Source organism: Lates calcarifer, linkage group LG21 (assembly GCF_001640805.2).
Source record: "Lates calcarifer isolate ASB-BC8 linkage group LG21, TLL_Latcal_v3, whole genome shotgun sequence".
NCBI lineage: Eukaryota > Metazoa > Chordata > Actinopteri > Centropomidae > Lates > Lates calcarifer.
In genome coordinates, this window is record NC_066853.1 from 24,259,075 (window position 1) to 24,403,253 (window position 144,179).

At 39.7% G+C, this 144,179-nt stretch overlaps 7 protein-coding genes across 11 annotated transcripts; 1 reads left to right on the forward strand and 6 right to left on the reverse strand.

Annotated features, from left to right (window-relative positions):
- Window positions 1–4,612: 4,612 nt before the first annotated feature.
- ywhae1 (tyrosine 3-monooxygenase/tryptophan 5-monooxygenase activation protein, epsilon polypeptide 1) lies at window positions 4,613–16,404 on the reverse strand. 2 transcript variants are annotated; one of them, XM_018684030.2, is made up of 7 exons: window positions 16,171–16,404; window positions 14,349–14,548; window positions 13,449–13,555; window positions 12,915–13,121; window positions 11,975–12,111; window positions 9,156–9,207; window positions 4,613–5,825 (listed from the first exon to the last, which is right to left on the reverse strand). In XM_018684030.2, the coding sequence occupies exons 1-6, from the start codon at window positions 16,232–16,234 to the stop codon at window positions 9,200–9,202; spliced, it is 723 nt and encodes a 240-aa protein (XP_018539546.1). In that variant the 5' UTR covers window positions 16,235–16,404; the 3' UTR covers window positions 4,613–5,825; window positions 9,156–9,199. The 2 variants fall into 2 exon arrangements, with proteins under 2 accessions (XP_018539546.1, XP_018539545.1); XM_018684029.2 differs by lacking the exon at window positions 9,156–9,207.
- A 1,300-nt stretch (window positions 16,405–17,704) lies between these two features.
- crk (v-crk avian sarcoma virus CT10 oncogene homolog) lies at window positions 17,705–27,155 on the reverse strand. Its single transcript, XM_018684028.2, has 3 exons — window positions 26,596–27,155; window positions 25,240–25,829; window positions 17,705–21,310 (listed from the first exon to the last, which is right to left on the reverse strand). The coding sequence occupies exons 1-3, from the start codon at window positions 26,813–26,815 to the stop codon at window positions 21,173–21,175; spliced, it is 948 nt and encodes a 315-aa protein (XP_018539544.1). The 5' UTR covers window positions 26,816–27,155; the 3' UTR covers window positions 17,705–21,172.
- A 1,609-nt stretch (window positions 27,156–28,764) lies between these two features.
- Window positions 28,765–82,274, reverse strand: lrrc75a (leucine rich repeat containing 75A). Of its 2 annotated transcripts, XR_001961776.2 has the most exons (6): window positions 81,020–82,274; window positions 70,277–70,405; window positions 53,646–53,758; window positions 36,144–36,417; window positions 33,646–34,474; window positions 28,765–31,079 (listed from the first exon to the last, which is right to left on the reverse strand). XR_001961776.2 is itself a non-coding variant. In XM_018684026.2 (5 exons), exons 1-5 carry the CDS (start codon window positions 81,266–81,268, stop codon window positions 33,869–33,871), a joined length of 1,371 nt encoding a protein of 456 aa, XP_018539542.1. In that variant the 5' UTR covers window positions 81,269–82,274; the 3' UTR covers window positions 28,765–33,868. The 2 variants fall into 2 exon arrangements, 1 of the variants encoding a protein (XP_018539542.1); XM_018684026.2 differs by having other exon boundaries at window positions 28,765–34,474.
- Window positions 82,275–83,286: 1,012 nt separating this feature from the next.
- poldip2 (polymerase (DNA-directed), delta interacting protein 2) lies at window positions 83,287–93,164 on the reverse strand. Of its 2 annotated transcripts, none has more exons than XM_018684024.2 (11): window positions 92,940–93,164; window positions 88,510–88,585; window positions 88,149–88,246; window positions 87,946–88,045; window positions 87,315–87,390; window positions 86,934–87,041; window positions 86,344–86,480; window positions 86,188–86,214; window positions 85,916–86,041; window positions 85,518–85,597; window positions 83,287–85,338 (listed from the first exon to the last, which is right to left on the reverse strand). In XM_018684024.2, the coding sequence occupies exons 1-11, from the start codon at window positions 93,155–93,157 to the stop codon at window positions 85,224–85,226; spliced, it is 1,161 nt and encodes a 386-aa protein (XP_018539540.1). In that variant the 5' UTR covers window positions 93,158–93,164; the 3' UTR covers window positions 83,287–85,223. The 2 variants fall into 2 exon arrangements, with proteins under 2 accessions (XP_018539540.1, XP_018539539.1); XM_018684023.2 differs by having other exon boundaries at window positions 88,510–88,591.
- A 464-nt stretch (window positions 93,165–93,628) lies between these two features.
- On the forward strand, window positions 93,629–96,740 carry tmem199 (transmembrane protein 199). The gene is made up of 6 exons (XM_051065527.1): window positions 93,629–94,062; window positions 94,315–94,388; window positions 94,860–94,949; window positions 95,334–95,376; window positions 95,519–95,631; window positions 96,074–96,740. The coding sequence occupies exons 1-6, from the start codon at window positions 93,879–93,881 to the stop codon at window positions 96,167–96,169; spliced, it is 600 nt and encodes a 199-aa protein (XP_050921484.1). The 5' UTR covers window positions 93,629–93,878; the 3' UTR covers window positions 96,170–96,740.
- Window positions 96,741–99,733: 2,993 nt separating this feature from the next.
- sebox (SEBOX homeobox) lies at window positions 99,734–102,494 on the reverse strand. The gene is made up of 3 exons (XM_018683998.2): window positions 102,392–102,494; window positions 101,624–101,787; window positions 99,734–100,616 (listed from the first exon to the last, which is right to left on the reverse strand). The coding sequence occupies exons 1-3, from the start codon at window positions 102,492–102,494 to the stop codon at window positions 99,921–99,923; spliced, it is 963 nt and encodes a 320-aa protein (XP_018539514.1). The 3' UTR covers window positions 99,734–99,920.
- A 957-nt stretch (window positions 102,495–103,451) lies between these two features.
- On the reverse strand, window positions 103,452–130,389 carry smtnl (smoothelin, like). 2 transcript variants are annotated; one of them, XM_018684021.2, is made up of 10 exons: window positions 130,229–130,389; window positions 128,918–129,870; window positions 110,778–110,859; window positions 109,561–109,815; window positions 109,348–109,410; window positions 109,195–109,255; window positions 108,956–109,102; window positions 108,740–108,863; window positions 106,526–106,677; window positions 103,452–104,348 (listed from the first exon to the last, which is right to left on the reverse strand). In XM_018684021.2, exons 2-10 carry the CDS (start codon window positions 129,590–129,592, stop codon window positions 104,222–104,224), a joined length of 1,686 nt encoding a protein of 561 aa, XP_018539537.1. In that variant the 5' UTR covers window positions 129,593–129,870; window positions 130,229–130,389; the 3' UTR covers window positions 103,452–104,221. The 2 variants fall into 2 exon arrangements, with proteins under 2 accessions (XP_018539537.1, XP_050921399.1); XM_051065442.1 differs by having other exon boundaries at window positions 128,918–129,967; window positions 130,229–130,376.
- Between the last annotated feature and the right edge of the window lie 13,790 nt (window positions 130,390–144,179).

A 144,179-nucleotide genomic window follows, 5' to 3' on the forward strand; every position in this document is an offset into this window, starting at 1 on the left:
CTAACCTGCATGTCTTAGGACTGTGGGAAGAAGCCAGAGTACCCAGAGAGAACCTCTGCAGGCATAGGGAGAACATGTAAACCTTCATGCTGCCCTTTTTGACATTTTTAGCCTTTATTGTACAGTCAGCAGTGAAGCAGCAGACAGGAAACATGAGGTGAGAGACAGGAGTGTGATATGTAATACAGGTCCCTGGCCAGAAATGGAGCATGGACAGTACGGCTATGTGGAGCACTCTAACTGGTAATAGTCTAAAGTCAGACTTGGCCAAACTGAGCCAAACACAGACAGTGTGACTGTGAACAGTGAGTCATACAGTATAGGACTTGTAATAATGGGGATTCAATCTACACACATTCCCTTGAATCAGTCCTGTTTGCTAGAGAAAAATGGATTGTGGGAATATTATACTGTGTGTTCATCATGCAAAGATACGCTCTAACACACACTTAAATGTATAGTATGCCAGTTCCATGGACATAGGGCACTTGGGCACTGCAGGGCGATTTGAAGGGCGTGGGTCAGAACAGAGTGAGCTGTAGTTCACAGGTTCATCCTGCTGTATATTTATGGTGCAATCTTGCAACCAGATCCCACATGGAGGCTCAGCCCAGACCAGATCAGACCAGGGCTGAGTAAATCTCACAAGTGTTGCCTGAAAATAACCTCATCTATTTATAACTGCTGTCTCTGCAGCAGAAGAGGAAGTTCATAATATTTCATTGACGTTTGTTCCCTGGGTCCCACTCTGTGAGCAGTAATCTTGCTCCAACAACAGAACATTGCAGCAGTTTCCAGTTTCCACAGGAAGCTAGAGGACGCCGATTAGGCTGCAGATGTAGGAGAGGAGGCCACTAACTCAACAACCAGAACACACCCTCTGGAGAGAAGCGTCTTCAGATATAATGACTGGAAAGTTAAGATGTTGCTGTTTGTTTTGTTCCCTCACAGCACATCAATTCCCATCTCCTGTGGAAATATGGAAATTATTTTAGGGTGAGTGATGTATTTTCAGTTTAGATGGAACTTGCTGCCCTCTTGAGGTTTCATGTTACAACAGGCTGTTCAGTGGAGGAGAAACCATAAGATGCCATGGTAACCTGACCGTCAACACATCTCCTGAAAACTTAGGAGGGTCTGTTAGTGTGACAGCTTTTTAGTTTTAAATCACTGACTGAGAGCAAGTCCTGCAGCACAACCTAACTAAGCAAAACCTCAACCCTCACAAAATAGTTTTGTATTGTACTGAAGCTACGTTCTCTTCTTTGTCTGTTTCCCCACAACCCTGTCAGATGAAGCCAAGTACCTTTTCAATGACTGCACCAACAATATAATATGATATATAAAATAATAATTAAAAACAAATATACTTTTTTTTTTATCACAGAGGTGACCTGTTAGTGTTCAGGTCTGACTCAATATTGTTAATCAAACTGTAATTTTTCAGATTAGCTGAACGACCCCATAATCTCTGCATTTACTGCCCCGCAACTACACAGGTACCCCCTGGGGGCTGAGAATCACTACTCTAAAATAAAATGTTAACACACTCATATATAACATTGTCTATAAAATGCTCAGAACCAGTCTGGTGTGATGTGATGATGCTGAATAGAGAAACTAAATCGCTAAACTGAAAGTCAACTGGACATGTTTCTCAGATGTGTGACAGGGAGATAATGTTGTTGTACCTTTATGTGTGGTGACAACCTTCACTACAAAGTCTGGTATTTCTAAAAGTGAGTATTATTACTGCTATGACACAGTTTCTGAGATCATTAGCAGCTTCTAGCCAAGGCTAGATTGCCAACTGGGCAAATCAGTCAGCTGCCCAGGGGCCCAAGAAGGCCTGGTTTTACTGTGTGTGTTGTTTTTGGTTATTTAACTTTTAGTAATTAGGTTTTGAAATACAATATGAATTGAGACTGATGGTGTAATCATCTTACAGAGAAGCCTCATCTAAAAATCTTCCACTAAAACCAAAATTATTTCATTTCTAAACTGAAGTGATGCTGTGTTTCATCTAATTACCTTTTCTTAGCAAATGCAATAAAGGAGCCATCTATAGTGTGTTGTGTGCACTGTACTAGAGGAAAATATTGCCACAGCAGGTGCCCAACAGCAAATATTTGGTATCATTTGTGCTCCCAGTCGTGTCAACATAGGCCCAATAGTAGATAATTATGCTAAACCTTCCCAGTTAATTTGTCAATAACATATCAGTGTTAACATTTTTAAACTGTCATGTCTTTAAGTAGAAACAGATGACTAGTGACTTCATTATTACATATGGATTCCACAGATTTAACAGTTGAGAGGTGATTTGTAGGAACCTCTCTCGTTGTGTGTGGCAGATTTGATACCTGCAGAGGGCACTAGACGAGCTGCTGCACATCACCCAGTCACAGGAAAGTCTGGTCTCCTCTCACGGCTGTATGAGAAAAGAAAACTAGTGTAGCTCTTCTGCATTATTTTTAATTTAATAAACTTGCTGATTCATCATCTCAGATTATAGTCCTCCCTGTATGCAGGTGTAATGTCCCTAGTGATTCATTCTCATGGTTTGAGTATGATTACAGTAAATGTAGAGATATAAACTTAAAAGAAGTGTCACTGAGCCCTACCCTTCTCACAGAATACAGAGTTAGTAGGGGCAAGATGAATGTTGCTGTAAATCATATTAATACATAATAAAAAGGGGAAAGCCTCTACAGTATATACAGACAGTTTAGCCTGTTGGGCCTTACCTAGGGGCTGTCAATAAAAAATATGTTCCTCTGTATTTCTTCCTGTAGAGGTCCACTGATTCTGCTTGTCTGTCACATACATTACAGACCTACTCAGACAAGGAAGGGAGGCTGGACAGTAGTAAAGTAGTAAACTGGGCTTTCTCAGAATGTGGGCCTGTGTGTCACTGCCGGTCACAGGACCATGACACACTTTAATTCACAGTTAATGGGTTTCAAACTGGTCCTACCAATCATGTTTAGATGAAAACTCTGACTCTGCAACCATAAAGCTGTTAGGCTCTTTGTGTTGACAACCAAACTGTTGGACAGAAGCGTTGAACGAACTGAAATGTTGATCTGATGACTGTGCTAGATTAAAATTCAGGTGAATGTACTAAATCTGATAGAAAGACATGTAATAACTGTTGAGACATTTCACTCAAAACCATAAATATCAATCTCATGGTTGCACTAGAGGCAAGGTCAGGGTATCACCATAGGGGACCATGAATGTTTCAAAAATTCTATGGCCATCCATTAAGTAGTTGTTAAGATATTTTGGTGAGAGGTGGACCAAAATAGAGTGCCATCCTTCCTGCTGATAGCTGGTATCCAAAAGGTCAGATGGTTCATCCTGCTGTGAGCTCAAAATTACATAATGGAATCTAAAATTATGTCATGAAAATTCACTACTTGCACAATGATGAAATTTGACAGTGTCTTAAATTTCTTGTTAAACTTTGGCCTGATAGTGTTAGATAAAAGTTCAGTGAGGTGGGGCAACAAAAACAGTGTTTCACCCTTTGGGCAGCATGAATGTCCATGGTATATGCATTGTTTTCAAGATACCTTGTTATAGCCCTGAGCTTGGGTCAAGGAGAGGTCTGACCTGACTGTGAGCTACATGAAAGGTCTGGGGGTCCTTATCAGATGTTCTGTGATGCCTCAGTAGGAAAGCAAACAGCCATTGACAGCTACAGCAGTCTGCTACAGCAGAGAGGAAGTTGCTTTGGCTGTTAGTGCGCTCTGCCCTGTGGTCTGTCTGACGAGCTCCTCCACTTTCACCTGTGGGTCTAATTTTAGACTAGGCACAGAGCTCAGGCTGTTATTATGGGTGATGTAACAGTAGAAAAGGCGGCGACTGCTACAGAGGTTACAAGAAACTAAAACTAGGGAGGCGAAAGGTTAAGGCTTCAGGGACTGCTCAGAATGAGTGTGTAAGTGCTTGAAGAAAGTGTCAAAGCTACAGGGGATTTTTTGAGAACACACACACACAACCACAATTGTGACATATTTAAGTCACTACTCCATGAACTGTGTCTGTTTCCAGCCACATGGAAACATGCCTGTGAAAGTCTTAGAGATACTTATTGTAAAAGGTTGATCTCAGTTACCTACTGCTCTATGTATGTCACTACACTTCGGACCATCATTTCCATCAGCCACTTACACACTAGCAGCTCAGAAATCAGCTACACTGTCACCGCAGAACCACAGGCATTAAGATTGCATTTGTCTCTCAAGCACTATAAATAGAACATATAAATATATGATTATGTTCACAGTTGCCAACTCAGATTCCAGTAGCAACATCTGCTCAGTGTGGCAACACTGTGCTAGGGTTCATCTGGTATTGGGGTTTAGGAAGCCAGTACACTGTATGGAAACACCTGTACATAAAGTTTCTGACTCGATTTAAAAAACTGTCATGCAAATGTCAACCTGCAGAAGCTACAACAAGCAGCAGGAGAAACAAGATTCCCCACGTCAGTTTTATTTCACTCATTACCATGTTTGAACAAACAGTTCCATGGATTATATTTGTTCACATAAGGCAGGATAAGCAGCACAATCACTGCAAATGAAACAATAAAAGCAACCAGTCAGTTTGTAATGTTTAATTTAGATTGTTTAATGTTAATTCCATGCTGTGTTTCAGTAAGAACAATACAGATTCCCTGTCTGTGGCTCCAGTCAGATATCCAGTAGTACAAATCAGCTCCAAGTTACACATAATGAAGCAAAACGAGAGAAGAAACAAAGGAAACAGCAAAAGAAATAAAAACCTCTGAACCTAGAGGAGCTTTAGTAAAAAGTAGGGGAGAAGCAGCAGAAAAGATGTGTTAACTCATGCAAGCACTGACAATCTTGATTTTAGGGATCTCTGTCAAGGAGAGGGGGCCAAATTGAGACTTGTCTTTTAAACAAGTGAAAAATCTCCCAAGTTTTTTTTTTTTTTAATTAAAACCACCAGCTAGCCGTAAGTCACCCTTCAGAGATTCAGCATGTGTGCACAGCTACAGTATTTCAGCACAAAGTACAGTCCAAGGACAACTACAAAAACATGACAACAGAATCACTATGATGTAAAAGTTAAGCACTTCTTTGCCCCACATGGATATCGCGAATTTTGCCAACTTCCTCTGAAAACCTAAGTAAACCAAAAGGGCACTTGTAGTTTTCCAAATTGCCCATAAAAAAGGTAAAATGATTCGTATGACATTTCACTAAAAACAGAGATAAAATAGCTCCCATAACTAATAGTCAACATTATCAGTAATAAAAGTTAATTTCTGTAATTACATTAAGAAAAAAATCTCAATACATCCAGCAACTGATAAAAATATTGAGGAAAAAGCAAAAACAAACAAAAATACAATAATGAAAACAAAGATAACATCTCAGAACTGCTTGTACCAGGACAATAAAACAAAAACAATCCAGGGACTCTTACAATATCTTTGTCTTTCTAACATTGTATTTCCTGTCTCAATTAAGTGGTATTTACTTGAATGATGTAAGGGCTAATATAAAAATAAAAAAAGAAGAGAAAAATAAACATGTTCACTCCATGGCCCTGCTGGGTCATGGAGCTGCAGAGGTGGCAGAAAGGAAAAGGAGGGGAGTGGAGGAAGAGGAAGGTGACTCACAGAAAGGGAAAAGGATTTGGAGGGAGAAGGATGAAGAGGACAAAGATGGAGGGAGGAGGAGTGTGAGGAGGTGAGGGGAGGGTCTCAAGTTGTTGGCTGTTGGTGGCATAGTCTCACTGGGCCTCATCCTCAACGTCTTGCAGTGCCTCTTTGTTCTGTTCTTCACCTGTTGGAGAAAACAGACAGTTAAAAAAAACAAACCAAAAACCTGTTTTCAGGATGTGATGGCTCAGTGTAAAACAAGTTTTGTATTGTTTACAGGAAGTGATCAGTAGAGCCTCTTGCTACAAATTCAGACAGTAAAACTAAAAATCTTGGAGAATTCAGCTTGGAAACTAGTCAAAGACAAGGGCATTATATTCCAGTTTTAAAAAAAGTCCTCAAGCTTTGATCTTGTTTGCTGTAACTGGTGAACAGTGGTGGATGAAGTATTCAATCGCTTACTGAAATAAAAGTATAAAGGTAGCAATTCTATAGTATGAAAATACTGACTTTCAGAGTGAAACTCATTTCAAAGTTTAATCTAGAGTATCTTAAAAGAAATATATACAGTATATCTTAACTGAAATATGCTCCAAAACATATCTAATGAAGAGAGGTGCAGTTGAAAGCTTCTGTGAGCCAAACTCATTAAACAGCCTGGCAGCAGTGCAGAGATACTCCCTTCTAAAGTTTCTGAGTGAGCCTCGTCCTTCTAACCAATCAGAAAAGGCTAAAGTCAGCAGTGGAAGCTCACGGCTGTCAATCAATATGTGACTGTGCCTCTGAATTGAATTGACTGTGCCTCTGGTTCACTGAGGCTTCAAGTTACTATTAGCTGCTGGAAGACAATGCTATGGCTGACTCACAGGCTGCAGACAAAGTCTTTTTGGCTTAGGAATGTTCCTGACTGAGTGAAATGATGTGGAAGTATCTTAGTGGCAGCCATGATGAGAGCTGGATGAAATCTCTAAATGCTACATAAAAGTGCTTCAATGCTTCCTTTCTACTTTCCTTTAGCATAGGGAACACTGGACCGTCCTTAATAAAAGGAGAGGATAGAATTACATCCCACAATCAACAAAATCAACATTTAAAGTGACCTACGCAAATCACATCCACTGCCTCAAAGTTACCTAGTCTAATCTAAGTGCAGTTAGATTCTAAACAACATAGTCTTTTCAAAATTCTTATGAATTCTCCTTCACATCTTTGCTTGACCTCATGACATTTACCATCGAGGTCATAGATAAGTGGTTAGGAAATGACACAGGACGTAATTTGTTTTCACTATTCACCTGCAGCCACAGGCTATCAAACTGAGATAGGGTGATGGAGCAGGGAGAGGGAGAGGTGGGGGGAGTGAAGCAGATTGGCCTTGAGTCTCTTGCCAGTGTTAGCCTGAATTCAAGAACTTGCTTATTGTAGCTTTAAGTACTTATCAGCTGCATGTACTTAAAGAATGAAAAGTGAAAATACTCATTTTGATAGTTTGGCTTGTTTTATGGCGCTGCATTACACACATACATAGAGATTATATTAAAGTATTATTGTTACTGATGCATGTGGAAGTCGCCTTGTACCGTTGTAGCTTTTTATTTAAAAAGCTCATTAAAAGAGATAAATAGAAATAAGTGCTTGCAGCCTGAAATGTGAATGAATAAGGCAGGATGCACTAGAAGAACAAGGTGATTTGCATTAAAAATGTGCTGAAATATTCTTACAGCACTGGCACACTTACTTAAAATGAGACTATGGACATAACTACAGCATAAAATGAATGGATGAGGAGATTTTGGGTACAAGACAATGCATCATATTTTATAAGCTGATTATATGTTTGAATGAACACGCTTAATCTGCAAAGTCTCTATGCTGTCGGACAAATATAGTGGAATAAAGGTACAGTATTTGTTCTGAATGTAGAGAGGCAGAAACATAAAGCAAAAGATTTAAAAAATTCAAGTGAAGTACAAGGACCTTAAAAACACACTGAGGTACAGTATTTGAGTAAATGTACTTGGATATTTTCCACCACCTCTGGTGAACAGTGCCTTCCTAAAGCAAGAAAAAAAACTATTCATTGTAGGATGCACACACCAGAATCCAGGTGAAAATCTGTTTAAACTGACCTGCTCCTTTTTAAAAATCTGGACTTTTTTCAGTTGAAAGCTGAAAAAAAATCCTTTGAATATCAACTGGTAACACCAGTGAGAACGCATGCTGAGGCCAAACATAACACCAGTGTTTGGTGAAGACTGAAATGTGATATCATATTATATATCACAGACACTCATTCAAATACAGAGCTGACAGTGTAAATACTTATAAAAGTAAAAAAAGTGAAAGGAAAAAAACCTAGAGTGAACTGTACTCAAAATTTATCACGCCAGTTGGAACTTTTACACAAAACTTCACACATGCATATATTTGACTACTTCAACTTGTTCTTAATAGCGAAAATCAAACACATCAATACTACTACCATTTCAAATGCATTAATCAGGGTTTTTTCTAACCAGGATGTCTTGAGATAGTCAACTCAAGTGTACAGTGTGCAAGCAGTTTCACATGCCAATAACATAACCTAAGCCTCTGCTCCCTGGTGTACATTTAGGGATGGGAACTGATAACATTTTACAGATACCAATGCAAATATCGATTCTTTACAGATTCTTTTAACAATTGCTGTTCTCTCTTCTACGTGGAAAACAGTAGGACTACACAGGTTTTCAGCATCAACACAAGTGATTTATTGTCTCTGAATCTAAACAAAGACTAGCGACAGTCTGACAGTGTCATCATCTAAATTGGATGAAATGAGACAATATTTATACAGCATTTGTTTTCCTTTAGGTTTTCTCAGTCAAAGAAACAAAACCGCTAAGCTTGCCTGCAAAGCACTAATGTTATTAAAACATGGGATATTTACCCTCGGTAATGGACACGCATGCTTGGCTGGGAAGCAGAGACACTCACATGTAACGTGTCAAATATTATAAATATATGAAATTTAGGCCCATGTTTGATAGAAAGATGTTTCAGCATATTATTGGTGTTTCCAACCTTACTAGAAATGACCGTTTTACAGAAATAACCATGGTTTGGACTGTTTTTTCCTCTCCGCCTTCTTTTAGCAAGTATCCAGTGGTTTAGTCACATGGGTTTGATGTCATTGTTTTACTAGACTTACTTTTTTTTTTTTTTTTTTTAAATAATCAGTTCTCAAATGGAACCAGGTGTTGATTCCCATCCCTAAGTACATATATGTTTAACAGGTGACTAAGTGTGCACTAAATGGAACTATCTGAACTCAAGAAAGACTGTTTTCAACTAACTGCAGTGGCAAGGTCAAAGATTACAGCTCATTACATAAAGTTAATAAAGGATCAAATTGAATGAGTGAGTGACAAAGCAGGTGAGTGGACTGAATTATTAAACCATGAGTGAATTAGTGTTAAGAAGAAAAAGAAGGAAGCCACACAAACACAGCAAGGCTTGGGTGAGCAACACTTACAAAGTACAGTTAACATGGGAAATGAACAGTCAGGTTTGTTTCCTTTAGGACTCTACAGCAGAGGGAATGAGAAAAAGACAAGAGAGATGATGAGTCACTGGGAAATAAAAGGTGCTGGTGGACACTGCACCACAGCAAATGCAAACTACTTGAATGAATGGAGGAAGAGAAAGAATGAGTCAAACAGGGCTCAACGATTTATCAATTTACTGTTTTTATATCAAAGTCAATTTATTTAATTATTCCCAGAGGTACAATTTGATCTTATATTAATGACCAGATCTTAACAAGCTGTGGCTTGTGGTAGTGACAGTTCAACGACTATAAAGACAATCACCTCCAGCAGATTTACTCAGCTGCGGCTTAATGTTTATTCAATGAGTTGGTGAAAAGGCAAAAAAGAAACATTGACTTAAGTTAATATGCTGTTTGTAAGACGATGATTGTACTATTTCCAAAGATGGTTTTGGGGAAGAGGATGATGATGTTTGCATAAATTAAGAAGTTTACTATGGTTTTTTTATTTATAAAAAAATAAAAACCCAACAGACTGTTTCTATATTAATTCCAGGTAGCTAGCAGTTAGCTTAGCAGCTGCCGAGTGCAAATGACAGAGAGCTGGTGGGCAGAGTTGTCAGAATCGCACACTTTTAACTTTTAAGCATGTGAAATCTGTTTAAATTCATAACCTTTAAAAGTCTGACATCAAGAACTCCAGTATTCAGGGCTGTGAGGTAATCTGTCTGGTCTGTGACGTGAAGTAGGGCTGGACAATATGGCAAAATGATTTTTTTCCCCATACTGACATGTCGATCACGATACATCATCTGCAAGTTTGAAGAGTATCCTGATAATGACTGAAGCCTAAAGAAACCAGTGGGCTCATTAGTTAAACGTTGACAATATAATCTATTAACAAAAATAGGGAAACAATTGTACTATGTGAACATATTTTATCTGCCTTAATTAAACATTAACAATTAACTTATGTGGTAACCTCTCAAAAAATTTAAATAAAACGAAAACCTTTGTCTACTACGATCACAAATTTCTTTGACAGGGCCTTCTTTGTAGTGGTGCAAGTTAGACCGTTATATTCACACTTCTTCTCAATCACTTTTCATATTTCATATGCAATGGCTGCATAAGACAAAATTATTTTTGTTTTGGTACAGTCCTGTTAGCCCTGCTAGACCCTGGTTTTTACTCTCTGTGTGGTTGCTGGGATGAAAGATTTCAGGTGATTTTCTGTGTTTCCATCTTTGGCCATCTTAATCTGGGCTCTGTCGCTTTTAAGGTAACCAAACCACTTCCATATCATCAGTGTGGTGTGACCTTTCTTGTCAACAATTTCCTGTTTGGAGGATATTGTGAGTTCTTCACTCTCACTTTTGTGCCTCTTGCCTCTTGCTCGTCCATAGCCTTCTTTAAAACAAGTGGGTCTAACTTTGCAACAGTAAATGGGTGTGTACTTTGACGTACAAGCCAAAAAGTATTGCCTGACCGTGTGTTGTTGAGTTAATGCCTGATGTGTAATAGGTTGTTAGAATAAAATGTCCAAATCGAATAAAAATGCCCTACACTTACTACTACACTTTACGTCTTCATTGACATAAATTTTATTGTGCTCCCAAATTGAGATTGGTTTATTGCCCAGCCCGAACGCTAAGGTTAGCTAAAGCAGCTATAGCACATAACTGTCAAAAGCAACATTAGGGGTTGATAATCCGATACACAAATTGTCTGTGATTTTATTTGCCAGCAGTTTGTCAATATTACCATTTATGGCAAAGTATGTATGCTATCATTAAAGGATGCTACCACACATGTAATGTCCTCATAAATGTAACCTAAATTAGTCAGTTTTTTTCTGTAGAAAATGAGTCAAGTGTACTTAGAAGTTTAGTTTTCTCTTGCGTGCAATTATTAATTATCCTTAAATCATTGAGCCCTAGAATCAAATGCTACAAGGTGGAAAAGCAGGTGATTTTTGTTAGGTAGGAAGATTATGAATATTTGCTCTGAATGGCTGATTTCAGCTCATGTAGACCAGTTTGACAGGAGTCTGCATTCTGTACCTGGGCATGCACACTGTGAGCAGCATGATATACATTCAGAAAGCTTCAGTTAAATTTCTTCAAACTTTTTTGCTTTTTAGTCACGGTTCCAGTTTTCACTGTTGCTGACAACACAACAAGATTTCTTTGTTGTTTGATGTTTGATTATAGATTTCCCCCAGTTCTGTCATTAAAAAAAATCTTATGTCCAATATCTGCCATCAGTTGGATCACCGTGACACAGGGGTAGATGCTGTGTGGTCCAACACTAAGTGCTCATTCATTCTTCAGCGGGGGTAAACTTAAACTTATTTAGAGCAAAGATAAACATGCAGTTAACAACTTGTGCCCAAAGGACACTCGTGAAGTAAGGGAGAAAAAGACATGTCCATTTACAGCCAATTACTCAAGTAATATTATGAAATCCTATGACACCACCACCACCACAATCATCAGTTAGCCTTACTCTTCCCTGTAAAAAGCAAAACATTACATACTAGCAATGTATGTGTCTTGCATTGCTGCTGACTTAACAGATCATCCATCAAGCTGCTCACAGTATTGACAAATGTTAAAAATTCAGTGTAAAAGGTTATAGGTGGGTAACAGTAGATGAGTAAGTTAATTCATCAACTGGCATCTAGTCCTGGAAAAGAGGTTCATCAGAGACAAAAACAGGCAGAGCCACTGCCAGTGCAGTGTCAGTGTATACAATATTCTACATAAGTATCATGAATGGGCCCTGTGGTATGAGCCTCTTACCCTCTCCCTGCATATCTGAAGTCCATAGTGTCAGGTTGTCACGTAACAACTGCATGATAAGTGTGGAGTCCTTGTAGCTTTCTTCACTCAGTGTGTCCAGTTCTGCAATGGCGTCATCAAACGCAGCCTTCGCCAACCTGAGCAAACACATCCAACACTTCTGTTGAAATTATTGTACACTTAAAGGTTTACATTGGTGAGCAGTTCTCGTCAGCCACTGTGGATTGCTGTGATGTGTGAGATTTGAACAAACTGAATTGGAACCATATCAGTTGTTTTATGGACATTCAAGATTTTACCATTTATTTTTCAAGCCACAATATGTACACCCTGTCACTTTAAAATAAGCTATAAAGATATATTCTACATTATCCATCTGTGTCAGTGACTGTGTGTATTGTTTGCTTGCAATAGGCCTCCATTGTAATATTATTTATGTATGTGTGAACATAAAGCTGGTGCTACACAGGAATGGCTTCAGCTGTTCTGAAGATGAAATGGGGGAATGTGGTCACTACTAAATACTGACATGGGGACTAAGTTACAAACTTGCACTTAGATCAATCTTCAAGTTTTTTTTTTTTTTTTTTTTTTTTTTTTAAATCAATCCATGTCCAAAAAAAGCCTAAATACATTCACTGTGAAAAAGACAAGGAAGTCAATACTTTATTAAAATAATGGGTTTTAAGTTTCAGTCTCACCATGGTTTGGTAAAAGGCAAGAACGTCTGGTTATGCATGGCGACTGAGAAGGATTAGTGACGGTAGTCTGTAAACAAGAGATGGTTTCTAGGCTGCTTGCTGTCAGGTCTCCTCTACTTTGGATCTTTTCTAAACCTCCCGTGATCACATTTTGACATATATAAAGATTGCTCTGCTTTATCATTGTTGATGAAACTAAAGATATACACTTATTGGCATCATATTGAAGAAACAGTGACCTGCAAGCACGGTCAGGTGAGTTGAGGATCTCGTAGTAGAAGACGGAGAAGTTGAGGGCAAGTCCGAGGCGAATAGGGTGTGTGGGAGGCAGCTCCGACATGGCTAGATCGGTAGCAGTTTTGTAGGCCACCAGGCTGTTCTCTGCCGCCTCCTTTCTGTCATTGCCAGTGGCAAACTCTGCCAGATACCTGTGGTAGTCACCCTTCCTGGAATTGGGGGAGAGAATTGACTTTCATATGTGCACAACAATATTATAAATCAATGGTCTTGATGGAGCTGACCCTTCAGCTCATTACATGAGCCTTCACGGTGCACACCAACATATTCCTGTCAAGTGTCCCATTTCTAACTTCCCTGACGTTGCCAGTGTTTTGCTGCCTAGAATTTAGATCTAAATATTTAATATACAATCATATAAATGTGTCAAATAAATAAGCATGCTCACAAATTTAATTGTATTCAGCTCTGTGTAAGAACTACTGAGGCTTAATATACTCATCTATTAATGAACATTCAGACCACAAAGTGCTTACATTTTGTTGTAGAAGACCTTGGACTCTCCCATGACAGCAGAGGGGAGTAGGTGCCTTTCCAGTGCATCCAGAATATCACCACAGATTGACTTCAGCTCCTTCTCAACCTACCACCAAACCAAGACAAAAAAGGCAATTATTCAATTAGCAAATCATTATTGTTTATTTCCCACTGAAGCCTTGCTTGATTCCAAATTATACTTTCCACTTCTGAGTGGTGCAAGGGTCCATGTGAAGTAAATTTCACCATCTGCCCATATCTGTAAGAGTCCACATGAACTGTGCAAGCAGATGTGTCTTAATGTGTCCATGTATGCAAACACCCACTGTAACAGTCTGTGTCATCTTCCAGACTATATCTGCCCCTTTAACAACTTTATGATACTCTGCTTGTAGCGTAAATATTTTTTTTTTTTTACTAATCCAATTTATATGTTGTTGAATGCTCACCGAGTGCTGGGGTAGTGATAGGAGAAATGTGATCCATGAGGGAGAACTACTGACGAAGTGAAGGTGCAACAGCAGGATAACCCATCTCTGAATCCCATTAAGTCACTGACTGCAGTCCAACTGCCTCTCCCATCTCTCTGACACACTCTGGCCTCTCCCACAATAATATCCAGCTCTTATTTCCCTTCATAAAAGCAAGAGAGAGTGCAGCGCTCGCCAACTATGACTCAGATGTAGTCTGTCCAGTAGGTGCTCATAATGTGTATTATTAATATGAGCAAGTGATTTCACATAAGCTAAGCAAATCTAAGATGCTTTGAAATGAGAATCATATTTGAGACAATGGAACATGGTAAGTCCATGTAAGTGCTCCTGATAGACTCTGTCTAATTACAAAAGCTTTGTTTCTTTGTGGGAAGTGACATCCTGAGCCTTTACTGAGTGCTTTACCGTTTGCCTGTATTCCCGGATCATCTTCAGTTTCTCTTCTCCGGCCTTGTTCTCTTCTCTCTGTTCAATACTGCTGATTATCCTCCAGGAGGCTCTCCGAGCTCCAATCACATTCTTGTAGGCCACCGATAGTAGGTTCCTCTCTTCCACTGTGAGCTCTACGTTCATGCCTGCCACGTTCTTCATAGAAACCACCATCTCTGTTAAGGAAACACATGTAACACTCATTAAGCACTCTGATATTTTATTTGAATATTTCTTATCTACCTTGTATCCTGAGAGTACACCTGACAGGTAGCTGTCAATTTTCTCATCCTGTTAACTGACTAATTGAGAGTCTCAAGATGTGAGAGATTTCATTAGTGACATACTCAAAATGTAGTGTCATTTACATTGCAATGCCCCCAAATGGCAAGTAGAGATGCTAATTAAATCTGCTTGACAAATGCATTAAATTTTTTGATTGGTAAAATTTTGCATTATAAGAATGAAGCATTCTGGCGTCAGGAATGTCATGCTGAGAGAAAATAATTCACTGTTTAAAGAATATGCAAGATTGGTTCAACTGTGAGACCAGGTATTAAGAACACACGTTAAGGTGACTTCCTTACCAGAGCCAAACCCCCACCTATTCACATACACACCAAACTAACACACCTGTAAAAAAAAAAACACGCAGTCACTTCATTGATATGTAATGGACTTCTGAGGTTAAGGTATGCTGGAACTGGGTGCCATTGATGACAGCTGGCAGAGTATAAACTTTATTAAATAACAACTAACTTGGTGGGTTAAATGGTCAGAACATGCAGATTTGTTTTTTAGGAGTCGGACACTGAAGCTGATGTAATTTCGAGGGTATATGACTTTTCACACGCTGACCTATGAAGCTCTTGAAGAATTAATCTCTCAAAAACATGTTAGCATTTGATAACTTACTGCAGAATAACAATATGAATACGACCACATTCCAGCAAGGATACCATTTAGCCAGTCAGCTATAAATCACGCTGTAAATACACTCGAGCCAAATCCCGTGAATGAGTCATGGCACATTCACTTAACGTTTCTGGGCAACGTATGACCGGTGGCAAAAGCAGCCGTCTAAAAACAGCCTCTACAAGGCCTGTAATGGTATGACAGTCTGACAGGAGCGCACCAGAGAGAGGATGAGGGAGTCATTTTCGCCAATCGATCCGTTTAGCCTGTTTTCAGGGGAACACCCCACCAAGTGAACAGCTGCCCTCCCACTCGCTGCTAATACACAGCAGGCTTCAAGTAGCTAACCTTGCAATTCAGCTAACGCATCGCTGATGTTAAAGTTGGTTGGCATTGGTAACAGAATCACGCAAAGAAGTGGGTGCGTTATCATGGTTACAAAGGCAGCAACATGACACTGGGTGTTACCTATGAGAGCTAGCCGAACCAGTAGCCCAGGCGTTAAGCTATGGAGCTAGCATGATGCAGGGGAGGCAACTACTGACAGCTCACGCTCCAGTAATCCGCCATTTTGTTGTAGCCCCTTCGCTAACGTTAGCCACTGTCAGTCACATCCGTGCAAATTCCCTAAAACACAGAGACTTTCAAACTTTGGCTGTTGGTATAATGTCACATTATTTTATCCCACGAATGAGCTCCCAGCCCCTGTCAATGAATAGCAAGCTGAATTACGCCGGTCGTAGCCGCGTTAGCTCTCTGGTTAGCCATAGCTAAGACTGAGCTACCTAGTAGAGCACTGCCCGTTAACATTAGCTGGCTCGCAGGAAAAAATCCCAGCGGCGAACATGTCCCACTCCGAGCCAGCCCTGAAAGTGTGGCTTACCGTCATATCGCTCTGCCTGCTCGGCAAGTTTTGCCTGATAAACTAGATCCTCTCGCTCTCCCATTGTGTATCGAGATGCAGGTAGAGTAACGGACTAATCAAACTGACGAATGTTTAGTGAAAAACACGGTGGCGTGCCAGGTCTATCGGCGGTTCCTAGAAACCAACTGGGTCGATGAGTGGTGTTCCGCCCCACCGGCAGCGCTGCGCTGGGATGGAGTAAAGATGGCGACTACCTTCATCCGGGTACTGCACATACGTACACGAATCATCAGCTCTGATACGTCCCTCAGTCATTTTTTCATTGTAGAGGTTAATAGTAAGCAGAATTTATGTAAGCTCGTTCACAGAGCAAATAACACTAAATCCACTGTATTGGGTTTGTAAATTACATGTGCATTCATTAGGTAATATTTTCAGTTGACTATTACCCAAGTCTACAGCAAAAACAGTCCTGTCTTTTAGAGATAAAAATGAATAATTCTGTCTGTCAGACCAAAAACATCTGTACAATTCTATGACGTTGCATTGTATTCTACGCCTCAAAAATAGGCAAAGTCATGTGAATGTGGTCAATACATTGACAAATAAGCAATGTGTCTTTATCCACAGACTACTAGTCCATGTCAGTGAAGAGACATATTACTTCTGAGGATTTTAAATGTCATTTGCTACTACTTTGAGTGGCACCAACAAAACCTTATACACCCAAAATTCTCTACTCATTTACACGATTAATGAGAAAATACATATTTTTCATGATTTGGGGAAACTGACCCAGTGCGAGTATAAATATATGGTGACTTGACATTTCCAAACAGGTTTGGAGTGCATTATGTCAGAACAGCACAAAAACGGGCAATAAACCACCACCTGCCATGAAGTACATTCAATTCAATTTTATTTATATAGTGCCGAATCACAACAAAAGTAACAAGGCACTTTTCATATAGAGCAGGTCTAGACCACACTCTTTAAAATAGGTATTTACAGAGAGACTCAAGCACTAGGTGACAGTGGCAAGGAAAAACTTCCTTTTAAGAGGCAGAAACCTCGAGCAAAACCAGACTCAGGGTGTTTCTGATTAAAATATATGCCAACAGTTTAACTTACATTTACCTTTCTAATGCACTTTGATCAATGACCAATAATCAATATGTCAGGCAATGTTGTTAAAAAATATATTCTTACTGCCAATAGCAATAGACCAAGCTGCACTATAAATGATATGTAGGGAGTTCACATTAGTTTTAGAAGGCTAACAGTTAAAACTTGTTTGAATACACTCCCACTGTAGACGGACATTACACTTAGTCAACTTCATAAGATGTTACTAAAAATATCTCATGCTAGTATGAATGACAATGATTTTTGTAGCTGCTGTAGCTTTAGGTCATGAATTGTACAGTTAAAACAGTAGGAGTTAAAATGCCTTAGACTTATGTATTTTTCAAGTGGTAGCTGCCCAGTAAGGGATTTCCTGACTCCACACCATACTTTTTACAAGCATACAAAAAACAGTGCATTAAACAAATCATTTGTCATGGGTTTGACTTTATTTACTAGTATATTAACACATTACATGCTACAGAAAATAAAAAGGTAATTTCAATTGTCTTGAAAGAATATAGTGTTATAATAAAATGGCACATTTTGATATTAACACAATTTCCACTGGCATTTTGACACCCTTTCCTTTTTATGAAAGGAAATGAATGACTTCATGCAGTGCTACTAAAAAAATACTTCTTGGTGGTTTCATTGGCAACACAATTTATAAAATAATGATTTATGTAGCTAAGCACTTGCCATGTGCAGGGTGAGAGACAAAGAAGCTTGATTTGATCGCAACTACACAGATAAAAATGGACTGTCAAAAACTGACAGTAAACACAAATGTTACTTTCCTAGACCAGATTTTTCCAAGCAGTCAGCCAAATATTTTTTAACAGTTAATCTTTTAACATGGGTTTGGAATATGGCCAACTGGTGTTTAAGCAGGACAGAGCTTGTAAGGCAAAGCCAGTAGGACAGGGAAACTAATGTGGGAGCAATCGAGGATAATTGAAAACCATAAAAAGGAGAGCATCAATCAATGCAAACTCTGTGTAAAAGCAGGTAAGTGCATTCTGTTAAAAATCAAATTTCATCTCCTTTAATGTCATAAGCACTGGCAGAATATGCTTTCTGGAAGGATCCCATTTTTCTGAATGTCGCTACACTGCCACCTAAAGGTGGAATGGTGTGCTGGCCAGAAATACTATATCAGGACATCTGAGAGGAACACTTCACTCGGAAGAGACAGCAAGTTCTCACAGATCAAATTCAGAATGGACAAGGTTCACTCTGGCAAAGGTCTGAGTTATATATCCAGCCTGCTTCAATCCAAACCAGTCTGCTTTATGATAAATGTGGGTGATGATTGTCAGGTGTCAACAGGTAGATTGATTCAATCTCAACAGAAAACAACCCCTTTGAGAAAAAGGCAGTCTGTACTACATCATAATTTGCCTATTCTGTTGACAATATAGAAATGGCAGAGGGTATAGATAAAACAGTGAAAGAAAAAGTCAAAGTTGGCATGTGCATCATAAATGGACAAGACTTTAAATAAAAGAAGGGGTGATTAAGTAAGGAAGCACAAAGGAAACACAGGCGTATAAACCAGAGGATTAAAAGAACAAAATAGTGCAAGGTGGCAGCAAGATTATTAATAGGTTAAAAATAAAGGGCAGGTACCAAATAACACCACTTTCTCTTTTCTTGGACACATTTGACAAGATCTGAACACAGAGCAGTCTGTTTTGCTAAGGTATATTCATTTAGCTGAATGGAGAGCACTAATATGAGAAGACAATACTAACTAATATGGTGGAGAGCCTACATTCACTCTGTTCAACTTCATTCATGTACATCAGACACAGAATTAGAACACATGGTATTGTGACGGCTGGGGGCAAAGAGATGTGTCCCCCTCCAAGTCAGTTTATCCATTTTGCACCAGCAAACCCATCACTCCCTCCCAACATGCAGCAGTAAAAAGTATACATCAAATCCGTTTCCCCCCAGACAAACCTACGAAAAAACTATGAAGATAACAAAAAACAGTATTTTAACATGTAATGATAATCACATAGTACATCATTTCATAACAATATGTTCTTTTTTTCTTACAAAAGACTACTTGGTGGTACTTGGTTGTAGGCGATGGGTGAATGGGGGCTAAGGTGAGCCAAGGTGGGAGGAGTGGAGAGGTTGAATGTAGTGTTGCCATTATCTCCACCTCAACAACATAAGTTTCTCAGGTTCACTGCTGGGGCCTGCTCTATAACTATGACTATATGAAGTTGCTACTAGCTGCTGGTCTCAACTCAGTTTTGTTTTCTCCGTTTGATATTTGGTACAGGGGTGTGGGTGCTGGACTGGTCCTTGACCTGCTCCTTGAGAACTGTACACCTCCAGTTGACCTAGCTTTTTTAGTTCTTTCTCAGACACGATATTCCTCTGTTAATCTTTCTGGTGATAAAATGCTGCACATGTACACACATTTGAATCTCACTGCTCTTGTCCCTCACAATCTTGGCTTAACTCCAAATAATGCTGCATTCATGTCTTTTAAGAACAAAAGTAGATGGATACTTTTATCATGAAAATACCCCTCAACCTTACCTAGGATGGTAACACATCAGAGAATATTGTTCTCTCCAGTTTTTGCGATATAAATTTCAGGTGTTGTAAGTACCAACACATCCCTTTAACATAAGTCGGGGCCCTACATTTCAAATTCCTCAATCATAACAACCATGTACTTTAAGTGTGAAACAAAGCAAATTGTGAAATTATTAATTTCATTTATACATTTATATTCTCTTGTCTGTATGATAAATAACAGCAGGCGGTAAGCCTAGCTTAGTATTAAGAGAGGAATTGGGGGACATGACTAGCCTGGTTCTATCCAAAGGTAACAAAATCTACCTAGTTTCAGCAAGTGTCAACAACAATTCAATGTTTTACAGGTCATTGTGTGCTGGACTATTTCTTGGTTGGATGGAGAGTCTTCCCAGAGTATCTGTTGGTTGCCTGGCAACTTGACCCAGCTAAAAATAGACATTTGTAACACCTGTAAACCTTTACTTTAATACACCTTTTTTTATGGATTCAGGTCTACCTCAGAGGTGGTGATAGGTGGGTTTGTTACCTTTGCATAGTGCCAGTCTTGCTTCCAGTCTTTATGCTAAAATAAGTTAATCTGCTGCTAGCAGCAGCTTCATATTTACCATGCAGACAGGAATATTACGGACCTTCTCTTCTAACTCTTGGCAGAAAATTAAATAGGTGTATTTCCCAAAATGTCGAACTATTCCTTTAAACGGTTTGTAAAGAAATCAATAACAGTGCCATAACAGCTTCAAACAAGACAAAACACATGAAAACTGTGTTGTTACTCTTCATCTTTTAACTGTATTCCCATCTAACATGAATGCAGCATGAGTGATCCTACAGAGCCATAAACATGGTGACGGATGAGGATGAAAAATGACAGTGCTGAGCAGTTATCTACTGGCTCTGACACAGGAAGAGGAAGTGGCTGAATTCTGTGGTGAGGAGTGTGTGTTGATAAGGTGTCCACGACAGGGACATGATGAGGGGAGGATCTAAGGGCGTTGCCATATCCGCAGAACAGGAGACTCAGTATATCTTCTGTTTCTACTATAGAGTATATGACTCATTTTGAAGTCAGTCAGTCAGAGTAGATAGTGGAGGACGGCAGTCATGATTATTCAGAGGGCTAGAAGTGGAGGGTGTGAATTAGAAGGGTCCAACAAGGGTCTGTTTGTTTTGTTCTCAGTGATTCTCTGAAAATGTACTTGGTGCAGGTAAAAGCTGGAGCAGACGTGAGGGTGGAGAGAGCAGGTGAGTGTGTTGAAGAAGAAGAACAGGAGGGAGGAGGGTGAGGAAGGGTCTAATACTAGTGTCCAGGTTGTGGCCCTGCTGTCCGCTCTCAGCTGAGTTCATCCTCGGCATTGTGCTGGTCCAGCAGTTTGACGTGTGTGAAGGGAAAGTGGCCACGTTTGCCTTTACATTCCCCCTCCCACTGGCCGTTCACGTTGATTTTGGTCACCTTCACCATATCACCAACCTGGGGAGTGAGGGGAGAGAGAAGAGGTGTAAGAGTACAGAAATATATACAGCAGACGAGAGAAATAAGTTACCATGCGGATAGTCCACTGTCCTCTAAAATCCAGTGTTGTCACATAGAGCTGAAAGAATTAATCAAACTGTTGCAGCTCAACAAATACAGCGGCAACTAAGGATTGTTGCATTATCCATTAATCAGCAAATTATTTTGCCAATTAATCATCTTGCCAGTTAATCACTTAGTCTACAATTATGTTCTGTTTTTTTAAGTGCAGGGGAAAAAATACCATTCACAATTTCTCAGAGCCCATGTTCCTGTCTATATATGACAAAGACGAGCAGCAAATCTTCTCATGTAAAAGACTGAAACCAGGAAATATTTGGCATTTACTCTTAAAAAATAACTGAAATGATTAACTGTTTGTCAAAGTAGTAGTAGTATTTATCACTGGTTCAACAACTAAACCATTAACCAATCAATCATTAATCAATTGCTGAAGGACTGATATGCAACATTATTGTCTTCTACATGAAACTGGAAATAAAAAGAAACGACAAACTTGAAGTTGTCACCTTGACTGTTGGAAATTTGTACTAGGCCTTATTGACTAAACAATTATTGGGAAATTATTCAAACTAGTAAATGATGTGAAAATAATCCTTAGTTGCAGTCCCACTGTCAGAAGGAAGCATGCAATGATTACAGTTGACCTGCACAGGAGAGAAAGGAGTGGCCGTTTCTGTGTCACTGAACCTGAGCAAACAAGAACTAACAGTCAGTTCCAAAGTTCAAATCTATGTGAGTGATTACTGAATAGTCAGGGGTTAAAGCTGTGTGGGCACACTCAAGGCTCAGAGTTTGATACTCTTCCATGCCTTATATTATCAGTTTGATAACCTGTTACCAGTTCTGACAATCTTCCTAGTGTTTAATATGTAACTGGCAGCATTTGTATAACATATTTTGACCTAAATATGAGGCTTTTAATTATGTGTACCCTTTTTCCCACCCAATGCAGCTGCAATACACAAGTTAAATAAAATAAGTAAAGCAATTATGATACGTTAGCTCTGCATTTCCTCCAGTGGTTTCCTGTTTTCCAGTATTTAGTACAGTGTAGTGTCTCAGAAGTTGTTCTGTATCACATGTAGGACTGCGACTAAATTATTTTCATGGTTAGTGTCTAGTTGAGAATATTTGTTGTCAAAGAACATATATATTTCAAGAACAAGGAGTCAACTATAGATTGACTTTAGAATTAGTTTGGGCTATCCATAATTTTTAAGATAGTTTAGTATACTGTCATAAAAAACGGTTGAATGAGTATAATTTGCTGCTTTCTCAGGGAGATTCAACTTAAACCAGTAGTGGGCAAAAGGGCCTCAAGGTACATTTACTGAGGATATTGTGAAAATATGGTTGCAATGTTGTATGTTTTGTTGTTGAATTTCTCTAATAAATTCTGTATACACTTGGACTATATACTTATCGATGGTGATCAGTGGACTATATCAGAAACTGCAAACAACCTCCAACACCACACTGATGAAGGCAAGACAGCCGACAACACTGAGATGCATAAAGCATGGTGTACTGGAAAAGAGTTGTGCAATGTGTTACAACTTCAGTGTTTGACCAACAGACCAAAACGCATAGATATTTGCTTTACGGTCACATAAGACAAATGGCAGCACATGTGAGAACCTGAAACCAGAGAATGCTTGGGGTTTTTTTCTCCAAAAATAGCCAACTATTTTGATAATCATTCAACTGATTCATCTCTAATCATGTGTGATCCAAACAGCGACACAATGCAAATATGACCGTGTTAACTCAACATAACTCTGCTTGCACCTTGCTGCTGCTTGTGGATTAGAACTGCTGTTTGTTTGTGTGTTTTGTGGGTCACTTGTTCAGAATACTTTGCAACAAGCAACATTTTAGTTTTAGCAGATACAAATTTGGGGGGGATATTTTGGCACAGAGGGTATACCTGGAGTACAATGAGCTGAGGAATAGTAATGGATCAGGCTGTATGCAGCAGATACCGATGCATTAAAAAACTCTTGATGCCCCCCATGTCAGTCCTGAGGATTAGCTCAGCACATTCCTGAGCAATTCATTTAGGAGCTTTTAAACAGAGGTGAAAAGTATGCAGGCCCTATCATCATTATGTAGAAGGTCACAGCCATTTGATATATCCTGATCACAGCTGTTGATGGACTGGATCACAAAATTCTGTAGTGTGTTTCTGCTACTTTGGCTCCATATACACAATGTATGGGGGAAACAAAATGTCACAAACACCATGATGCAATCCTGTGAAGCACCACCACAAGTTACAGCCCCAAAATTACCACACAGCTGATCCAACACCTCTCTCACAGTTTCCACATTAAAGTCAGAAATAAAAGCTTCACAGTGGTAGTCTTCATCCTTGGGCTGAAAGATTAATCACTTAGCAGATCAATAGAGAATTAATTTGACATGTATTTTTCAACTAAAATGCTAAATATCACCCAGTTCCACCTGTTAAAATGTGAAGATTTGCTCCTCTTCTCTGTTTTAAATTACTGAGTAAACTGAATAACTTTGGTTTTGGTCTGTCAGCTGGACAGCAATTTGAAGATATAACCTTCAAACTAATATGTTTTCACAATTTTATAGACCACGCACAAATGACTATTGGTTGCAGCTCTATTTTATCCCAGGAGTATTTAAGTGGATTAATTAAGGTGGTAGAGGTATTTGTGTTTTTATTTTCAATGCTTTTACCTTGAACTATGTGTATAGACATAAATTTTATATATTGGAATTAGAGTTCATGACCAATTCTATAATGACTTGTAATCACGATCATAACTTAATGATGCTGAAAAGTTTCAGAATTTAGAAAAATAATAGAGTAAGTACAGTATGACAACATGAAACAGGGATTACATGCATACGACTGTAAGTTAGGTTCAGGTGCTGAAGAAAATCACAGTGGGTTTTCTGAAGATGACACGAGGAAACTTGAGCTAATTATTAACTGTCCAGAACCACCTGCTGAGTCACTACTGGCCAACTAGAGTGGAGAAAACAAGCAGTCTCACGTAGGTCAAAGCCAGAAAAGTCTACTGCAGGTGGGAGTGGTAGAAACCAACTCATACAAAGGATCTATCTGTCATATGGAACTGAGCAAACTTCAAACAGCGGTGGACTAGTGGTTCAAAAAGAAATGGACAGCACAGATTAGAAAAATCAAAGATGGGATCTGTGTTGGTATCTTTAGCGGTACTGTCCAGCATGGCAGGATAGATGAGATCTCTCCAACTGGCCTGTCTCAAAGTCCCACTCCTGGCTCAGCTGGACTCCTGGCTTCACAGAGACTAAAGGAAATGGTCCTGTTCCCAAACACAAACTATTTCCTTCCCCCAACGACCTGCTCCGTGGGAGCCTTGCTCTTGCTTCCGGACAGTGTAACAGTCCAGCTACTGTGAGCAGAGAGCAGAGCTTAATGGCAGTTTTCATATTTGGGTGCCCTCTCATCTTTTACTATTAGGTTAAAATCTAGGGAAAAGATTAAGTGCCCTGAACCCAAATAAAAATCTAGTATTGAAAGTGGAAGCCAGGGAGTTAATAAACATCATGGACAGAATTTACACAGGTCGCTGGAATGATCTCTGTAGAGGAGATATTAAATGACCAGATTATCTGGAAAACTAAATGGAGAACTGACTAAGCACTTTCTGACCTTGATTCCTGCTCAACAAATACAGAGGAAGAAATAATCAAAAGCACAATAGGAGAGACAGCCAAAGAATGTGAGCTTAGACTTGATAAGCTTACAGGGATGGTCCTACATCCTTCTATGCTAAAGGTCTCCTTTCCTCCAGCACATGTTAGGACGATGCATGGAGTCAAGGAAAAACACCACACATATTTACCTCTAAGGCCAAGGCAGTCTTGTCGTAGGCATTGGGTACCCTCTTCTGTATGGCCCTGGCATAGACAGGTCCATTCTGGAGATTTGGGAGGGGGGTGGGTTGGGCATACTGGCTGGGGTCTCCCAGAAGTGGAGTGCCGGACTGAGCCGCAGAGCCGTCAGAGTTCCCTAGCATCCCCATCCCTCCCGGCGGTCCCCCAGGCACACCAGGCCCCGCAACCGAACTTGGAGACGCTGGTCGGTACTTCTCAACGTACGGCACTGGGATCATCCCTGCCCGGCCCTCAGAGTTCTGTGCATTCCACCACTGCTCCTCCGGCTTCTCAAGAACTCTGAGAATATCACCCTTCCTAAACGGGAGATCCTCCTCATCATTTCCAGGGAAATCGAAAAGTGCTCGGACATACTCGTCTTCCAGGCGTGGCGGAGGGGCTCCACCGGGGCCAACGCTGATGAAGGAGGTGTGCTTGGACTTGTTGATAGGTTCTATCAAGGTGGTGGTGTCCAAGTAGTGGATTTTGTAGAATTCTAGCAAAGCAGGGAGTGCGTCAAACTCCTGGTCACCAATACGAAACCTCGGATGGACCAAACCTGGAGAAAATAAGTGAAGATGGAGGGGGAGTCAGTGAGACAAATTTATTTAAATTCTCATCTAAACAGCTACCTGCTGGAGCATGTTCAAATCTGGCAGATCTGAAGCTTATTCGTTGCCGTAACCAAGCATGATGGAGGTGATTTCCAGAATGACAAGGAAGGATTTTTGTTTCCTTCTTTTGGATTTCTTTCCCCTTCCATATTTTTTTGTTCCTCCCAAAGAAAGGTCTTTGTATTTTTGAAAAGGCATGAGGAAACATTACAAATATTCTGCTGCAGCTCCCACACAGGAAAAAACCCAGCAGAGGCAGGAGACAACGTCTGGTCAAAGTCTATTGAAACCTGGCAATATAACAGACGTTTGACCATTTACAACTCTTTCAGGGTCAGCTAGTAAATTAGGCTCCTTTTAATGGTGCACCAGTACAGAACTCGCATTAATACAGTCTACTACTTGAAAACTCACACCGCCCACCACAGCGTATTTTAATGACAGAAACGTGCATCTCCACGATTTACTGAAAATGTGTTGTGTAATATCTAGTGTGTTGCCTGCCTGAGCATTCCTGATTACAGGTATTTTTGCCTTTTAACAAGCCAACATTAAACTGGCACGTGTTTCAGTGTGTCTGGCCTGCTGGATTCTCCACACTAGAGAGTGGAAAAGAGACTATTGCGCATCGCGTTTGGTGCAAGTCATGCAAGAATGGTCACATCAGCATCTCCACATACCAAGCCCCTCCAAAGCCCACTGTTATCTTACCTGGAGCGGACTGTCGGTTGTTGCTGATGCTGTTAATTATGTAATGTGAGACTTTGGAGTTCTCTGATACCGAGAGCACGTAATCGCCGGGGCTGGTGATGGAGTCCCGGACCAGAAACACGCCGTGCCTCTGCCCCTGCAACAGAGACACAGCCTCCTGCCTGCTCAACCGACCCCAGTACCAACTGCCACGGTCCTCCGCGTCAAAATTTCCGGCCATGATAACCACTCCAAAGCCGAGGCTTCACCGGGCCTTCCCTGCTCTCCCTCCTGTTATCCACAAGCAAAGCCTTCAACTCATACAAAAACTTTAGCGCCTAGAGCACGTTTAGTAAACAGGCGACATCCGTAGCTAGCCGTTTGGTCATCAATTCGCCTATACAGATACTCAACCACGATATAAAAATGACTCTTATTTGGTTTATGACCAGAATACAGCTCTATAAGTCATACAATGCGTTTTAACCGCGGAATTCAGGCTATGCTCCAGCGACCGATGACAACTAACTTCAAAAACTGAAATGGCGGATACGGGAAAACAAAAAAGACCCCTCTCACCGGATGTGACGTAGTAATTATATGCGCCAGACGCACAAGCGTCAAGCTATAAATTAGTAACTAAAACTTCCGTTCCTAGCCATACAATATAATAATGTTAATCATACAAGCTTATGATTAACAGATGAAGTCCAAAGATAACAATATTTTTTAGTATATATTCTGATATAACGTTGGTGTCGTATACGGTTAGGTGTATATTTCTTTTTTTCCAATGCGACCAATTTGTAAGCTTTTATTTTGGAGATAAAGTTAGTAAACTGATTTTCCTGTTCAGGCTAACTTTGTTTGACTTGACGGTCCTGTGCTTCATGTTAATGGGTTGTTGTGAAATCTAAAGCTTGCCTCATTATTGCGCCAGATCAGCTGCAGTGCTGTAATTACACTTCGGACACATACACTTAAGATTTTGCTCCCACCAACATGTTGGACCCCTAGAAAATATTCCTAACACATTTAACCTAGTAAATAACGAATTGGTTGCACTTTGTTATATTGGCCACTAGATGTCAGCCAAAGACTGAACTTGAGAGCTTGGAACATTTGAATATTAATATTGTCATACCTAACTGATGTGCTTTGATGCCCAGCATAAGAACCATTGTCCATAATAAATAATACAACACATAAAGTTAAATTCATCAAAACTTTTTTAAAAATATGAATAATAGAGAAGTTATCCTAGTTGCACACATTTATGCTGTGGTTACTATATGCATCTTTTGGCACCACTTTACCATATGACACCCTTTATAAAGAATTTATAAATAACTAATGCTTTTGTTAATGATAATAAATCATTTAATGTGTCATTAATCACTTACTAGCCTTTAATTGGAACAGTGGTTTCCAGGTTGTGGGTGCTGTTGATTGTCACCTCCCTTTATGTTTCTATGTCTTTTTAGCTTCTTAATTGATCATGGGAACCCATGCAATTATTTTACACTGAACTTCAGGGAAAGAGCAGCAGGGCCTCCAGTCCAAGCTTGATTTGCTAACTTATTAAAGAAATATTTCAATAATAGTTGGGGAAATACATTGTGCTTTCTATGCTTTCCTGCCAATAATTAGATGAGAAAATAGATACCAGATTCATGTCTGAATATAGCCCAATCAGGAAGTGGTACCCCTCTCTTTCTTGTGTTGTGACACTCACACATCATAGTGGTTCACAGCAATTGTAGACATAAATTGACCAAGTCGTTGTGTGGAGAAATGTCTGAGTGTTGCCTGAAAAAAATTAGTGGAAGTTTGGATCAGTTGAACATTCCTAAATATTGGGTCTATCACTGATAAACAGACAAACAGAAGCTTGATTACAATAATAATTTCCATTTCAAGATACAGCACAAAATAAAATGATACCTCTCCAAAAAAGCAAATTCTAAGAATAAATACAACTGTACTTTTTAAAATACTTCACACTACTACAGTATGGTGGTAGGTGTAGTGGTGGTAGATGCTCCTCCACACTGAGGTCTTTATAGTTTGTGCAGCTCACTGGGCCCCCACACTGGATGTAACTGACACCTACAATCCAAATGTTTGCTGTGGATAACAGATCTGAAGCAGTTATTACATTCAAACACAAAAGTAAAACAAGGCGTGATATGGTTTTTTGTCATAGAATTTATTGGTAATTTCCATGGCATAACAGAAAATGTAAAGATGTACAATTATACTAGAATATGAATCCACAGAGCATTCATTTTGTTGTATCGTCTCAATAAAGTGGCACAAAAATAAAAGCTCCATGGGAACATTCGGAAAAGGGGGGTGACAGAAGAAGATACTGTATAGAGAATAATTCAGAGGTATACGGAAGAGAAATACATACAGAAGAAAGACTCAGGAGAGAGAAAAGATCCAAGGCTACCTTCATGCCTTCAGATTCACATTACCATGTTTCTTTTTACATCTCACAATATATCAGCAGAGCTCTTGAGCAAGACACAGACAGCATCTTCATATCTTCTGGTCAGTGAAAGCATTCATAGCCCCTCCTGCTCTATGAGTCTAAGATATACACCATGATCATGGTCTCATGTCTCATCGTAACATGAGAAAGGACAAGTCATTCTGCCTGTGGTGATGCGCAGAGAGAGTATGATAGACATGTAGCTACAATTTGAATAAACTATTAACACACAATTGTGGTGAAGTAAAACTGAATGGTATGTGATTTTTTGGTCAATATTCTCATCTGATACCAGCAGACCAACAGAGTGGCCAGTCTGCAAAATCTTCATGTGTCTTTATATTCAAGCATTTTATGGACAATAAATTTGAAAAGAATTTCGTGTTATTTAATGCTGCAAACACACTTTTTTCTTATCAGTATAGACAAATGTGGAAACACTACTTTATCTCTAAAACGAGTTCTTGAAATCCAGGGGATGATTTTAGGAAACCATGTTCATTCATACCTGTGTGGAATCATATTAAAATGCTGCATCAGTTCATCCATATCAGAGGTAGACGACACTGAGTGATGGATCAAAGGTTTCAAATTAAAAGCCACATCTATGTTCATATATCAGCCTGATTCCAGTTGTGATTTCTTTGCTCTGATCTGTAGTGACCTTAACATAAAAGCAGACATGTTCATGGCTTCAGCACATTACACTCATTCACACATACCCCCAATCTCCACTGCTCGTCTCTCTCTCTCTCTGCAGTCAGAGGGAGTCCTGTTACAGTAGCAAGCAGAAAACTACAGTAAACCTGAGAATAGAGTTATAAGTATATAGTTTTAAGTAGTTGGAGACACATGTAGTGAGTCAGTCTGACCCTGAGAGTAGGGTCCAAACCTTTCACTGGACACTGTCTATAAAACCATTGATCCATGCTGACCAATAGTAGATGGTATACAAACGTTTACATCACCATCTGAACTCACAACATTATGATCCACATTTTATGCCTTTCATCACAATGGCTTCAAATGCTGATAATCACTGTGGTTTTTAAGGACAATCTTTCTCTGCCTCACATTAATTGTGTATGTGCACTCAGCTCTGCTGCACATACTGTACAGCACCAACACCCGTCTGCCTCTGTTTAAAGGGTTCATTGTAATGACCTGTTTGTAAAATAGATTTTGCAGGGACAATGCAGCACTAGCTTATTTTAAAGGTAGATTAAAGGGAAGTTTCTTTTTGTACTTATAGCTTTAAGTGCAATACCACTGAATGTCTGCAGGCTAACGTCAGTGAGGCACAAGGGAGCTGTTTGCTGTATGGAAAGCTTTCAGGTGGCGTGTGCAGTATACCACCCACATGCTGTCATGTTGTTGCCTCTGATCACATTGGCAAAGTAAGTTATCACAATACCTTTACTGACTAACAGATATCATGCAAGGTAGATTAAAAGACTGTTGCACAGACTTTAATGGTTGGAATGCCTTTGGATATTTTTTTTAACTATTATATAAATATTTAAAAATGTATGACAAATTACCTTTAATTAGTTGCTTGCCTTCATTGAAGAGGTTTTGCTGAGTACTAATGGTATCCATTATTTTTAGAATGACACTCTTTAATTGTAGCTTTTTAAATGAAATGAAATCAATTCCTGCAAGAGATTTATACTGATCAGGCCCTTTTCTTAAAATTCTTCACTTAGATGTTTATTTTTAAATAGCACACAAAGGTTGTAGAGATTATTTCTGTAACACTTTATAACAGGTGCATAATTACGGTATAATTTTGTGCAGGTACCAATAAAATACTTACTGGTTCCTACTGGTACTTAAACACAAACATAGTGGAAGAAAACATGATAACAGGGAACAAGGGAATATTAATTATACATTTCAGAGGAAAGTAGAAATGAATTATACTCAGTGTTTTGGTGACAGGTATGATGGATTAGAGAACAAACATACCTTTCTCAAAGGCACAGCTATGGAAGGCATCTATTGTCATCTGAGGAGGAAAAACATAATAAACACAATAAAATAATGTGATAGTATAACATATAGATGAAGGTGGATAAAACATAGTTAAGACTTCGAGAGGAACACAACAGGAACCAGGTATGTAGCTGTGATATCAAGTATCAGCCCCTCTCCTTTTCACTCCTTAAATAAGGAAAAAGCTGCAACCGTAATCTCCCACAGATTTCATTTTGCCTCCAGCACTGTACTCTGTAGGTAACTTATTTCTTCTTTCATCTAAAATGCCTACTTGTTACTCCATTGTTCCTAATACCCTTGTTATTTTCTACTGTACTTACATTTAGGTATAAGTAGGAACCACTAAGTATTTCATTGGTACCTGATTTGAACAGTGAAATCATACTGCAAGTCACAGGCTGTATTATCAGAATGTTGTCTCAGTAAAATCTTTGTCCTGAGACAGAGAGTAGTTGCATCCTTTGGGCAACTGACTATCATTCATTACAGTGCATACCTCTGCTACTGCAAAGCAACTGTCAAGATATTCTAGTTGGACATGTTGGACACTCATCATGTTCATCTGCTGATCTTTCCACAAAGTCTCATGGAAATGTATATAGAGGTAATGTATATGCTGCTGATAGACAGACAGTACATACAGTATGCAACTAAGACTGTGAACATACTTGACTAAGATCTTGCAGGCTATGCAAATGTGTTGGTCACTCCACCCTCCTGTGTAGCTGTTCAGAGCAGCTATAAACACTCTTGCCCTCCAACGTGGTCAGACAATACGTCATACAACTAGTTCTGTTTCATACTCAGCAGCCCAGTTTGTAGTGCAGGCTTTCTGTTAAATACTTTGAAGCCTAATATGCCTAAATATGATCATATATGACATCATTATGCTTATTTTCTCAGACTTAGCAAAACTCCTTCAGAGCCACAGAGGACATTATTCAAGTGTTTTCATAGGCTGAACATTACTTCTTGTAATGCTAAACTTTGTATGGAAAATCAGCGGTGTGCCCCTTTAAAATATACACGAACATCTGTACAAAACAATGCAATAGTTCTGCTTTTTGATGCTATTCACCAAAAAAATAGTGTCAGGGGTCTAGTGTATTGGTTTGTTTTTGGCATTGTTATAGCATTTCTGTTATTTTGTTTTCCCTTGTGTAGTCAGGCATTGTTCCATATAGACATTGATTCAATGGACCTCTACTATGGAGTGAGCTGAGTTTGCTGGGAGATTTGTGATGTAACTGCAAGGCCTCTGTACAGCAAAAAAGTCACACATGTTAACTGCTGCAAAGATGAATGTATTGGTGCATGGGACTTCTGTCTAGGGGAAAGTATATATATATGAATTTATTGATTTTTTTTTGTTTTAGGATGATTTCTTCAATGGGAGTTAATATTCTGCTCAACAAATCCTCCTCTATATATCAATAAAACCTTTACAATCAGTGCCTTAAATATTGTAACAAATTAAGATTCTCATTCAGCTATTTCCCAGGTTTGAAGCATTATTCATGTAGCGACACATATTGTTTCTCTATCCAAGACCACAAAAATAACAACTATGATTCCTTGAACTGAGTGATATTCCTCTTTAAATGGCTAATCTACAATCTAAACAATCGCTCTTAGGACAGATAAAAACAATATATATATATATATGTGTGTGTGTGTGTGTGTGTGTGTGTGTGTACTGTACATCCATTTGTTTCTTAAAGCTCCTCATGGACTATAAGTGACACATGGAGGGAAAGCACTAGCTGGGTGAGAGCTACATACTGTATAAGGATATCTGCAGCCTATATATAAACACTGCACTGTAAGCATGTGATGCACACTAGTGTACAGCACCGTGGAGTGACACATGACCTGGATTATAAGAAAAAGGCTACTAAATATTTAACTTGACACCCCAGGACTTTGGGACACATGGAAATAGGACCACCAGCCCCTCTCCTTTCCACACCAGGGCACTTTGTACTGTTTTCACTCGGTTTTCAAACAATCATCAAGGCCTTTACTGTGTTGATTTCTTTAATGGTTATTTTCTGCTTTTGGTTTCAGCTGACTAATTTCATCTTCAGTGCACTTCTCATCCACTAAAGGACATCTGTTCATGTCTTCAGTAGCAACTGATTTCAACAAATCTTTTGGCTTGACTTTTGATTCCTGTCTATCTTCTCATCCATCTGGCTAGCCACTGGCGTATGTGGGAGGGAGATATTTTTAACATTCCACTAGCTTTTGGCAAAAACATTTTTCAAAAGGTTTAAGGGCCCCGATTACTTTGTATGATTTTCTGTTCTATATTTTCTGGTCTCTCTTTATCTCTCAACACTATTAACCAGTAATGGGATGTCTTATAGGCACATGTAGGTATTACCAGGGTTACCAGGAGGAAGGACCTGAATAAAGATTAACATTCTATACATAAAAGCCTCATGTGATATAATTAACCAGTCTATTCTATGTATTAGCATCCTTAGTCTATTTGTACTCGAAACAACACAGTTACGATAAAACAGATGTCCTGTTGGGGATTGTCTTCTCATGTTACAGTTACCAAGAGTCACCTGGGTTCAGCTGTCACTCTGCCAGTATCTGAACGCTGCGGTGGCTGGTCACAAATCAAATCAGTGGAGGCAGTATCAAGTGGCATGTTCATATGGATTACATCCTTCCATTACTGCAGCCTGTTTGACTGAGCACACTCAGTTAGCCTCTGCAGGAGTCTTCTCTTGCGTCCTTCCACACAAGACTCGATACAGGAGGGGAAATGTAAGCAGGGAGCAGCAATCAGGTCAAGTGGTCTGATTGGTCGGTCAAGTCATCCTCCTCAACTCTTATTGGCTCAGCGGCTCCAGAGGAGTGTTGTGACTGGCTGGAGAAGGACAGGCGGGAGGAGCGGCTCTGTGTGTCGTCCTCCTCCTCCACCATCACTGCCCTTCTACCCGGGTGCTGCTCTTTCCTCTTCACCTCCTTCTCTCCACACTCCTCCCCCTCTCTCCTCCCCCTTCTCCTCCGATTTCTCCTCTGCTCCTCCACAGTCCACATGCTCTCCTCCTCATCCTCCTTTCCCTGCACCTCCCTGTCAAAGTCTAGCAGCTCCTCCATCATTTCCTCTATCTCCATCTCTCCGTCCAGCTCCTCCTCCACCTCAGACCGGAGCTCGCCCATGCTCTCAGTCCGGTTTGTGTCGTCTGTCTCCTCCTCTTCCCCGACCCCCCTAAGCCTCTCAGGGGGGTCGCTGGCTTGACTCTCTCCAAACTCAAGGATGGTGGGCAGGTTGCCCTGCTTGGGGCAGCGTTTCCTCAGGCTGACCAGGAAGGGCTGTGGCAAGGAGAAGATATCCACATTGTTGCCCAGGTCAATCCATGTCACGCTAGGGAAACTGCCTGGATCCTGGGGTAAAAATATCAGCGTACTGTCTTAAAATTATCATCACCATCATCTCATCTTATTTTGACTAAATCTGTCTATGTATGTATGTATGTATGTATCTATCTATCTATCTATCTATCTATCATTATCATGATAAATCAAATCAAATAATTATTTCTTTTAAGTTTAAATTCAGATTTTTGCTTCTCAGTGAAAGTTGAAGAAACTAGACAGTTAAAGGTGCTATATGTACATTTTTGCTATTGCTACATAGCCAATGTTAGCATTAACAACTGTTTATTTAACAAGAGCTTTAGCCATCATTATGTTTACAAGACAAGAGGCAAGAACACACCCTCTGGGCAGCAGTATGTCTTCATCCTCTCATATTGTACTGAGGGCAGACTGGACATTACAGTGAATCATCATAAAGTGGTTTCACAAGACAGGATGGGCTGGGGCTAGCTAGTTAGCATGCTAACTTCAGTAGAAAAACAGACTAAGAGAGAGAGAGAGAGAGAGAGAAATAAAAACAAAAGAAGATTCAACATTTGCGCTGCTTTCCACAGCTGGAGACAGCTCTTGGTAAGTATAGGAATGAAGTTTGATGCTGGACTCAGAGCATTTCACCTTGTCTGGTAAGTAATAAATATTGGCTATGTAGCAATAGCAAAAACTTACATATGGCACCTTTAATTGTGGTTTTCTTTATGTCAGAACATAATAAACACTTAACAAACACTGGCGTTTAAGAATAGAAATGAATTGTACCAAACATTTATCAATGAAAATTGAAAATCATTTTATTGTGACATCATTTTTTTAACAATATAAAATTATTATTGTTATCATTTTATCGCCCACCTCTAACTGAAGGTTTCAGACATTTGTTCTAATGGTTGCTAGATTCTGGTTGCAGGACAGTTTAGATTGTATGAAAGCAACTAGAAATTCCACAAGTTCGCTAAGCAAATTCAAGTCAATGTGGCCTAGGAGTCAAGGGCTCTGACCACAAATCACAATGTCCTGAATCTGAGTCTGGCAGGAGACAATCAGTGTATATCTTTCCCATCTACCCCCCTTCTTCTCCTGCCATCTCTCTCCTGCCAAGTCTATAATAAAGGCATAAAAATACCAAAAAAGGGAAAAGTACATATTTCCTACCGGAAATTATGGTTTCAATATGGTCTCTTATTATTATTAAAGATTTTCTAAAAACTAATTCTTGTCTTTTTCTTGGTACTACAACCAGGCAGCACGATGGAGAGGGTTTCCACTGTACTTTTCTAGGGAACCAATAAAGTTTTAAAGAACTCAGGAATTTTACCTATGTATTGACCAGAGAGTATTGACTTTGAATTATTTAGTAGAAAATGGCTAACAGTGACTTTTTAGCTTTTTTTTAAATGTCCTGTCATAATAAATAAATAATAAATAAATAAATAAATAAGATATTAAGACTTAAAGAGAATATATTTTGGAGTCAGGTAGTGGTGGGTCCCAGGTCAGCATTACCCTGGGGTCCCCTCTTTTGCTAAATTTGGATTTTGTGGCTCCGGTGACCACCACCATCTGTAGTATCTGTGGCTATAATGTCGGTTGTTTCTTCCAAAGATAAATGATGGCATGAGTCAAAGGCTGCTGGAAGAAAACTAAAACTCTCAACTTCACAGATAAGTGACTCTCCTACCTTGAGGGCGTCAGTCAGCTCCTTCAGAATAGTTCTGGTCAGCCTGTTTCCGTTCAGTGCCAGGGTCTCCAGGTGTGGCAGAGAGGCCAGCGTGGGCAGGAGCAGGAGGAAAGCCTCATCCGTCAGCTCGGTGAAACCCAGCTCCAAGCTGATCACTGTGGACGCATGGCGCTGTAGGTGAGCACACAGACGCTCCATGTCTCGAGCCGTCAGAGGAATACCAGACAGATCCAACGCCCCGCTGGACAAAGGGGCTGACAGCACTGCCTTCAGACTGGAGACAGACACATGAAAAAAAAATATTAAAGCCGATGAGTTTTTCAGAGCCAGCAATGAGTATGTTGGTTTGTAGGTGATAGTAGCTCTTGGCTGGAAATTATTCACTGCGAAGAACCTGGCATGCAGTGCATTAAACAATTAATTAGTTCATTAAATAGACTTCACTGTTTATCTCTTTGAATACTTACTCTGATTTACGCAGCCAGTTTTGAGTTTTGCCTCTAAATGTTACACCCTGGCCCAACACAGACAGCACTTCTAGCTGGTAATATTCTAAATTACAGGTACAATAAATACACTTTCTTGTAAATTATTTTTGGTGTTGGTCAGTCAGGTTAACAGGATGTAGAGAAAATGTGTGACAATAACAATCACTTACACCACTATTTGACCAGTTAGACCAGTTAAAAGTTTCTCGCTCTCTACCAAAAATAAATCCTAGATTTGGCAGAGAACTAACTGAGCTGAGCACAAAGGGCTGATCTGGGGTCTGGTCCTTAAAATAGAAGAACACAGAACAGAAGTTTAAGCTTAAAATTGCACCTGTGAAACACAGTGGGCAATGTTAATTATCATCACAACTGACACACAGTTGACTGTGAGGCTTATGAATACACAGGCACACAAATTAGGATGCCTTAATCAGGACACTGAGAAACAAGCAACTGTGGTACAGACTGTTGGATTCAACTATTATCATCAGTTGACAGCTGAATATATTTATTTATTCACATACCAGAGACCAGTGAAATCTAGGCCAGAGCAACCCAAAGCAAAGCAGGGTCAAATTTACCCCCCCAAAAAAGTTTTACCCACAGTCATCTGTCACCATGTTATATATTTGGTTTGAAGTTTGGGGGCAAAGCATGCAACAGCTTGTCAAACTACCAACCTCATCTATTCATGTGTCTCAGTAAGCTGTGACAGTGTGACAGTGAGCTAGCATGCACAATACTATGACCTTGAATTCAGAAATTAACTGATATAAATGGGATTCATCACATCATTGATTTTAATTAATTTTACCACTGTATACTAGAGCATTTTGTTTGTTTGTCTGAATCAAGGGCAGGTTAATGAGCTGTCTGACTTTGGTCTCTCCTCTGCCTACCTGTTGCCAAACCTAATTCTGTCCAGGTAAACCTTATTTTACCCCAAAAACCACTTGTTGACTCTGCCTCTGGGTCCACACTGGTTACCAGAGATCAGAAAGTAGAAGAAAGTACTGAGATCTAGTTAGTTAGAAATTAAAAGTAATGGTACAATACATCAAGGTAAGTACTGAATATTAGCATCAAGATGTATTATATGTATGTATATGTAAGTATCAAAAGTAAAAGTACTCATTATGCAGTGTCAGTGGTACATTATATTACTGGATTATTATTACTGATTACTGTTAATGCACCATTTTATCCTGTAGTTGGTCAAAGTACAACTAATTTGTACTATTTTATACACATCTCATATCTGTACATAAGATGCTTGAGTAAATGTATTTAAATACATAAGTACTTACACTACAAGAAAAAAAAGGCCCAATGAAACACAGTTACCTTTTCTCTTTCCTTTTTGTGCAGCTAATACTCTACCAAGCCAACACTGACTCACTTTATAAAACTGGGATTAGAACAGGATACCCATTCTACTTTCACTGCCACACAACACACCTAACTGTGGCACATGTGACATGTTTAGCATGTGGGTATCCAGTTCTGAACACAGCCTGCTTGTTCTGGTCAAATCTGCCCACCTATCAAAATTCTGTTTCCCTCTGACTCTGACAAACAAAATGAAAAGATAAAAAGAAATGCCTGTGCTGACAAAATGTCATATTCTTAAATTAAAAGCTGTGCAGCTGCATTTTTCAGCCTCACTCTGCTATTGCCATGACAGAAGCACGTTAACAGTCTGGATACAGTAACTGTAACCCTTTTCACATCACTCTTGTGTTTTGTCTTTTATGGACATTTCTCTCTGTGATAGGATTTGAAGAACCACACAGTCTGTGTTCATCTGCAGTTACATGCATCTCCAGTGCAAATGTGACTGAAATGAGACTCCGATAGAGGTTTCTACATCAATAAACAATAAATACCCCAAACGTATTACTTGTACTCCACTATTTAGATCCCTGTATTCATTCATGTTTTGGTCACCTGAGAGAAGCAGAAAACACAACCTTGACTTATTATCACCTTAGAAAGTTGGCAAAACCAATATGTTAGCAAACACTGGCATATTTACATTTCCAGTCAAAATCCAGGTTTTGACCTCCTCCTTCCCTTATGTCTTGTGTGTGTATATATATATATATATATATATATATATATATATATATATACACATACATATATAAAACTTAGACACTTCTTGCAAATTCAAATGAAATGAAAAAAGCACCTTGAGGCTGATGAGGCTACCCCCCACTGTCTGGGTAAGTGGTCTAAAACCACTTCCCACAGAGGCCCTGGGGATTTGTAAACCAGCCCAACTCTATGCAGCAGGCCATTTCCTCCTGTCTAAGAGAAAGTGTGCTAATTAGTTAACACAGCTGGTGCAGTGATGCCCTCAGCTCGCTGTTACACGTGGTTTGAAATCACTGATCTAATCGTTATAGCTCATATTCTCCTCCCATGCTCGGCTGCTCCTCCCCTCTCCCAGGCCAGCTCCTTCTGTCTTGGAGTAAGCGTTTCTCTGCACTCACAGGACACACACACACACACACACACACACACACACACACACACACACACACACACACACACACAAAGTGGCTTTATTTGATTCCAGAAAATAACGTTATACACATCTCAAACTGCAGATTGTCTTTGTCTGATGTGTTATCAGCATGGGGAATGTTTGGGGACTTTCCCATAAGTCACCCCTCCTCCTTTACCCAGACTAGCTACCATTTCCAACAGCACTCCGCCCTGCACATTTTGAAGCAATAAACAAAAAGAGGCAGGACTAGAAGTTCGCAAATAAAAAGCAGATGAGATGCTGGGAGAGCTCAGGATGCATTTGGCTTAAGACCAGAATCCCACGCTACAGAAAGAGACACACACCCACTTTCGAATGGAGGTCATCCACCCATGTCTGGACAACAACCAGTGGGATGGTGGGATTGAGGGCTAGAGTATGTCATCTGTGACATACATGGATATAAATTTACTATTTATGCTTATGTGATACTGTTAGTTTGCAAATGATACATCAGAGGTTCAGTTAGTTACTGTTGCTACATTCCTGCACATTAGCAGTGATAACGAAGGCAGATTTAATACTCTGAATTCTTAGTAATTGCAAACTGTGGGTCTGTGATTTTAGACAGAGGTAGAAAAAGCAGGCTTCTCATTTCAAGCTAGTGACTGTTGAATTTACTGGCCTAAATGACAGTAATCACTGACAGATTTAATCAGCTGTAGTTAACTAGCTTATTAAGCTAACAATGCGTCCATGAGCTGGTTAAACAAGACTGACCTGAGTAACTTTTTAAGGAGCAAAGTCTGGTGATGTAGTGAGAAGGTCAGGGTGGATGGATGGGACAGCAAAACATCTGACTATGACATTGAAGACTGCTGTTTTTTCTGGTTCCAATTGTTTTTTCTCCTAGCCAAGACCACGATTGTTAACCATGTGTTTATTATTGTGACCATGATCACAAAGTTCCTCTAACCTTAACAAAGTGGTAATTTTAAACCAAACCACAATGTTTCCTAAACCTAACCAAATCCTGTTTGTGCCCAGACCTTAACTGTAGTGTTGTCACATCAAGGCTGTCAGCTCATACAACACTTCAGTGTGTTGTTCTAAGGGGCATGGATGAACAACATAATTTGTCATTTAACCCTTTAATGCATAGTGGTCACTACAGTGGACAGCTATTATTATTATTTCTTGTATATGCATGGGTTTTGATGGTAGATTGGCACATCAGCCACCAGCTAGAGTGTTGTTCCATACACTTCCACCCATTGGTCAGTCAATGAAAGTCTAACACAAATTTCTCAAAACCAAGATGGCCGACAGATGGCCAGATATGCTGAGCAGCTCAAGCCATTCATTATTTATGTTGTGGTCACTTTTTTCCTTTCCCTCATTTCTTGGGCCTGAGCAGAACATGGTCTGGTATGGTCTAAGAGAGTATAACACTGATCTATTACAGTGGGATAAAACATGGACCGGAAATTTCCAGCAATCTATTTTGAATCAAATAGGATCATTCAGGCCCAAAGTTTCCATGCTGATGATCAGATTACCTGTGGGCCTTTAATTATCACATTGAAGAAATAATATCTTGAAAGTCATGAGCTACTCCTCCACTTATCCCCAAATATATAGACTGTATATAGACACAGCAGGGACTTGGTCAGAGTCTGGATTTCACATCACACCTTTGAAAATATCACTTAAGTCTCTGCTCATCTTAAGGTCATGCATAGTCTTCTCTCTCTGCTTGATCTTTTCCTCTGAGAGATCTGAAACCACCCACTTGTTTCCTGCAACAGACTGGCAAGGTGAAATCAGGTGAAAGTGGCCGCTTTTCACCAGTGCCATTCTCTTCACACATGAACTGTGTATGTAAGATTTAATCATTATGGTCTGAACACGTGGTGATGGCTTCAAATTCTGTCTGTATTTCTCCTCTGCTCTCCTGCCTGTGTCTCTGACTCCAGAGATCATTTATCGCCCAGTCAGCCTGTGTGTGCACACCAGAGACGCCAAGTCTCCTTTTGCCTCCTTTCCTGTTCTGTGACAGTGGAGGTGAGAAAACACCCTCTTCGCCATCACCTCCTGTGCAACAAGGGTTACAAAGGTAGTGTGATGGGTTCATGTCTGCTAGACTGTGTTACTGTTAATCCACCATAAACGAGCGAGAGCAACATTTTATCTTAGGTGCAGAACTATTTTTTGTCTCAGTGGACAGTGTGTGTTGTATTTAAAGAGGCATCACTAACTCCACTGCAGACATCTTGCCCAGTATCTAATCGTGTGCCATTGGCTGCTGCATTTATGCTCAGTCAGATTTCAAGCAATCACTTCAGCATCTGATTACACTGATAAGGCCAACTTCAACCACAGAGAAACCGGCTGTTGGAGTGTTCAGGTGGAAGAGAATCCTGCAAACACATCCTTCCCAGTGACACTGGGACCATCTGTGTATCAGCTTCATCATCTCCTGCTTTAACACTCATGTCTATTGTCCCCTCTTGTCCAGGTGACCCACATGAATATCTTTCTGGTGTAATTTACCAAGTGGCTCCAAGCAGCTGAAATTCATGTTGGTTTTGTTGGTTTAGTTCCTTTGAATGAAGGCTGAAATTGGGAGTCAGTGCAACATGTTCCTATTGTGAGATTTGGGGTACTTCTTAAATGTGATTCTAGAAATACAAGAATAATCTACTTTTAATTACTCTGAGGGCTATTTACTGTGTGGTACAGTCTCACCACATTCATTAACCCCCGTAAAAGAAAAACAGGCAGCTGTATTTTTTTTGGGGAAAAAAGCTGTTAAATCCTTTGTATGTTACTCTCCCAGCACCAGCTAAGACTTGAACGCCCTGCAAAGAAGGAAAAATAAAATATGAATATTGACTTATTTTTCTTACATTCAAGCACTGAATAAATTTCTAATATGATTTGAGATGCCTCATAATTCCTCTAATCAAAATCTAATGCCTTCTCATTGGTCATAATAAATGTATGCGTCCAGTTCTGCCCAGGTGTCAATTACACCTGTAACATGACTGATCAGGATGTGAGCAGGGTGTTTATATTTGTAATGGCTCGTGGGCTGCTTTCACGTGTTGTTTTGTTCCCTGTGTAATTAATGAATTTGTATCAGCAACTGGCTGACAGTACATTCAGTTCAGCAGCCTCTCTCTCACCACATCAACGCCCTCCCATAGAGATTTTTCCATGTGGTGACAAATAAATTATGAAATAAACGTTCTTACTGAGTAGGCCCACTGAACTTTTTCCTGAAGTGGTCCATGGTACTGACAGGTGTCACCTGATCATGGAATAACCTTTTGCTGTATTTTTAGCGAATCAACTGTCACTGAAAAACGACTGAAACTGTTATAAAAGTTGTAATTTATAAAACAGTTGCCATTTAATTTTCTGTCAATTAACTAACTGATTAATTGAATAATAGTTGCAGCTCTAAACAGCAACTATAAAGATTAGTATATCGTATATATACTAATAAGATGTTGTGTGCAACTGGGGAACTTGGAACTTGTTTTGATGTTTTTCTGTTTCCCAGTAGCCATTAATGGAGCAGTATATTCTGAGCTGTCCTGTCCACAAGAGGACCCCTGCTACTGTCCACCAATAGGAAGCTGTACATGTAACATAAATAAACCAACATACTGTTTTGAACAAAAGGATTTCAGACACTGAAATTTTAGCTTAATGATATGAAGAAGAAACCCAACTGTGACTGAAGCAGTTGTCTTCTATTCACTCATTCATCTGCAACATACACTGAGAACAATTGAGAGTTGCTCTGCACAAAGTGTCTTTATCTGTGTCAGGCAGCACTGGGGCTCAGCGGGTAATACCATTATTCACACAGTGACAAGAGGTCACTGGTCACACTGAGACACAAACAGATGACGATGTTGTATTGTGGAGGAGGCTGGGCTGCAGATGGAAATGGTGAACCATCAGTCCTACTTTATCTGATTCAAATGTACTTATGTATTCATATTCAGCCATGCCAGCACATTCAAAGTATGACTGGTGTGACACTATGTCACCATACAGCTGTGAGCTTTATATCACAGACAGACAGCAAAGGTTACATTTGAATTTCTTTGCTTCCACAGTTCTGTATATGACTGTGTTGCATAATGCAAGAAGAATGTTCAGCATAATCTGCCTGAATCACCTTTTCCACTCTTTTATCATCTCCAACTCACACAACATTGCTGGTGGTCCTGTCATAATCTCATATATTTTTAGAAATGGGTGTTTCATTGTTTTCCCTGTTCTCTGTGTGCCATGAACACACAGAGGTATTGTAAAGCCAGCAACTGCCTCGGAGTAACAGTGGTGTTCAGTAAGGCAGGGCACAAGTGTATGATTTGGGACCTAGGATGAAGGGCAGAGAGAATGATTCAGAGGAAGTCCAGGGAAAAAAAAGATTTGGATTAAAATGAGAAAAAAGGATAAAGAAGATGAACCTAAGTGCTTTTGAAGTGCTTGGATTAGTTTTGAAATGTCATTATCACCACAAGTTCTAGCCTGCATGAAGACTGACCTTAATGTTAATGTAACTAATTTTACCAACTGTGAGCACATGGACCTCGTTTATGTAGGACTGCAAACAGTGTCAAAAGTCCTTATTCAAGTGGAGGATAAATATGAATTTAGCTGCCTCTTTTATGTAATATAATACAGGTCCACTCAGTCTGTGGGTAATAGTCAAGAGGGAGAAAAAAGGCCTTGTTCTGAAGAAAGCAGCATGGCAATGAATTAAACACCACAGGACACAAATCAGCAGGGAAATTATGGACATAAAGAGGGATTTACACTGGCAACAATAACAAAGGAAAATGGAGGGACAACAGGAAGACAAAAGGGATGACAGAGGAAGACAAAAAAGAGGCAAAAGCTGTGGTCCTGCTTGAAGAACAAATCCACTCTGAAACTGTTCTGCTGCACTTTTCATACCTTCTGATAACAGTTTACACACAGAAAAACAGACATCTAGATGTTTGCAATGCAGCACTGGAGTTTGAGATTGGGAAAAAAAGAACACTGTAGGAAAGTCACAGAGCAATTTCTACTCCCATAGGAGCATAAAATTGACCAAAGTTGACTGAGGGGTGGGTAGAAAACAGAAATCCCAAGTAAAAAATAGACAAACTGAATGCAGCTACAAAAGACCAAAATGAAAGTGACACAATTTAAAGATAATGAATACTGGCACAAAATACCCAGGAGACACTTTGGTGCTGTAACAGCGTGTACAAATATATCACACTGACAACTGAGATGTCCAAAGCCATCTACAAATGCTACATACATGATGTTTATGAGTCTGTGCCCACAGATGTTATAGACCCCAACAGACCCAAATAATACTGATTTTTCAAACCGATTAAATGGGACAAAATGAATTTTTACATGGCTAATTGAATTCTGTGTTCACGTAGTTTGAGGCAGATTAAAGCACAATGAAGTTTTATGTCTAACTTAGAAAAGGAAACATGTTTCAAAGCTGCTATAATCAATATTGTTGGATTAACAATGGATCACATGCTACTTGTATATGAAATGTGTCTCTCATAGTAAAGAACCCACAAAAATGAACACCCAATTCTGCAGTTTCTCTTAGCATCTGTAAGCTCGCTATCTTGGTTTTATGGCCTACAACTTTAATGTTTTGATTCAGTCTTGCCACTAGACACAGCAGCAGCTGGTTTCAGTGAAAAAACTGTCCACAGTCAACATTTTTTAGCTGCTCTGCATTACTGGTACGACTCTGTAAAGCTTCCAGTGCTTTTATCAACAAATAAATCTAAAAAAATCAAACTTCCTCCACAGTCAGAGATCTCTTCAACAGCTGACCAGTGCAAATAAATGCTTGCGTGAAGTTCATAACAACAGCAGCGGCGATTGAGTGTGAAAGGGTTCAAGCTGGCAAAATCGATGACTTTCTACAGGAAAATGGGTTAGAAACTAGCAATGCTACATTTCCAATAATTGCTTTTGCTGCTTCTCTGTCTGACAGGAGTTTCTGTCAAATCAAAGTCTTTTGTATTTTAATCATATTGCTGAAAGGTGCACTTAGGATATCAGAATACCCAATGTTTGCTGAGAATTAGCCATCAGCTGCTTCAGATTAAAGCAGTCAACAATATTGTTTGAAATCCTGGATTCTTCCTAACTGCACAGTTCTTCTTATTTCTCACTCCTACACAGACAGAAAATGTTAAATATATATGAGGGCAAATATCCTCCCTGCTGGGTTTTCCTGCTGGTGAGATGAAGCACACAAGGGAAATGAAGGGGCAAGATAGAGCAGGGCGAGGCACAGACACCCTGAGTCAACGCTCAACTTCTCTCTGCTGGCTGTCAGAGCACAGGTGGGAGGCAGCCAATAAATCTGTCGGTGTGGCAGCGACAGCCAGCCAGTCAGCAGGCGGCAGACACGACAACAAGCTGGCAGACGGAGTCAGACAGACACACAGACAGAGCAAGATGTAGGTCTTTGTGTGTGTGTGTGTGTGTGTGTGTGTGTGTGTGTGTGTGTGTGTGTGTGTGTGTGTGTATAGGCGTATACCAGTGTGTCATGTGTTTCCATGGCAAACACTGTTGTAGTCAAGTAAAACCTCAACAAGACCTCATTATTTCCCGTCCAACATCATGAAAATTAAACGAGCCATTTGGAAAAAGCACACAAATCCAAGACACAGAGGAGACAGACAGACAGACAGGTTCAGGTCCAGAGCCAAATGTCTGACAGACAGGCAGGTGTTTACTCGTTGATTTTCAGTCAGCATCTTGCCTCGTGCTGCCTTTTGGTTTGCTGCTCCTGAAGGCAGCAGATGCTGGACCACCTTCACATCAGTCAGTATGAGAATCATGTGCAAAAGTTGCCCTTCACTTTTGCACTCAGAGACTTCTCTACTGTCCTGCAATAACTTTACATTGACAGGCTAACATGTTGTGGAGCAGAATGATTCACTTCACTTTACATCATCAGAGCAGCATAGTGTGTGGAGGATAACTGTACGCAATGAAGGTCTGCAATGATGCAGACTTGTAATCTGCACTCATCAATATTTTTTATTAACATTATATCAAATGACTAAATGTAATGTGAATAGTCACTCTGCTCTCAACAAGTTATTTCTAATTACAAAGCCCAGATAAACCCTGAGAGGTTAGTGAATATAGGATTTATTACATTCTCTAATGTAATAAAGTAGTGTTAGCGTATGCTAACATGTTTGCTGTATCAACTTTATTAGATTGTACATAATCTGAAATGTTGTTGTGTTTTGTGAAATGTCATTGTCAATACCATGAATTGTCACTGTGCTTTGACCTGTAGGGCCACCATACTAATAGGGATGATGGCCAAACATACAAATGTAACATCTAACTTGTAATTAAAATTACTGCATTGGGTTTAATTACAGTCATTGGGTTTGTACCTTGACCATCAGTTCTGATTGTTGGTGTGTCTCCAACACCTGTTGAATTTTTCTTGTTTCCCTCTGCCTCTCTGCCTCCTGGCTCATTCCTCCCACCCCAGAGTACGACTTCAGTCAAACACAGCTGACAGGCAAATAGAGCTAATTTCTCATCTCGTTCTTATGTTGCTAAAAGTAACCCTGCCCTGAGAATATATGCTGTCACACTGTTTACCTCACAGTTTTCTTTGCAGGGGTCCCAGACCTCAGTTGTGAAGCAGAGAGGAGAGCAGGTCTGCTGGCTGCTTCAGACATTCAGCTGTGCAGCTGCCTCATTTTAAACCACTGAGAGGACTTGTTGAGCATACTGAAAGGAGCTGTTGTTAAGCAGCCAGACAGGGAACAGTAAGCCTTGTTAATCTTTGCCTTTTTTATGGTTCACAATCACAATTGCTCTCATTGAATAGACAATAACAAACTGGAGGCCAGTTGATTTACATTTTATATATGGTCCTTCATAAAAGCAACAATGTCCATTTGCACTACTGATACATGTTTTCTTTTATTTTGATAATTTTGATCCAAATAAAACAGAAAAAGTTCAGATCAGGTCCAGAGCTGCCAGGCTCAGCTAGATCTGATCACACACCCCTCTTTGTCCTGTACACCGTCAGTAATGTAAGACCTGAACCTGGGAGTCTAGGAGCAAACTGAAAGCTTTTTTGAGTCTCCTTATCCAAAAGAGGCCAATTATTCTGAAGTTCTGTTTGTTTTTCAGAAGAGAGAAATATTTCCCATGGAGGATCACAGACTTCTTCAACTTTTGTCAGTATTTCCCTGGTGTCTAGGCCTGTCAGATCAAGAGTTTGGTCATTTCTCCCCTCCTGTTTATCTGTGTTCTTGCTCAAACAGATATGATAAAAAATATGGTAAAATATCTGAGTCATGACGCTGGCGACCGAGTGTAACATCAAGTGGAGACTAAGTCAAGGTTTGGGTGAACATATCTTAAAAACCTGTAATAATGTTGACTTTAAACCAAACAGAGCATGGTCTGTTAAACCTGGAGTTTCATCCCAAATATGGATCTGAAATTTGGATGGAACGACATCAACCATTTGAGTTTAAGCCTCTTTCTTGGGTGTGGTTTCACCATCAGCTTCACTTGTGCAGCTCTATATACAACTGTGGTGGAATTTAAACATGAAGAGAGTCTGAATCCAGTGATGCATGATTCATGAATATAGCATATATAAAATAAAGAGTCATGTATATTACATGATTATGTGTGGATTATGATGTTATGAATTAATGTTCTGGCACATGTAGTTCAGAGATGCAATATTCATTTAGCATTTTATGGGAAGGGAAGAAACTATGAATTATTTACAAAAGTAAATAGATAAATAGTTCTTCAAAGTATAATTTATGATTCATAATATAGCCTTTAAAATTGCCAGAGAAGTAATAATTTGGACTGGACTAAACTGGAGAGCTACATGTCCCTAACATCTAACTTCTAAGGGATTTGAAGAAGATACATAAATAAACAATCACCCATGTTATCTCTGAGAGTGGGAAACATAAAAGAGAGGCTGCCTTGCCAAGGCATGACAAAATACTGCTTTTAGGAGTTACAATGCCAGAAGTTGGAATATGCCTTTGCCAAATCATATGCACTGCTTTTATAGTCCATAAGCATCAGCTTTAACTTAGTCCTAAAATGGCCTTATTTCCAGATATTATTTGTGTAATTTGTATGCAAAATAGATCTACCCAACCAGCAGACAACACTTAAAAAGTAGTTGAAAAACTGTGGACCAGGCAACCCTAGAGCTATCTGAGATGAAAAATGTTGCTTTCTGTCATTAGGAATGTTATTTCTGTAGTGAGTGAGCATGTAGCTCCTGTTAAGAGGACACACAGTGTGTGATAAAGATGAACTGTGGAGACCTGAGTAGCACAAAGCTAAAGCAGCAGAACAACCTCCGAGTGACACAGAGGGAACACAGAGCTGGAGACGTCTACTGCATGGCCATATCACACAAACACACACACACACACACACACACTTAGAAAGAGACATATTTTCATGGCCATCAGGAATTATCCATATAACTATGTATGAAGGCTACAGTAATGTGTGCTGGGAGGTTAAAGATAACCAAGGACCAATTTACACTCACAGTCGGAGTCAGACTTGTAGACCTTTGTAATAGTGAAATGTTCAGTGTGCCAGTATCTGTTTCAGTTACTGCAGTCTTCATTAAAAATCTCTCTTTAACCTGTCTGACATTTACATATCAGTGTTATAGCTATTAAAAGCAGTAGAAGGCAATCATCTTTAATTTAAAGGTGTGTTTTTGAGCCTCACTCTCAAAGTGGTGCCTGTGTCATCAACGTTAACTGAGCACTGCTACAAAAATGAAATTGTGGTGTTTGGCACGGTCACAAACAGGAAATGTTATCTAGCAACAGGAAATAATAAACCAGTGTTAATGACATTGCGTCTTGGTTTACTTGGAGTTTGTGGGAGCCAAACTGGTCCCCGCCTAGTACTCCACTGATTCAGCAATGCATTCCTACAACACTTACTTTCTCATGAAGTTTAAAAAATGCATAAAAATTGAGGAGATTTTGCAGCGGTTTGCTAAGCTCACTTTTTTCAGACTTGATTCTCCTGGTGATTCTTCATCTCCTGGTGACTTCATTCATTTTTTATTTCTTATTTTAAGATTTATAGTCTTATCAGACATCACAGGTTGTATGTAAAATCAATGAAATTCTGAAGATATGATAGATGTCAATGTATTTTACAAAATAGTTCACACAAGAGTGAAAATCCTCTAAGTCATTATTTACTGGCTCATTACATTCAAAATAAGACAAAACAAAACAAAAAGCACAGAAAATTACTCATGCTGGCTATTTGGAATATTAAGCCAAACTACTGCACTGTAAATCTAAAAATTCAATATTCATATTATTATCTTTAATTTTTCTCACATTTCTCTAAACCATTCATGTCATTTTAAACAGGATACACTAACTTCAACTCAAATCTGAAATTCAGAGATATCCAATATAATGGAAAATACAGTGCACTGAGCACTTAAAATAATATCTAATCTCACATCAGTGAATGCTTTAAAGTCTTCTTATTTGTCCATGTTACATGTGATACTATACATACATTTCTTTCTAAATATTTTTTTACTGGCTATTTTTAAACTAGTAAAATAGTGCACTGAAATTGAATAATAAGCCCCTCTCAGTGTGTCTCTACCATCCACACTTGCCACATGAGTTGAAAAGTGACAGTAGCTTGCTTTGGTCAAAAGGGATTTTTTGTTTTACTGAGGCATAACCCTTCTGGTGTTCATAATGACATCCAAATATTTACTCTGTTTTCCGATGTAATTTCTAGAATATATCATAAAGCATCAAATACGGTTAAGACTGGACCCACAGTAAATGCGTTTGCGAATCATTTCTCTGCTTTGTCGTGTACTTTTTTGATTTCAGTAGTTAATTTGTTCTATGTTAAACAGATTTGGGGAAAAGATCTTTGTGGAGCTTAGTCTACCCTGCACCCTGATGTATTTTTGCAGAATATTCAAAGAGGCAGAAAAACCAACACAGCAGAAATTCACTGGGCTAAAGCCCAAAGCAGACAGGATTAACATTACAGGGGAAAGTCGAGAATGAAATATTCACTTTGCTCCTCGGTAATTAAAGTCATGGTTCTGGGTGATATTTCAACTACTGGGAAATATACAGGATATGGCCTGTAATAGACATTCAGGAGAACAAAGCCAAAAGACAATGCCAAGAGCGGGGGCATGGCAGAGAGTCACAGGTGAAGAAAAAATCCTTCATCCATCCATTATCTATACCACTTATCCTCTGAGGGTGACAGGGGGGCTGCAGCCAGTCTCAGCTGACACTGGGCAAGAGGCGGAATACATCCTGGTTCCTCATAGGACATCTCTCTCATCTATTACAGGGTTGACATATACAGACAACCATTCACACCTACAGGCAGTTAAGAGTCACCAATTGACCTAACCTGCATGTCTTTGTACATGAGGAAAGGGGTTAGAGGGGTTATAACCAGATCTTTCTCACAGAAAGATCTGGTTATAACCAGATAGAAAAAATACACTTCAGAGTAATTCAGTGACAGAAACTCCAGTATACAATTAATGGCAAAATGTGAATTTTTGACTTCCTCCGTATTCACATAATAATGAAATGTCACACCGAGATGATAAAAAATAAGCATAAGGGCAAGCAGCTGTCCATGAGGAAAAAAACTCCACTTGATACAAAGACATCACTTCATGCTTCATGTTTTGATTGCAAGGGGCCACAAAAACCCTCAATACTGTCAGGAGACCATCAGTGGATGGTGTCATTGAAGTTTCTCAACTGTTTTTCATCTATGGAGAAATATTTTTCTTCTTTGTTGACTCCAGGAAGGGGTGACGTAAGTAGCATGAAGATGTGTGTGTGTCTGCATGGGTGTGTGTATGTGTGTGTGTGGGGAGGGTGTTAACAATGTGTGTTCCATGCAAGAGGATGACTGAGACTCAGAGTAAATGGGGCCTGTCCCTCCTCTGGCTAATCACTCTGACTGGAGTTCATGACAGCCTGAAGTGCTGACTGCAACGCTGCATTGATTAAATCCCATCCACCAGTTCAGAATTACTTAAGATAATTATAAAACTCATTTTCATTTTCAACTCCAGCTATCATTTAATAGCATTAGGTGAGATGCAGCTTTTACAGCTTTTTTTGTTAGAGCTCACTATTTGATAAAACAAAAACAACCTTTCATTCTTATTGACTGTGAAGCACTGACACTCAAACAGACTCAGCAGGGATCCAATCTTATGTCCCATACTGAATAGTTATTTTTCCTTCTCCCTTCTTGTCTGGAAACTGTTCTGTAGGGGAGTTGACACCTGGTGTTTATAACAATTGAGGAGGAGAGATTTTCTTTTCCTACTGATCCTCCATTCACGCAGCGGTGGGGAATCCTCTCTCCAAATATGTCCTGCTACAGTGCCATCTCTCTACCATCTGCTCCCACCGGGATGTATAAAGCAGGTCTGGATGTTTCCGAGTTGGACTCAGACTGTGCAACGTCACACAGGGATCAGGTTTAATGAAATTTAGCTAGAATTAAACTGAATAAGATTAAAATGTGTATAGCCTATTTCATTTTTAATTAGAATACCACATTAAATAATTTGTCAGTGCTGTGAAGAGAACAAGCCTAATATTGATTGCTGTGTCCACAAATCAAGAGACATATTTACTCATATTTGTCATGTACTACTGCTTATATCATAGCACACATTAATTTAGTGAGCACAGCACAGGCTCCTCTGAAACACCAGGAGAATGGTTTTTAAAATAGTCTTTAATCCATGTCACATTACAGCTGTAATGATTATCTGATAAAATGATTTGAAAGGAAAAGAATTGGAAACTATTTTGATACTTTTTTGAGCAAATCTACCTTCTATCCTGTCTACTCTGGCTGCCTTTTGTTGTCTTATGTAATAGGAAACTGAAAATGTTTGTGTTTCAAAAGATAAAACTAGGTATATTAGATATTTTTTGTTTCACGTGTATCATAAACAATAATTTATCAAGAAAATACTTGGCAGATTCATTCATATTGAAAATGATATTTAGTTGCAGAGCCACATAAACAACATTAGTGCTCTTCAGCCAAATGATTGTCTTTCTAATATACTGTATATCATCCTCTCCATCCTCTGCTCTGTCTTTAATCTATATCAACACATTTTCTAAGAGCTTTTGCAAATACAGCACAGTTAGACAGCCTAATAAAGCAGTGAATGAAACAGAGTATTACAATGCCAAAATGTAACATTCTGTCTTTAATTTCTAAACTTCTAAATTTAAATGTGCTAACACATGTGATTACTCTCATCCCTTTGCAGGAGCTGTGGCACAAAGTGACTCTGCAACTCTGGGTTGAAAAGCTGGTTTTGTTTTGGACTGCTTTCATACCTGAGGATGCAATAACATTTTAGGAGGCTTTTGCTTCTGGATGCAACTATTTGGGAGTAAATAACTGTTCAGAGTACAATTCTGATCATATTTAGAAAAACTCTGTGTTCTTGACTACTTCTGTCAAAACTGGCAAACAATCTTCACCAGAGCTCACCTAACACGTGTAGGGTGAGAAGATACTGAGCTCACTCTCATTTTGGGATTATTCCTTTACCGTTCCATGTGATACTATTGGCCAGTCCAGTTCAACATTGCCACTTGAGGATTATCTATGTCATACTTTACCCCAGGAAATACAGTACATTTCCTTAATGGCAGTTGTCTTTGAAATAGTGCTTTATCACAATGCGAGCTGAAAGCAGTGCTTTGCATATATGAAATATTTCATTTTGAAAACAGCTTTCAGTAATCTGAAGATTTCTTTGCTGGCTGCACTTTCCTGAACTGGAGAAACATATGGATTAGTTGTTTATAGTTGCTTTTGATGGCTGATTTGCATATTGTGTAACACAGCTGTATATATCAAATCCATCCAAATCTCCATTTTCATTCTGCATAATGCAAGTACAAATAGGAGTGGAGAGAAAGCTAACTGCTACAGTATAAAGCTGCAGCTCACAGCTAAAACCTCAAACACAGACTCATCAAGCAACATTCAGACGTTTGACTGAAATCCAAACAAAATAATACAAATAAAAATACAATTTATGCAGTAATGTATATCATAAAGATAGGAGCTGGGTAAGGAGCTGGGATGCCAGTAAGGGGGAAACAAAAAGGCAAAGAGAGAGAGTACAGATGACACAGATGCAAGTGATTTCATCTCCAACTGTGTGTATCAGTGAGAGTGAGAAAATAAAGAGGCCGAGATGTCAGTGGATTTTTCCATGGCATCCAAAGGGACAGAAGATGATGACACATTGGTGACACACTGAGATGTTAACAAAAACAAAGACACATACTGTACCACAGGCAGGCACACACGCGCACGCACACACAGTCACAAACACACACTCACCAGGCCTGAGGTTTCCTCTTGAGCAGGCCCTGTCTCCTCCACTGAGAGTGGGGGCTGAGATGGTAGGTCAGCTGACGACAAACCTTCTCCATTGCCCCAAGAGAGTCGCCCTCCTATTGGACACACACAGACAGAAACACACAAACTATCAGTTCAATTACAGAGGACAGTCAGGTGATGAGAAAAACCTTCTGGTAGCCATATTGCAGAGATTCAGCTCTACACTATCAGTGGTGAGAACAGCTGGTCACACATCTGAAACTTTTCGACAGGACAAATTAGACATGATTCATTTCTGTGTTGGTCTGAAAAGTGATTTCCTGCTGTTAGCCTACATCTGCCTGATGTCATTTTGGGCTTGTTAGCCAGGCAACCAGCTTTTAAAAACACATCTGAATAGCACATATGGTAACAAGTCTCGAGGTGTCCTGTTTTCACACTGAAACTGAAATTATCCTAACATGATCAGATTTCATGGGCCTAACAGTGCCAACAAAAAAAAAAAAAAAAAACATTCTTATACTTCTGACCTGCAACAAATGGCAAACTAAGCAACCAGCTAGTAAAACAAGTATTGTACTTATAATATATTATCTATGTATAGCCTATACTAAAGTTGCAGAAACCAGAGCTAAAGGAAAGTGAACATTCATCAGGTAGTACTGTTTCCAGCTGCAGCTGTTTTCAGTGAGAAAGCTCTGAAAAACCCACTTTACCTGCCCATTGCCAGATGGAAGATTTACAACTAACTGGTGAACATAGTGAAGCATTTAGCACCAAATATTTTTCTGGTTATTGGAGTTATTGGAAACCAAATCTGCGTACAAGGGCGACCTGAAAACCAACTCCAACTAAATGCTATTGTTTCTGTAGCTACCGGATGTTGAAAAAAAAGTTTGGGTCACAAAAATGTAAAAATAGGGATGTACTAATATCAAAATCATGATACAATAATACCTTGATAATAAGCCCACGATATGATATTTATTGCAATATTTTTAAAAAAAGGCAAATGAAGAAAACAATTCTATTTATTGAACAATGAACCTGATGTGTAGGTACCCACAGTCTGGCAATTTCACAATTTCAAAGGCTCAGTCTCTCTTTCCTACTCTGTTCTCTCTTGCCTCCAACACTGGGATCCGCTGGCTTCGCTGTAGATTTGAGGAGGGAGCTAGAGGAGTGCAAAGGATGATGGGCACGCATAGGCCAATGGACTCTGTGATTCTTGTTTCCCTTTGCTCTGCTCCACCACAGCTGTGACAAAACTACAGTTTTGCCTGGAAGACCTATTGTTTGTTACCATCCAGTTCCACAACAGTATGGAGAACCTTTTGTTATCGCGATACCCTTGAATTGACGATACTGTTACATCCCTACTTACAAATGATGCAAATTTCATATGACACTTGGTTAACTTATAGCTTTCCTGCAGCAACAGTAAATAAAGCCTGGAAAGTTCATGTAAATAATTTCTACAGGTGCCCTAACTTTTGTTGATAACTTACAAACCCTGTGTCTGTACAAAGAGAGTGTTGGAACAAACTGTGTTACTACAACCTCTGATGCATTATTTGGACAATTCTGTAGTGCAGGAAGTGGTGCTGTATATTGCTATCAGTACAGTGAAAAAAAGGCAGTGACAAGGGAAGACAGACTGGTCAGAGGTTCATCCTACAGCAAGATAATGACACAAAACATTAGAAGAAAAGAACTAGATGTAGTAAGTAAGATTATCAACCAAGTCTCTGTGGAAATGAACAACCAGTAATGGATAACTAATTGAAGTAATAATGTGTGAGTCAGAGGATTTCATGCTGCAGCTGTGTTGTTCTGTTGACCATTTTTTTTCAATATGGACTGAAGTGTGCTACAGTAATATCCTTTAGGTGCGATAGTTCACAGTCATCTGTCAATCGTTCAGCGCACAGGTCAATAAAAACAAAAAAAATCCAACCCATGCCAATGACAGGCATGTATTCTGTATACAGGAATGCACAGTTATATGGTTTTGCTGTCACTTAAAAGCTTTCCAGTCAGCAGAGTTCTACACAGAGGAGTAGGAACAGGAGGGGAAATGTCATGTTGGACATGACATTATCACACAATAAGACAGAGCAGTGAAGTGTTGCAGCACCAACAGACAGACAGGATATAATTAAAGGATTTGAGGACCACTGGAGCAAAGAATTAGGAAACACACATTCTGTCAACATCAAGTTCCTGATACAACGGGACACACGCATTAACACACACTCACTGTGAGGCTAGGGAATTCAACAGTACATCGTGCGTCGATGTGATGCTGTGTCCATAATTGCTCCCTCTTTGCTACCTGGTGTGCTGCATTACATTCACTTAGTTTCACACAATGGAATGAGAAATGTTATGTCCAAAGCATGTTCATGATTTCTGCACACTGAAATCACTGGCCTCAGCATATCAGACCACTGACGTGTAAATTACAGTCATGTGAAATTACATCTTGGTTGCGACAGAAAATAATGAATCATAAATGTCCAACAATTTACAGCTCAGTACAGAGAACTGAGTTTTGAAGCAATTTCAGACACAACTAGCAGGTTACTGACATCCTGCTTCATCGCTACCCATCTGCCTCAATGTCAACACCACCTTCCACTGTGTGTGTGTGTGTGTGTGTGTGTGTGTGTGTGAGAGAGAGAGAGAGAGAGAGAGAGAGAGAGAGAGACCATCACCCATATTGAAATGCACTTATTCAGGTGGTGAGTCAGGATGCAGGTCCCCAGTGTTCAGTCTAGTGCAGATGGTGAGAGGAAGATGTGATATCAACAAAGACACTCTGTGTTCCCTAAACTGTGAGGTACCACACTATGTGTTGTTCAGGTCAGTGTGTGTGTGAGTGTGTGTATTTTGGGCTTACTCTGTAAAATACTGAAGGGCAGAAATTGGATAGTAAAGAAGAAAAACTATTCTCTAGCAGACAGTATTTATGTAAGTCAATGAACTGAAGAGAAGCAGAGAAAAAGTTCCTCCACTTCCTTAGCTGCCAAATGTTTTTTTGACTTTTCAGTGTAGATGAAGTGATAATGATTCCCATGGAGAAACTTCGAAATTCAATGTGTCCTCAACTTCAAAAAAGTTGAGGACACAAAAAAATATTACACAACTCTGCAGTTCACCTCAGCTCCAATGAGCTAAGCCTAAAACTTTAGTGCTCTGATTCACTTTCACAGCAATTTCAACCAAAGAAGCTTAAATGAAAAGTAGAAGCTCTGTGCAACCCACCTCTGTGAGGACCAAACAGAGCTACGAAGAGAGTGAATTCTGGACATACATCTACCAGGTGGACAGAAACAGTAACTCCAAATAAATGCCAATGTTGCTCTGTGTCTGCTGGATGTGAAACTCAGTGATTGTTTGCTAACATGTTAATAATGACACCAATTTAGACTGGTGATATAATGATGGCAGTGTTTATCAGCATCTGCTCCATAATGGTCCACAATTAACGAGTGAAGCTTTAACATGGCTGGTTGATTGACTAATAGCTAACAAAGCTAGCTAACAAACACCAGCAGGTTACACATGCTAAAGAGAAGACAGCTTGCTTAATGTACGCCCCATTTACACTGCATTTATTTCTCTAGGGGAGGTGGGATGGTTTTAACATTACATGTGCTGGTCAGTGATTTTAATCGCATCCCACAGGGCATATGAGAGTGATTTTTCAATTTTTGGAAACATGCTAACACCAACGTATAGGTGGGAAACAAGATGATGGGGAAAAATTAAAGCCATCAGGAGAGCAACAACCAATAAAGCTCATCAAATGTGCTGTTGTAATGTCAGCTTCAGGGAGGTACTGGCATTATGTTTTGACCAGTCCTGCTGAATGTCTGTGTCTCTTTCAGATCACACAAGCTAAATTACAAAGGAACATGATGAATTATTGTGCATCAGTCAGTCACGATCAAAATTGTGTGTCTATTTGTGAAAATTCTATTTGTCATAGCAGAAAAAGTACAGGTGTGAGCATTTACATTAACAACTTTAATCCACTGAGCCAGCATGTATGATACCAGAAAGCCTGGAACACCTAATGGTTAGTGCTGCTCTGTGTCTGCTCTGCTTCCTGATGGTAAATTCACACTGCATTATTTTAGCCCTGAAACACAGGATTTTACACACCTGACACCACTGTTCAATTCCTGTTTGAACTCAGTAATCATTGTTTCTTTAATCCATATACCATCTATAACCAATTTTTCCCCAAACCACAAAAAACTTTTCCTAAACGTAACCAAATAGTTTTAACACTTAAACAAGCTGTGGGAGCAGTACAGCAATGTGATACCTTTAAAAGTCATGTAGTGTGTACATGGCATTATATATATTTGCCAAATATCAACTTCATAATGTGATTATAATGTCATAATAAGGTACTGTTTTACAGTTTCCACTGTCCACAAGTGACCACAAAAAAATCAGGTTTAACATTTGCAAGTTTTTAAAGTCTAAATGCAAACAGAAGCAGAAAACAGACTTTATCTTGGTATATCAGTGCTAAAAAACAGTGATAGTGAACAAAGAGAGATAAAAAAAAAAGTAGAAGAATAAAGAGTAAAGAGCAAAAAGCAAATACTATATTTACAAGGAACATAATTATAACTTTAAAGTGTAGAGTGCAAATGTGTGAGGGGGATGGTGATAGTCTGGAGAGATCTCTCATTGTTCTACTCTAACTTTTATTTTTTTTTCTGCTTTTTTCAACTGCTTCCCCCTCTCTTCCTCCTCCTCCTCTCTCTCATTACATTATTGATACAGGACACATCTATGAATCTTTCCAGTCTCCAGAGAGCTGATGACCTCTCCTCTCTCTCTCTGTCTCCATCACTCTCTCTTTTTTATCTGTCTGCTTTATCACTACTCCTTCCCCTCAGGCTAATAAAGTTCGTTTGCACAGCACAAATGGAACCATTACTTTAGCCCTATTTTTCACTGCATGCCCTACATGCTCTGGTAAATTACTGCTAAACTGTTCCCCCATTCTGCAGATGAATTGTTTGGATAATTCAATCCTATGCTCTCATTTCAGCAGTCAGGAGGTGCAGGGGAAGACCTGGCAGACAGCTGAGTGAGGGTCATGACTGGCTCTCAGATCTCAGTAAAGGAACACTGTGCTCTAACAGGGACACAGGTATCACATGGACATCACTGTCCTCTGTGTTTTAGGGGAAGATTGGGGTCAGGGTGTTGGCTATATTCTACTGCCATAAGTTATAAAGACTATTTCACTCAGTGACTTTAGAACAACTAAATTAAACAAACATACAGGATTCACTGAAAGTTTATATCTGTTACTGTGTGAACATTCACATAGGAAAATAACATTTACAAATAAAATAATTGAATGCATGCCTCTCGCCCAGTGTCAGCTGGGATAGGCTCCAGCCCCCCTACAACCCTTATGGATAGTGTATAGATAATGGTTGAATAGTTGAACGGATGTGAAAACTCAAAATAATATTATATATTATAATCATAACAATATATATTTCTTCTCACTTTGGCCCAGATGCAGCACAAATTCAGTGTAATACAAGTCTTGAAGAAAGCAAAATAAAACTTAACCCAAACAAAAATTATGAAAAAATGTTAAATAAAAAATTTTAAACCAAGCCAGTTCTGTTAGCTAAGCTGTGCACACCAAAGATGGCCACTGCAGTAGCTTTAGAACGTGTTTTAATGTAAGGTTATATGCCATAAAATGCTCATTTATACAGTAAACTGCTCATATACCTGTGAGAGGACATCAACAGCTAAACACACTAGAAACAAATGCAAGCAGCTAACCATGCTAGTCATAATATCAAGTATTAAACAAAATTAGTTTAATGCCTCGGCATATTTTAACCCTCCTGTTATGTTACGGGTCAAATTGACCCGTTTTAAAGTTTGAACATCTAGGAAAAATAGTTAAAAGTATTTTTTCAGTATGAAACTTCTTCTGCTTGCCTTAATTAGTGTAATCAACATATAATATGAAAATGGTTCATCTCACATATTTGCAACCACCCCCAGCATGTTTATATCACATAGATACTGTTCGGGTCAATTTGACCCAGCAGTCAAACTGGAGGTACAAGGGTGTCAGAAATGTCAGAGTATTTCTTTCTTTGCAGCTGTGAGACATATTTCACCCCAATCACACACACACACACACACACACACACACACACAGGTGCACAGGTGTTATGACTTTTGACGGGAACCATTTATGTTCTCGCGGGAAAACTAGTGTGGGACAAGTGGGTAGAGCAACTTCCACTACTCTACAACCCAGGCCCTAATATCACAGTGGATGAAAGGCTGGTGGCATTCAGAGGTCGCTGCCCATTTAGGCAATACATGCCTTCCAAACCAGCTAAATATGGGATAAAAATCTGGGCAGCATGTGATGCAAACACCAGCTATGCACTGAACATGCAGGTTTACACTGGAAAGCCGGTTGGAGGAGCCCCAGAGAAGAATCAGGGCACAAGGGTTGTGCTCGACATGGCACAGGGTCTCAAGGGGCACAACATAACCTGTGACAATTTTTTCACAAACTACAATTTGGGTCAGGAGCTTCTAAAGAGAAAGCTCACAATGGTCGGAACTGTCCGAAAGAACAGGGCTGAACTCCCTGCTGAGCTGCTGGTAATCAAGAACAGGGCTCCTCAATCTTCCGTGTTTGCCTTCACAGACACCACAGCCCTGGTGTCTTACTGCCCCAAAAAGGGAAAAAATGTTGTGCTCATGAGCACTCTGCACAAAAATGCTGAAATCAGCACAAGAGAGGACCAGAAACCAAGCATGATCCTTGATTACAATGCCACCAAAGGGGGGTGGACAACTTGGACAAAGTAACAGGGTCCTACAGCACCAAACGAATGACTGCACGCTGGCCATTGGTCATCTTTTATAACATGATCGATGTATCGGCCTACGATCCATTTGTCATCTGGACTGAGATCTTTCCTGAATGGAATGTGTCAAAGCTGTACAAAAGGCACATCTTTCTTGAGGAGCTGGGGAAGGCGCTTGTGACACCGCACATCCAACGGAGGCAGCACCTGCCAAGGACCCCAGCCGCTGCAGCCACAGTGAGGGAGATCCAGGAGAGGACTGCATCAAATACTACACCAGTGAATGAGGTAAGGAAGTAAGTCAGTGTGTGTGTGTGTGTGTGTGTGTATGTGTGGGTGTGTGTGCATGTGTGTGTCTTAGCATCAGCAAAAAGACACCATAGTAAAGTAATCATGGTCCTCTTGTTTCTAGGTTTCTGCTGAGGGAAAAAGAAAGAGGAAGAGGTGCCAGGTCTGCAGGCCATCTGACGATGTCAAGACAAGCATGACCTGTGCGAAATGTGCAAAATTAACCCTTTATTGGGCATTCATTGAAATACTTGGAAATTCTAAATTTCAACCCTAGAGCGTCATAGCAGGGCACAACAAGACTTTTTTACTTTTGTGACATTTTTGAAAATATTCAATTTTCATGTAGAAAATCAAGATAATTGAAGTTACCATATGTAGTTTCTTGCCCGTCTAGGTTAAAAAAATTCTAAAAGGTGTATATATAAAGAAAATAGAAAAACACATATAAAGTTAAAGGAACATTATTTTTTAACATGTTCCATTGAACATAAATAACACACATATATCTATATATAACATAAATAACAAATTATATATAAATATAACTAGAACTAGCAGCTGTGGCTCAGGCATATACATATATGTGTATATATATATATATATATATATATGTATATATATATATATATATATATACACATATGTGTGTGTGTGTATATATATATATATATATATATATATATATACACATATATATATATATAGATTCTCACTGGGCCACGTAGCGACGCCATTTGGATGTCTGTGAAGTTACCATATATAGTCACTTGCCCGGTAAAGGGTTAATTTGCACAACGCACAGTGTGATGACATGTCACTCATGTGCTGTGTAGATGTACAGACACACACACACACACACACACACACACACACACACAAGTTCATATTGCGATTGCTTGTCTGTTGTATTGTTGTATGGTGATTTTGTTCATTTCTGGTTCACAGTGCATGTATGTAAAACAAAATTTCAATGTTATGTTTCAATGTTATGTAAAACTATTGTATTTTATATGTTGGTCTTTCAAAAGTAATAAAGTAGTGAAACATTAAAAAAAAGTTTGAACATGTATATTTTTTATGAAAAACGAGTGAATTATCTAATAATTGAACCATTACCTGTTAGAGGTAAGGAACACCATTGCACTAAATATTGATAGAATAATTAGTAATGGAGTTAGTAATGAAATATTCACACTGCTTGTTAGGATTTTTTTGGTTTCAGACATCTTTTGGATAATTAAACATGCACCGGGTCAAATTGACCCAGGAACACCATTTCTGTTCCTCACAAATGAACGTAACAGGAGGGTTAACAAAAATATGACTTTGGAACCCACAGTTAGAGGTAGCTGCAGCTGCAAAGATAAGCAACAGGAATTCATTGGATCTGCTGCTGTCTTACAAGAAACAACAACATTTTTCAGAGCCATCTTTTCTGAATTATACAAGCAGTGAGTACTAATGATGTGTTTCATTTGGTTTAGTGTTTTTATGTACCCACATGTGAGTGCATCATCAGGACTACTACATCAGAAAAAAAACTAAGACACAACCAAAATTAACTTGCTGTTTCATGACAGATAAAAAAAAAAGTTGATTTGAAAAGTGCCCTTTGTTCTCATTGACTAAATCTACACTCAAAGACTAAATGTGTTTTAGCCAAGACAGAGACCAAAATGATCTAAAAATCAGATGGACAAAGCAACACTACTGTCAGTGTTTGTGAATATTCAAATCTGATCATGATGACTCCACAAAACCAGATGTCATCTGTAGCATCTTTGTCAGCTCATCCTCCTGATGACATAACGCTGGTTCAGTCAGCAAAATATGCAAAGAAATGTTATTATAGTTTCAGTTAGTGTCAGTTAATGTCACACTGTAAGTGCTTTTCTGTCTACAGTACCTAAAATACTGCATAGTACATACATCTGTGAAATTACTTGAGATTTTAAGCCTACATAAAAGATGGCCATTGTGGTAAATGCTCTTTATAAAACATGTTTGTTGGATCTTAATGTTAACCACAGAGACAGGGACACACTCCACTCTCCTGCTATGAGCCATGTCTGTCCTTTTACTTCATTTAGTACTTTGACAATGACAGGACAGTCTCTGATTGTTGGATGTGAAAGATAAAAGACACACTCCAGCAAAGACAGTGATGGAGGGGCTGAAAAGCTATATTTGTGTGTGTGTATGTGTGTGTGTGTGCTCCCTGTCTAGGTTTTTGGTACCAAAGTAACAGTGATTTATGAGTAATCAATAACTTACCAGTATTCGTCATTAAACACACACACGCACACACACAGCATGGCCTGTGGGAATCCAGTTGAATTTAAATTGTATTTTGTCATCTATTCATCCAAAGCGTTCGTATCTACTCCAGTGAATGACATCACTCTCCTGGAATAGAAATCTCACTGGGTCCACTTCAGCCACTGAAGTGCAATGTCAATATCAGTTTTGAGTTTTGTGAAAAAGAAGACAGAGGCTGAAGAAAGAGAGACACACTTACATATAAGGCACAAAATGGACCACAATTTGAGATCTAGATCTCTATCACAGATTCACAAATGTAAGAATGTGAGAGGAGTGCAACAAACATAACTGTAAGCATCCATTCACATTGCTAGATTTCCAAATGTACATACATATATTACATTACAGAAAGATGTTGGTAGCTTATCATCCATCCATGTTCTATAAAAACACATGTGATCACTGCAGTCGTCTTGCTTGAAATTGCATCCTTAGAGGAAACACTCACCTTCTCATAAACTCTAATTTACTCCTGACAACATGCTGTCTGTACTGACTATAATATTATTTGCTATGAGTCAGTCTTTATTTTGTCAGACAGCACAACTTATGTGCCACCTTATTTCACCATTGGAAACATTACACTTGTCCTTTATTAATCATCTCTAACTGATGTTTTCTATTTCCTCATGATTTCTAGTGTGACCCTGTCATACGTTCAGGGACTTGTTTTATTCCATTCACTTAATCTTTACCTTAAAATGTGAAGAAAATTTTGAAGTTTCCAATTTCATTTCACATATAAATTTTGATAAAAATGAAGGTGTTGGGGAAGACTGTTGAAAATGTGAAATAATCAGATGTAAATATAGAAATGATCATGTGAACAGCTCAGAACCACAGTGCTATATGTGGACATATGCACACATTTATTAGTGGCACCTGTTGCTTCACAATGTTACACAGGAATATTTTACAATTTTCTGTGTTTGATCTGAAAGATTTTACTGATATTTTCAGTTTTATGCAACGGAATTCTATTGTTACCTTAAACCAACAAAAATGGACAGTGTAGTTAATATGGAAACAACTCTGTGACTGCAGTTTTTATGTCAAATCCACAGCTTCAATTTCAGTTTGTGCCCATAGAGTCCATGGATTCAACTTCAAACATCTTATATTTCCATTTGCACAGAATAGGATTCTTCTGACGTTTACACAGCGCCTCTGGAATATGTGTCTCTTACGACACAAGGCCTCTTCCCTGTTTATGGTCAGGTCTGTGCATTGTACACAAACCAATAAGACAACAGTTTGCAAAGCTGCAGTAGAGCCTCACGAACAATTTTAAACATTATGAAAGAGATATCAACAGGTTTTTGGATATGGGCAAATATTGCAACACCGACCTTTTGTTTCCTTCAAGGTGATTGAAGGAAAGAAAGAGAGAGGTTTGTTTGCACAGTCTGCCACTGGTGAAAAAGTTTGAAAAAATAACAAATAAATAACACGAATGGGCGTAGCCATAGGGTGTAAATCATGGTCAGTTGGAGTGTGCACGGCTGCATTCAAATGGGAATACTAGTGGAATATTCATTTTCATTAGCTGTGTGAACAGTTTAGTATAAGTGCAAAAAGTGGGATATTTTGTACATGCACATGTAGTGATGGTTTAAACTACATTTACAAGGACCCAAATAAATGAAATGTTTTATGTATGTACTTGGATTCTAAAACTCCCTCTTCACTATTAGAATCCTTTTTTAACCAAAACAAAGCACCCGACTCCACAGTCCTCCACAGGCACGTTCAGACTCTTCTATTTTGTTACAATATGTTTGAATTGAAGTGTCTGTATTTATATATATATATATATATATATATATATATATATATATATATATATATATATATATATATATATATATTTACAAAACAGTATAAATATTCTAAATACATAACATATATAGATAGATAATATTCAAATTAAACACCATATATGCAGTGGTGGACACACACATACAGACACACATACTGTTTTTCAGTGAGCTGTTGGATTGGCAGCAGAAGAAGGCGGAGACACGGACAGATGGATGGATGGATCACACAAGAAGAAGTGAGAGACAGATGAGTTAAAAACTACATAACAGACTCAGAGGAGGTATGAAATAGAAGAAGAATAGAGCTGGAGAGAGACAAAGATAACAGAGAGAGTCACAGCAGCTGCAGTGACAAAGCAGCGTAAGTATAGATTCACAAGCCACCCTGCTAAGCCGGAGTCACACAGCAATGAATAGACCTTTCACACTCTCCCTGTACATACACTGCTGTGCTGCTGTGTGATCTTGGATTTTCTATTCCAAAAACCAACCGTGTTAATCTGAGTTGGCTTTTGCCTTTTTTCTATGGCTCTTAAACTGACTGATTTAACAGTTGTGGTCACGCAGGCGACCAGAGGCAAAGAGAGTCAGTGAAAGACTTTTTAGTGTTTTAGTGTCTCCTGTGTAATTTAAGCGTCTCAGGGGTTAAGTTTAGTTCCACTTCAGTGTCACTGTTCTTTCTTTCACCTGACAGACAGAAGCCTCAGTGTACTGATCTGCTCTCGGCTTTAGCAGAGCTGTATGTGCAAACTGCAAGCCACAGCTTTTCTTCTGCTGCTGCTTCACATTACTCTGATCCATTGGGAGGCTTTTATTGTGAAACAGTGACAGGAAATTCATTACTATTTATACTGTGTATGAAATCCCTCCCTGTCTACTATATACACAGCAAAAACTGCCCAATCTAATTTAGTCCAATGCAACAGCTCTGCCCTAAATTCTACCTTTATGAAGGTGATGATACATTTTCAGGGAGTACATTTAAAAAAAAAACAACAGCTGATAGGTACGATGACATGTTAGGAACAATGAAAATTAAAATGAAGGAAAAATGAGAACTGTGGGTAAACTGTTGTCAGGTGGTTAACATATATTACACAACAACCCAAACATTGACAATTAATTCATTTCATGTCATACCACTCTCTCCTTGCATTTCTTGTTTATCTGTCCTTACTGACATTTTCACCTTTCAGAAGGCAAACGGCCTAAATAAAGAAACAAACAAAAATCTATTTTAAAAAGTATGTGATAAGAAATCCATATTTCAACTTTGCATCTTAGAATTCTGGCTTCCATTACTATTCTTATTTTTACCATTCCTGACCTATTCAATCTTTTTGTTTCTTTAGTCTTTCAGCATACACATCATCAAGGTAAACAACACCTTTTCCAATGCTGCACTGTTGTGTAGGAAACCACTAGTGCCATGCCTGCATCATGATTTCTAATGCAAATTGGTCATAAAAATGGCTCAGTGCAAATACCCCAACTGTTTGGGGGCATTGTTGAATGAATGGCTTAAATCCAAATCAGCTGTTTATGTAAGTTCACAGAAATCAGACTTTTTACACAACTCCACATTTCCTTCAGCTTCTCTCTAGAAGACTCTTGTAGTTGTGTATGCTCCATCCTGTACTGTACTGTATCTGTCTACATTATACATGATATTACATGACAGTAAGCTCCATCAGTTGAAGAATAAAACAATGTGCATTTTTTCCTTTACAGCATATGCAAGTTTTCTTACTGCTGCTGTCTATTATTACATCCAATAACACAAGACAGTGCATTTCATCGTATATTGACCTTTCCTAATATTGACCTTTAATTAAAAGTCATTTCAGTCTTCCCTTGACTTGATGGATATGATGCAGTTTGATCGATTTCATATTTACTACAGAATCAATCAATACCACTCCCACTGTGTATGGGAAGAACTTATCCTGGATTGAGTGTAATCTAATTACACACAAGTGTGCAGGAGTGTGAGTGTGTTGATAATAGCAGCACAGGGTTTCACTGGTGTGTTGTATGTGTAATACTGTCACCTAAATATAAAAAGATGTTTATTAAGATATTATTCAAATTTAGAATATTTTAACAATCAGCAATTATTTAATTTTACAAATGTATTCTTCACTAGAACTATATAATAAACAGTCTATTGATTTAATCACTTAACAAGTTTCCATTCCCTTTGTTTATTAGTGGAAATGTGCCATTAATCCTGCAGTAGATTTACTGTGTGTTATTATTAATCAGATGTGAGTTCATTCAATCAATTATCTGTTCTCTGGACTGAAGTATTGACTGAAACATAAGAGACTGAAAGAGGACGCATGTATAAAGCCACAGTTGCATTCCATCACAGTGTTTGTTGATCTGATCTTTTCATATGCACTTTAGCAACAACAACAGTCACAGATTGTAACAGCATGACTGACAACACAACAACAACACCAAGATCCACAACCACAGTTGTATAAAATACCACAGCGACAGAAGGAAGTGAAGCAAATGGTACAGAAGAAGTGCAACAGAGACTCAGAGAATGTTGTATCATCCTTGAAACACATTCTCTTTGCAAAAATGCAGTGTTATAAGCTTCCTGGAGGCGTAGCAGGTTATGTGCTGTGGGTGTGAGGTTGTCAACCAGTGTGTCTGTTAGGTTTCGCAGTCCTCTGAGCTGCAGTGATGATTAAGATGTAGGGATGAAAAGAGTTTAACTTTAGGAAGTTAGTCAGTCAGTAATTTATATGTAATCATTTTATTATACCATCACTTTCTCTGAGTCTGTAGTGTGACTTAGTTCTATACTCCAAAGCAAAAAGGAAATATCTGTAATAGATCTGTGATATTGCCTGGTAATCCACACCCAGCACAATAACGTTTAGTTCACTCTACTCTGGGTTGGACAGTTTTCACAACCCATCCCAAGTACAGTAAGTATTTAAACACAAATAAAACTGGTATCAATATTATTATATTGACAAAAAAATCTAATGATTTTGTGAAAGGTATCAGTCATAGTGACGACTTTATTGCTGCTGATAAACCCACTGTACACTACCTGCCCTGTCTGCACATAATCCTGCACATTTCATAAACAAAGCCCAATTCTCATGTCAAGAAAAAAATCAAGTAAACTTCTCTCTTGAAAACAGAATCAAGTCCGGCTGGTTCCTCATTTACAATTTGATTATATCTATAAGAAACATAGATATAAGATTATTCATAAGAAGCTGTTTTTATAAGAAAATAATAAGTTGTCACCCTTAAACATTAGCTACAAGGATTTGATTTTGCCAAGCTACAAATTACAACATAACCTCACCAGTGACAGCAATGCAAATATACACGCAGGCAGGAATTATGTGTAGTAAAAAGTGTGCTAATGCACAGATGATTTTGGAATAAGGGGGCATGACATTCATAGATGCTGCATTAACATGTTATGTGACTCCATCAGAAATGGAGCCTGAAATCTCTTTCATGCCAAGAAAGTAAAAGAGAGCAATGATCAGATGTGTCAGACAGGATGGACGGAGCAGAACGATGGAAATAACACCTCTCTCTCTGCCTCCTTCTGTACTTCCTCTCGCTTGTTGCTTTTCTTTCTGAACATAACAACAACCCCTCTGGTGTTTCTTTCATTCCTTCTCTGCTCTTCTTAGCCTCTTTCTGTTCACTTATCATGAACTGTACACAGAACCCTCATCTTCAGTTTTCTCTGCATCTTCGACATGTGTGAAGAGAATGGCAGAACATGGCTTGCACATCGATACCAAGTATTTTTCAGCTGCCGCTGTGCAGCCTGGTACTATACAAGTTAAGTGAATTTTTTCAGTGAATACAACATTTTCCCAAAAATGAACTCTCTATACAGTTAAGTACCAGTGTACATTTTGGGATCTGATATTGCATTAGTCTTAATCTTTTATTTAGTTTTAATCTTTTTATTGTAGTTTTAGTTGCAAAAGCTAGAGACATTCTAATTTCATCTCTGAAATTTAAAAAATGTTTAATCATTCACCTGTTCACTGAAGTACTGTTCACTGTCTGGATTTAGCTTGAGATGAGCAGCTAAAACGTCACATAACATTAACACAGTTCTATGCCTTTAGCTCACATCTAGAGGAAGATTTATGGTTGACCATCAATCTCCATTGGTTCCCATCCACAGGAACATGACAGAGAACCGGCTGCAACTAACGTTAGCCTTTGTAAATGTTATTGTCATTTCTTGTATAATTCTGAGTGGGCTTTTTCGATGAATTTTGTTCAAAAACTTGCTCCCTTTTTCCTTTGAAGACCAAATTATATTAGCTAACATTACTGGCAGAAACAATGTTGCTTGGATACAAAATTGTGCTTCTTATTATTTTATGTAGCTAGATAAAACTGAAGAGCAGAAATTGTATTACTAGTTGTAATTACATCAATTAGTTTGTCATAGTTCCCACATTCAAGAGCTATCTCTTATTTAATTTTAGCATAATTTTGTAAAAGGAGTAAAAGGTGGTGGTGTAAGTACATTCTTTCACTTTTTACACATGAGATTGTGCCGATTACTCTCAATTACACTGATGAACCCTACATTTCCAGCATCCTGTTTTCACAGGAAATACATTAAGGAGGCAAGATTGTGTTTCATGAGGTCGTGGTGAGATCATGGGAAAAATGTAATATACATCACTCAGAGATTAGAGCAGTTAGCTTATCATCAGCAATGTCAGGCAGCAGGAAAGATGTCACACAGAGCTCTAGAAATTGTATGATAACTGTTACTGTATCAAAATGACTTTTTACAGTAAACCGATTAAAATAGGCCCGGTGCTGGTGTAAAATAAGCCTTTTAACACAGTCAGCTCTGGGGTAACAGCATTTCAATAGAATGCACTGCGCTGCAATTACACATCAGGTCTTTTAATTCCTATCTTCATCTCCATCACTCCTTCTTCCTCCCTGCATTATTCATCCAGCATGGCTGCTGTCACGCTTTCTTTCCCTCTCTCTCTCAGTGACACACTGGACTACATGAATGAACAAACACAAGGAGCAGTAGTTCCCTCAAGGACATCCACAGCCACACAGCCACTTAGAGCACTTCATGTAAACTAATAGTATCAGACAAAATGAGTCAGGAGATCATCTGATAGCAACAACGCAATGAATAACATCAGTCTGTGAGGGTGCATGTGCATGCACGGGTATGTTTTGTGTAATCAGCAATACATACTACTATTACTTAAAGTATTCTTCACTTCAGATTATTTTTACGGATGTGTGTGAGAGTGTGTCCTACCGTTTTGGGGCAGTGGACATATCGTGCCAGGCTGATAATCAGGTCATGTGTGATGGGGTCAACAAGGTTTCTGAAGCTGGCGTAGCGGTACAACACGTCATCCAGGGATGTTGACTCCATACCCAGGTCCTACACACACAAACAAACACACACACACACATTAAATAAGACCATCTCATCCTCACTTGTTATACATACAGTTCTTAAATAAGCAACACTAATATAGGCAAGGCAGTCTATTTATATACCAAATTTCATACACATGGGAGAGCTCAGTGGGCTTTCATTAAAATGAAAAGACAGGGAAAAGACTCCATCAGACACAGGAGAGAACAAAAACTATTCAACAGTTACAATAAAATAGTGGGTGCCCCCATAGCTGAATGGTTAGGGCGTGTACCACGTGGGTCTTAGTGCCCTGAGCAGCTAGTCCCTGGTTTGACTCCTGATCCATCCAGACCTTTACTGCATGTCATTCCCCTACTCTCTCTCTAACTGTCCTGTCAATAAAGGCTAAAAAATAAATCAAAAAAATAAAATAAGTAGTGATTATTAACACAGCACATATTTTTTTCCTTTTCAAACAGTCATAAAAATGTACGTATTCATTCATTAACATAGGAATACACTCTTAAGCATAAATCTCTTCTGTGTGAATGCAAGCCAGAATTTGAAAGTCTTTTACATTTTCCATGCTGCTTTCTAAACTTGCTGACCTCCTAAAACATTAAATTAAAGCCTGTTGCACTGCTTCCTGCTGTCTGACTGTCTGCTTGCTGATGAAAGAAAACAAAAATTTGTCACATCTGAAGCTCCATCAAAGCAGATGAAGCATAAACCTGTTGGCAGAGCTTCACGCGTGAAGCAGTCGTCTTAAATCTTAAGGAGTCAACATGAATAACAACTCCACTTTAAAAAAGATACATAGACATGGGAGAGGATTAGACCAAAGCAGTTCAAGGTATTTTGGGAAATGAGTATACAGCCTTACATTTGCTTGAGCTCAAGTAACTGTCAAGATTTAGAACATCCATCATGATCCCTCATAGACATTCAAAAAACTTTAACTCTGACATCTAATTAGCAGCTCTGAAAAGCTGCAGTGTTCCTTCATGCCACTATATGACAGTGCTGGACATAACAAACAATATGATGTCAGTTTTGCTGTTCTCAGAGGTTTCCTAGCGATGGAACAAAAATGTGTGGGAGTACAGGAAAGGTCACAGGCTCCCTTGATAGTATGGATGTGCTCATTTCATGGCAATCACCAGTCGAATTCCTAACATTTTGTCCTTGCTCATGCAGTATGAAAAAGCGAAAGCATAAATCCTCTGGGGGCCATGAAAGTGGTCAGCAAGTGTCTGGGAAATCTGCCCCATTAAATATTAGAAAATTTTGCTTGTTGGTGGCACTGCAGAAAAAGCCAAAACAACCACAATTAATTATTTAGGGACCATGTGTGAGCTTTTAAGACCTTGAGTCTTCTTTGATGATTTTTAGCAGGTGTGTTCATTTTGCTGTGTTTATACTAGCAGTGGGGATGGTAATGTCTAACAACCAATGGATTGGTCTAATGTTTTGTACAGATATTCACAGTTTCCAGAGTCTTTGTGGATTCCCTTATATTTCATCTAGTGCCATCAATACAAAAGTTCAGTTTCTCCTAGTCTATACTTATTCCTAAAAGCCTGAGCTATAATTTATGTTTTGTACTAATTAGCATGCTAACACACTAAACTAAGAAGATCACGTTTTAAAAGGTCTGCTTTAAAACGTGACTTTGGGGGTGCGCCCCAATGGCCGAATGGTTAGGGCGTGTACCACGTGGACTTCAGTGCCCTGAGCAGCTGGACTACGATTCGACTCCCAATCCACTCAGACCTTTGCTACATGTCATTCCCCTACTCTCTCTCCCCATTTCCTGTCTCTCTCTCACTGTCCTTCACTTACTGCAGGCATCTAGAATGATCACTAACTGTGTCTGAGTCTGGCACAATTTGAGCGCAGACCATGGAAGGGGGGCCATCGTGCTCAGGTATGGTACAAGTTAATTGGGCCTAGTGCACGTACACTCTTACACATTCATGTCTGTTAAGTTGCAGCCTTACACTGTTTATTTTATTTTTACACAATTTATTTGCCATTGAGTTTGTGTTTATGACCAACTCTTGGGTTAATGACAGCTATGAAAACACACACACATAAGCAGGTGTATATACACTGGGGAACAGGATGTTAATTCAGATGATGACACAAATATCTACACAATATGTAATAGGTCTGCTTTTCAACTGCACCACCATTCTTGCCGCAGTGGGCTTCAAACACCCTCTGGGCAAATGTGTGTGTGCATGTATAAATGTATTTTTGTCTGTAGGTAAGTGCATGCTCACAGTGTCTGCAGAGATATTTTGTGTGTATTTGGGTTTGTTTGTGCAGACAATTCCAAGCCAGTTAAATGGCAACAGGGCCAGCCATGTTCAGAGAGAGAGAGAGACTAGGTCTCCTACAGAAAGGTATGACTCACTGAGGTTTTCATGCTGCCTATTGTTCTGCGTAGGAGGGGCAGTAAATTATGACAGCAGCTTTGACTGAATGACACACACACACATACACACACTAATCAACTGCTGTATTTTCAGATGAGAGCGATATTAATAGCAACACAGCAGATGAGAGAAACCTATGATTAGTGCATCAACAGGTGTATGTTATGATATGTCCTGGTAGTGACCAGGACACACAGACTCACACAGTTTCCAGTTGAGATCAGACAGCTGAAATTATTTCTGCTTGTGTACAGTCACCTCTCAAAGTGTTCAGACCACCTCTCTTCTGCACACTTTATTACTGTGTTGTAGATTTAATTGTAAAAACAAATAAAATAGAATTTACATTTTACCCATCAATCTACACTCAATAGCTTCAACATACCAATATGACATTGCTGCTCCTCTCATTCCCAGCAAAACAGTGAAGAGAGTATATTTCCCAAACTGTCTAACTATTCATCAATGACCAATGACCAGAAACACTTAACATTAAAAAGCTTTTTGATTTTCATGCCTTAGAAAATAACACCACCAAAAATCTGAAGCAATATGGATTATTTCTCTCTCTCTCTCTCTCTCTCTCTCTCTCTCTCTCTCTGTGTGTGTGTGTGCCTGAGGGTGAGTCAGAGGAGCACACAATGTGTCTTTCCTCATGGTGTGATAAGGATTTGAGGCGCTATACAAATAGATCAACCCTGAATGGAAATTAATCTTCCAGCTTGCTCTAATCTGAACCCAAACATGGTAAGGTCTAGGAGACAACAATTAACACCATTAATATCCACAACAGAGTGCTGTGTGTATGAGTTTGTTGAGAAGGTCTGCAACAGAAAAAGTATAAAAAAATAAAATAAAAAAATACTGTGAATCAAATTAAAACAGTAGCAAATGAAAGAAAAGTTTCCTTTTCTGAACTACATGAATGGCACTCACCCTCCAGAAAAGCCATACATTATTAACAATGGCCCTTCATGAAATAAACATGACAAGGACAAAATAAAAATGCATAGTCTACTTCCTTGAACTCTAAGGGGATAGTGGTTTGAGTGCATACGCACACACACACACAACCATTTATGCGATGAGGAAAACAGTGTGGGCTTTTCTTTCATTAGGAAGCACCACCCACACTAATTAGAGCCGGTCAACATCAAAGCTGTGATCTGAACCCAGCACAAAGACAGAGACAGACAAGACAAATACAACGGCTCAAGTGCAGGCTCTTTGGTAAATAAGAGGAAAGGCAACCGGGGAAGGAGGACCCATATATGAAGCTGATATTGACCTTTAATAAAGATCACATAGTGACCACACAGTGTCATCCACCTCTGATATTATGGTGGTTGTTTGAATAAGAATTACTGAATAATAATTATTATACTTGTGATTATATTACAGGTCCAAGGGAGAAACCAGGTCCAGGTAATACAGCTTAAAAGGTAAAGGTCCTTGAGCAAATTACTGCTTCATGTAAAAGCCTTTTGTAGTCACACTGCTACTATGTCATACTGTGTGATACAGTGCAGGGAGGAATACAGGAGATTTGTCTGTCATTAAAAGGAGCCAGAAGACACAAATTACTCAAAGCAAAGGGTAAATATCAAATAAGGCATTTTACAATTTGTGAGAAACATACTCACTTACTTGAAATGATTTAGAAGGAGTCAAAGACAGTGCAGCTTGTTTTAGAGATGTAATGTGTTAACACTGAGACGACCCTGTCAGAGTAATTCTCTCTGAGACTCCTGGGTGAAGTTTGGTCATCAGGCAGATTCAGCTCACCTGGTCTGGCTGGACTATATAAACTGGTAGCAGCCAGTCTCTCCCTCTCTCTGCCCTCTGGCTTTCACTCTGTTTGGTTTTGGTTGTATTCTGTTTGTCTTAATGTTAGTTTCCTTTTCAATTATATTAAACAAATGTGTTTTAGTTAGAACTTATGTGTGGTCTTCCCTCCTTTTGTCATGGCTTCTGAGCCGGGTCGTGACAACACATGAGACTACCTGTTCATATAAAGGAACTTGTGCGCATGTAATCATTATGATTGGCTAATGGTGTGAGTTAGTCTGCACATCACTTAGCCTTAACGCATAGCAACAGAAGTTGCAGTGCTGTATTTATGTCATGTCAGCAGGTTGGGAGAATGGGAAAACCTTCAGTTACTCCGACTTGGCTGTGTCACATTATCCCAAGATGATTACCCTCATTGCTGGCCATGTTACACCAGACAAATATTTTCATCATCTTAAATATTTGTGGCAGTTTGTTGAGCAGATACAAATGTATTGGTGTGTAGCTAGCTGTTCTTGGGAGGTGGGGGGTGTTACTAGTAGCAATCATGTCTTTTAGGTTTATTTGTATCTCTTTATTTGTATCTGGGAAATATACAGTTGTCAGTCATTTCCATCTTGAAATTAACTGATCTGAGCTTAGTGGTAGTCTGTATTTAGATCTAAAGGTGGCAATTCTGCAGATCCCAGTGCCAATGCCAGTGTAGATGACAGCATACAAAAACTACAATAAAGTTGAATTTATTTTGGTATGGAAATTGCACTTGAGAGAACTTAAATTAGCTGGATGGAACAGACTGTTCAGAGCAGCACTCTATAGTGCAGCCAAAACAAAGCTGCATGAATCAATCACACAGCACCATGTAGAGACACTGCCCTTCAAAAGCTGATAACACCAGATGGAGGAGGAGCAAGAGCATGAAGAGATTTCATAGTGTTGTCCATGAGAATGAGATTGGCAGTATATAAGTATTTTAATTAAACACATTAAAACATGTAATAAAATGATCAACAGAATGTGAAGAAATAACAGTTCTGACGTTATGACAAAGGCCTCTATGTTGCAGAGACATCTACTGAAGTAGCATGCTAACCAACTAGACTTGGCCCGTCTCGTTATACCACATGGTACCTCAAGAGGCGATAGTCCTTTTTGCTTACGATAAGAGTGAACACCTCTCCTCCCTAACCTTCTGGCAACATGCCAGTTGACCAATTCTTACATATGACCCTTTAACAGTGACCTCCACGTTACAGTGGTTTTCACTCTGACAGCTGCCTGTATGTTGGTCACTGCCACAACAGTTTGACATAATCTCTGTATGCTATGACAATATCCCATCAATCATCTCAGTGACTGTCAAATAACTTCCTCTCAAATCTTACAAACGCACCTTTCCTCATGAACAGGTGTCAGAGAGAGAGTTTAGTAAATTCATCTTGGAACATTTGCACATGCAAGCCTCAAGAGAGAACAGTGAGAGAAAATGATGTTACGAATAATGAAAATGTTCTTGTATGAGGCCAAGTGGCTTTCAGCAACAGCTATTGACTAATGGCAGCTTCAGTCTTTAAATATTAATGGTGACCACAACACAACAACACAGCTTCTCATTATCTGGCAAAACACTGGTCACATACCATAAGATGAGTAAAAAAATCTTATGTCACCGGAACCACTGAGGTTTCCGAAGACACTGTTAGTTATAGTTTAGCGCTCACCTTCGAGGCAGTCCAGGGGAAGTGGTGGAGAGAAGCTAGCTTTGGTTTCAAGTTAATTGAAGGGTGGTGATTAAGAAGGTGGCCTTCCCATTAGCTCTTAACAGAGCTCCCGCGTGATTAATCACTGTCTGTTTAGTCTGAGCTCTCCGACCATTACCATGGTTTCCGGGCAACAAAGAACCTGGTAACCAGCAAAGAGTGACTCTCCTCTTACACACAAGCTGTGTCGTTCGTTTCTCTCCCTTTTCTTTCCCTTCTTTGTGTCACTGCCCCCCCCAGTACTCTCTCATGTGATGTCTCTGCAATTACTCACCACTTCTTCCTCTCTCTTTTTCCTCCTCTTCTAACAATTTTTTCCCCGTGTTTGTTCTCTTATCTTCAGTAATTGTCTTTATCCAATTCATCATGTGGTCTGGCTGTCCTGTACCATTCTGCCAGAGCACAAACTCTCCAGAATACGAAGACAAATGCGACGGTTATGTCACTGGATCTTGTCCAATTTTGTCTTCATGACCCAACATGAAAACCTGTTATCATCTACACTGTGTTAGTGCCTTAGGGAGAAATATGTGAATATGAAGAAACACATATTGTTTTCATCCTTCTCAGTCCATCCTGCAGCCTCCTTTGGTTTCTATGGCTCCATGTCTTTGCTGATAAAAAATTAAGGCTTCACATTCATCCTTTAAGCTGAAAAAAAAACCAAACACAGTGTATCTACACATTGTTAACTTTGACCCAGTTAAAGTGCATCATGCTTGTGGATGTATCATTTTCCCTAATCCCAACTCCACAAACAGCAGCAAGAAAAAAATCCTTCAGAGGTCGGAGCAGCTTGACCCCAGATCAAAGCTAAACCATGTTGACTGCTGTTTACACCATCATACCTTCTCTCATATACTGATATTGTAGCACAAACCATACTGCTTGGTGCTTAAATAACAGTCAGTCTCATCGCATGAAGAATGGACATGCTGATGAGGCAGGGAAATATCAATATCATTGTTACTTAATGACAGTAGAAGAAATCCACTAAGTGCTGATAGAGGCTTTATAGTTCACCAAAAAACTCCCAGCAACTGTGTCTGCTGCTGTAATGGAGGTCCAAGGGACAGTGGCTGTTTTCAAATAATCCCTAAATACATTACAATGAGGTTAGAGAGATACTTGAAACAACCAGTGGTCTGACAATTTAAGCTGTTATCTTCAGATGAACCACCAGTAGTAATGGAAAAAATCTCAGTCACAGCTCATTTTGTCAATTGGAAATACTTGATAGAAGAGGGGGGTTTTATTTTTTAGCTCATTTTGTCAATTGGTGTCTGATGAAATATATCAGTAGCATCGAGTGCTGAAAACTGTGTCAAATTAAAGAATCAAACTTCTGGTCAGATTTATAATCTTGTTTCCTATTCTTTTAGCAGATTGTTGTAGATTGAAATGAAAAGTTTAACAAATGTTCAGCTGTTTTATTTTGGGAAAGTTAAAGTATGACTGCTTGCACGAGATTGGTACTGAGACTCAAATATTGTATCGCCACCAACATCAAAAATTTTCACCAGACTGTATGGATTATACAAGTCAGATACAACAAATTACTTTGCTTTATAAGTTCGGGTTTAGGTTCAGGTTTATTGTCATTTCAACTCATGATCAAAAAGTTCAGAGTTCCTGTTGCTAACAACCAAAGCACAGTATGCTAATGCACATGCAGTTGGTGTGCACAATGACTTGACACAATAAGTCAGTAACATGTGTTACATCATGTGATCAACATCAGGACCTGTGTTATAAGCGTTTTTGTTATCACTTACAGATCAAACTTGAGCAGACAGCAAACATCAAATTCTGTCGTCTCATGTCACATCAAGGATCATCACTGGTGACGAGAGTTAGACTTAGACGGACTTTATTGATCCCTTTGGGATGACTCCCTCTGGGAAATTACGTACTCCCTCGGGGAAATTACGTCTGCGACAACGACCAAGAGAACAAACAGCAGTCTTTACAGTAGAAGAGCTCACAGTCTCCAAGACTGGAAGGAGCATCAGTTCAATGGCAATTGGGTGCTCTATCATAATATCATGCCGCCTCACAGCACACTGAAAATGTGCAGTGGGAAGCAACTTAATCGTTGCTCTCTACCCAACTTCTTCCTCTTCCCCAAAATGAAATTCGAGCTGAACGGTCACAGTTTTGACACAGTGGCAGAGATCCAGTGTGAGTAGTAGATGGTGCTTGACATGCTTACAGAATGGGACATCCAGGGAGTGTTCTAAGCGGACAGGAGAGCTGGTAGAACTGTATCACTGCACAAGGTCACTACTTTGAAGTTAATGGCGGCCAAATTTAAATCACGGATGGTCTTTGAACTTTTTGATAATTTGACATACATACAAACACACAAAATGTTGTCCCTTGGGGGCCTATAACAAAGAACATGCACAGAAACACCACACAGTCTTAAGGGTAAGAGTGAGCACTCCTACACTAGCAGCAACGACCAGGATGCAAACAAGGTTCAGTGCATTTTTCCCTCTTGTACCAAAAATGACATGGTGGAATTTCTTTACATTTGCATGATTGAAGTTGCTAGCCATGATGAATAATTCTTTGAGGTGTGCTTTTTGTTGATCACTGACGCCGCTGTAAAGCTGTCACAGATAGACTGCCACACAGCAGAGAACTCCCTCTACACATAGTACGGCCGGCACTTCATGATTGTAAACTCTACCAGCAGAGAATATTTGGCCACAACCACAGCATTTAAGCAACTTTCCTGGTGGAAATAAACACACAGTCCACCTCCAAGAGTCTAACCAGACAGCAATGACTCCTTGTCGTTTCAGTAGGGAGTTAGCTCGTCCACCCCGTGTAGAGAATGTTGCTGAGAAGACACATTTCAATGAAAACAAGGTACAGCAGTTCTTTATCTGCTGAAGATCCAGAAGATTTGGAATAAGGAATACGTGTATTTCCCAAAATGTTTAATTATTCTGTTTAAAAAGTTTTGATTATATTTTAAACAGAGTTGATATAAACTTACAGAGATGCTATTAAGCATGGTTTTAGTCTTCTAGACATCAAGGTTAAAACTAGGCTAAATTTGGTTGAAAAGATGCAAAAGTTGCAATTAGCTGTTCAACAGTGTTTTGATGGCTATATTTCAGTTTGTGGATGGGACCTGCTTCATGATAAAAATCTAGGCATTTCAGATGCTATCACAACAATGGTTATATGTAACTAAAGCTGCAACTAACAATTATTTTGATCATCTTCTTTCTAAAATGTCAGATAATTGTCTATCACCCAGAGCTCAAGGTGACATCTTGATAATGCTTTTGTCCAACCAAGAGTCAACTTAACAATTATCAACAAAAGAGAAAAAAAAACAGCAAATCCTCACACTTAAAAAAACAGGGCATGTTTGGTGTTTCTGACAAACTGCAATTTTCACAACTATCTATTTTCTGTTGACTGGCCTAATAATTAATTTACTATTTTTTAAGCACTGTGAGAAAAACAGACATTTGGAAGCTCTGTTTTAGCCTATCCAGTTTTTGCTCTGGAAATCACTCAGAATCTGTGCTTACTGGGAAGGACTCTAACTGCACTGCTGTTATTGTGTCCTCACTCTCAAACTGGAAATTGTGGTTCTCCTCTGAGCTTTAATGGTTTAATGAAGCAGTGACAAAGATGGTGATCCCTCAGTCTTAACGATGATGGATGGAGAGGTGTCCTTCATCTTTAAGCCTGTTTGCTTCGCTGCACTGTTTACCATTGGTTCATGGATTACCAACCTAAATGGATTTGATCAGAAAACTGTAAATAGGAACATAGAGGAACTGATGGAAATCTCCAAAGCCCAAACAATAACATGTGAACGCTGTGTGTGTGTGTGTGTGTGTAAGCCAGAGGCGCTGTTCCCTGTGGTTGAGTCATAGGGGGATAAACAGTGAACACTAGCAGCATATGGACTCTGTGGAAGGCTGTCCATAGAGATGAGTGCTTATAAACCAGTGTGCCTCCATTATCTTCTTAAGCATTTCTTTGTTTCCTTCATATCACAAGGATAAACACCTTTTCAGATGATCTTTTCATAATATCACATTTTTTACATTCAGATCCTCCCTTACTTTGTAGCTTTGCAAATCCACCAATTCAGCTGTTGGTATTTTTATTTTCTTGCATCTCTTCTGTTTCCCACCACACCACATCCTTTGAGTCTGCTGTTAGATTTGTCCTCCTCTCTGTAGCAGCAGCAGCAGCAGCAGCAGCAGCAGCAGCCAGCCAGCCAAGTGCTGCAAATGTCTTGAAATACAGAGAGGCTATAAATCGTAGCAGTCTCCACACTGTACCAGTGCAGCAGAGTCAGGCTGAGCAACATGGGTCCAGTCAGCCTGGGCTCTCTTGTTCTGTCATGTAGGCATATAGGCAGTCAACTGGTGAATTTAGTCAGTGTGTCAACAGTCAGTCAGTCTGAGCCTGGATTCTCTTTCAGCATTAGTGATGCCATTTACTGAGGAAGAAACAGCACACGTACACAGAAAAGAAAGAATAGAGGAAAGAAACAGAAAAGAAAGCGAGAAAGTCAGGGGTGTGGTGGTCTGAACCTGTGACCCCTCAGAGCTTTACTCACACTCCAACTTTCATTCACACACAATCGCACACACAGCAGCTACCTGTCTGAGTGTCTTGAGCATCTCCGTGGCCTCGTCCTGTTTACCCTGCTTGGCCATCAGCATCATCTCCTGGATCATGCTGATACGGCGCTGGTAAGGCGGTGGCGTCCCGCCGCGACTTAGCCGGTCCCCTGACTTAAGCATGAAGGACGCCAAGATATCTCCCCGCTCCTTGGTGGGGGTCCGCTTCCAGCTGTGCTGAGGGCTGGCTCCTCCAGGCTCCTGGCCTTTGGTCTGCTTGGCACCCATGGTGCTGTGTTAATGTGAACTGTGATAATAACAAGACTGGTCCCACCAAGCAGTCATGCAGAGGCAGCTTTGATTAATGTTAGAGATACGTTGCACATTAAAATGTCTGCAGCTGATTACATCCTCTTCAAGTCTGCAGATTGGGGTTTAGATGTGAAGCATTTGAGCAATCAAATTCCAAACTGCTTCTAAAAATGTTCATTTCACACAGTTCTACAGAAGAAGTCAATGTCCTAAGAGTTCAGAAATAATGCTCCAAAACATTAACAAGTAGATGTAGTAGTTTGTTTTTTTTTTTTTTTGCTTTTAAGAACTTGTTAATCCCGCAGAGTGAAGCTCAAGTCGGGAACAGGTCGGAGGATGCTGCCTGCATCATGGCCGCAAAGCACGGACACAGCAAAGTCAGGATGCAGGATACCTACAGTATAGACCGTGGCCCGCCGCAGCCTCCTATCCCGAACACAACTTCACCAAAATATTTACCCTCGACAGCGTTATGCTCTCACCGCTGCTGTTATCCTTCAAAACAGAGTCCTCTGTCCTGGAGCAGAGGAGGAGGAGGAAGCGGATCGGAGGAGGTGGTGCATAAAGCAGGGCATGGCAATGTTTACGTCTCCTGTAGATCACCACTGACTGCCTGTTCCTGGCTGTTCTCCGTCCTTCCTCAGCCGCTGGAAGTCATGCATTACCCACAACCAGCAGGCATTCGTCCTTCTCCAAGGTTGATTCTCTATCCGCTCAGGCGCGGGAAACAGCCGCATCCGTGTCTCGGTCCACGGGCTGTGTAGAGGCTGCAGATCCGCGGCTTGGCAGGAGGGGAGAGACTGAGGTGTCCCCTTGCTGGGACTGAATTATGTATTGCACCCTCTGTTCAAACTGAATGGGGGCGCGCAGCGAGTGCACGTGAGCACCAATCCTCCCTCCTCACACGGTGATGGAGAGAGGGAAGGAAGGGCCGGGAGAGCACGAGCACCGCCAAGTTTGCGGATGCTTAGCTCCTGCACGCCCCTTTTCCAGGAAGGCGATGTACCAATTTCCATTTAAATGTGTCAGTGTAATGTTGCGTATCTCACTGGCAGAGCTAAATATAACTTGTCAAGATGACTCATACCATTTAAAATCCTACATAATCTCCAGCAGAATTAATTCATTCAATTCAGACAATTCATTTTAAATTTTAAATTTCCTTCAGTTTAAACGGAGTGTTTCGTGTTGCTCGCTAACATATTTTAATAGAGATGGATCAAAAACCACTACAAGCTGACCTTGAAGTTAACAACCTATTAACTGTTACTGCTGTATTAAACCGCAGGAGCAGTATGGTGATTTGTAAATGGCCTTGAATAGTACTCTGTCTCTGCCTATGAGTAAGTCAATATTCATTTTAAATTGATGGATTTCCCTATTGAGTTTGGTTTTTAGCATGGAAGAGAGCAAGGCACATCTGTAGTCTTATCTATTTATTCAAACGTAAACATGAATACAGGATGAAGTAGTGGGTATAATTTCATACTGTATGATACAGTGTTACCTGACCATCAACTGTAGCTGAGCAATGTCCAGTGACGTAAAAACATGTAAATGGACGAGTTCGTTTACATAAGAGATAATATGAAAATAACACAAGTTGCATTCAATGCACAAAATGATCACATGACGCACACATTAGTGATCCATACGTGACCAGTGATCAGGGGAAGGATTGCACTGACATCTGGTGGTGGCGATTTGGAATTCATGTGTCCGTAAAGTATTTATAATGTGGTTAGAGTAAGTTCCTTTAACGATCAAACTATATATAACAGAATCTGTAGTAATACTCTAAAGGCAGTATGTGATGATGAACTAGATTTACTGGCTTTCACTGCATCAAGAAAAGAATAAAAATAAAAACCACAATCCAGAGGGAGAATAGTTTTCTACTTCATGAGAATGTTAAAGGCTGACAGCTAAATATGAGCTGATAGTTCTGGCAGTACACACACACTCAAACACAAACTCAGACAAATGTCAAGATGTATTTTTCAAAAGGTATATTTATTTGTTTTGCCTTTAATTACATATCTATTTACACTTGTATTTCAGTTACTCCAAATCAATTATCAAAACCAAAATTGTCTTTTCTCACTTTACCAGTGAGAAAACTTTAGGCTCATAACTTTTCTCATCAGAGAGCTTGCAAGGTCAAACAGTCAGCCTTAATGAAAGAAACCCAGCTGATGTGTACAGGATGAAGACTTCATTCTGGTTTTTACAAGGAGCAGACTGCAGAGAGGAAGATATACATGTCACACACGCGCACACACACATACACACACTCTTCTTTCCTGTTAGTCACAATGCTGGCTGCCAGCTGCTTGGTTTAATTACTTTACGGTGTGCTGCATTTGATATTCAAAGACAACTAAGACCTGACCCTCACCTCCTTTACAGGAGAGGGAGGACTCACTTTTGGCAGTGAACACATACACCACTTATAAAAACTATTCAGCCTTCCTTGACTGTTTTTTTTGGATTTATCTTTCACACTACTGAATCACAGTGGATGTAATTAGAAGCACTGGTCAAGAAAACAGAACTTGAATGGCAAAAAGGAATCAGAAATCTATAAAAATGATCTCAATTAAATACAAATATAAAACACAAATGGTATTCACTTCCTTTACTGTGAAACATCCACAGTTGTCAGTGGACTCGGATCATGATGGGGTTAATGTATATCCAGGTCCCCGACTTCTTAAGTGCCATTCACATCAACATCAAAGTCATACTAATGACACGGAAACTTTTTCTGAAAGCTCCAAGATACTAGACATGAGGCTTGATAACATGCAAACAACAAACATAAGACAGCTCATGTTAACTATTGTCCAACATTATATAATTTGATTTAATAAATACAGTGTTATATTGTCAATTTGCAGTACGTTTAACTCACAAGCTTTGATATCAGACAACCATCTTGAGTTGTCCTGTGATGTGAACACTCACAAGTCGCAAACATGGGAAGTGTTCCACCTCTGACGTCCATCCCATATAATGTGGATGTAGCATAAAGCCTGGTGGTGGCAGCACGGAGATTCTGCCTTACAGCAGGTTCTGGGAGGCTTCACACACCACCACTAATCACTACTAAATACTGACATTGTGTAACTGTGTGCTATATTTTTACTGAAGATCAATTACAGAGATTTGAATTCACTTTGGCTTTTTTCTCTTTTTATGTTGATCAGTGACAAACAGAGCCTAATTCCATCCACTGTGCTTCAATGCTGTAAGACATAAATACTTCTGCTCTGTACCCAGCCCAGAATTCACTCAGATTTCCCTCTCATTAGAGACCCACAGACGCCTGACATTACTAGTGTGTGATAGGATAGTCATATGCTTATAAAAGCTGACAGGAAAACCAGGTCCAGGATAAAAGTTATGTGCAATGTTTTCATAAATCCCAACAAGAACATTGTTATGTAAAGAGGTGTTTAATATATGTAGTTTCAGTGATGGCTTTCTTGGTGATTTGAAATATCCAAAGGAGTCCTCAGTATGAAGCTTAGCGGGATGTGCTACTCCCATTCTCCCACTACAAAAACAACCCGGTCAATATTTCAGCTACTCGATGCAGAACCTGTCCAGCTCTGCCTGACATCTTTCACTCCCCTCCCTGCCTCCCAGCTCTCTTCACTAGACTGTGCATGTCTCTTCAAACACAACATGGAGTGAAGGTGCACTGATTCTCTACCCTTTATGATTTAATCAATGACATATTGCTGTTGGGTGCACTCTGACAGAAAAAAGAAAATGCTATATTTTCCTTTTGCATAACCTGACTCACGCTAGTCTTATGCTGAAGGCTGAGGCAATCTTACTGAGGAAGGACAATACTAAATAACCTAGGCACGTCCAGGACTGACTGTGTGTCCGGGCCTCACAGGTGGGAGGTGACTACTCGCAGTTAGAATGTGTAGCCAGCGGGGGGGGCTTTGTCATCTTTGTTGCTTTCCAGGGAGAAAGGAGGAATGCGAACATCAAAATGGGAGCCATCAGTCCTTTCAATACGAAATGTCCCCCTGAACAAAAATAAATAAAGGTTAAGTAAACTGTGCACATTCAGGATACAAAAATGACTTGACCAGCACTCCCAGTGAATCTAAACGTTTACCATTTCAAACATGTACAAAATAGCAGAATATGTAGCATATGTAGGATGTGTGTAACAGTACACTAATGTATGAATGAGCGAACTCACCACATATGACCGCTGGGGGCTTGTAGAGACACATGGCTGCTGTACTGAAAGGCTGGCTGCTCTTTAGACAACACCGGCTCCTGTGACGACACAGGCAAGAACATAGGTTAAGCTCCTCCAAAATTTTGTGTTTCAAGAACAAGAAACTAAAAACTGACGTAATCTGTGTGTCTGTGATGGTCCCATTTACAGGGTCACCACCAGGTGACAACACAGCTGACCTACAGTCAGGTAATACAACAAAGGCCTTAATAGTTTGTTTGTTAATGTTGTGAAATTAAACAGTCAAGAGTGTTTAAAAAAAAAAAAAAAACTGAATTCACTTGGTCAAAAAGGAGCATTGACACTACACCAGACAGTCTTGGATATTGTGTGTATGCATGTGTGGGTATGCTGACCCTGCCTACGACTCCTCGTCCTCGGACTGTCTCCAGGGTTCCTGACAGGCTGAAGATCCTCCAGTGCCTCTCTCTCAGCTGAACCACCTCATTGCCCATGTTCTCCAGTCGGATACAGTATCGCCACTGTCGGAGGACAACACACCTTAACATGTTTATACTCAGAGTCTGCTGGTATATCAGCTGCTAGCTGGTGTTGTTTCAAACTGGCTGTCCTATTAGACCCCACTGTTCTATTAGATATTCCCCACTGATAAAACTATGCTACTCACCCAGTAAACATGGGAGTTCTGGGCCTCCTGAGAACAAGAGAGTATTTCCATTAGTATTCAAAATGACTACATAATCAAAACACAAAAAGAAGCTTTCAGCTGGTGTGGCCCAGTGTGTGCTTAAAAAAGCTAGAGTAGCTACTATTATTTATTTACCCTCATGCCCATGTAGAAGGGGATGACTGTGACTCGGATATTTTCGGTGGTCTCCCTGTGGACATCTGAGAGCTCCAGCCAGGGGTGGTTTTTCTCCTGCCACGCCTTCAGGGTGTCTCTGGCTGTGAACGGAGGAGCTACAGAGGAGGACAAAAACACACACATATTTACAGCAAACTGAAACTGTTTTTGTTCTCTTTCTACTGAATGGAGCCTGTGGCAGCTCTGAAAGGTGAAAATAATTTTGGTTGATGTCTATGTCATCTTTACAGAAATTTATTATTTAGTACTTATAAAATCAATGTTTAATTTGGAAGAAATATTGCTATGACTATATGAAATAACAATGACATCAGTGCTGGAAGATTTGTGTTCAATGAATATGAATTACGATAGATATCTATAGTTTCAGCCTCATATATATATATATACACACACACACACACACACACACACACACACATATATACAGAGGGTGAAATTTGGCTATGTATATGCACAGTCACTGTGTTGAACCTATGGGCACTGGAAAATGTTTATGTGAAGACTGGAGTTGGAAGCTGAAGTGGAGACAGTGGAAGGCTGTTTACATTTGGAAGGGTTGTACATGAGGAAGCGCTCAAACAGCTCATGCTGGATGGGGACCTGCTCTGCAGAGTTATAGGGCAGGATGTCTTCATGGCTCACATAGTCCAGACCTGAGGGCAGGAAACACAGACATATTGTCACATAAGGATGAGATAGAGAACAGAGGTTTATATTCTATGGGAGCTAAGCTGCTGATAAGAAACAAAATCTGCTCTGCTGTATGGGGTGAAAGTTAAATCTAATGCTGAGAATCTGAATATATTGTACTGGAACTGACAAACTGAGGGCTGAGCTGGGTTACATTTATCATGAAAGCCCGCTTAGAAATAAAACAAAAAACAGCAGCAAAAAGGATATAATGGGCCCACCATATGGTTACATACCTGGGATGGCATACAGGGCTCTGCTGTCGTCATGGTTGGCCAGAAACGTCACTGCCTCTGTCTGAGACCTCTGAGACTGTCAAACACAACACACACCAACAGTTACACAACTGCTGACTCAGACATTAATGGACAGCCACAGCCAGGTTCTACCACAGTGGTGGCTTTGTCACCCTACTTCATTTTCACTCATTGCACTGTATGTCAAGATGATCATGAGTGTCTTCAACACAAATTCAACAGGTTTCACAACCTCTCTGAAGGAAGAAGAGATTAACTCTGAGATATACTTTTACCGATTACCTGTCCAACAGATTTGTTTGATTGTGAGTGTAACTTAGACATGGGTGTCATCAGAATTTTTAAAACTCTTAATTGCTAGTGTTCATATTAGTGTTAGAAAGGAAAAGCATCTGAGTCATCACTTTCACCATCTGTCATACACAAAATGATCTGACGTTTAAAGGCAGCAAATTCAACAAATAATGATAAAATACTACTAACTAAAAATCATCTGAACTTGCTCGCCTGTCTGGACTCTAACAGAACTCTAGGGACAATAGGAATGTATCTGAACTGTAAGGTAGTAGTTGGTGGTGGTTAATGAGAAATACAGTATATATTAACTTACTATGTGAGGGCAGTCCCTGGTGTCAATCAAGACCTGGTAGTAGGTGTGAGTCTTCCCCTTCACCTCCTTGGAACCGTGGGCTCCTGGAGGCTCAGGTTTGCTGATAGAAGAAAGACAAACAACAGAGGTTATAATAGTCTAATGCACAAACCAAGTCAATAAAGGCCTGTTGGTGCAGTCTGCAGTCAGAGATGGAGGTTTACCTGTCAGACATGGGAGGGGTGATGTCTCTGTCATAGAGCCTGGCATGCCAGGGAAACAAGACAATGCCTCTATAGCCAAACACACTGTGGAGAAACAGCTGAGGAGGAGCACAACAACAAGGAGAAAGGGGATAAGTCGATCTGAGATTATATATGTTGGAGGTTTAATAAAGCATACATTAGATAGGATTACAGTCACTCAACAGGATCACGCAAATGTACACAAAGTTACTGATTTATCAAAACTTAAAAACAAACTACATAGTGCAGTCACAGGAGAATACAGTAATATTCAAAAGTGAGTCTAAAACTGACCCAAATGATTTGCTATAAAATGTGTGTGTGTGTGCATGAGTCTTACTTGTCCCGTTTCATATTTGCCATGCTGCTTCACAGCCTCAAACACTCCCACAGTTTCCAAAATCTTCCCTTCAGGCCTGTTCCTGCCAAATACAGGCAACACCATTACACACTGGACCCTGTGTGTGTGTGTTTATGTGTGTGTGGTTGAGTGTGTATGTGTGTTTGTGTGTAAAAAAAAAAACAAAAAAACAACTGCCTTCAAATGAAAAGCATATGACCACAAACTAATATATAGATCTGAATGCCGTACAAACATGGGTATTGACATCAAAACATCATGTATGGACAGACACAAACAACTTCTAAGATCTCACAGCTGTGAAGAGAAGAGGCTTCAGGATTTTCCCTCCTATAGAGATGATTTACATCCATCGCTATAGGAGGGAAAATCCTTCTGCTTCCTTTGAGCCTCCCTCTTCCCTTCAGTCCTAATCTCAATCAACGTTGACAAGATTGAATAAAACACCTCCAGTTGTCAGATGTCAACAAACAGAAATACCATTCAACCTAATCTCTATGTCCTTGCCTTGCAACAACACACACACACACACACTCTTACAGTACATATTACCAGTGACAACAACAGCTGGTCACTTCAAATAAATAACATGCATACTTCTGTGCTCCCTGCAAAGCTAATCTTCACAACAGAGATGAAGAGTGGGGATTAATGAGGTGGATATACTGTATGAACAGGGGGATTTAATATTTCACAGTAAGTTGGTTTCAGGTTATTTTTATATCTTGAATGTGTACTGGACAAAAATAATCACCAGGTAACCTGATTTTACAATGAGAAATATGGTTAAAAAACAGAATCCTGACATTTAAAGTCTCTGAGTCACAGAGAGCCCTTCGTTCTGGGACCAGCATGAAATTAACAGCAGGATGAGTTTCATGCTGCCCATATGCGTGCATGTGAGCCCTCATGTGCACACAATATGAACAAAATGGAGATGTGAAAATATTATGCCATTGTGCAACCAATAATTACAAAACAAAAGAAAGAAAAACTCCACAGGATCTAGATGAAAACTTCAGATGTAAATAGACCTTCTTCCTAGCATGTACATATGTATAATAATTTACAACAAATATGTGATCAATTTAAGATTAGAAAATCCTGTATGCCAGGTTTTCTCTTGAGGATTGTAAGCATGTTAAAAGTAACATTTCCAGATTTCTCTATGCTGATAAGATGGCAGATGACTGGTGTAACTTATCTTCAGGTGTGAGAGGTAAAGCCTGTTTCCTTCTTGGGTTTCTCTATTATTGCATTTCATCTGAAAAGAACCAAACACTTCAAACATTTCTTGAATGTAGCATTATATCCACTGTATGTTTATTCACAGAATGTCAAGTAACCCTGTGTGCTCCCTTGAAGTGGTGCTGTGTATGACTGCTATAGCCCAGGATAAAAACTTTGATCATAAAAAGAAATTCTGAGTACTTTGTTTGATGCAACCAATCTCCCTGCTAAAACAGCAGTGCCACTAGACTAGCCACAAGACTGCATAGAGGTAAGAATCACATACTTTTATACAATTATTCTACAGCCCTAACACTTTAACTCAAAGCCACTAATTCAACAACCACTGTAGAGAGAAGCATTACAAATTTCAGTACAACTTGGCCTAAATCCATCTACGAGTGCTCCAACTATAACTGTTTTGAATGTAATGTCATTCAAAACTGTGTTCATGTTCTATGATTTTGATTAAGTTAATTTTTTAACAGCTTTAAGGGTAAACAGGACACAACTACTGCCACTGTGAATGGAGAGTAATGGCAAAACCAGTATCTATAATCTATATACAGATGATCTGGGCATTAATAGCCAAATAATTCTTAGTGACAGTGTGATGACTTTACACACCCTACTTTTCACGTGTGCACTTTATTATTTCATTAAGCTAAAAAACACTTATTTCTCAGTGGTCTGAGGGAAAACACTGTAGAGATATATGAAATTACAAGAAATAAAACAGGAATGTCTTGATGTTTTCACAACACTATACACACCACAGCACCTGGCCATAGCAGCTCTTCAACACAGTTTAAACATGCCTTTTACTGTTCTGTTTCTACCTCTGCAACCATCTGAGAAATGTCAATACACTGTGTGGCCACACAGAATCAGATCTAAATATAGTCAACCCACAGCAAAACCTGGAACTCGCTTCAACCAACAGCTACCACTGGTCAACAAGCTAGCCCTGCCAATACACACAGAACTATCCATTCACATCCCTTTTTCTTCAGTCCTGGAGGAGTGAACGCAGGTCACTGTGTCACTGAGCGGTCATCCTGTGGTTACATAAACTAAAGCTAGAGATACAAGGTAGCACTGAATCACTACTCCTTTCCAACCACTCACCCACTTGTACACCCACCTCAGCTTTCTCTCACAGGTATACTCTGCTTCCATCTCTTGCATTTCTTGCTCTGACCTAATTTCTTTCAGCACCCTTTTCTGATTGATCAGATGAAGGCAGCTACAAAAATAAGACGCCCCACTGGTTTTTCTTTACACTGGCCCTCAGCCAAGTCCCTTTTATTCAATCACAAGCACTGCTTAGGCAGAAAAGTTCAGCACATAGCTGATATGCACTGCTGCAACTACACAACAACAAAGAAATGTTGGAAAAAGCTTGGTCATGGTATGTGAGTCAGAATAACATGAACAAATACAAGAAACTGTGTTTATAATGAGAATGTAGGCTATTTCAGAAAAAGTGACAAAACTTATACCACTGTGATTTAAACAGATGTTCTTACGTGTCTTCTATTTGTCATTTTTAATTACATTTTAATAGAATTTAAATATCATATATTTTTTCTGAGATGCCCTTATAGAATCCTTATCCTCCTAGTGATTACTTTAGGATGAAAAAAGTAATTGTGTGAACCTTTAATGTTCCTATAACCTTCTTTAAGAGCCACTGAGCAAATATTTGAGAACTGTACAAAAAACTGCAAAACAATGTGATTTACAGAACATATTAATGATCCTATTAGCGAAACTTCAAAAAATGAAGAAGAAACCTTAAGATGCTGAAAACCAACAGGTGTGTTTAATTGATGTTACTAAGATGATGTTGAGAGGCTTAAGCAAATCACTCTACCTACTTAGTGTCATCTGAGGGTAGAGGGGAAATATATTTAATGGAGCTGCAGCTGCTCAGGCAATCTGCTGTAATTTCACTTTAATAAACACAGAAATAAATTTTATAATGGGAACTCAGTTCTGTAAATCAGAGTGATAGTTTTATTTTTGAAGCATGAATTGAATTTCTAAAGTCCCTCTATTGATTATAACAAACTGTGTTTATAATTAGTTCTGCACAAAGACAACTGTTGAGCAGTATGAGATGAGACACACAAACACTACTGCGTGTAATTTATTTTAAGAATTTTAAGTTTTTCATTCATGTGAAAAACCTTATATTTGTAACTTGACTGTCTTTAATACACTTTAAACATGGCTCCTATTAGTTTGTTGAACCCTTTCCCTTGGATACTAAGTTTAAATTTGTCTTCAATTTAACCATGCTCTGCTTTTGTTTTACTTAATTTCCTGTCGCTGGCTGCCTTTGAAAAGCAACACTGTGCCTTTTTAAGCTTATTCATAAACAGTACCTGTTTTAAGTTAGCAGATAAAAGGCTCTCTCCATAACAGTACACCTCTGACGCTCTGCATTTGTTGACACAGCAGCACCAGTTCAGACTGAAGTTACTTAGATCACGTAAGTATTTTTCAATTTGACATTGGGCAGTTTTTAACACCATATGTGCTACACTTAACAAGAAATGACTACAGAAGGTGTACCGGTATCATATGTAAACTTTTACCAGGAACTAACGTGGTAATGTTGTACTGTGACCAAGAAATGGTCCAACACTAAATCTTAAAACCTACAACACTGATCAGGGAAAGTAAACTAAGAAAAAGCCTCAAATTTTATAGTGTATTCATTCTGACACCGTCGGATACATATATGTAGCAATATGTAAGATAATTTACAGATAGTTACATCAGCATGCTGCATGCTACTAATCCTACTCCTCTCTACACATGTCATATCATTAAAGAGGAATCTTCCACGGTGAGGATGAACTTTTTCTAGGTGTGATTTAACATGTATTGAGTCAGCAGGCTGGAGGCAGTCAGGTGTTGCTCAATCCACGCTGGCTGACTGCCTTGCTAGCTGAGAAACAGAGGACAACTACTTTTTTCTAATTTCTTCTGCTAAATGACCGTACATATTTACACACCGAGCACATAATGCAGCCACCACCACAAGGCATCTATCCACTCAACAACAACGTGGTCAGCGTCTTTTCGGTGCCATCTTGGACGGCCTGTACTTAGCTAAAGTCTTTAGCATGTTAGCACTGACAGATGAGGACACTGGCTGTGTCTCTTACCGTGACGACATGAACCTCCTCTGCTGGGCACCGCCGGACAGCCCGCAGGCTCGGCATTGTAACCTCTGTCTGTACGCGTCAAACCCGCTGCTGATATCTGCAACACTCAGTATTCTGTGTGTGTGTTTCTTGTTGTATTTACTGACAGTGCTCAACAAGCCTCGGCGTAGCGCAGAGGCAGCCATCTTTCCTCCTCTGGCACGTTCACACACACGCATGTACAGCACCTGCTGCTTTCAGTGGCCCGCTGGAGAGCCGTAATTACGAGAACTAAATGCTTAACAAACGACAACTTCCAATTTGTATTCTTTTTTCTTTTTTTCAAAAAAACTGGTTTGATAAAAACATTCTCTATTAAAATATCTTGTCATAGAATTTTGTCATAGAAAGGGGTGATTAAAAAATGTGAAAAATTTAGCTGACTTTATTTATTATTATCGTGTGTGTGGAGTTTTCAATTATTTGAGGCCTTCAAATCTTTGTTCTTATGTAGGAACAGTGAATGCACCATAATAGCTCACGTGTACTGTAGCGAGCAACATTTATGTTGAATATGTAATAAAACGTCATTATCCACGTATAAACGTTTTACAAAATGCAATTATTGTATTATATGTATATATATATATATATATTATGCATTTTGAAATAAAATGTCACACAGTTAGTCATGTGAGCGAATACGTCATCGTGTCACATACAGTCTATGGTCACAAGGTACATAACATGGCTGCTTACTTGGTGTTATATTTTTACCCCTAGCTGTTATTAGCAGCAACGCTTTTCAGTATATACGGATATAAAACGCGTACAGCTCCTTTTCTTGATGATATGTGTCCTCTGGCAGGCTTTGCTTCACTGTGAACAAGCCCGGAGTTCGAGGTGTTTAGACAGCTGCATCGCAGAGGATCAGACTTCCGAGTCATTTCGATTTAAACCATGGCTTCATCGTTTGTCGTCGGAGATCAGTTCAGAAATAAGGTGACAGAGTTACTGGGAAAGACAGACTCGTCTCTGCCAGAACGACTGACACAAGAACTGGAAGAGATTCTTGAAAAACCAGAACCAGCAACCCTGTCCTTCAGTACAGCAAGAAAACTCAAGAAATACCTTCAGGACGAAGGTAATGTCTTTTACATGTTTATATACGGTGCATCACATTTATGAATAGTAAAGCTTCGTTCTACTCTACTAGAATTCTGTTCAATAAATGTAATATGACAATATTTCCTAACATGACTATTTGACCCCAGTGGAGGTTGGTCAAATGTTTACTATGAAAGTAAATCTGAATAAAAACGTAAAATGCTAGTGGCATGTAATGTATTTAATATTAACATGCTATATTAATTTTTTTATGGCTGTTTTTTTCCAGGACATCCTTTCTACCTGCATGAGTTGTTGGAAGACAGCTCACTGCACCTACCTGAGGTTGTGAAGCCTCCCAGAGTAAGTGAAGCCATTCATATCTTTGTCATATTATGGTTTATGGTTTAGCATGTGAAATTGAATTAGCGTTAATTGCAGCCTGTCACCAAGAGGAAAATAGTGAAATGTAATAATCACTTATTTATAATAACATTAAAAATGACTTATTAGCATTGTGTAAGTTATATTTAGTCACAGCTCTTCATTTGCCATACCACAATTCTACCTGCTTGACTTTTCATTTGTGGTTGACACTTGAAATACATGGTTTTCTGTGAAAGAAAAATTCACTTGTATTCATACATTCATACATCATGTTTTCTATTATCCAAGAGGCACCTGGCAACTTAATGGCCTCTAGCAAATCAGAATGAGAACACATGTAAAGGTTGTCTCTAGTCATTGCCAAATACAAGTTCCAACAGGTACTCTCATATAATGTGAGCGCTGTGGCTGGAAACAGGTGAAACAGGTGTTTCTGTCTTTGTTCAGAACCCTGAGTTGGTCGCACGTCTGGAGAAGATCAAAGCCAAACTAGCCAATGAGGAATACAACAGGATTACACGTAATGTCAACACTCAGGTAAAGCTTGTTATATGCTAACATTACAAGTATCTTTTTGGACTGACATGCCAGGGTCAAGATGTGTTGGAGATTGTGCAGTAGAAATACTGTATATCAAGAAATGTAGAGGACTTATCACTTACTTAACTCTACTGTAAAATCATACATTGTCTCATTGTTTTAATTGTGATGTGACTGCAGCCTAAAATAAGGATTTTTACAAACACATAATCCCATTATTTTTCAATATCAGATCAGCATGAAGACATGCAGACATCCATAGTCAGATGCATGCTTGGTAACGTGGTGATTCATATGCACAGTTCTGATCTGATTCCCATCAGACACAGAAAAGATTTTCACATATTTTACTAGGTAATCAGTATCTGTCTTTGTCTTCAGGAAATCAACCGGAATGGAACATTAGCAGATTTTGGACGACAAGGTTCGTCACATGTCCAAATTCCATATCACCTGAATTCACTTTGTGTCCAAGACTTGATATAGTATCAGAATTTCAGTAAATAGAGACTGAACTGTGTTGTATCAAACTGTCATTGAACTTAGGTTCCCTTCTCTTTGTGCAGTGCGATCAGTCAAAGCAGTGGTGGTGACCATATTCAACTTCCTGGTCACAGTCGTCGCTGCTTTTGCTTGTTCTTACATGGGCAGTCAGTACCTGTTCACTGAGACCACAGCGGTAAGAAAATGTTTAATTTTACAGGCACTGAGTTACTCTTTATTAGGCACAACCATCTAAATCCTAAGTAATCCAATGTAACAGCTATGTAATAAATTGTACCTCTTGTTTTTTGTGGACACAGTATCTGAGAGGTGTTGATCCAGTCTATGGATTGTGTTATTCTGGTGCTCATTTTGTTAACTGTGTAATTGGAAAGATCTCCCACACGAGAAACACCATACAACACGAGTAAACAAGTTCAATGCAGCCAGAGATTTTGGTAATTGATGAGCTCCCACCACAGGCTGTAAAACCAAGTATGCTGGATGAGTTCATGCTGACATCATATGTGTAGTCACCACAAACTAGCTTTGATTAACTACCATGTTAAAGTTACCCGTTAAGTTGCATTTGGGACACCTAACTTTGGCTTTTTTTGTTTCTGACATTTGTCTTCCAGCGAGTGATATCGGCTGTGATCGCTGCCTCTGTAGTCGGTCTTGCTGAGCTGTATGTCCTGGTCCGGACCATGGAGGGAGACCTAGGAGAGCCATAGCAGCTATACACAACAAATGAGGGAAACAGTAATCTTTAGCAGACCACAAAGCAGAACTTTGGCAACCCCATCAAACCCACTGATTCAGAACAGACAATTTATTTTGCTGTGAAAACTTTGTGGACTTTTTGCCTTGTGGAGTTGTGGAATAAGTTTAAAGTTACTGAGAATTTACAAATTAATGACACTGGTATCACTAAATGGAAGCTGGAACACAGAAAAAAGCAAATCGGTTTCAAATGACTGACTATCAGTTCTCTGGCTACTTACTTAGATACTGTGGCGTAATCTAACATTCCACCTGTTGAGAATTTTAAAAAATGAAATCTAAGTAAGAGTTATATTTCTTATTTATTTTGTATTTTTCATGAAAGTACAGCCTCCAGTTTTTCCCCCTCTCTTTCTACTTTGCACTGCCCTAGAAAAAAAAAAATGAATGTTGCATATTTTCTTATGATGTCCTCCATTCTGTTTTGAGATGTAATCATATTTTTGTGATCAATAAAATCACCAGTGCTGACTGAAGCTAATCCATAAAGTTGTAAGCTCCAGTTAGCATGAAGCTCCTTTACAGAGTACATTTTCCTTTCCTTCACTCTGCATGTTTATTCAGGAGATTATGGGAATAATACCTACCTCTGACACCAGGACTTGATAACACTGATGCTGAAACATGGTTTTATTTAAATATCTTACTGCAAGTTACTGTGGTTTAGACTGTGACCTGAAATACATAACAATGGCCTAGTAACTATAACATCACAGGTTATAGACTGGTGTGACTCTACTGTTTTCTTTTCTGTCAACAAATTACACAAAACAACACCCTTAGTCCATCTATTAATACTTTTTACTTCCCTATCCTGTCTGTGCCACTCACACAACTCAAGACATAAATCTTTAAAAATGGAGCACAGAATAACTGGGCACAGTAGTTTTTAGCATCTGTTACTCAAACAGGAAGAAATGGTGGATTTGTTGAGGACTATTTTCAGCTGTATATTCATGTGCATTTAGTGTCCCTGTGAGTATTTCCAGCAGCAGGATGATATTTGTGGGAGTGAAACAAAGTAAACTACACTGTGTGTGTTGATGATAATGGAGGTCAGCCAGTGCAACACTGTAACTGAATGATGTGTTTAGACATGCAGTGATGGACAACTGCTCCATGGACCCCACAGACTGAATTGTAATAACGTTGGTTATCCCTTAAAGGGGAACTCCACCAATTTTACAAATCAAAATCTGTTTGCATGTCTCTGGAATTACTATTATGAAAAAAAGTTGTGTGCACTAAAACTTTCCATCTGGTACCATCATCAGGTCAAAGTCTTAATTTGTCTATAATTTCTGACCAGGCACCTGCACTAATGACATCCCCATGAGCCTCAGCTGCACTTTTATATTTAGTGTTAATTAGGAAATTTTAGCATTACAAAAACTATAATGAATAGATAGCATCAGTAATAACAACTTACACCTAACTAATGCTGTTTGTTTTTTAACATGAGCATTCTCAACCTTGAGAAGAGTTGTTTGACAAAAATCTCTATAGCCACTGATGACGACCATGAAATTAAACTGAGAGCTCTGTAAAAAGCTGGTGAGTGAACTTTGGATTAAGTCATTTTTCAAGTTGTTTTTGTTTTATTTTGCTAGTTGCCCTTGTTTTGACTCTTCTGAACAGCCTGCCAGCTGTGGCTTCAGTCAGTAGTACTGTTTCCATCACTGTTTATGATGTCTTATTTTCCATCTCTACCTGACTGATTTAATTGTCTGCTAATCTGTGCTTGCTGTATCTGGTCTTAAGTGAACTAAAATAGTAACAAACAAACAAAAATAGATTGTACCCGAGGAATACAGTGGGCGTGCTAAAAGACGTAACATCCTCAGAACAACAACACTTTGTTTCTTATTTCTAAACAATTCCAATACAACACAGACGATCCCTGATCCCTTCTCCAGATAGGAGTTCATATTTTTTGTAAACTATCCCATCCTCCTCTTGTCAAGTCCTGTCATATCAGTGGAAGGATTAAAAGATGTAACTACATCTGGAATACAAAATAAAAGTATCTTCCTAAGATCTGAGATTTGACACCCGGATTAAAGGTTTATTGAAAGATTATTTGGTATTAAAGATGATTATGATATGCAGAGATCTCTGTCCTGCGCTGGACGAACAGTGGGTGCTACTGTCTGTCATATTTGCCTCTGTATTATACCTCTCATGTAATATTTCAAAACTTAAATCCAGGCAGAATTACAGAGCCTGTAAGCTGATAGACCCTGAGCTCTGGCTTTAATTTAGTTCTTATTTTTCCTTCCCTCTGTCCATCTAACCCTCCTGATACTTACAGTACAGAGAGATATGAAAAAAAAAAAAAATTGACTCAGAAAATAATTATTCCTGTCATGGTATCTTACCACAAGGAATCATTTTAATCAGGATGTTTTGAAAGATAATACTCACGGGGTTGCAGCATTAAACATGCCACGGTTCAGCTTAGAGCAGGAAAACAGGAGCTGGCATCTGTGAGAAGAATCCATGTCATGAACAAAAGTGTTTCCATGAAGGAGGCAAGTTGGTGGCCTTCTGTTTATTTACTGACAAATGATCAGCGTAAGTTTCCAAACATAAAGAGAAGTCCTGAGCTATATGTGCATGGCTCTTGGCCAACAATGATGGAACATTTAATCATGAAATGTGCTGAACTACATTTTTTACATTTTATGCCACTTCTGCTCCAGTGATTCCATACCATGTACTTACACCCTACTGTGCACTCTATTATGTTTTGCAATTGAGAGTGCCTGAAAAACTAGTTAGCAAGTGAGCAAAAAGTCCAAAGGTTAGCTCAAAGTAATGGCTGAAGCTAAAGTTAATGCATTTCAAAAGATACAGATGAAATAGTTAAATAGCTAAAAATAATGGATAAATGGTTGAAATGGACAGCTAGTCTTGGATTAATCATGAAAAGCTATCTGTGTAAATATAGAAAATAATTGGCTAAAAGTAATTATTTTAAACAGTAATAGATAGTAATGACTAAATGTTTGAAACATCCAGCTTCTGCCACACCAAGTGACAACAGAGCGAATGTAGACTCGACCAAATCGACCAAAATACTGAGAGTTCCCCAGAATTTATGAATTTATGAAATTTAGTCTTTATTTTCTGGCCTCTCATTCTGTCTTTATTCAGAGGAGACAGTTTCTTTTGATCATTAAACAGAGATAGGCATCAGAATTTCTGCCCTTGCATAAAAAATACAGTACATCTGTTTGGATATGTGTTATTTTCTCCTGTTCCTTATTTCCACCCTATATTCTTTGCAAAATATTGCTTGGACCATCAGAAATGACAAATCATTGTTATTGGTTTAAGAAATGCTAATGCTATAAAAACCAAGAACGTGTGGTTTCAAGAACAATCAACATTAGAGATTAAACTCAAGGCTGGGATAAATTAAGTCAATTTATTCCCCAAAGTACGCAACACATCACTGAAAACATGAAAAACAAGGACAAGGGTGAACCAACAACAACATAATAACTCTACATGTATACATATATGGTAGGCTTACAGTATGTTTGGTTTACTTTCTATTAACTCCAGTAACACACGGGACAGACTGAGACACAGAAAGTGTCGTAAAGGGAAATATAAGGGAATGTGAAATGGGAGCTGTGATTGCAACAATAACCAGTTTCAACACTTTCCACAGCTAACGCTCCACATCCAGGGCCATCAGAATTCAAGAAAGTTAGTGACAATAGCAGCATTGTAGATCAGGTCTGAGATGTATCCCATGGAGGTCTGTGGTCCCATTTGTGGGTGGTGATGATGGTGATGGTGATGTCCTTGGCCCTGGGTTACCTCCCAGTACATCGGCTGAGGGTGAGAAGGGACTACCTGGTCCACAGAGGCATGACCTCCACCTCCAGAGCTGCCTCCGTACATAGGCTGATGAGTGCCAGGTGGAACCAAGTTCTGAGGCTTAAAGTTTCTGAAAGCCTGATATGAGCGGGGAGAGGCAGAGTGGTGAGACTGCCTGGCGATGGGCTGGGAATATGAACTGGGAAGAAAACCGGGGAGTGCTGGTCCCAAATGCTGCTGCCGGTGGTGGTCCTCCTCCCAGAGACGAGACTCTGAAGGCTTTGAGGCGCCCAATGAGGGCTGCTGGTGGAAAGATGAGGAGGATGGGGGTGATGATACAGGGTTGCTGTAGATTTGAATCCAGTCTGAGTAAATTTGTGGAATGTCCTCAGAGTGGTGGTTCTGCTCTGGCCTGAATATGTCTTGCAGAGTGGTTGGGGTGGGGAGAGTGGAGGTCATGGGTCCAGGGGACGGTGCCGCAGCCCCTCTATCTCCCAGGAAAGGCTTGGCAGACTTGGGGAGTCTGCCAGTCTTGATACTTCTGGCTCTTCTGTTTTGGAACCACACCTGTGAAAAATGGCTTTTAATGTGTGGGTCATATGAATTATACCCCACCCCCCCTCATCTGTTCAGGACCTCCCTTACACCCAGTATAAAAGCCAATTTGCTGCAGAACATTTTTACATTTTGTGGTCACTAAAAATAACTAAAACATATACATTTAAACACACTGCAATGCCACTTAGGGGATGAGTCAAAAACATGAAACAGCTGCCTGCCATGGTCGATAACAGTTAAAGTGGTGAGAAGAAAACCGACAGTAAAGTTGTGGGTCAGAAAACCAAAACAGAATGGCAAGAGCTGAACGCTCTGTAAATGAGAGAGGTACTGCAGAGTGCATGCAAACTCACTGTAGTTTCAGCAAATCGAACAATTGATGTACAAGTTGTTATTTAATCATTTGTCAAAATAAATTATTCTATATTTACAAATATCTATTATTGCCTCTTTAAATAGACGAGGTTCTGTTTCCACCTGTGTCTGTCTGTCTGTCTGTCTGTTTGTTTGTTTGTCTGCAGGATTAAGCAAAAAGTACTGCACTTGCACCAGAGTTGGTGGAGGGATGGGGCATGAGCTAGGGAAGAATACTTTTTTGTGCAGATCCGATTAAAGGGACGAATCCAGGATTATTTTTAATTACTTAAAAAACATTGTGAGATAGGACATTTTTCGAGATTTCGTCAACTCAGGAAATAATATCTGTATCTTGATGTAAAACATCAGACATATTTGTAGTGTTGAGATCTATGAGTTTGTACAGTTTGGTGTAGATCCAGAGAATAAACTGGATGTGGCAGCCTATACTTCCCTTTTCCTTTTATTTTTTATTTTTTAACTAACAGAGCTAGATAGACGTATAGGGTTGTTTGGCCTTGGCGGAGGTAACGACAACATCTAATAAATTACAGCACTGACCTGTGGGAAGCTGTTGGTCAGTCATATCATAATATTTTCAGTTTTATGGTTTCTATGAGTTTTAAAGATCATCAGAGAACCCGGAGCAGCGGCTTCACCTGTATCTTGCTCTCGGGCAGGTGTGTGTGAGCGGCCAGCCTCTCCCTCAGGGTGATGTCCGGGTAGGGAGTCACAGCGAAGGCCTGTTCCAGCTCCGACAGCTGGGCTCGGCTGAAGATGGTCCTCTTCCTCTTCCTCTGACCCTCCATCAACCTGTCCGGCTCTGGAGAGGACACGGCGCTCTCACTGCGGACATCTTAGAATAAAGCAAAGAAACAAGACAAACAATTTAAAATAAAATCAAAGACATAGCCTAGTGGGTAAGAAAGGTGAGACAATAAGGGAGGAAAGGTGTTTAAAAAATAAGTAATTGGTCGAACCATATTGTGTGTTTAGTTTCTTTTTTTCTTTGTTTGTTTGTTTTACATTTTACAGATAAAGTTAAAATCCAATTTGAAAGAATTTCATATTTTCAGGTAATATTTTTTGCTTACACCAGTGTAGGTTTAGTCTACCTGTTGGTCTACAAATCACGCACTTGTTTTACTTTTTAAGATTTTTATTTAGATAATAATTCTGTCGGTTTGATTTCTGCTGTTATTTTTTGTAGCTGACTTCTTTTTGTCGATTAATATCATATTGATTGAAGTTACTTTCAAAAAACGAATAATTTAAGTTTTTATGGTCAGTGAATAATTTTGTATATAGTGGTCAGTTTCACACACACACACACACACACACACACACACACACACACACACACACACACATATGAAAGAAAACACTACATTTATTTTATTATTACCTACATAAAACATTGAACTCACCTTTACAATGATTCTGTTCTCCAAATAACGCTTTAAAATCCATCACGTCTCTCTGCTGGTTCTGCTTGAGTAAAGAGAAGTCTGAATCCATGAACAGAGCCATCACCCCCCCAAACAGACACAGATACACATCAACCGCTTGGCCTTCACTGATGCTGACAGCTGAGGAGGAGGTTCCACCTCTTATACTCAGATCAAATGGGACGCCTCCCACACCCACCACTCTGCAAATCCAGGTGTTACTCACCTCTGCTTCCAACCCCCACATACTGAGGTGGTGCATTACATTAAGTGATCATCAAGAGCTCTGACTTTACAGATTTTGTGGATATGACATTCTGCTATAATCTAACAATCAACACTACTACATAATAAAATGTGTTTATATGGGTGTATGTATGTGTTATAATAGCAGATTAAAGATCAAGGAAAAATAACACAAAATCAATTGATATATTTATTTATATAATTAATTCATGAATGAGATTTATTCAGTCATTGCTTCCTTTTGTCCACAGATATTTCAGTTAGATACAGTAAGCTGAATGATAGTCTACATGGACTAAAATTTCACAAAACTGATGAAATACTGCAGTGAGTACAGGGGTAAGAATAATATTTCTAAACACCAACGTGTTATAGAAGACATGGCTTCCATTTGTAGCCATACAGTGCTTAGACACACTGCACAGTGAACAGTGAATTATCCTACAAAATCTTCCATGTAGGTCATAGGGCTATTTAATCTCCTAGAGTCGCAGCAACCCCTCGCCCACTGAGTGGGGTGTGACCTGAAGTGGATCAAGCTCTGTGGCAGCTCAGCATCAGTTTGTTGTTTTTAACAATCAAGAAGTGGTCATCTCACATCTAATGGCCCAGCTTCAGTTAAGATTCACATTTCAGACTAACACTATAAGAACAAAAATTTGTTGAATCAGCCTGTTTGTCCACATGTTGAATTTTCATTTCTTTTCCCTTTTATTTTTTCATTTTTGGGCATGTCTCTACCACATGTTCTTTCATTTCCTTGTTTTGTTTATTATCATTCAGAAGCACAATATTTCTGTGTCAAACCGCACAATTTATTGATTTCCCACATCTCACCCCATCTCAGTAACACAATATCAGAGCATATGTAGATGCAAATATCACTCAGCAATCAGCTCCATTTTACAAAGACATCACTTTATTTTCTGTATTTTATGTTCTTGTGTGTTTTTTGCCCCACATTGTTTTTTTTTTGTTTGTTCGTTTTTTTTTTTTGTTGTTTTATTTTACTTTTCATAACCAAGCATCTATCACAAACAATTTTAGTTTTTCAGTGACATTTGTGAAACATACATCCATTCTTTGGTGCAATGTTAAAGGCTAATTTTGACAATAAGTTTGTGACGATAAAGATTTACACAACACAACACACATATTTCAACTCTTTGTCCAATATATGTCAACTACAAGACTACATACACACACAAGCACACATTAAAAAAAAAAAAAAGAAAACGACTACTGTTGACAAACCAGCCCTGACCTGTTATAACAGCATGGGACTGTACACTCACAGACACAGTCTTCTCCCAGTGAGACAATGTCCAAGCTGTGAGCACCCTCCAGATTTCGGAAGAATGTTCACTAATCCACCACCAGGGAGCAGCATAGTCTTTTCAAAGTGCTATCAACCCTGCTCTGAGTCCCCACTGAGCTCAAAGTTGGGTATAGAGAGTAAAGACCCTACAGTTGATGAACACCTGACAGCCAAAGAGGAGGCTGAAAAAAGTTTAACGTTAAAAGGAGAACTGTGGAGAAAATCAGATCCCTGATGTTTGAGCTTCACTCAAACTTGCGCAGGTGGTTGTACAGGGACTGGACGTAGGTGAAAACACACATGGGGTCTGGTTTACGACCCATGATCATCATATCGTCCACCTCAATCAGCCGATCACAGCCTGCCTTCACTCTGGAGACACAGACAGAGAAACATGAGTCAGAAAGGAAGATTTAATGCTGTGTGAATGATGTTTTAACCAGAACTCAACCAAAATGGAGGGTGGCATCTTGAAAAGTCACAATTTCATTGTTGTCAAGCTGAGAAAACCTGAGAGGGAGCATTTATGGACAATGAAATTATACATTCATGCATACTTGTATAGAAATGGATCAATATGTGTCAGCTGAATCAGTTAAAGGTTGTTTGGTCAATTGATTAATCTATAAAATACCAGGAAACATAAAGAAAATCAGTTTTCCAAAGTTCAAGGTGACATATTTAAATTGCAGTTTTTTTCTGACCAGAATCCAAAATGCAAAGATATCCAGTTGACAATGATATAGGACAGAGAAAAGTCCTTACATCTGTGATTGTGGAGCAGAGAATCTGGTATTTTTGCTGAAAACTTAACTTTGTTGTTTCATGAGTTTAAGCTCTGCATCAGTGGTAACACACACTGACAGAGCCATATCAACACAAAGTTTACAAAAAAGTTGATACCACCCTGATATACTATATCAGTCTCACTATTGTAAAGCCACATTCTGCGTCTAACATTGTGTCTTGTGCAGTTCTCAAACTCGTTTTTCCTTTACATTCTAACAAACATGTTTTGAGGAGTTCAAGGAGGATACCGTGCATAATAATTCATATACATTTATATTCTAGTAAGTCTCTGCTCTGTGATCTCTTTAAGAGGTCAAATCTAAAGCTGCCACTGTGCATGAAGGATTGACTCTGTCACCAAGTGAATATTGTTTTTCAGTCAAATCAGCTTAATTCTACAGCAGCATTATCAGTGTAAGAATAACATGTTCATATCTGTAAGCCCTGACATACAGCATGTGTATGTCCATGCTGTATGCCTGTATAATGTCTGATCTATAGCATGCAGCCTGTATGTGCAGTATCTGTCTGAGGAAACAATAAGCCATGGTCTGTGAAGCTATGGTGTCAGCCAAAAGGAATGCACACCTTTCACCAAACACATAAAAGAGGAAAGCATGGTGAAATAGACAGGAAGGCAGGAATGCTGCCATGTAGAATGTGTATGTGGTGTTGTCTCGTGTAAAATAGCAACTCCACAGAGGACAATGAAATAAAAGCAACAAAGAAAACAAATTAAGAAACAATCAACCACAATAAAGTTAAGACTTTGATTGCTGATGTAGTTAAAGCCCATAAATCCTTTAAGGCCAATTCAGCAAATTTCAGAAACCACAAGTGACTCCAAGCTAACAAATGGGTGTTTGTCCTGTTGCATAATGAGAGCAGTTAGAAGTTAAAGGAATAGTTTGACATTTTGGGAAAAATGCTTATTCACAGTCTCACTGAGAGTTAGATGATTGACACCACTCTGTGTGTTAAACATGAAGCTACAGACAGAATTTCCAAACCTTATTAATACCATCTCATTTGTTGAATCTGTACAGAAGCTAAAGTGGAGAAACAATGCACTGCCATTCATTTATGGGGTTATTATGTGCAAAATCATTGCTTCCAGCTGGAGTTGTGAAGTAGCAGGCCTATCTTAGCATAAAGACTGGAAGCAGGGTCTCTCTTCATACAACATTATGCCTACCAGCCCCTCTAAAGCACACTGATGATTTAACCTGTACACAAACAAAAATGCAAAAAGGACAATTTGTGGTTTTATATGGAGTTATGGTGCTAGAACTATCTCGATTTGAGTTTAACCTTTTAACATGCTAACATTTGCTAATCAGCACTAAATGCAACATATAACTGAGGCTTTGCAAGTTTTTGATTATAAAGTACTGGACAAACATTCAATAGTTATTGGGATATTTCACACACAAAAAAAAGCCAACCTCATGGTGGTGGTAAGTGAAGAAAGGAGAACATGAATGTCAGTGCAAAATTTCTTGCTAATCTAAATGATTGTTGAGATATTTCAGTGTAGAAATAACTAGTAGTAAAGTAGCTAGTGTGGATAAAACTACCATTCAGTTTTTATCCTTGTCAGGTTGGGAAAAACGCTTAAACAGCACTGTCTCATATATGATAAAAATGTCTCAAAATGATCAGTTTCATAAAAAATATGTCATTAATTACACTGCAGCAGAATCAACAAAACACTTGTAACAATGGCATTGCTTTTAAATGTTGGTATTACTATCACTCACTCTGCAGTTCCAAAGGCCAGCTCAAAGTTGTGTTTGCGGTTGGCGGGCAACAGAGAGGTGTAGTCAAACTCAGTGGGGAAGAAGGAGTGCACCAGAGCGCAAAAAGCCATCCCATCACTCCAACTGGACGAGAAGTTCTGGATGTCAATGTTCTATGGAGAGGCAAAGAAAAAGATTTGGTGATGATGTGGCAAGTGTGTTTCAGTGAGTGTGTTACTTTGTCATTTTAGCCCTGTGTGTGCACAGAGGAAAACCTTAAGAGCTGAGAGATAGAGAGAGGTAAAAGAACACGACTTGTAAAAGTGACTGGCAACTTGTTGGAGCTTCATAAAGCCATCTCCCCATTCACTGTCTAGCCCATAATTATGATGGATAAAACAGACTTTTCTCTCCTCTCCTGCTTTTGGTCTATTACATGCTTTTGAAATCATGTCATTTCAAGGCTGCCCTTTATTAGTCTGGAGTTTGCCTTGAATGAAATGCAACATGTCGAGTCACTGGATGAACATCTCTCTCTCTCGTGTGTGAGCGAATGTTTGCTCCCAGTTAATAAGAGTCTTGGCTTTGCCTGGCTCTGATTATAATCAGAAACACATGGAGCAGCTGGCACTGGGTGCTGTGAGGAGAACAGTACTGGAGTGTAGCAATGTGTCTGTGTATTCAACCATGACCTAAACTACCTCAGCCCTGCACCGTCACGTATATACAATTACACACACCCTCATTCATAAGGACGCTTACTTCCATATAGCTCTGTGGTTTAGAGGTAGATAATAAACACATTAGCACTATGATGTGTGCTGACAGGTTAAAGTTATATGCAGGACCAGCAGGAGCTACACTCATCTTAAACAAATGATTTGTATCTGTCGTCTCATATATTCAAATTAAAGGACAGTGCTGGAAATGCTGCATCTTTGAACCCATTTACAACAAACTCTGTAAACATTTAGTTCCTGCTGGCCACATTCGCATTAAGGTTAAATAATGTACCCTATCTATGTGATTTTGAAAAATATGCTTATTTGCTTTTTTCTGGGAGTTAGACAATCAGACTGGTACCACTGTCATGACTGTGCAGTGAGTACAGAGCTGTAGCCAGGAGGCAATGAGCCTAGCTTATCATAAAGAGTAGAAGCAGAGGGAAATGGCGGGCCCAGCTCTGTCCAAAGGTAAGAAAATCCATCTACCAGCATGTTGAAAGCTCACTGGTGACCAGTATCTTTTTCCTTTAACCTTTAAGGAAAGAAAAATGTAGAGAAACTATAATTTGTGGTTTTATGGGGAGTTATGTGGTGTAACTTTTTCACCATGTCATTCCCCTCACAATGAGGTTTCCAGGCAACTAGTGCATTTTTGAATGACAGTTTGTGTATGGTTACAAAAAATGAGAGGTGACAATCATTTTGTGTTAGAATTGCTGGTAGGTATATATCTAACTCTTGGAAAAAAAATAAATACATGTATTTCAAGCATTTTTCTAAATAAATCAATCAGTACTTCCAACATACATAATCATTTCTATATACTATGAAAATCAACTTGCTTTGGTCAAAATGATCCATGTCCACATATTTCTCTTTAAATCTCAGACTTATCTGATTTCATCAGAGTAACATTATTATGGCATGACACTGCAGTTGAAAGCCTGCCAGAGAGTCAAACCCAGAGGACTAACAGCTGGAAAACATCTTGAAAGGGATAACATGAATTTATTAGCTTCATGCATTAACATGGCTGCTGCTCTTGTAGTGCTGACTTCAAACTCCCACACAGGACATGAGCACAACTGTCAGTTTTTCCACTACATTACCATACAACAATAACATGACTTCTACTATAATAGGACCAGACACGCTGGGTTACCTATCTCAAGCAAGTCTCTGCCAGTTAATTTTCATGCTATAGCGAAATTAACTGATGTCAGTGACTGTCTGGCACAAAGTAACAACACTCTCTAAAAGGTAATCAGCTATGATCTGCTCTATGGAAATAGTGAGCAGTAGTGTAGAATTTATGTAATTTGTAGCAAATGGACCAATACACAGCTTTGAGCTTATCTGGAGCCTAGTAGCAACTTCATCTATCTGGACTAAATGTAAAAAAAAAACATGGATCTGTATAGATTTATACTACAGTATGTAACCTTAAAATGTATGTAATGTAATGTAATAAATGACAGAATAACACCATCAGAGATACTTGGTATTTTACCTGGTAGCCTACAGTCTTGGAGCGGCACCACTCAAGAAGGATCTGTTTGATGCTGCTGGCGGTGGACACCCCAAAACTCTGAGAACGCTTCAGTTTGGGTTTAGAGTCCACTGGTTTGGGACGGCTGCACAGAAGGTGTTAGAACACAGGTGCATAAGACAGCTGCATCTATCATTGTTCCCATGTTAGCCAAATGCAGCATTAAATTGCGTTTACCTGTTACTTGCTTCAGAGTCCAGTCTTTCAAAGATAGATCGACGAGCCTGAGCACCAATATTACGAGGCAGAGTCTGTGACCTCACAAGTTCCCGCCTCCTCTCTCCTGTCTGCCCAAAGGACTTGTCACTGTTGATATCACCATCTCTGCAGGGCGGGAGCACAGGAGGGTCAGACTGACAAAACATATTTGACCTGTCCTAAAAGACGTCCTTCCTCAGTCACGTAATACTCCATACCTATCATGCTGTTGTAGCCCTGAGTAGGTCACAGACTTAGCAGGGGCTGAATTTGCCTTCTCTGCAATAGACAAACATACAGTGTAAAATCATATCCACAATATTATAGTCTCAGATAGGATACCAGGATATGCGTCTGAAAGCATGGCTCACCCTGAAGGCTGTGGGATCCCAGGGCTCTGATAGGTGTAGGGGTCCATGTCTTCACAGAAGATACTAACAGCAACAGAGACAGGACACAAAAAAAGTAATTAAGGTAAAAACAAGTAATTAAACACTGATTATTACTGATTATTAAATGTGAATGCAGCATTCATGTTTAATAGAAAACACAGACATACTGGTCAAACTGAGACAGTTAGCTACCTGATTGGACAGGAGACTCGTCTATTGGTTGGGGCTGGTTTGTGGTGGTTGATTGAGCAGGAGGTGAGGCCTCAGAGACAGGGGAGGACCGAGAACCAACAGGGCTGCTGGGAGAGTCAGGAGAGCCCCTAATGTCTGCTGTCTTGGTCATAGCGGTGATGGGAAGGTGGGGCATCCGCATGGTGACAGGAGCTGTGTGCTCATGTAGGAAGTCACTGGGCGGAGAGATCTTTCCGTGCACCAACAGTGAATGTTCTAGTTGGATAGAACGATTTAGAACAATCACATTGATGGAAATTCTTAAAGCTCCACTAATCAATATTTTTATATTAACAATGGACCAAATCATTAAACAGTATGTAAAATGAAAGGGGTTGCCCATGGTAACAAATCCACAGAAAATTATCATCAGTTCTACAGTTTCCCTTTCTAGAGCATTTTAACCATTTTTATCCCATTGTTGTGATTTTTTGGCCCACAAAATCTGCTCTCATTAAAGTCAGTCATTTCCAGCAGTAGCTGTTTCAGGTTAAAAGGTAAAGATATTTTGGAGGCCAAAAAAAGAGCCAAAAGGAGAGTTAATATGGGACTTAGATTTACACTAAATAGGCAACTGTTTGCAACTTTATTGTGTGTGAAGCAAGATTTAACTGGGCCTAAAAGGTGCTTAAGTACTCCACAAATAAAATGTAGTTTTCTCCAGTGATTTAGTGTTGAATGGCTATAAAGATGTACTCATGAGATATTAACTAAAAAAGAATGGTGAATTGATGCAACAGATTCTTGAAAAATTTGACATTTAGGCCCCTCCAAGAGCAGTGGATCCTACATTTCCCATAATGCAACCCAACAGTGTGTTTTTGTTAAGTACTCCTGAAGGTCTAACAAAATCTTTCAAAATCCACCACTTAAGCTGTAATACAGGCCCTCTGTTAAAGATTCACAGTCTCTGAGCTCAGGCTAACCTAACCTAACCATAATCCCCTATGACATCATCAATCTCCTCCAGAGCCACAGAGCACATTATACAACTGTTTCACAGGCTGAGTTTACTCCTCATGAGTAAACTCATCTTCAGTTTAAAGTAAATGGACTACCTCTTTAAAAAAAACGTTCTGAGTCTTCTGTGACTGTAAACCACCTTGAAACATGTTTGTTCAAATCAATTAGCATCTTTATATAAGCTGTAAAATGTGCCGCAGTGAAAACACAGTTACCTGTTGCAGCAGCATGACCATTCTCCAGCCCAGCATGTGTTGGGGTGGGGTCCACCTCTATTGGCTCTTCTCGCTCAATGCTCTGAAACACACAGAAAGCCATGGTTAACAACAACACAGTAACAGTCTTCACTGCTTTTAAAGGAGCATGAAGTCATATTTGACCTTCACTGGAGACCAGTGAGAGGTTCTGTCAGACGTTTCCCTCTAAGACACAGAACAAGCTGGAAAACACGTTTTGAAAGCCAGAGACTTAACTGTTGAATTGATCACTGTAGTACTGATCAGATGTATTGATTGACCTCAGTATTATACCAAAGAGCTGGCAGGATAAAGTCCATTAGATGTCTGGCCTGACTGATTCAGACATTTGTGTTCATACTTACAGCTGTGCTGGGTGATGTCTTGAAAATTCGGGTTTGCAGTGCTTAATATGTTGTGTTTGGATCAAAGACAAAAAGTCGGGAAATCATGTTCCTCTGGTTTGAACAAAAAAAGAAATCCAGATGTCCACTGCTTATTGAGTCATTGTTGGACCATTTCACTCTTTTCAGGTTTTAGACTTCTCTCCAACATCTGGGCTTTTTTGTCATGACTTCAGACAAATCAAAACAAACCAACAAATTGGCACGGCACGACTCAATGCACTTCAAAGTCGGACATTTGACAGCATGAACTCCAGAGAAGTGTTGTAGGTGTGAGAGGCACCAGGGTGTTCTGTTCTGTGTACCTATCTCTCCTCCTGTGATAAGACCTGAGAAGTCTTTGTTTTAAATCTGTCACTGACATGCTCAGTGACGGGAAAGCTGCCAAAATCTGTCTGGTGATCTGGCAGCATGACTGCTAAAATGACTGAGATCAATTTATAATGTCAAACATCATTAGCATGTTAATTTCGGTGTCTATGTGACCCTGTCTATCTCCTGTCTCTGTGATCAGTGCAGATCGTCAGCAGAGGCTCTCTTTCCTTTCTACAAACATTATCAGCCGCATGGAAACAGCTAATCGCCTTCCTGAGCTGATACTTTTATCTCAAACTCTCATCCGCATGGTGCTGCTGACCGTCATAGGTTGTGGGTCAAGCTGTCACTTTCCATGTGGCCCTGTCAGACACATAGATAGAACTTAGTGTGTTGATAGTCGGCCCCTTTGGCACACAACAACACTACTCGGGTCAACAGTGCAGCGCTGATGGCAGTGCACGTTTTCTCAAGGTCAGCATCAAACCACATGTCACATTGTATCTATGCCGGTCTACCAGAACCTGAAACAGGCTTTCAGGAAACATAACACACCCTCAGGCAGCCCTGTAAGAGATCCTCTGCTCTTTGGCAACAAATAACAAATGAACAGCTGGTTATATTTCAAACTTGGCTGTCACAGTGGAACTGAATAGACAGGGCTGATTTCTGTGCTGTTTGACTGAGAACATTATTTCACCACTGATGCATCTGATGCATCAGTTCTGTATTTAGATAAAGTCAGCATGTTTGGAAGCAAACCGCAGCATCTGGCAATAAACCACTAAGTGAACAGACAGAGGATGTGATTATACAGAAAAACAACCTAAAGATGTTAAATGCTCCACTATTCACAAGCTAGTTAATTGCTCTGTATCCTGCCTGGGACTGGCAGTGTACAGGGGATTTGGAAATGATTCTGGATTAAAGGAGTGAGAGTGAACCAAATGGTTAAATTGTGGGCAACAAAACCAAAACAATGAGTTTAAAGATGCTAAAATGCTCCATTGAGCTGAGGTGAACTGCAGAGTCTGACAGTACTTTTCTGTGGGTTCATCAATATGAGTAACCACGTTTTATATTAATGATAAAAAGAATGTAGATTACAGCAGTTTTCAGTATTTCTGAGACAATCTACTCAGAGTATTATTGGGAAAGAGAGAGAGCCAATAAGGAGAGTGTGGGTTGCAATGATTTGAGCAACAAATTGCTTGGCAAACCAAACTGCTACATGGCCTGTAATAAAGTGATTTGGTATAATTCACAATGTTTTTATAGTCACATCATTAGTCATGCAGAAAGGTTTGATTTTATTTAGTTTTATTTGAGATATCTGTCTCTGATATTTCTGCTTCCAACCCACTACACTGAAGGTGAACAGTTTTTTCTTTTTAATATCAATAATATTGAAAAATTGCATTCAAAAACAGTTACAACAACTTTTCTTGCCAGAAACAATGTCCTGGCTAGCTTCCAATGATCCACACTGGATCCACTTGAAGCAAAAGTGTTGTGGAGATTATTCTTAGTGACAGGGACACTGTTTCAGGAAAGAGATGTTGCTGTTGCACAAAGTTTCATAGATGATATCTCAAAACCTGGACAATTTAAACTAAAACTAACTAAACCTAAGACCTCAATTTTCTTCCTGCAGAAAGTAACACAGAAACCTAAAACTATGACTGCATCCGTCCCTCTCTATCGCCTTGCCTTGTTTTAACACACACACACACACACACACACACACACACACACACACACACACCAGCAGCATTCCTATATTGTGATCTCAGCCACACACACACACACACACACACACATTTACAGACTCCCAGCCATTTCCTCAAGTAAGCACAGCATGCTATCTCACAGCAACGGACAGCATATTTTTCTTTATGTGTGTGTATGTGTGTGTGTGTGTGTATGTGAGAGAGACAGATAGAGAGAGACAGAGTGGGGTTTTGAGGGGGGCTCTGTCATTTCATAAAGTGGCGATGACACACCTGGAAAAGGTAAGAGAACACACAGGGGAACAGTTGTAAACTGCACGATGAGACCTGGTGCAGAGGGATGGGGTAGTGAGGTGGAAACAGCTGGCTATACAGCAGGGGGAGGAAGACAAATGGCAGAACGTCTGAGTTTGGGGAGGGGAGCTTCCCCAGCTTAAGTGCTCAGATCATCAGACATCCACTGAGGGTCAGAGGGGAAACATGATAGTGGAGCTGCTGAGGTTCCTGTAAACTCTCTGGTATCTCGAGGTCTTATTTGCTGGCAGAACAAACTGGTGCATACTTAACATGGCACAGTGCCGACAAGGGACCTTAGAACACGATACACCCATCACATTTGTGCATGCATCTGCTTAAAACAAGCATGCATGAACAAACACTTTGGCATAAGAACTACATGAGCATGCAGATAAACATAAACTGATATCTGCTGGATTTACTCGCGTTTGAAGAACTGATATATTGTTCTGAGGATTATCACTTCCTCTAAAATCTGGATGTCTCCAAACTCTCTGCATTGAAAGCTTCATCCTGCCTCAAAGTCATGTTGAACTTTGGGAGAACCTTGCGCTGCTTCCTCACCTTGACCAAAGTTCAAATATTGTATTTTGTTTATGTGTTTTGAAATTATTTCATCCTGAGAATAAAAGGGAAAGAAACTCAAGGTTAAGTAATTTGCATAGGGCCCACTGATAAAGACCAGATCAGCAACCTTTGGCATTAGATCATAACCAAGATGACACTGAGTGCACTGTTCTACTAGAACAATATTGCTGCTAGCAGCTACACAGTAAATGTTTATATAGTGAGTACATATGGATACATGGTGTAAGCCTGCACCAGCATTACAAGCTGTGTAAATATACAGCTGCTGTAAAGTGACTTAATGCCCATAGTAACTGCTATCTCCTCCAGTCTGAGAGAGCTGGTCCTTAATACACTATCTGTATGACTGCAGCAAAATAAAATAAAACACTCACACAAAGTCTCTGGGCAGCATTAGCATTGCTATTGAGAAAATATCACATTTGACTTATTTTACTTTACTTCCTTTGCTTTGTGTTAGAAACAAATGTTTTTACTGTTTTATCTAATTTATTGTATTTTGGATATTCTATTTATTGAGCTTTGAGCTAAATGTTAACAGTACTGCTAATGAGAGTCTTTATCATTTTGTGAATTATGTATCCCTGTAAATTAGGAATCAAATTTAAAGATATCATCACCTCAGACTATCAGCTGGTGATGCCTTCACAAACCCAGACTCTGTGCTAAACAAGTCACGTTTTGCTTTATTGGCAAACACGTGTCTATTAGAGTGTTTACTCCCCACTGATAAGTCGCTAAAAGTAGGAACCATCATGCCAGAATGGCGCTAAAATAAACCGAGCTGAGCTGTAAGGAACCCTGGATGGACATACAGGAGGTGTCTTTACATTTATCGTCATCCTAATTTGTCCCTGACTTCTAAAGAGTAAACCAAACTGATGTTGTGAGGGGACTGACCAGTTGCTTAGTCTGTTCTGCTATTAGCAGCTGTCACCCGGTCACTGTGCTACATGGAAGAGGGACAGGCCATAAATGTGCAGATGCATGTGCAGACACAGACAGATACACAGTATATGCAAAGTCCCTCTCCCATAACAGTCTCATAATGGAGTGAGACTCCCTGAGACTGCGTCATTGCATCATGTGTGGGGAACTATAAAATGTTTGGACGAAATTAGTGAAACTGAGCAGAAAATGTGGAAAAGCCCTTAGAATGAGAGCAGAGGCACAGGGAGAGGAGAAAAAAACTGAAATGGGGAAAAGGATGGAAAAGAAGGAATTTTCTAACAAAAATTTTACCATCCTTACTGAGCATCGGACCCTGTCCTACTTGTGTAGCCACACTGAGGTCAACAATGGACAAATATCCTATCCCCACTGAGTCACAGCAAGAAACACTCAGAGGAAATGAAAATAATCAGGGAACGAAAAATCAAACCTTACACTCAACAGCTGTTAGCTAACTTTAGTACTTTGGTACAATTTCTACACTGAAGCTAAAAACAGTTACCGTTCCTCTTCCGTTGTTTACTCGTAGAAGTTTGGATATGTAATGCTAAATGAAAAACATACCTGAATATGTGCAAATGCCACAGTATTGGCTGGTAATTTAGGACAGCGTGCCCCAGGAAACTGATCTGTTCAAACAGCAGGAGGAATGAGGGTGCTGGGTGAGCACCGTGTCCTGTGTTTAGTCAGAGGATATTGTGTAGCTGTCAGAGCCATCTTCATCACTGACACTTTAATAAAGACTTTGTAGGGGTGGGGATGAGGTGTGGATAGGACAAGTCGGCTGCTGGAGGGTGATTATTTGATGAGGGCTCTTTGCAGTCTGCTGGGAAACAACCCAGACACAGTCCTGAAGCAGCAATGCTTTGTTGTGTACTAATACACATTAGATATGAAGTTAAACAATGACAGTATGATTAAAGAGAGAGAGAGAGCGAGAGAGCACGGTGATGGTTGAGCAAGCTAGGGTTAGGGTTAGAGTGACTTGAGTCTTTCTGTTACATTTGCTTTCATCCCTCCATCTCAGCTGTCCTCCAGCCTCTGTTTCTCTTTCTCTCTGACTCTCTCTCTCTCTCTCTCTCTCTCTCTCCTCTCTCTCTGTTAGGGTGACATTTGAGCTTCACAGGGCCTTTGGTGGTGGAGGACGAGAACACTGTAACAATGGAGGCAGGCTGGCAGCCCTCCAATAGTTGCTGGTGTGTGTGAGGGAGATCATGTGTGTTTTTGTTTGTGCCACACAGAGAAACACTCACCATTATGGGGACCTGACTTTAGTAGCTTTGATTCGCAAAACAAATGCAAAGACATCACCATCAAGACACACTTGATTTCACAGTGAAGCCGTTGTGATCATTGCAGTAATATGACTGAATGAGTGAGGTGACAGGATAGGCTTGCAGTATACTACATATTATGAATTATCACAATGAATGTAAACTGCCACACATCATCAGCTGCTATGTAAGATGATGTGGACGGCCACTACAATTTACTACGACATCAATCACAGAACACAACTCAACCAGCAGTTAATGTGCAAATGTAACATACAGGGCAAGAAGCATGCAGTTGTGTTCCCACAGCTACTGTAAAGCTATCAGAGTTCTCCTCAGTTATCAGAGGAAACATTTAGTGACAGAGGACTCCTGCTCTGTAATTTCCTCCCAGGAGTCTGTGGAGGAATCCTCTCGGAGGAAGAAAGACACACTCAAACCACCTGTTCTTCAAATACGTTCAGGCAGACTGCAATTTCTCTGCTAGAAAAATCGCAGGGAATACCACTCTGGGTAGAGAGTGGAAAATATGCCCAGCCTTTGAACTGAGAAGATATAAAAACCTAATTGCAGGTGTGAGAGCAACTGAATGGCAAAACGTTTTCTTCATAAACACAGTACATCTGAATGTCAGTTACAGTCTCAGCTTGGCACATGTGCTTTCCTGCTGACTGCATCTTAAAATAAAGGGTTAATTCATGGTTTTGAGTCTGTAACAATGTTTTGATAGAATTTAAAAAAGGCATTATACTCTCTGTTTATGGTGGGAGATACAGACCAGTTTTTACTTCTCTGGTGGCCGAGACAATGGATGGTGATGTCAGTCGGTCAGTCTGTCTCTGTTGGTCTAGAGCAGCAACAATTACTGAACAAACTGACTTGAAATTTACTACAAGACTGAAGACTTTCTATTTTGGAGGCTGTAAGCTTTCCTCTTGTGCAAGCCTCGGGCCCCATTTGTCAGTTTTGCAAACCACATGCATCAACCTGGTGTTGTGATTGGGATCCTGGAAACACTGGGCCCTCTGTAGCAGTTCAAACATACTTAATGTTGTTTTATCTCCTTGATACTTCATGACTTTCCTTGATTTTAGGATTGCTGATAAACATGATTTTGAACTGATGAAAATGATGCATTCCCTTTGTGTTTCAGACACTGGAGCTGTGAAACCTGGTTGCATAGAATGGATTTAATTTGCTCTGTAATTGGTGTCATCTCAAATAAGTCAATTTAACAAAGAAGGTATAACATATGAGGCACATATACCATTTAAGACTCATATTATTTCCTTATTTGGTGAGTATTGTCAGCTTCTCTCAGCCTTTGCATTTTTGTTGTTGGTTAAGTCACTGTTGAAGATGTATATGAATCATGGAGAAGAACAGTATGGTCTCAGCTTCTTCCAGGCCAAGTATCTATGAGAAATAGACCCTGCTAGCTGTGGGGAAAAGATCATTTTTCACTTCTGTACTCCCTCTTGTGTAATGTCTACCTCCAACATATGGCAACAATAGAGAGCGACTCCCCTGTCTTCCCTGTCTACCTCCCCTCCTCCACCCTCCTCTCCTCCTTCATTCCTGGCAGTGAGGCAGAGGAGGGCAGGACAGTGTGGGGGAGTCTGACAGGCTGACCAGGCAGGAGGTCAACAAAAGAAGACAATCACTTCTACCCTCATTTCTAACAGACAGCTGACTGAAGTGGATAGGTGGTGTGAGTGCACTGTATATTTATAGAAACAGGTAAAAGAGCAGGCTGCTCCACTTATTATGTCAATATTGGACAAATCTGTTCCTTGAATTACATCCTAGTTTGTCTCCTACTGACAGTTACAGTTGAAAATTCACCTTCCCATTAACCATGACTACATAATTGCCCTAACATTAACCATGCTGTAGTCACTATGCACAGACATTGTTCAAAAGTGAGAATTTGAACATTAGAATGAAACATAATCTGGAATTTTGCAGCTCTAATGTTAATGTCTGGTTATAGGTTCGTACCATCTGGATTAGGATTGGTTAGTCCTGTGATGATGCTGGCATTTCCAGTCCAACTCTATTTAATGAATGAGCACTAAAGACACTTTTAAAAACATAACTATGCATAATGATGACTGATATTCTGTGATGCACTGGTGACTTGTTCAAGATGTAGATGCCTCTCAAAGCATGCTGGGATACATTACAGCCCCACCTCTGGGGGTGGGTAAAAAAAGAATCATTATATTATATTGATTAATTATATTCATTCATTAATTTCTAATTGAAAATATTGAATCAAATGCTGGATTTGTGCTTTTTGTTGTATTGTTTAGTCAATACAAATAGTCAAATGTAAAATAATGTGTGCAATTCTAACACAAGAGCATACAAAACTCCAAACTGGTCTCATTAGTAGTAGCAGGGAAAGTGATGAATTGAGGTTGGAGGAATCCGGCACCATTTTAGCAGAGCCACCCAGTGGTTCCCAGGAAGTCTGAGCCTCAGCCTCACTGGTCCCCAGCTTCAAACGAACCTCTTTAATAAACACAAATGAAACCAGGGAGGAGGAGCTCATCTCTGAACTGCTGTTATGTTAGCTTGGACTGAAATTCTGCAGAATCTGAGTCCTGATCTCATGAATGATCAGACATCAGCTGGAGAAAATCTAACTATTTTCACCATCTCTATCACACGGTCTGCCCACGTCACGGCCTGTATCATGTTATACTTGGCCCTGAGGCCACTCTGCCTGCAACAAAACACATAAACACACACATAAAAACTGCAGAGCCAGAAGATCTCCTCCTCATCACCCTCAGATTTTGGATTCACACTTTTAAAGGGGAGGCAAGCTTCAGTTCCTTTTCATACAGGATCCAAAATTAGCTGTAGTGAACCATTTTGTTAACATACTATCAGAATATTATCAGAACTTTCTACTTATTCAGACCTGGTGCAATGTAATTGATAAGGTAGTAGTAGTAGTTAAGGTAGGGGAGTTATCAGAAGTCTACATACCTACAGAATATCATATGACAAATATTGTCATATCAGACATATTTGTCTTTTTTTTTCTACTGCACATCTTGATAACTTCTTCTGTGTATTCAGTGGTAATACTCAGCTGGCCTTCTGCTCACCTCCAACCCTCCATCGTCCACCCTCTGTAGAGTTTACATTTTTAATTCCATCCTCACAGTGATTGGCAGGAAGATAAATTAACTCTAGGTCATGTTCCTGCTTCTCCTGAGCCTCCAAATGCCCAAAGTAGCAGCTATATCTGGGTCACCCTCCTGTGGTGGGAGACCCGATGTCTGACAAAACCTGAAAACTTCAGGAGCTCCTGCTCTCTCACACATGACCCTGCACAGTGTCACCCAACCTCTAAAACCAATTTTCTTTAAAGTGCCCTCTGGGCATTATTCCAAAACACTGGAACTGAGCACAGCTAAATTAAATTTGTGAAGTATTCCCAGGAAGATTGACGTAGCTAAAGAAGGAACCTTAAAATCTACTCCTGAAGTTGACTTCCAGTAAGGCTTACTGATTCCAGAGGGCAATGAGGGTGAGGAGGGTGAGGAGGGTGAGGAGGGTGAGCTATCCCACCAGCCAGTCAGTTATTAACCTGTTTCCACAGAGATGATGACGGGAACACGGCCTATTGTCTGGAAGTCATTAAGAGAACCAGGGGTAGCCAGGGAGTGGTCGCATACCACTGTTAAACCCCCAGCATGTGTACACGTGCACGCATGCACACACTCTCTCTCTCTCTCTCTCTCTCGCTTCAGCTGTGCCCTGTTTTAAATTTTATTATTTCCATCTATATCTGTCCAAATCTATTTTAACTTCTTACTATATCACATTACAGTAAGCATTGCCAAACCATCCTCGATAAATAATTTATATTTTCAAACCACTAATGCAAAATTAATTACAGGGGGGACACACAGACAAACAACAGAGATGATTTTATAATTATATATGGTGAAATTCTAAATTAATTCAAGACATATCAAAATTAGAGTTGTGATTCAAAAGCCAGTACATATAGGTGGCATTTTTGTAAATATCTTACATGTTGTGTGTGTGTTTGATCACAAAAGCATACTCGAAACTCTGGTTTCTGTCTCACACAGCTGTATTAATAGCTACAAAGGGGGGGTGAGTGCCAGGAATCCAGCCTTAAAATGCAGCAGAGCTCTGAGGGTGAGAATGGGGGAGGGGTAGAGGGATGAGAAAGGGGCCACAGCGGCAAAGAGAAGTGAATGGATGGATGGATAGAAGGATGAGTTCTGGTAAACTCTAGGAACACACAGATATCAGAAGTTGAACGTCACAGTTATCAGAGACAGTCAGAGCTGGCTAAACCTGGGGAGTCTCCACAGAGAGCATGTAAATGTCAAATGTCTTTGTCATGGAGATAAACAACATCCTATATGTAAAAGTGGATGTGATCAGTTGGAGCTAGATACATACATAAAAACACATGAATCTCTGCGGGTAAAATATCAAAATGAAAAGAGAATTTGAAAATTGATGAAACAAGCAAATTAAGTAAAATGACTCTTTAAAAATAATAAAAATAGACAATGATGCAGCGTTAAAACATTTCTGTGGCATAATATTTCTGCATAATGCAATTGTTTGACTATTTTCCATGTAAAGCACAGTCATGTAAGTGTACAGCTCTGCCTTTATAACCTGACAGTCTTCACTATTACTCTGCTGAACACTTTTCACTTGTTGGCATTTTTAATTTAACTATTCGATGTTCATAATTATAGATAATAATTATATCTGACTGTCTAACCATTTACTATAAACTGTCTATTTCTGGACATTAGTGGTCTTAAGTATTGTATTTGCAGGACATCATGGCCATTACCAAATCATAACACAGTACATTTGTGCTTTAATTAAATGTATTGCAGTGGTGCTATCAGTGAGTGAAATCTGATACATGACTAAAAACTACACTGTCAGTATTTGAGGCAGGACTCCTTTGCATTAAGCATAACGTGGGTAAGTTAGTGCTACATTCTTCACAGTCATATTGATGTAATTTAGATGCAATTACTGTAACAGGAAGTTAACACTGCAGCACGGCCACAGCCAGATAGACTCAGGACACATCAGCATCACGTTATATGAAAAAAAACCCACCATGGAATGCAGTAATATGACCTTAGTCAAACATAGAGTGTGTGTCCATGTGAACATGAACGTCATCAGATACAGTACAGTAAGCACACATTAGTGTTTTCACCTTTTCCATAGCTTTTTGCTGTGTATGTGAATGTGTGTACCAGCAGCTAGTAATCACAGTGTAATTCACTTTGGACTGGGATCAGTAGATCTAAGTGCTCTGAATGTATAATCTATCCATCAGCCTATTCTCAGACTGTGACTAAACTAAAACACTGCAGGCTAAATGCTGCAGTGGTCTGCTGCTTGTGTGAGTGTGTGTGTGTGTGTGTGTGTGTGTGTGTGTGTGTGTGTGTTTGTGTGTGTGTGTGTGCAGATAAGAAACAGATAGCATCAAAGTTGAATTGTGTAATGTTAGGGGTAGATGGAGCCAGTGAGTGCACGGGGAGGGATGAAGGGATACAGAGTATCTGGAGGAGTGTAATCTGATGGAATTTATACCAACACAATGGAAAAGATCTGACCATCAAATAGTAGTAGTCAGATGAAGCAACATGATTCCAATTTTGAATTAATATATTATTACTGTCAAATCAACTTTAAGAGCCTGGTTTACTTATTGTAAAAATGAGACAAGGGTGGTGACAATGGGTAGCTTCTGTCTCATAGTAATGCCATAGAGAGAGCAGATGTTCCTCAGAATTAAAACCACATTTCCAATAAATCCTGTTGCTTCCTGCAAGAATTTATTGAAAGTGATTTTGCCTTTCATTGCTTCCACCCTCCATTGCCCAATGTCCACTGCCACACCATGCAGTGTGGTGGCAGCTGTACCACGCTGCTGACGGTGGAAGTGCCTCAAAATGTGCATGGTAATCATGTATTGCTATTAAATTACAGCATGTAGCACCTTTAAGTGAAAATTCATGTGACATCTATACAGCCTGTCCTTTGAGCCTCAATATGAAACTTACCCAAACTCAACATTTCCATCTACACAAATAAGCTCTTACGTAACATGTGATACAAGTGCAATACTGGGCCATAAATCAAGCACACCTAGTCTCTGTGTGTTGATAGAGAACAGCAGATGACCCTCTGACCTGACTGTGCTAATCTGATCTGTTCATCTGCTAATGAACACACACACACAGCACTAGAGGAATGTACTGTGGCTAATGCTCTGCAGTAGAGGAGGCTTGAGTGGTACAGGTGTGGTTTAGGAAGGTATTTTTGGGTAAGAAGGAAAATGAAAGATCTGAGTCAGAAACAAAATGAGGGTGACAAAGATCAACAAATATTACAGTAATTATATTAATCATTTAAAATTAGAAAGATTTCCTTTTATTAAAAAAAATACTTTGATCCAGTCAAGCTCTGATTGATGCATTTTTTTTATGATTGATTAATACCACATTTATTGTCTATGGATTTAGCAGTATTGCACCACCATAATGTTGAGAGACTCTGGTTAAAAAAGAGAGAATGGTTAAGATTGAAGCAGTAGAGGCTGGTATTTTCTAACTTTTATTCCCCAGGCTGGGTCAATTTCCCATAATGCAACTCAATGGCGTTTTTTAATAGACTGTCCATAGATATATATATATATATATATATATGTGTGTGTGTGTGTGTGTGTGTGTGTGTGTGTGTACGTACATACGTATTACATCAGTATCACACACACACACACACACATACACATATATATATATATATATATATATATATATATATATAGTCTCCTTATGCAAGCTGGGATAACCCTGATGATGTCATGGTGATGTCATCAGGGTTATTTATTCAGTCATGTGGTTGAGCTTTCAACCACATGATTGTTCATGTGACAACTTTACAACTTTGTGTATAGTACCTGCTATCACAAGACCAAACTTCAATACTTGTCACATGATAACTGAGCAGATGCTATCTGCTGATGAAGACAATGAGATATTGTTGAAAGCCTTGGAAAAATCTAGTCAGTGGACCTTGACTTATGTTTTATAAACAGTTTACGTTTGTGTGTTTGTCTTGCTCTTTTTGGCTTGTTGAGAATGAATTTTCAAGCTCAATGTCTAAAATGTAATGAATATAAACTAACCAACTGTCATATTTGCAACAAATATCGTGCAGATTTAAACTGCAAAAAGTATCAGCCTCTAGTTTTGCTGGGGTGAGATAAGGATGGCAGGTGAGAGACAGGGAAAGGAAGACGAATGAGTGAAGGAATCGAGAGGAGGGTCGATCCTGTAATCCCTCCACACTCAATGTACTTCCAATGAAGCACAAGAACCCACACAATGGCCCATTGAGATGGCTGCTTTGGCACCGTAATTGGCAACAGCGGTGTTGTCTGCAGACGTATGTGTGTGTGTGTGTGTGTGTGTGTGTGTGTGTTGGTGTGTGTGTGATGGGAGAGAGTGGAGGGGGGTGAGGGGGAGAAACAGAAGAGGAAGAGGAGACAATGTGGAGGAGGCTTAGGTCTTTGTCCTAATCTTAATCTTGAGTAATTCCTCTTGCTCAGAACCATTCGAGGATAGAAAAGAGCCACACAGCTGCCTCTTTACAAACCTCAAAAACCTTCCAGATGGAAACACACACACATATACACACACTATTACACACACAGCTGGGTTTCCATTCAAATATTTTTACATGAATTCCAATGTACTGAATCAGATAAATTGAACAGAGGTGGTAAATTATGACAGAGCTTCTTAAATTGCAAAACATTCATTATCATCATAAGATGGCAGAATGAGAGGAATCCAAAGAATAAAAATGTAAGCAGTATATATATATACACAGTATATTTTAACACAGATGATGAAACAGTGACAACTCTTTAATTAGATTTCTTGTTTAAGGAGCAGAGTGAAGAACTCAGAACTCAAAGAGATACAGGGACTGTTCATATTTCATACAGGTATGTGCTGCAGGTGCGGTTTCAAAATGAACAAGGTCATGCTGACATGCTGCAGGTGTGTTTCAGAGGTGAGTACGTGCATGCAGGTGTGTGTTTGTGTGTGTCCTCTTGTGACGGTTTGGCAGGTTGCACGGTTGAAGCACAGTAACAGCTGGAGAGCAGGCTGGAAGTCAAACACGCCTATACACATCTCTCTGGCACACATAACTTCTGCATGGTTTTGAGCCTCTGAGAATGCCTGCAGTGTGTGTGTGTGAGAGAGAGAGAGTGTGTAACTGTCAATCATGCCTGTTTGAACAGCCAACTGTATTTGATGTACTGTATCTTCCTCACATCTCTCTCATGTCTGACAGGTGAGGATGTGGCAGGAAGAGCGAGCTGCAATTATAATTCACACAGCAGTGTGTCGAGATCTGACCACGTGGATAAAAATCCCATGAAGCTAATTACCGCCACAAGAGCAAGGAAGCATCAGTTGCACAGTCAACCTTTGTGCACTGATATGTTATTTCACAGCACTTTCTGCATCTCACGTTTGATCTGATGTGTGTGTGTGTCTGCAGCTGCGTGTGTTTGGCTGACAGCAGGGAATCTCCCACAACAGACACACAAACAAAGGTAGCCTTGTGTTGTTCCACTATGACCACATGATTTCACAGAAGATAACATTCCTCTGTTGTATCCAACCACATCGTTTGGTAATTACAGATACTGGAGCTATTTGCATAAAGAGTGCAAGTATGTTTTAAAACATTTTGTGAGCCTGTATTTTAGGTATCTGTATGACTATGTGTCCTTATACTTAACTGTTTTGGAAATACACAGATAATGTGAGCAGATATGGTGCTAAATTTAAAGTAGAGACAATAGCTACTGTTGTTTGTGGCCACAGACTGTGTCATTTTAAGACATAAATGTCTTTCTGATGTCAGTTTCCAAAACTGCGTCATATTGTCACATAATAAATCACTGACTCGACCACTGTGATTGGTCAGCTGTGTGAGCCAAGGACTTTTTTCATCCTTGACATAATTCTGTCACTTTTCAAGTAACAACCAAGGTCAACACTTTAAATGTTTTCCAGCAGAGACTGTACACTGTTATCTCCATGTTTAAACAATGTCACCTTTCCACAGTGTTTTTCACTCCACATTTAAGACTGGCTGTTTAGCTATAAAAACATTGGATTTCATACAAACTAGTTCTGATTGAGCGGCCCTTACACTGTAAAATGTTCTGCTCATCAAGTACCTTGATCACGCAGAAAAAAGGATACATAAAAACAAATCTAACGGAGCTATATTAAGATGGTTTATGTTATGTGTTCATGTTAAAGATAAATTGCTATTTGACCCATATATCATGTCATCCATTTCACACATCTGATCTGTCTGATGGAACTGATATGCCTCAGTTTTAGTCTATACAGCCATTTACACCAGGTGTGTAAAAGGTCACAATTTATGCACTTAACTGCAACCTGTAATGTAAATTTTCTTAAAACTTCCTGATGTGAATACACTATAGGCTGGGCACAGTCAGTGTAGATTTCAGCTGCTCGTAATGTGCTGTTTGCATTATGCAGTCAATGTACCAAATTTGTAGAGGTATAAAAGAAAACAAACACGTTTCTAAACAATGGACAAAGAGAAGCACATTCCAGCCTTGAGATGGAATGTGCTTCATTCATATTTTGTCTGAAATTATCCTTTTTTGAACATACTGTGCACGCAGATGGAAAGTGGGAAATGTGGATTGTGCTGCAAGAGTTCTTTGAAAGGTTTCTGGAGAACAAAGCATGCATGCCTAACAAGTTCATGCAAATAATGTAAGATTGGTTTTCTTTATATAGTGCCAATTCACAACAGAAGTTATCTTGAGGCACTGTACATATAGATCAGGTCTAGACCGTACTCTTTATCTAATAAGATTTACAGAGAGAGAACCAACAGATCCCACCATGAGCAGCACTAGGCGACTGTGGCAAGGAAAAACTTCCTTTTAAGACGCAGAAACCTCGAGGAGAACCAGACTCAGGGGGGGGGCGGCCATCTGTCTCAATCGGTTGGATTTAGACAGGGGGGTGGGGGTGGGGGGATGGCGTAAGAGAAAGACAACATTGCAAATACACAGACTAAGTCAAAATGTCAATAATAATAATAATAATAATAATAATAGCTAAAGGAATAATAATGACAGAACAGTCATTGGTTGAATTTACATAAGTCTTGCCATTACAAGATAACAAATTCCTGAAGGGCTGAGTTAAAACACAGAGACATCCTGAAATGCATGTGTACTAAATCACCTCAGAATGGAAAGACAAGATAGAAAAAAATCTTGATTGTCTTCAGCTGGTGTGTACTCTCCCATTTTTCTAAATATTTAGACAAAGGAAATTCTGACATAAGACTGAATTTCCTTTCTGCTCTGAAAACCCAGTAAATTTACAATCAAGAGAAAGCCAGGAAAACTGCACGCTCATCTTCAACTGGCCGAGTGATGCAGTAACCACAGGATGGATATAGGCCAGGAGATTCTCTTTTTGGTCTCATCATGAGCAGGACAAGCAAAGGGAGAAAACAAATCAACTACACAATGATGTCAATGGGGACAGTTACTGTAACAGACTCCAAGATGAGTCCCCTCTGGAGGACATACTTCCATGAGCAACAACCCAAGGTGACAGTAAAAATTTATTCCTGATAATAACTCACAAACTGCTGAGCACTCAAACACTGACACAGGCCATCTGGTCACCATTCATGTATTGACGAACTATGACGTAACCCAGATACAGACACAACATAACACCAGTTGTGGTACACCCTTAGCATTAAGAAAAATGTCAGCTCTCCAAGAAGTGAGAAAAGAGGCTTGTTTTCAGCTTGACCCATCAATCTTTGAACTTATTCAGTGTTGAGAGTTTAGAGCGACTTTCACAAGACCTTGCTTGGAATTTCCTCAAACCAGAGCCATGTAATCATTCAGGTGAAGGTAACTTAATGAAAATCCACAAAACTGGGCCCATGAGGTTTGCAGGGGATGACAGCAGTAATGACTAACCAGAGTCTACATTTCACAACACTGATTTCACATATTTGACTCAGGTCTGAAAACCACACGACCACACTAACCTCACCTCCCAGGAGCCTGCCCAACTCATGTTACTGTACTTCATAAATACTTAAGCATCCTGGTGGAGGGCTATTGTGCAATGCAGTGACACAGCCAGTGCTTTGTATGACACATCCACACAGCCACAACGCAAACAGCCTCAGTCAATTTTGCTTCTATACAACAGCGACCCTTTCCCAAACTGGGAAATTACACAGCAATTACTGGATTACCTCCTCTGCTATTGTATATTAAATTTCCATCCATGGTACAAAATATCTGGTGCCGGTGGTGGGTCAGTACAAATATGTCAAGAGTTTCTACGTTCAAAGCCCAAGAGGACATGAGATATGAATGTTCCTAGATGAGATTCCTTGATTCTTGAGATGTAGTCAGTTCTTGACAAATAAAGCAGTGATTTCCAAGCAGGAGGAATTATATCTTTGGGGGTACTTCTACAGTTGCCAGGGAGTATGTGTTAAATTCAATTTTCTTTATATAGCCAGTTCACAACAGAAGTTATCTCGAGGCACTGTACATATAGATCAGGTCTAGACCGTACTCTTTATCTTATAAAATTTATAGAGAGACTAGCCGACAGTGGCAAGGAAAAACTTCCTATTAAGAGGCAGAAACCTTGAACAGAACCAAACTCAGGGAGGGTGGTTGCGTAAGAAATTTGAAAAACAGATAAAACAATTCAAATAAAAATCATATCCCTGGTGACCTGTCCAGGCTGTACGCCGCCTTTCACCCAGTGTCAGCTGGGATAGGCTCCAGGCCCCCCACAACCCGTAAGGATAAGTGGTATAGCTAATGGACGAATGGATTAAAAACATATCCAAATACTGAGTCAAACTATACCACCTGAACATTACGTCTTGCGATTGCGAGAGTGCACACACAAGTGACCAAGCAAGTGAGCATAAAAGTAATGCAAATATATCAAATTGTCAGAAAGTAAGGAATGAACTATTAATAGTTAACCTGAAATAGTTAGTTAAAGGTGATGGATGGTTGAAACAGTTAGTTGAACATAATAGATAAGTGGCTGAAACAGATGGTAAAAAGTAGTACATAAATGGTTACAACAGATAAAGTACAAAGAGTTAGCTAAAAGTTGTGGCTGGGTCACTTTAAGTAAAACTAAAAGTTCTCCTAACTGTAGTGTTGTGAATGGAAACTTAGAGTTAGTATGAAACCAAACCAAATCAAATATGCTGATGGACACCCATTTGGAACATGATGAGTGGTGTCATTGAAGAAGCACTTGAGTTTGTTTGACAGGGATGTGTGTGTGGATCAGAAAAACAAGGTTGGGAACCACTGTAGTAAAAAGCCTGTGGATGAAAGTATCAACATCTCTTGTCTACATACACGCAGTACTCACATTAGTCTTGCTGGACACAGCAAATGTGGCTCGGCTGGAGAAGCGGGTGGTTGAGGGGCTGCTGCTGGACACTGGGCCTGTCACCATGGAGGAAACTCTAGAGCCAGCAGGAGGACTGCTGGAACTGGGGGAGGATGAGAAGGTGGCAGGCGGGGAAGCAGGACTTGACTGACTGCTGAGGCTGCTGTAGGTTTGGGCTTGGCTCCCCAGGGTGCAGGGCTGGATGTGGAGGTGAGCCTGGCTCTGAGTGTGAGCCTGACCCTTCCCGTAGACCACCTCTTTTATCTCCTGGTGGTTCTCCTGAATGTCACTAAGGTGATTCTTGTGATTCTGACTGTGACCGTGGTTGCTGTTCATCCAGGTGCTTCTGTCACACGACATCACTCTCAGGAGCTCCACTTGTTGGGTAAGAGCTTCCAGCTGACTCCTGAGCTGCTGGTTCTCCTGCTGGAGCTGAGCCACCACTCGTCCGAGAGGCCCACTCAGGTTGGCTGTCTCCTCCAGACGACGCTCCATGCCCAGCTTAAAAGCACTGACATCCATGTGGATCTCCCTGATAGCATCCTGGAGGGTGTTCTCATATCGGGCTAGAGCTGCACATACGGTTTCCCCCTCTGGAGAGGCAGACCGGGGGTGACACAAGTCTCCCATCTCAGCGAGGGCTGGGGCTTCCATCGGTACTGCTCTCACCACTGGTCACCCTCTGGGGACGGGCACGACAGCCTCTCAGTCTATTAGTCTATAAGTGAGATCCTCTGGACACTGGAGAATGTGTAGCTTCAGTCAGTGTGCTGGAGGGGGTGGGGACTGACAGACAAGGGTTGGGAGGTGAAAGTTTGCAGGGGGGCAAAGGTCTGGTGTGTTTTATCCCCACTCCGTTCAAGGATGTCCCAAGTTGCTCCTCCTTCAGTAAGCTCTGCTTTTCAGGTACAGATGTCTCACTGTCTTCTGTCCTAAAGCAGAAAAGGGACACGACTGGACCTTTAGCTTGTGAGCAGTCACTGTCAAACTGTCAAAAGAGCCATCAAAGTCTAAGTCGTAGGTCATGTCCTGTGCAAAAATGCAGCTACATTAGAAAAAAGCTGAGAATAGTAACAAAACCAAGTCTTTTACAAAATTAATTAATTCAGAATCTACAAAAACATCTCAAACATCACAAACCTGATTCAAACACAGCAGCTCTGACTGAACTGAGCTGTTCCGTCACAATATCAGAAAGAAAGCATACATCTCTTTAAGCCACTAATGTTGCATAACTGCCATAAAAAGCAGCAATGAGGTAATCCTCACTCACAGCTGCAACAAACTTACCTCAGCTCTGTTCTCCAGTGTAGCTCACTTGAGTTCTCTCAGCACTGAACAGCTGTATGAGTACGTGTGTGAGAGAGTGTGTGTGAGAGAGCTCTGCTCTACGCTGCCGGCTCTCTGGTTTGTTTAAACTCTCAGGTTGATCACTCCTCTCCTCTGGCCCGGAGGAGGGAGGAGAAAGGGAGGGGATAAAGGAGTAGGGTGGTGTTAGTAGTGGAGTGGAGAAACAGTATGGGTAGAGTAGTAAATGTGAGGGGAGGGGAGGGAGGAGGCAGGCCAGGGAGTTTTTACATCCTTTTACTGTGTAAATTATTGGAAGAAGTCCCCTCCCCTTCTCTTCTCTCTCCAACTCTAATTCTTCCGGCACCTCGTCCTCCTCCTCTCCATGCTATCATAGGTATATCTTTTCCTGCTCAGTCAGTCCAACATTTTTCTTTTGTCCTCAGCGCTCGTCACTACCATTGTAACTGAAACACATGAATAATTACCCTCACAAACAGAGTGGTTTGTTTTTCCAGCACTGCACAAAGAAGTAGATTTCCATATATAAGAAATTAATGGATGAGGCAATGGTAAAGAAGACTTGCTGAGTGTATTATTGGGCCTTTAAGTCTATCTTTAAATGTCTTGTGGCAGATTACAGAAGAATGCAAAAATGAAGATAAACACAGTTTTTAAAGCTGCACTAATTAATTTTTTTATATTAATGATGGGCTAAATGATTCTTCAGAAAGGTGTTGTTCACAGGGACTCAGATGATTATAACCTGACAATGTAGTTCCCCTCAGCACCACTGAGCTAACTGTCTTGGTTTAATGTGGTACACAGCTTCAGTATTGTTACCATTTCAGTTTATTTTTCAATATATTATTATAGGGCTTAATCCACACTGAGTTAACAAAAAAAAAAAAAAACCCTAAATCAAAAATACAAAGTACTTTGTTGGTTAATCTGCAAAACTCAACTGTAATTCTTACCTTTTAATCTGCTGGTCTTTGATTCTATCACTTTGTGAGATGTATTCTTATGTTGGCAAGACTTCTGATGGGAAGATCATCAGATCTCATACTCAATCTAATTTGTTGTGTGATCAGAGGTGTTCAGTTCTCTGTCTGTTCCAGTCATGCACATAGTCCACATAGCAAAGGTAAACACATTTAACCCTCTTCCTTCTTCCTTGTCATCTATAATTCTTTCTCTCTGTGTCATTCTCTTTGTGTCATTATCCCTTGCCCTAATGGTATTTTGTTAAGATAAACATTGCAACAGGTCGAGGGACGAATGTTCTGGGTGTTCTACCCTGTGATGTGGTGTTGGATAAAACTATAAACTGTGATTATGATGTGGAAAACAGTCATAGTCGGACAAATGTCAGTTCTATCACAGCAAAGTATTATTATAAAATGTCCACATAGGCTGGATATTCATATAGTCATCAGTTATCTATATGTGTACACCATGAGCATAAATGCCCATAGAGGAGGTTAAATAGAGTTTAGGCAGGTTTACCTTCTACAGTTAATCTAGATGTACTCTATTGTTTTTTCTGTTCTGTTCTATTGTTGTGTAATTGATGGCAGGACGAGACAGACAGAAAGACAACCTGGCTGCTGAGGACCACCACCCTCCCCCTTGTAACTGGACCCCAGCAGAGCAAACATTCCACACTAGATAGCAATTGTGTGTGCGACTGTGTGTGTGTGTGTGTGTGTGTGTGTGTGTGTGTGTGCCAATGCAACAGACAGACTCATGCAAATACTTAAACATTCCACCCTCCTGCTTACTGTCAACAGTGTGTGTGTGTGTGTGTGTGTGTGTGTGTGTGTGTGTGCAGCAGCAGGGAGAGTTGGCAGATGAGGAGGGGGCTTGGTGAGGTGATTTACTGGAAGATTGTTCCCCCACCTCTCTGTCTCTCTCCCTCACATGCGCCGCACACACAGATACACACACCCTCAGGGTTTTATGAGAGTCTGCTGTGGGCAGTGCAAGACACATGCAGCAACAAACCACTGTAGCAGTCAGATGTCACAGATATCAGCTTCATCTGTCATCTGAGGTTTTTAAAAAGGAACAGTGCTGTTGTTCCTTGGACTGTGTCCACATTAACACAGATGATTCTGTGGATGTGTTTTTTTCCTTTATATTGCAACTTTCCATTCTTGGAAGTTGAGTTTTTTGAAAATGTTCTCAAATGGAAACAATGGAAACACTGGTCCGATATTCAGCTGTCAACCATTCACTGGCATGTTTCTCAGTAGCAACAACAGTTCAAAGACACAGTGTAGCCCAGAAGTGACTGTTAGCTTTGGTTTGCAGATCAGATCATGATCTAACATAATTCAGTCATTTGCCAACATAAACAGAAAGATGTGTCAAATCTTCAACCTCACAATCACCTTTGCTGTGTGAGTTACCTGTCAACATACTGACATTCTGACCTATGAGTAATCATTAATACATTATTACATGAGTACTCAGGACTTCATGCTTCATTTTCATCTCGGCTACACACCTGCAAAGTTTTGTGACTGTATCTTTCAAGGTTGTCACCCTATTGTAGTGACAAAATCTGTCCACAGACAGACATATAAACACCTGCCAAAGAACTTAAAACCGCTTCTGGGTAGTTCCTGCTACAGTAGGTGTCTCTAGTGACATGTTTTATCATGATGATACACACACACTGTCTCACAAGGTGAAAACGATACCAGACATCACAGAGAGTCAGTTTCATGTTTGAGTAAGCCCCTGAGCCAACTGCCTGTAAAAGTCATGACAGCAGACAAGGTAAGCCCTTTCCCAAACATGGAGTCTGTAACACTGCTGTCTATCTAAGTAATCAATCAATAATAAGTAACAAATCACCTCTACAACTTCATTCAAACTGATTTTATTTATGTGTGCATAAAAACATTTTTACATTAATGTGGAGATATTCAATTCTGACTTGTGCATTGTGCTGAACAAACACCCAACCATGTTTGTCAAAACTCTCATTTGCATTCTCATTTCATATGCATTTTGGCACAGTGGTACAGTGGTTAGCACGGTTGCCTCGCAGCAAGAAGGTTCTGGGTTCGAGCCGTAGTTCGCCTGGGGAGTTTGTAGGTCCTCCCTGTGCCTGTGTGGGTTCTCTCCAGCTTCCTCCCACAGTCCAAAGACATGCAGCTTAGGTTAATTGATGGCTCTAAATTGTCTGTAGGTGTGAATGTGAGTGTGAATGGTTGTTTGTCTATATATGTTGGCCCTGCGACAGGCTTGCGATCTGTCCAGGGTGTACCCTGGCTATCACCCAGTGTCAGCTGGGATAGGATGAGCGGTATAGATAATGAATGGATGGATTTTAGCCAGCCTCTTACCTGATTACAATGTAACTTTGTTGTTTACCAGCCATCCAACCAACCAAATAATAAAACTCATTCAATGGTTTTCAGCACTCAAATACTAGCATGAATGGGGCCCAGACTGACACTTCGACACTTGTTTCATATTTATTTCACTGTCAATAGACGTGGCGCTGATAAACCCACTCTACACTACCTGCACCAGACAGCAAGTTCACTTTGGACTTGAATTCATAAACAGAAACCAGACTCTAGTTTAAGCTAATGTTGCCTCATGTCTGCTAGATGAGTGATCAGACAGCTGTTTATTAACATATTCATCATATCAGCTTTACAAGGTGATTTGTCAGCGTTGTGTTTACCACTTGTTCCATTGCCCCTGAGTAGTTAAAACAAATCCATTATTACCACTGTGAGAAATCAATACTTTTTCAGCAGCTGTGTTTGTTGAGCAAAACTGTAATTATTTCTGTGTCATGAGTATTTGACTCAAAGTTTTAAAATTGAATTAAGCTTGATTCTAGTGAAACAACATCATTCTTCATGCTGCCAGGAGCACCCTGAAAGTCCCTGTAGCCCCCACATGGGTCCTTAGACCCCACTTTGAGAACCAGTGCTTTCCAGTAATATTGAGTCAGCAGGTAATGTGGTGTGACCTGCATGAATCAGAGTGGTCTGAAATGAAAAACTTGCCGTCATCACAACAATAGATCCCCCCACCCCACCCTCTCTGCGTAGCCTCCCACAATCCAAGTTGAGCTTTTTCATTGTTTTGACAATGACCGCATATGTTTTACTTCTCTGACTCTGGCTCCCTCTGTGCGGAGCTGAGGTTGTAACCTTCCAGTGCGATTACCTTGATTTTCTTCTCATCTGGTCTTCAACCAGTAAAAGTATTTGTTGGTATTGCAGAGACATTTGCAAACACACTTCCCCGGGCAGGGAGGTTGTCTCAACTGATTATGTGTGGGTTCAGTAACCTATCAGGCTGGAAGACATTTGGGGTTTGCAATATACAGCACACTTATGGACTAAAATATATCACAGTTGTCAAAGCCCAAACATCTGCAAAAAGTAAGGCACAAGAAGAAAGCAGACTGTAAACAGAAAATCACCAGTCACCACCATTAAATTCTAAAACCAGATGGGGAGCTGTGAATAAACCAGTAAATACAGGATACCTCCCCATTCCTAAAAAAAATATTGCCAAGTGTTCATGGGTGAGGGACTTAAGTGGAAAAAACTTGTCTGTGTCCCATTTTTCAGCACATTTTTTCTGTAAAGGTTTCATGTCTTGGTTCAGTCTCATCAAACTCAGCATCTTCCAACAGCAGTAGACAGTTGTTCACAGTCAGAAAAAGCTCTGATAATCCTAACTTACGCTACCTGTCCTGTACCAAATAGCAGACAGACAAAGCTAGCGGCTAGCTAGTGAAGAACGTGTGGCATTTATCAGCCAGAGAGTTAGATATAAGAAAATCAGTTCTATCTTCACCTTTGAAGCAGAGCTTTCCACCATGGTGAGTATTTTTACTTTAGTCATATACACTGAATGTATTTAGAATGACAACAGCACAGTTACTTTATATCCTACACCTGTGTAACAAGTTGAACATCATATAATTCATATATATGATTGGAAACTCTGTTACATATTAGAAATGAATGGAGTTTAGGGCTATTCTGCTAAAATCAAGCAGACTTTGTTGTTTTTGTGGCCAAATTTGCTTTCTGTGTTCATAAAAGTTATGTCATCGTAACATCATGTAGCAAATCTCCCTTGACAGGCTAACATGAGCTGACTGACTTCTTGCCATGCGGCCTCTACAGAACTGCCATGATGTCACAACCTGCCCGCTTCTGTTCACCTACCTACCACTTTTCTGGAGGTATAAAACTTACACAACTCAACGCGTTAAATAATGCCAAGCTAAATTTATTGCCTGTTCATACTGCTATTGATTTCCTGGCAATGTCCAATATCAGTTTCTGTGATACTCTGATAGTCTGTGATATCATACTTGTCACGAGAGAGGTTTCGCCGTCCTGTCTCTGAACGTTACAACAGTGGAATAAAACTGAAAGGACAGAGATGTAATCAGTCCAAACTCAGATCTCTGGTTGTGATAGCTGCCTTCAGGTGCATGAAATATTGCACAATAAGTCAAAACAAGGGCCGACAAACACTGGTTGAATGAATGACACAGTCTGATGTCATGAAGGTTCTCACACTGATCTCTGGTACAATAAGTCCTGTACCAGCATGCATGTTGTAAATGTAAATGTATTGTGTACACTTTGTATATTTTTAGTTGTCATTGAACTGACTTACAATAGCCGGCTTTGGATGTCATATTAGATTTTTTAATTTACATCAGGAAGCATGGAAATGCCAGATGTAAATTTTTATTCAAATCTGTTTTTCAGCAAGAAGGAAGAACTCACCAACATAGTTTCTCTTCCCTTCTGGCTTTTCAGAAAGGTAACCAGTGGTTTTAATTGGCTTCAGTTTACAGCTGGCAACATGAAAGAAGAACTGAGTGCTGTACTTAACTGAACAGTGTTTGATAGATGGTCATTAGGGAATATGTTGTTTATAATTAAGATGTTAATTGTGGGTATGTTGGTATGAACTTAGTGAAACTGTAATGCTAAAGATGCCAAACCTAACCACATACTTCCTCGGTTCACTTTAATTCCTCCTCTGTCATCATCCACATCCCCCTATACAATCTCTAAGCAGGTTAGAACACACACACATACACACATACACTTATATACAATACACACATAAACACTTACAATACCCTCCGTGCGTCAGCATTATCCTCATATCACCAAAATCCATCTAATTCACACACACACACACACACACACACTGACTGCTGGTTACAGACTGTAAACATTAACAAGAGGTCTCTGAGTTCACCCACAGAGAACAGTGTACGTCACCACCACTTTAAACAGAACACAAATATGTCTGCACTCCCTCAAACTCCCATAAACACACACACACATACACACTTAGAGATGCAAACATTACATTGCAGAGAGCAGAGCTCTGCCCCAGCAAACTGTGATCTTTGTCTAAATATGAAAATGAATAGGTTGCATGTGGGTTAGTTTGAAATGATACTACCACTGATAATCAATACATTATGTATCAATAGTAGTTGTCTACTTCATTGTTGCTTGTTAATTCAGTGATTAGACTTAGTAAAGCCATATAGTGCTCAGGTAATATAGTGAATTTTTCCATTACAAATTTCTGGGATGATTTTAATCATATAACTTCTCATTGTGCATTTATTCATGGCCTGTACTCAAATATACATTTTAAATATGCTTAAATATGGTTACCTGTAAGGACAAAGCACATATAACAGTCAAAGCACAAAGACTGAAGCTCCAAGTCCAGAAATGCAGCAAATAAGAAAACATGCATATAGGGAGGACACATGCAAGAGGATGGAGAACTAAGTGCTCAATTTGGATGAGCAGCAAAGTTACAGATGTTTTGCATGTCTGTCATACTTCTGACAGTCTGACAGTGTTGAATACAACCATGTATACAGATACTCCTGGTCTCTCTCTCGTCTCTATCCCTGTCTTTCTCCTCTCTCCTCCTCTTCTCCTCTCCTTTTCAACCCAACTAGTCAAAGCAGATGGCTGCCCACGCTGAGTCCAGTTCTGTCAGAGTTTTCTTCCTGTTAAAAGAGAGTTTATCCTCTCCACTGTCAGCACATGCGTGCTCATTGTGGGAACTGTTGGGTTACTCTGTAAAGTATTTGGACATAATGTATGTTGTGATATGGAGCTATACAAATAAAACTATCTGAATTGAATTAAACTTTCTGAGTTTTCAGGTGAGAAAGTATTGTTAGGTTGAAGTGTAGGACGTTTTGGTGTAGAAATCTTGTTCTTTTTTTCCATGGTTGTCTGCATTAATCAACACTCAGCAAGAAGATGTTGTTCTTTGTACCTGCTTCACTAAACAGCACCTGTCACATCAGCCACCTGTCACATCTTTGTATACTACGTTCTGCTGTTTTCATGTAGTTAGTGTATTGGTGTGGAGACCTGGTCAATAATAAATACTCTAGAATAAAGTAGCAGTGAGGATATCCCAATTCAGTTATTGTCTGTTATTTGTTGAAGGCCATCATGGGACTTCTTCTAACTACATGTTGCTCCACCTACATGTCTTGACTAGAACTAAGCTAAAATGTTTGTGGTTTTCTTTAACTAATGTGAGACTAAAATGTCTCAGTGAACTAAACGTTGCAAGAAATCCTGAAAGATGCTTCTCCCTGAGGCTGAGAGGAACCACAGAGTTGCTGTGAGGGTCACTACAGGTGACCCTATACACATTACACAGGGTCATTTGATGTGTTGTCAATATAAAACATTGATAAAATTTTGAATGCAGAGCTACTGCTAATGAACTAATTTTATGTAGTTGTATTGAACCTTTACATAAGTGAAAGATCTGAATACTTCCTCTATTGCCAACATGACAGTCTTGCATAATTCAGTTATTCACAGTCAGACATGCAAATTCAGTGGCAAACCTTTAGCTACTTAGCTTCAGTTTAGTCTTTGTGAGGTATGACTCAGTAGAATTTGTGGCCAAGAAACAAGTTGAAAACAGCCATGTGGGAATTTTGTAGTTATGGTTATTTAGCAGTATAATGAGGATATGTTTGAGTTGCATGCATTGTATGACAAGTTTTTATTGACATTTTGATATTGTTTTATGTGGTGGGTCCTGTTTTTGGAAATCCTAACCATGAGCATTTCTGGCATCCCAGTATGAGGTGATACAAACCACATATATTTTGAGGGTTACGCATTACAATTGACCATTCAGTTTCACCCACAGTAAGTCTTGTATTGTAATAGATTTTGCGAAGTATTAATGGGGCAGTTTGACATTTTAGGACACGTTTATTCTCTTTAGATTGTTTATTCTCTTGTCTGCACAGTAAATATGAAACCACAGCCAGCAGACAGTTAGCTTACCTTAACATAAAAACTGTTAACAGACAGAGATAGCTAACCAGGCTCTGTCCAGGGGTAACAAAATACAACTATTAGCACTCCTGAAGCATACTAATTAAACAACACCTTATAGATCCTGCACATGACAGCCCATAAAACTGCACCAAGTCATTTTTACACTTTAGTTTATGTAAAAATTAAACAAATTAAATAGAACATGTCAATTAGTGAGCCAGGGTAGCTGTTTCCCCCTGCTTCTTGCCTTGTTGCTAGAAAGCACCCCCTATGTTTTAAACACATTTCTGGACAGCATTATTTGTACAACTACACTTAGTAAAGGGGTAATTTTTTTTGTTCTATTTATGGCCATTTCTCTCTGCACTTTCCCAAGGCACCCAGCCAGATCATTCCTCTTTACATCAGTCTTTAACTCACACTCTGTAAATTCCAAACAGCTTGGCTCTGATAGCTCTGCCTGGAAACCAACAGTGAGACACAATAACACACCAGAGTTTTGCCAGGCCGTACATTGTATGAGTTGTTAGGTCAACAGACGGGCTACCTGCTGGCTTTGATCCCAGTCTGCTGACACGCAGCGCTGTTTCTGTCTGTTCCTGTGTTAACAGACATCACATTTCATCAGGCCTAAAAACATCATTCACTCTAACTGCCCCCCCCCCCAACCAACACCAACAATGACATCAGAGTTTCCATGGGAACCTGTCATGTCTAAACAGTGCCACAGGGACTGCAGCCAAGTCATGATGTCATTGACACTTCAAAGCACAAGTTTAATTAACTACATGTGGAGCTGAGAGAGGGAGAGCAAAAAAGAAAGAAATGTATTGTTTTTGTGTGCAATTAGTATAAATTATCTATTATTGTGTCATGGTTATACTGAATCTTATTAAGTTCCAAAAGTGTTTTGGCAAAGTAGACACAGTGCTAGTAAGGCCACCCAGATGAAGCATTTTGAATTGAACGGAATTGACTGAACTGAATAAAGAGTGAAATGATGTCAGTATTCAATCCTTTTTATACCTCAATACAGTGGCAATGACAAGTCTGAACAAAATGAGACTGTAAGGAGATGCTACTGTCAAATTGGTCCCAAACAGTCCAGTTATGGCTTCTCTCCACATGCCAAACAGTTCAGTCACAATTGTTAGCATGCCCAGATAACTAGCTTACTTCCTAAAGCTGTAACATTGTATTATTTCTAAAAGCAAGGGACACTTCATTGGAAAAAACAATGAAAAAAACATTGCTGCTCCTTTATTTTCGTGATGTCTAAATGGCTAAACAAGTGATGGATGCTGACTTGCTTGGGACTCTTAGTCTTTAGGAAGAATCCATCATGGGCATATTTAAGACTAATATGAAAAACTCAGGTGGAGATGGAGTTTTAATCTTTGCCTCTATCTAATCTTAGCCTCTGCTAGTTAGCTACAGCTGATAAAATTTGCTAATCGTTTGTGGCCAACAGTCCATGACCATCAGCTAGAAATGAGAGGTCTGATTTTTTTCTTCACTGTTGTTTTGTCTTCATCTTTTCAAAAATCGCTGTTAATTTTGAGTGATGAATTTGCCACTGTCACTGGGTAAAAGGCATATGACAGTCTGCTAGGAGTTCACCAGACATTTTTCAAGGACGGACAAGGAAAAGCACTCATTAGACAAGAATTGAGCCCTCTAGGGAGAACTCCAAATGATATGACAATCAAACACCAGTATCTGCTCTTTACCTGGTTAATATCCCTACAGTGAGGCATGGTGGTGGCAGCATCATGCTATGGTGGTGCTTCTCAGCAGTGGGGACGGGGAGACTGGTCAGAATTGAGGGAAGGATGAATGCAGCCAAACACAGAGAGGACCAGCCATGACCCTAAACATACAGCCAAGAAAATGTTGGAATCTTCGGGACAAGTCTCTGATTGTTCTTGATAGGCCCAGCCAAAGCCCAGACTTAAACCTCATAGAACATCTGTGGAAAGACCTGAAGATGGCAGTTCATAGACATTTCCAATCCAATCTGACAGAGCCTGAGAGGACCTGCCAAGAAGAATGGGATAAACTGCTCAAATCCAGGTGCACAAAGCTTGTAGAGACTTACCTAAAAAGACCTGCTGTTGTAATTGCTGCCAAAGAGGTTCTACAAATTTCAGTTTTTGTTTTCTAATAAATTTGCAAAAAAAAAAAAAAAAAAAACTGTTTTCATTTTGTCATTATAGGTTATTGAATGTAGACTTACAAAAATGGCAATTTTATTCATTTGAAAATAAATCTGCAACACAATCAAGTGTGCAAAAGATGAAGAAGTCTGAGTACCTTCTGAATGCACTGTATATGGGGGAGGATGAGGGGAAGAAAGGGTGAGTGATGTGGTGTGAGAGGAGGGAGTGTAGTTGATGTAGCACAGACAAAAGAAGATGGAAGAGTGATGATAGAAAGGTGTGGAGAAGGTGTGTCTGATATACATTTTGGGAGGGTTAAAGAGAGCAACAGGATAAGATGGGAGGAGGGGGATTTGTGTATATCGGGAATATCAAAAACTACGCAGGGTCACTTATGGAAACTCTCAGGGTCATCATTTGGATTATTTTCACAGTATCGTCCATCTTTGGCCTTCAAAAGCTCAAAGAAACGTTTGCTCTCTGCTGACGTCTGTTTCACATTAATCAGCTTGCTGTCTCAACTCAAGAGGCTTTATTACTTTATTGTTTTAACAAGAAATGTGGATGAAGTTACTGAACATGAATTATGAAGCCTTTCTATCACCACTCTGTGTGGATCATACTGTACATGTAACTGAAGCCAGCAATAAAATGTTTTATACTGCAAATCTTTCCAATGACCTCGCAGAGGTTTTCTCTTACGGTATCAGATTGCAAGTGGTCCCTGAGCCACACTTTGAATACTACTCATGTACAGATGTACTAGGAGAGAAGGGAGGAAGGTGTGAGACAGAGAGAAATATGATTTTAACAGGGCCGAGAAGGGAGGGTGTGAGGAGTAACAGAGCGAAGAGATGAGACAAAAACAAGGGGCCATAGTCTGCAATCTCAGGCTCAATGCAAACTCAATAATTACAACCATGGTACACCTGACTGGACACATCTCTGCAGACAACTGGTTCTAATGTGTGTCAGCAGCAAAAAAAGTAACAACACCAGAACTATAAATAACACACACAATTTTGAGCTCATTTTTCCCAAGGAGACTGGAGGAGTTGGGGTCAAAAAACTGACCTGTGTAGGTGGTCATATAAGGTGTATTAAAGAAAACATCAATAACAATCTTGTCTTGATTTTTAAAAACCCTATATAATAAAAAAGCATTAGCTACAAGCACACGATTATGTAAAATACCAAAGTCAACTAGATCCATGGGTTTGAGGACTTGTTAGCTTCCAAATCACTGTGGAGCTGTGTGTGATGTAAGTTCACCTCCATTGAATTGGGTTGGAGGTGGGACTCTCACAGATGGATAACTCATAATTTGGACATAGTGTAAAGGAAGGCCCTCGGAGGGAGCAGTGTGCAAAGTTGGCCACTGCAGCTTTGTAGTGTTTAAAGCAAGACTGTGTGACTATGTTATTGTGCCTTAAAATAAGAGCCTTTAAAACATTTTGATGGTACACTGACTTATAATAGGGAGAACAATGCCTCTGTCATTCCCCTGCCCAGCCCCACGTCCTGAACACAGGTTCTTGTTCTATGTAACTTTGTTGAGCAGGTACAATCTCCTCCTAACTGTGTGATAGTAAACTGCCAGAATCAGGTCCAGCAAGTTCAAGAGTAATGCCGAACTGTAGATCACTTAAAAAGATTTAGAGGTCAATAGAAACCAGCATTCATCTCCAATATCCAGCAAGGAAACTATTGAGAATTCTATACAGAGTTTGTTACAGAGACACCACTTTCAGCTCAAGAATCTGCAGACTGTGAGAAAACCACACCGTTCAGCTATGTTTCAGTTCGGCAAGTGGGACTACACAGTCGGAGTTGATAGGCTTTGTTTTCTGTGCAAGAGGCTGCTGATGCTTTGAAATGAAGCTGTCAAACTGAGAACAAACCTTGTCTCAGCTTCAGTGACATTTAACAGATGTTCTCCACCAGGTATTGTGGGAAACCTCATATCATGTATTTCCAGTATTTTTGTCACACTGAAAAAAATGGACAAAGTACAGCTGATTTATATTTGGTATCTGGCCTGAAACAAGAAAGTGTAGCTTTTAACCCAGCTGATTCACTCTCCAGAGAGGTGAATGATATCAGAGGTAGTGAGCAGACTGAGGGAGACGTACAGTGGGTGAGTCTGAACGGGGTGTCCTCTGTGAGACGGCGTCAGGATTAGATAGGTGTGGAAGCAGACCTGCCCCTAATGTCAACAGTAGAGAGGATATACTGGGAACTGCTGTGAGGATGTGACCTCAAGAATTGGATGGAGCTTTGGGAAGTGAAGTACTTATGGATGAACAAGAAAAGATACTAAAAACACAAACCCACACACACACACACACACACACACACATTTAGTTATTCAGTTATTTTGAAAGAAAAAATGTTCTTTGGATTGTCTCTGCTAATGTTTTTGCTAAATTTGAGGTCTTTACATGCAACTTGTCAGAAAATCCTCCAAAAAAACAAACATTTAATCTTCCAAATACACACCTGCCACAGCAGACCATAGCAAACACACACACATACATACATCTATACATACAGTGTGAGACAGTCATGTGTTTTTCCCAGGAACCAAACTGCTCAGTCAGTGAGCAACTTTGGACACACACTGATTACTGATGAATGATTGTTAAGCAAGAGTGTGTGCGTGTGTGTGTGTGTGTGTGTGTGTGTGCATGTGTAGGTTCAAGATGATGTCATTCACTTAGACTCAGCCAAAAACATCTCAGTTATATCCATCAATTGTTCTTTCACTGCAATCTCTTCACACACACACACACACACACACACTGTTATGCTATATCAAACCTCACTGTATTACCAGATCAGCCCGTCGGCTGGCAGCGAGGCCCTGATTCAGCATTACATCACCCTTTCCTTGTCCAGGCCCTCAAGCCATACACACACAAACACACAATCAACCACATGCACACATGCATACATGCGCAGAGCTAATTAGCAGGGTTATTAGAGAACATCCATCAAGCTGAGTTATTTTTCCTCAGCTAAAGTTTGGAAAGACAACATCATTTGTTCTGGCCAGTAGCAGAGAAACATGTGATCTGTAGCACGTCTGAAAACACAGGAGGACATTAGTTAGGTCACAACAGACACACTGGTCAGTTTTATTGATAGTAGATTTTAAGGCAGAGAGTAATAGTTTGTATTTTATAGTTAAAAATACATAAATAAAATATGAACATAACATGTTCATATGGGAATATAAAATATATATATTTTAAGATATGTTATTATACCTCAAATGAATAATGGCATGCAATGGAAACAAGTGCAACAAAAACACAGTATGTGCAATATTGGATAAAAAACATTTGTTTTTAATTGAAATGTAGATTTTCTCATGGAAATATACTCAGAGTTTGTACATTTGACCATTTTAATTTCCACCTGCCACCAGAGTTT

Excerpts from the sequence above, each read along its gene's own strand:
- ywhae1 (XM_018684029.2), bottom strand. The coding sequence starts at position 16,234 with ATGGGAGAGCGAGAGGATCTAGTTTATCAGGCAAAACTTGCCGAGCAG. Across the intron at positions 13,556-14,348 it reads TCCGGGAATACAGGCAAACG|GTTGAGAAGGAGCTGAAGTC; the intron begins GTAAAGCACTCA and ends GTTTGGTGGTAG. Across the intron at positions 5,826-11,974 it reads TTCAGATATGCAGGGAGAGG|GTGAAGAACAGAACAAAGAG; the intron begins GTAAGAGGCTCA and ends TTTCTCCAACAG.
- crk (XM_018684028.2), bottom strand. The coding sequence starts at position 26,815 with ATGGCCGGAAATTTTGACGCGGAGGACCGTGGCAGTTGGTACTGGGGT. Across the intron at positions 25,830-26,595 it reads CAACCGACAGTCCGCTCCAG|GTTTGGTCCATCCGAGGTTT; the intron begins GTAAGATAACAG and ends TATTTTCTCCAG. Across the intron at positions 21,311-25,239 it reads AGACTGCCTTGGCCTTAGAG|GTTGGTGATATGGTGAAGGT; the intron begins GTAAATATGTGT and ends CTCACTCCCCAG.
- lrrc75a (XM_018684026.2), bottom strand. The coding sequence starts at position 81,268 with ATGGGTGCCAAGCAGACCAAAGGCCAGGAGCCTGGAGGAGCCAGCCCT. Across the intron at positions 36,418-53,645 it reads AAGAGGAAACCTCAGGCCTG|TCTGAAGGCAGTGCTGTCAG; the intron begins GTGAGTGTGTGT and ends GTCTGTCTCCAG. Across the intron at positions 34,475-36,143 it reads AGCTGACTGACGCCCTCAAG|GATCCAGGCAGTTTCCCTAG; the intron begins GTAGGAGAGTCA and ends TTTTTACCCCAG.
- poldip2 (XM_018684023.2), bottom strand. The coding sequence starts at position 93,157 with ATGCGTGTGTGTGAACGTGCCAGAGGAGGAAAGATGGCTGCCTCTGCG. Across the intron at positions 88,247-88,509 it reads GCAAATATGAAACGGGACAA|CTGTTTCTCCACAGTGTGTT; the intron begins GTAAGACTCATG and ends GCTCCTCCTCAG. Across the intron at positions 85,339-85,517 it reads GCCCCCAGCGGTCATATGTG|GGGGACATTTCGTATTGAAA; the intron begins GTGAGTTCGCTC and ends ATTTTTGTTCAG.
- tmem199 (XM_051065527.1), top strand. The coding sequence starts at position 93,879 with ATGGCTTCATCGTTTGTCGTCGGAGATCAGTTCAGAAATAAGGTGACA. Across the intron at positions 94,063-94,314 it reads GAAATACCTTCAGGACGAAG|GACATCCTTTCTACCTGCAT; the intron begins GTAATGTCTTTT and ends GTTTTTTTCCAG. Across the intron at positions 94,950-95,333 it reads CACGTAATGTCAACACTCAG|GAAATCAACCGGAATGGAAC; the intron begins GTAAAGCTTGTT and ends CTTTGTCTTCAG.
- sebox (XM_018683998.2), bottom strand. The coding sequence starts at position 102,494 with ATGGCTCTGTTCATGGATTCAGACTTCTCTTTACTCAAGCAGAACCAG. Across the intron at positions 101,788-102,391 it reads AGAACAGAATCATTGTAAAG|AGCCGGACAGGTTGATGGAG; the intron begins GTGAGTTCAATG and ends TGTCCTCTCCAG. Across the intron at positions 100,617-101,623 it reads TGCCCGAGAGCAAGATACAG|GTGTGGTTCCAAAACAGAAG; the intron begins GTGAAGCCGCTG and ends CATTTTTCACAG.
- smtnl (XM_018684021.2), bottom strand. The coding sequence starts at position 129,592 with ATGGAAGCCCCAGCCCTCGCTGAGATGGGAGACTTGTGTCACCCCCGG. Across the intron at positions 110,860-128,917 it reads CTGTGTCCAGCAAGACTAAT|AGCATTGAGCGAGAAGAGCC; the intron begins GTGAGTACTGCG and ends TGTGTGTTTCAG. Across the intron at positions 109,411-109,560 it reads CGAGTCTCCTGTCCAATCAG|TATCTTCTGTGAAGACATGG; the intron begins GTAGCTAACTGT and ends TGTTGCTGTTAG.